We start from the raw sequence: 144,179 nt of genomic DNA, 5'->3' as shown, positions 1-144,179 counted from the left end.
GTGCCTTCACAACAATAATTAACATAGTGCACAGGGAGCAAGATTAGGCGGAGAGATGCAGGAGTAAATGAGGGAATATAGGGGAGCGCAGAGCAAAGAGACGAGGGAAGGAAGCCATGTTGGAGGAAGAAAGAGAGGAAGGAGACATGAGAGAAGGCTGCGACCAGCTCCTCCACTCGTGCTCGCTCTCATCTTATCACAATTTCTCGGATTTAGTTTCCTTCCCTTTTATTTTGTTCTCATTTCCTTTTCTCTCATCTACTTACTGTAGATCTTTCCTCCTCTTATTTGCTTTTTCCTCTCCTCTGTCATCTCCTCCTTCACTGGCCACCTGTCCCTTCTCATTTGATTTTCTCTCCTCCCCTCTTGCTTCATTGAATCTATTTCCTCTATTCTCATTTCCTTTTCTCTCATCTCATTTTTTCCTCTATTCTTCTGTTTACTTTCTTTTCCTTTGATTTCATTTCCTCTTCCTTCTCTTACCCTCTGGTCTCTTCTCACTCTTGTCTCCTGGCATCCACTTTCCTCCTTCATTTTGTTTCCTCGTGTCCTGCTTTTCTCTTCTTCTCCTCTCATTTCTTTTTCTCTCGTCTCATCTAATTTCCACTTTTCTTTCCTTGGCCTTCCTCATCTGGTTTCCTTCCTTTCGTCAGGATCTCTCTTATCGACGTGCATCTCATCGACTGTTTCGTTTCCTCTTCCCTCTTTTGGTTCCTCTTCTCTAATTCTTATTTCCTCCTCTCTTCTTACGTCCTCTCCATACATTTTCTTTTCTCTCATCTCATTCTGTCTATTATCTATGTAACCCATCACTCCTATTTGTCCCTCCTTGTTTCCTGTCCTGTCCTCTGATTTCCCTTCCTTTTCCTTTTGCCTCCTCTCTTCTTGTTTCTTCTTTTCTCATATATACACTCACCTACTTTCCTCTCATTTTCTCTTTCCTTTCCAAATATGATTTCCTCTTTCCTAGACTCTTGCTTTGCGTGTCATTTCCTTAATCTTATCACAATTAATCATATCCGTTTCCTGTCATTTGCTCTCCCCTTTCTTTCTCCCGTCATTTCCCAGTCTACTTTCATCTCCTCCCAGATGTTTTCTTTACTTTCATCTTGATCCCTTTCCTCTCATTTCCTATGTTCTCATCTCATTTTGTATCCTCTGATTTAATTTCCTTGCATATTCTGTCTTTTTTCCTATTTTCTCTTCCCCTATTGTTCCCTGCTCATTCCTCATTTCCTTTTTCCTTGTTTCCCCTTTCTACTCTTCTTCGATTACCTGCTTTTTTGCTTCCTCTTCTCTCTTTTCCTTTTTTGCTTGATTCCTTTCCTTTATTCTCATATTGTTTTCTCACATCTCCTCTCATCTTCTCTTGCACTGATTTCTTCTCCTCTCATTTCTCCTCTCCTCCTCTCCATCATCCTACTCCTGAGGTTTCTGACCTCCAGTGCAGGGACATCCCAACCCTGTGCTCTGTGCCCCGCCTCTGATTGATATTGTAATGAGACTTATCCCAACATCCCTTCCTCCCTGTACACTTCCCCAGCTCCCCCTTCCCCACTCCTATCTTTCCTGGTACCCTTCCTCAGCCCTTTTTACCCCCTTTGCTCCCTGAGCCCCCGAGTGGCTCGCTTGATTCTGTTTCATCACACATCAAACGGGCTTGACGCTCTCCGCGCAGGCAGGACCCAGGGACTGCAACATCTGCACGGGGAGGCATGCAGGGGTGTGAAGGGGGCAACTCCGGCCTCTGAGGGGGGAGGGAGGACACGGCGTGCTACGAGCAGATGTCACCAGGACCTGAACAGCCGGCTGGGGGGACGCCGCAGGGAAAGAGAAGCGTAGTGAGGGACCCACCCCTGCAGCCCAGTCTAGCTGGGGAGTCTCTCCAAACACTCCACCTCTGCTCCTCTCTCCTCTCCTCACCTTGCAGCCCAACTCCCCCTCCTGCTCCCCCTTTTGACAGTACAATTAGGTAATTAGTCACCTCAGCGCTAATAACCTAATCATTACTTGTCTCTGTGTGTTTTCTCTCCATTTCAAAATCTGTGTCCTCCACAGGCGCTCCCCTGAGTCCTGACGTGGAGGTGGAGGGGCAGAGGGGGCGTACAATTACCTTTGTCTGGCTACTCCCCGTGGCACAAAGAGAGCCGAGGCTCTGATCCAGACCAAAGTAAAGGCCCTTTTTTAATGGAGACAGAGAGCCTGCTCTTTGGAGGGGGTCAAGATTGCTCTAACATCCATTAACACCAGAGCTATTTCATCACTGCCACGTTCTGGCAGGCGGGAGCTGTAGAGGGACTGTGATCAGCCTCCGTTGAGCACATTCGCTGACATTTCCCCAGTTAGTGAAAGTGGCAATCGGGAGCTTCTGCTGTCAATGAGTCATCAAAGGGCTTGTTTGAGAACAGCTGTTGACGTCAGTGCACTGCCACAAGCATTAACCCTAGTTGAGAAGTGAAGTTTTTTTTCCGAATAGCTGATGATCCTTTCATCCGCATGAGCAACATGCAGATCTCAAAGTTCCCAGAAATGTTATCTGTCATCAAGAAGGGATCATCTTTTGACAGTATTTTTAGAAGAATTTAGAGTGGAACAATGAATGTTATTAACTTAGAAAATGCATGATTAAGAACCACTGTTTTAAACTTGTGTTTTCAAACCACGCCTTGCTCTGTACACTTAAAGCTTGACTTGAGAATTGAGACACATGCTATAAAAACAGGACTTAAGTCTTGACCTGGATCATACTACTGTGAGACTTGAGAATTGTCAAGTAAAAATGTAATATATATTTAACAATAAAAAAAGCAGTAAAGACAATAAGACAGCTATGCAAACAGGTCTACAGCTATATTATGTATATTTTATATGCTAGATTTATAACTTGTAAATTCTTTTTCTTCTTACATGTCCTAATCTGTGTGTAACTTTGATATTTAGTGTATTCTTTCTGCGTATTCTATGTGTATATTTCTGTATTTTTCTGCATCTACTATGCACAAAACACCAGGTCAAATTCCTATTATGTAATCTAACCATCATCTACTGTAGGTATTCAACTGAATCCGGAGTCATTAGGATCCATTTGTAGCACAACAAGCCACAGCTTCTCCCTGTCTGTATCCAAAGGTAACGTTAGTCTATGAAAGCTGTGTGAAGTGGAGCTCCACATATTGTCTGCACAATTCCAAAATAAAAAAGAGCCATTATTTTTTATTGAAAATTGTTAAGACAACACACAGCTTCTTCCGGCAACATCTCACAAGATTTTAGAACGAGATTTTCGAACATTCCTTCACCATCTTTGCATAAAACAGTCAGACACTTATAACAATCTGAGTTGGTGGCAAAAACAAGTATTTTAAGTCGATCTCTACCAAATTTGAATACTGCACATGAAAGAAGACCAATGCATGTTTAAAAGGTCAGAAAAACATTTTCAAAAGATGTAGTTTTGAAAACAGTAGTGAATAGGCTAAAACATGCAGAAACATTGGAACCGTCTTTCAGCTGACCTTTCCCAGATTTTATAACTTGAGGCACAAACCAAATCTACTTTTCCTTTTGGAACATTTTTTTTAAACCTCCACAGACCCCAAGTTTCCCAGCCGCACAGAAAAGCTGCTCATCTTTGCCATGAATCCACCCTCATCCTTTCCTCATAATCTAGTCTCATGTTTTTGGTTTGCAGAGTTTGGATCCCCTGCTGTGCTTGCAGCGACAGCCGCCGTGTCATCCTCTTTATTATTCAGATTTCTTGGAGCCAAACAGCTGTTTTGCATGGCAGATTGAATTAGAACTTGTCCTGACTCCTGACATTCAGGTGGCAGATAGAAGGACTGACACCTTGAATTATGGTGCGGCAAGAAACATAGAAAGACAAGTTGCTGTTACTAAAAAACTATCCGATATCACAATCCCCAGTACACGGATAAAGAACTGCAACAGAATCTACTCTTTAAATGTACTGTGGGGGTTGTTAGTGTGAAATCTTCACAGAGTGCATATCCTTACTTGTATATACATTAAGCTTTACAATGAATAAAACATCTAGACCTCATATGCAGGGATTTTTAACTACAGAGACAAGCATCAAAGCACACAGAAAGAAAATTAATCGCTGCAGCCAGTCACAATATTTCTCCTCCATAAACTGCTGCAAATAGATTTCAGGAACAAGTACGTAGTAGGCAGCAGCCTTTATTAGACGGAGCTGTATGCATTGCTTTTGCTTGACGGCAAAGTCTGTGCACTTTATCATGGTCTGGGTAATGAGAGATAACTTCCCTGTATCTGCGGGAAGCGAGTCCGGCACCACAACCCCCATGCATTTTTTATCAGCTGCAATTACTCAGGGCTTGTTGATATTTCCCATTCGTTTCATTTGGGAACATTTGCATCAGATAACCAGAGGCCTGCTGTAGGGCTAACTGAGCCATGCTGCAGTAAATTATAGGTCTCCGACAACATACTGGAGGATTTGCTAATGGCCAGGCTGCTGCACAAGACGTCAGCAGGTTCCTTTTGACGTTTGGTCCGTTGTCAAGTCTACTGGAAGACTGCTTTATCCATTTCAACCACATATAACACACAGGAGCTTCTTTTTTTTGTCCTCTATTTCTGCTTGTTTGGTAGCATCTCAAACGACTGGCCCAAACGTCTAAGAAGAACTAATCAGATTTCGGTTTTACATGAGGTAGAAGAAACGTTTTTTTTCCCTCAAATTCTTTGGTTCTTGATGAATCTTACTGTAGCCCCATGTTTTTAGGTAAATGATCTGAATAGCACTTTTATAGCATGTTTAAAGTGGTTTACAATGTGAAGTGTTTACTATTTGGGGTTTGACAGAAAACAATAATGACTGAGATAAGAAGTCTACTTGTGCTGCATTATTTAGGGGGTTAAAGAACACGACAGGGCGTCACACAAACGGTCCAGTGAAACTCCCACCGCTGGACAACCCTGAGGAAATTTGCCAGATCTACCTAGGTCTGTGTGAATTCAGCTTCACAAATTGAGCTGCCTTAAAAGAGTCGGGAGTAAATTGAAATTAACAGGATAACAAAGCAAAATCAATCATCAATCAAAAAGTAAAAGGAAAAGAGAGAAAAACAATTTAAGGAGAAGAAAATAGAAGAGGAAGCAAAAAATCATCAGGGTCTTTTTTTTTCGGCACTTACATTCATCAAATAAGCCATCGAGACAATTTTTTTCATGTATAAACTATAAACGGAGAAATCCGGGAGAGTCACTAACCGGACGTGGCTAACACTGATTAGCTCGGGGCAGTACGGTGAAGGCATTAAAATGGCTTTTTTAACCACTAATACTAAAACAAAGCACCAACAATGTAGTTAGTGAACCCGGATGTTATTTAAAGAGTGTTTTGAAAGACTTACCAACTGGCCCTGGTATCAGCTCCTCTCATAGTAAAGTCCATTCAAGTCGATTACCAAGTGCAATCCAAAAGGAAGGAGCCCGTTGCTGCTTTGTTTTATGTGTAAGGACTCTTCTCATGCTACTGCAGAGATTTGCTGTTATTTTGAACAGTATTAGTGGTTAAAATAGCCGTTTTAATGCCTTCACTGTAATGCCCCGAGCTAATTAGTGTTAGCCACATCCGGCTGTTAGCGACTCTACCGGATTTCTCCGTTAATAGTTCAGACATGTAAAAAACTGTCTCGATGGCTTATTTGATGTATATAATCGCCAAAACAGACCACAGGATGATTTTGCGCCGGAATTTCACTTTAAGGCTTCCCTCTAATCTCTGCTTTATTTTTTGTAAATTGCTGTATGATATTACCTGTTCAGGCCTGAAACATATTTAGACCAGTGATGAGTGACAAGCCAAAACATACTGCATTAGAGTTAAAAAAAGAGTACTGCATTATGTGGGACTGTATTATCTGTTTCTGTGCCATAAGTCACATTCTCTCATCAATCATAATTAGCATCAGTTCTGATCCATTAATGGTGCAGTCTTGAAGTAAAGATAAAGGGCTGAATATCAATATCTCCCTGACAGGACAGGGTAGATGAGGGCTGATTGACAGGCAGACTTCTAACCCGATCTAGGTGCAGGGACCAGGGTGGCTGCTTCCAGGTGTCTCAGATTTGTTGTAATTGACAGGTGCAGAGACATTTGGAGGGTCCTGGTGGAGCTTTGCACCGTTTATGCAGATTAACACGTCAAAAGTACAAATGAATAAATAAAGTGGTAAGCACAAATCAGGCATTTAGCCTGAGGGGATGCCATCATTACCAGATTAAACAAAGTGACTAATCACAAAAACAATCCGCTTCAGAAGCTGAGGAAGTCAAAAGACGCCAAAGCTTGGGGGTAAAAAGCTAAGTCATCTTAATTATTCACCGATAGGCAAACAAAGATATGAATTCCTAATGAATAGACTAATGACAGATAATATTCTTATTTTTCAACAGCTATTGTAGATTATGAAGCTGTGGGGTGACTGCTTTGAAGAAAGAGAAAGTACTCGACTTTCTACAATATTTACATGAGGACATATAGGGGGAATCAGATTTGAAGATGGAAATTGCAAATTTCAAACCAAAAATGAGCCTTGAGGACGGGATCACAGGGACGGCACAAATTCCCAAAGCAGCCAGCCAGTGTGGGTACCTGAGGTAGAGGCCTTGTGGGAATACTTTGGGTCAGTCTAAAGAAGACAACAGATGAACAAACGAGTCCCACGCAGCGTGTTTTGACACTAAAAAGAAAATCCTTCTTCCTTTGAAACCCAAATGAGCGGATGTGAGGTCCTCGCTCCAAACACACACACCCATGCCACTGCCCATGAATCAAATCCTTAGATGTCTGAGTTTGAGCCAGAACTGTAGTTTTTTTTTATGGTGTTTTCTTTTATATCACCGAGCTGACCAGAGCAGCCTTAACCTCAGCTTGAACTTCCTTCATGCCTGGACACAACTCAGCTGTAAACACATCACTTCTCTTAAATTGGCCTAAAAGCGCCTCTGGTTTCCAGACTTCCCTCCACGCGCTGCAGACACCAGCCTCCTTTGACCTTTGGACAAAGCCGTGGCCCGAACCTCGGCTATTGATTTTTCTAACTATCTGTTTACTCCTCGTCTGCACACTTTCCCAGCTGCTTGGAGAGCAACGTTTGCCCCGAGGCGATCAGCAGGGCTCAGCTTGTTCCAGTCTTTGATCATCGTTCAGCCAGCGGATTAACATATGCACACTCTCTTCCTCCCTTTGTCGCTGAGCTTGATAATAAATCTACGGCCTTCCTCTCGATTTCTCGCTCCAATATGGGACGAGCCATGAATCAATCACCCCGCTTTACGCCTCGTGTCCGACATGGATGCAAATCACAGAAGGATCTGTGGGTAAAGCTCTGCTTATTAAAACTCAATGCCTGACTCATTACAACCAGCTCTTGCACATGCATGTCGCCAAGAAGAACAGCAGGTAGCACGCGTGAAATACAGCAACATTGGTGGAGATAAAACACAGACAGACCAGATTAACCGATTTCTGCCACTCTTCTCTCAACGGAGGCCAAAACTAAGCCTCACCCACTTTGCCAAAACTAAAAGAGAATCGAAAGCTAATGAAGTTAATTACAGCATTATTGTGGGAGGTTACAGCCTCGTCTAAAAGAGGCTTAATCTGAGGGAAACTGTGGTGCGGAGGCTCGCCTTCGTACCTGCCCTCGCTGTGCAGTAAGTGTACTAATTATGGTTGGTTTGAGCCTACAACCACCCCAGTTAGCTCACTTAAAGGGCCAGGGCTTCGGGGGTTTAGAACAACACTCATAAGGACTCTGCAAGTAGGACACTGAGTAAATGTGTGAGGCAAGCATGAAAAAGAGAAAGTGTGTGTATTTCCAGGTAGACAGTTGATTTTTTTTCTTAAAATGCAACCTATGTGGTTTCTCTAATGGCCACTGTTGAGACACGCCCTCGCTCCCTGTTGCCTTTCTTATTTATTACGACCTAATTATATCAGTGTGTCAGACAACGTAACCAGCTCCTTGCCCTAAATGCCGCAATGCTCTCGTGGCTGAGCTCGTACTCGCAGACCTTATGTTTCCGAGCCGTGTACCATTTAACCACGGCTTCTCGAGGCACACAGGGTTGTTTAGCCTGCACCCCCCACCCACCCCCCACTCAGTCCATCAAGAATGCAATGGACGAGACAGAGGAGCACATGCGGTGAATAAAAATACAGTAACAACATGAGCTGAGGACTGGCAGGAGGAGGAGGAGGAGGAATGTATTTGGACGAGTACCCCTCCTCATCATCAGCGTGTCGGCCTGAGTGGGCCTGCGAGGTGCCGGAGCTGGAGCCCTATTAAAAAACTGAAGCCCAGCTTGCCGGAAAATATCCCTTCTCTCACCTCGGAAAACAACAACCCCGCTCGCCCCGACAGTGAGACAATCAGCCATGCGCTGCTCGGGGTGAGGCGGCGGTGACCTGGCGTGCCGAGATGAGGCCGGTTCTACACACTGATGAGCGCTTTCACAGACATCAAACGGGGGTGCCGCAGACCTCCCCACGACCTGCCTGTGCTGCCTTGTCTCCTGCTCTCTGCTTTTATTTGAGGTTGATACGGGCAGACGGATCGGCAAATATCGATCATGGAGCGCTCTGTAAAATTCTCCCTCCAGGTTTGAAAGGTGATTACAGGCCCGGGAACCAGCTGATACAGACTGGGTGTGTGTGTGTGTGTGTATGTGTGTACATTTAGGTTTTTTCCTACCCCACCTGTCAGACAGGCCGAGGACAGCAGCCAGATATTCTTTAGTTCCGAGTGTCTCCAATCATCAGCAGAAGAGAGATATCTTTAAAAAAACACCCAGCCAGCCAGACAGACAGACAGACAGGCTCACTGTACAACACAGAAAATAGGTTATAAAGTGCGGAGAATAATGCATGTGAATCCCAATCATCGAAATTCAAATGATTTGGATGCATCCCCTACCAGTCCTCCTCTCCTTGTCTGCCTTCTGTCGAGGCCTCAGAACTCACCAATAGGATCGGAGGGAAACATGCTGCAGATTCAGAGGGTTTGCATTAGGAATGGCACGTTATTAATTAAGCTTGTGGAGTAGAGTTTTTTTGACAGCGGCTCCCAAGGCGGCGAGCGGTGTGGATCTTGGCGCTGACCTGGCCCAGCAGGGGTAGAAGCTGTGTCTTTGAGGTGGTGGTGGTGGTGGGTGTAGTGGGATAGAATGGGTGGTGGGCGGGAGAGAAAGAGGAGGAAGGGGGGTTGGGGGGTTGGGGGGGGGGGCTGGCTTCATGCCGACAGCCAGGCCTGCCATGTCTGCGTGCCCGCTTTGAAGTGTCACCTTGAGGGAAGAGCCGATGGCCGGGAAGCCGGGAGGGCGGGAGCCGCGGAGGAGTGGCACGGTTGGCATTGCCAGACATGGTGCTTTAATATTGCATGGGCTCACGTCCATCTCTGTACACACTCAGGACATTCCTTCTGCTTGATTTAGTTTGAAAGTAGATCTTTGTTTTGTTTTTTTCCCCTCCTCTCTTGCCATGCTGTGGCTCAACACCTGTGCGGTTTTGTGCTCATTCTTGCCTGAACAAATGTCAAGCTCTGCACTCAGAGGAACTTAAACAACTCCCTGCATTATCAAAGTTGACAGTTCTGCATTTGGCCTGCTGAGTGATGTAACGTTGATGCTTACGGCTTCTTGCAACTACATTACATAATTACGCAGCAAAAATCATCTCCATCTTATCAAGTCAGTTCTTAAATTGATTATATATAATATATATATATATATATTTATGTTGACTTTTTTGTAATTTTCTGCAACTGCGGTGAAAATATGTTTCCATTAATAACGTTTCCATTAGCAAGAAACCTTTAAAATGACCTTCTGTATCAAGAACACATAACCACACTGTCTGTTTACTCCCCTGTGTGGCACACAGAAATGTTATACTGTAAATACTCTAGAATTAAAAAGCCATTCTGACGGATTTGGGAGCACAAATGTTTTGTAGTCGCTTGACTTGAGTTACATCCTCCTCATATCTATTTACCTTCATGCATATTGAAACAATAAAACATAAGACTTCATGAGAAGCAAGAAAAATGAAATCTAGTTTTAGAAAATGCATGAGGAGTTAATCTGCAGAGGAAACTGTCAGACTTTCATCACAGAAAATAACACAATAAAGGATTCATTTAATAAAAAAAATGACTCGATGAGATGAGTTAATGATTATCTTTTGCCTCAGAATGATAATGGTGAATCAATGTGTCTTACTGGCCGACTTTGGGCAGAATATTCTGTGCGGTGTTGCTAATTGCTAATGCTGCTTTTATTACTTCCTCAAATGGCATCTTCCATTAGGAAAACAAAACCATCTCACTGGGGACTAAACTTAAACTTTGAACATTTCTCTCCAGTCGCGCTGTGTTTGCCTGACCTGCTGCCAGCACAGTTATAGAGCGTGGCGGAGAATCAAACATGGCGTTAGTTTGAGGAGATGCATGAGAGGGAGTTTATCAACAGAGGCTGCAGGAAGGAGGTGTTTTGAAGTGAGGAAAAATGTATTTAAAAAAACACTCACACTGCATGCACTTTCTACCCACTTTAACAACCGTCCCAGTTCACAAATAGCAGTTTTAACTCCCCTGATTAGCACTGACATCTGCAGCCTTTCATCTTTCCCTCCGTCTTGTTTTTTAATCAGATTAACCCAAACGGGCATCCTTTAATGGCCTCTTTTTTAGGAAAGCTGAAAGAGGAGAGATAATTAAAATAATTAAACCGCTGGGACCGGTCTGTGCACGCTCATCTCTCGCGCTTTTCTTTTCTTCTTGCCTTTAAGTTTTGATTCTGCCTTGCTTACTGATTCAAGTAGCACAGAGAGAGAAAGACTCATCATCCTCACTTAATTGCATTAAGTTGACTCTCGGAGGTCCAATTTTTCCCTCCAAAACCAACAGCCAATGTAGGATCTGATCTTTAGGTGCATGTCAGCTATCTAAATGTGGAAGTAGAGGGGGGAGGGTACGTTTCTAAACAGCCTTTATGGAGCATATTTATTTAGTCAGCGAGTGTATTTTGCATAAGGCCGAAAATAAAAAAAATAAGTATCCTCTTTAATGATTATTTATTCATGGACTTTTAAGCTTTTAATGAGGACAAATGAAGCCGTTTTCCAGAGTGTCAGTATGTAGTATGCTTACCAAAAATATTCTTGTTTAGCATTTTTCTTGTGCACTGTGTGTCCGTGAGGAATAAACACTAACATTTAAATATAACTAGGAGTTTGGAGTGAGACTTTTAAGTGATCAGCTTATCTTGATCTTGCATGAATATGAAATTTCCCACAAGTTTTGCTCAGACTCGTTGATGATGATGAAGATGATGATGATTTATTTATTTTCAGTAATGCTCGCAATTGAAGCCAAGTTGATCAAATGTAATTAATGACCACTAAATAAAAAAAAAAAAACGGTTCATCAGAGACTCTGGGTGCATTTCAAAATAAAACATTCCTAACTTTCAAACTAAAGTATACGCATCAACTTCAACAATCAATGACCCCCTCCCGACCTTAACAAATGTACGCTCCTATACATCAATTATTCACTCCTGTGTCATTTCTTTTCATTCATATGAACACATGTGTCGTGCGTTTGTTACTTCTAACTTCTATACTGATGAGCCGGAGTGGAAAAAGTAGGCTATACCGCACCGTCTGAGTTAGATTTTGCGTCATAGGTGTACATATCTTGAATATTATAATTACACGTCTTCAAATGAATTCAAACTTTATTTCCTGTCAAAAAGAATCTAATGAATTCTTGCATGAGGATTTTACCGTGAGCACGAGCCCCGACATCCTCCTCGGAGTGCAGCCCCAACTTTACACAAGCTCGGATGTCTCCCCCCCCCCCCATACACTTTCACTTCATTCAGATCATTTTCACAGGGCTTCATTTCAAGTTGGCACCAAAAAAGGGGGAAAGAATCCCTTTGCTGGAAATACTTAAGATTTATGTTTAAATTTTCATGGAATCTTTGAGAACATTGAGGAGCAATTTCACATTTGCACTGACATCTAATTTCTCAAGTAGAGTCTGAAAGCACAAATTGCCAAGGATTCCCTATGTGCCCAATTATCCTGCATCAATTTCCTTGACCCTGCGGAATGCTGGTAAATTAATCATACCACTTTCTTTTTTTTTTTGGACTCTCTCTCGTGAAATACATATGCACACGTTTGATAAACCAATCATACTTGGTCGGTTATACTCACAAAAAATGATTCAGTCCTGGAAGCAGGATGAGAGTTAACAGCAAGGCCAAGGGAATTGGGATCTGATAAAACACACACAGTCACATGTGTAAATTCACAAACCACACACACCTCTTACACACACAAGAAAAAAAACTAACACAAAATGACAGAATGCTGTTAGGGAACAAACAGTTAAAATTTTAAGATTTGTTTTTCTATGTACGTCTTTGCATTTTTAAAAAACATCAAATAAATTCATGAATTAATATCACAGAATTAATTGTATAAATCAATGTGGATGAACAGCAGTCATATTTCCGGTGTGTGCTTATTGTCTGCTGTCTGTGCAAAAGGTGTTTCTGCTTTTTTCAACAGCCGTGATACTATTTCCTTACAGCGTAAACTGAAATGTTCAAGCAAAAAATACATGGACTGGGGAAAAAAATAACACATAACAGCACTTCTCGTCAATATCATCAATTCTGCTGTCAAATATTGAACGGCACCGTTAAAAGCCTAAGCATCTGAATCATCTTCAATCATCAACTGTCTTAACACCGTATTTACCAGAGTGCCTTACCTGTTGATCCAACATGGCTGCACAGTGTGGTGTTTTAGGAGCAACAGTGTCCTCTGGTGGAAACAGATCTACAAACAGAATGATAAAAGTAAACACAAACAGCATTGAAACAGGGACACCTGAAGTATCTGTCAAAAGAAATATCACAGAAATTCAACCACCTTTTTGGAAAGCCAACAGAAAAGATGAGATACTCTAGAACTAACAAACAATACACTGTAAGTGAGGCCCTTTATAGTTTGGAAGAGAAAGCATTTAAATCTTCGGGATTTCAGGAAGAAGAGGATGACAGCTTTCCAACCTCTGTGCATTCTGGGAAAGGATGTGGAGGCGGTGGAGGATTACAAGTACCTTGGTGTTACCATCAACCACAGACTGGACTGGAGATCTAACACTGAGCTGTTTACAAGAAGGGGATGAGCAGACTTTACTTCCTGAGGAAGCTGAGATCCTTCAACGTGTGCAGCAAGATGTTGGAGATCTTTGATCAGTCTGTGGTGGCCAGTGTACTTTTCTTTGCTGTGGTTTGTTGGGGAAGCAGCATTGGAGCCAGTGACACCAACAGACTCAACAAACTGATCAGGAAGGCTGGCTCTGTGATTGGCTGCAAACAGGACACTCTGGAGGCTGTGGTGGAGAGGAGGACACTGAAAAAACTGTTATCCATCATGGAGAATCCTCTCCACCCTCTCCAACTCACACTGGTCAGACAGCGGAGCACCTTCTCCAGAAGGCTGCTTCAGCTTCGCTGTTGTAGCAACAGATACAGGAAATCTTTCCATCACTGTATATAATAACTCTCTCACCTCTGCCTGACAGAGAACTCTGCTCTCTCTACTGTTTTTTTTGTTTTGTTTTGTATATATTATTATTGTTATAGTATATTTAGCATATTTTGTTGTATATATTATTATTGTTTATAGCACACTGTGCCCTGTATATATACACTATGTATATATTGGATTATATGTATGTTATGTACAAAGTGTTTATTTGCTGACCCACTACTGCTGTTACAAAATCATTTCCCAGTCTGGGATCATTAAAGTTATTCTATTCTATAAAGCACAGCACACGCCCAGGGCCTCTAAGCTTTGGAATACAATACCAATATAGCTAAGGAACAGCCTATCATACATTCACCAACAATTTTAGAAAATGGGCTTTTAAGCAAAAATGTGACCGCAGATGGAAATGAGCTTTTTCCTAGAATCTGGTACAAATCATCTTTTTACACTATGTAACCAATGCACTTTGTACATGGTCCCTGAAACACATACACGAAATAAACTAAACTTTTAACAGTTCAGTGTGATAGTTTAATCTGGTTGTATGGTTATTGTTGTAGCTGTCCTGTCTAACCTGGTATGTAAGAATGTTTGTTTGGATATATGTCTTAAGGAGTCAGTTCATGACATGCTCTACTGTTGTTATCTGTTTTTGTGTGTATGTTTGGTATGTTCTTCTTCTCTTAGTCTTTTGTGGTCATTTCAACATCTTGCCAACTAACTGCGGTTGAAAATGAGCCTGCTAATACTGGCGCATTTACAGAAATATTGATCAACGTGCACTGCTGTCCTTTAAATAAATAAATGAAATGAAACGTTGGTACAGGCTACGACGCCAAACAAGGGGCCCTAACATGAACAACAATTAATAAAGCAAACTGCTATATTTTACTATGAAGTGACAACCACCATCAGCAGCTTTATACAAACTCTCAGCCAGAGCAGCACAGAATACACATATACGTCCTTTAATTATACTTGCAGGTTTCAAGCATGTGAATCCAATTCGCAGTTTACACCATCATTACTGTCATTATTTTTATTATTATGAAATTAAATCTTGGTATTTCCAAAGGTTTCCATTGTGCAGGAACTGAACTAGCTGACATTGTTAGCTTTTGTTTCGCTAGCATAACTTCAAACCGACATGTTGGTTTAAGAACAGTTCACACTCACCCCCGTATTTACTGAAGGAACAACTCACATTTCGAGGAATATGGTTTACTTGCCGATAGTTATGCTAGTTCGAAGACTGATACCACTCATATCTGTCGTAAGCAATGAGCCACAGGCGGTTAGCACAAAAGTTAGCTGAACAAACGCGCTAAAACGTCGTAATTAATTGGTGAGCTTAAGGCAGCTGCTGGCTAACTTTAGGTTTACCTACTGTTTAAGCCTGTGAATCTTCTTAAACCGGCCGCTGACATGCTAGCTGTTTACACTGCTAGCTAAAATAAGCTAGTGACAGGCATACGTGAGTTTTACTATTCGAGAAATGAGTCAGCAATACTTAGGAAGTTCATTAGACCTTTTTACTGTATACTGTTACATTTTGTTAAGTGTTTTTTTTTTCGTACCTCTGCTGGTAACTGCACTATTTTCAGTTTGACCCTCGGCCACATTTGGTTAGCGAAGTAACATCGCAATCTGCAAGCTACAGTTGTGAAACATTACAGGTGTGCAGCTGAGGAGTGAAGACCAAGTTCGAAAATGGGTGTGATCCATAGACTGTATAGCAAAAAGCCTCCACTGATTTCTTAGAGTAGGACAGGGGTGTAGCACAAGTGGTTGCACTGGGGCCCGCGGGGTGGGGCCCCACTAACCATGCGTTGGGTGGAGAACAGGCCTTTGCAAGTGCCACCTTGGAAACACACTGGTGTCCAAAGAAGAACTCATGCTAAATTATATGCTCGAAAAATAAAGGTAAACACGGATGTTTTTCGTTTTTTAATACATTTAAATTATTTTAAATATTAAATAGCCTATTGTAGCTCTCTTCTGTCTCACCTTTATCTCAAATAGTACTTGTTTTAGATAAAGGCTGTAAACAGTGGTGTTCCTATAGAACTTGTGAGGTTATGGCACCAAAACAACGCCTTTTGTTAAAGTCTGCGGTCATTTCAGCACCACAGTGAAATAGACGGCCCCTCTGCTCTCAGGCGCTGATGCTTCTTTTCACACTCTCTACTCAACTTTCCCAATACAATGGTACAAGTATTGTAACTCATCGGGCTGGTAGATTCAATACATTGATAAAATAAATAGATGTTTATATAGTATATTAGCTTCATACCTAGCAACCAGCATGCATTGGGCCCCATTGTAACTACCTTACGCCACTGGTATAATAGGTGCTTATACGATGAGTTTTAGTACAGATATCAAAACAATACATTTCTGATATCTTTTTATTGATATTAGCCTTTTTTTCATTGAACAAACACAAATATGCCAAACTGTTCAATGCACACATGCAGAGGGCCTCCAGTTCCAGTGTTAAATGCATATGAAAACTTTTCCTGAATAAATTATAGCTAGTCTTAAATTAGAAAGGGTTATGGATTTAGATCGGGAAGCAAAAAATGTATACAAGTTAATTATCTGGCTCCACATAACAAAACAGAAATAGAACAAGGTGAAAAATGCCCAAGAGTCAAAAGTGTCTAACAAACAGTCCAAACCCAAAGATAATCAGTTACTATGGTATGTCAGAAAATCCTCACATTTAAGTAGAAAAGGTGGGAATGGAAATGAATTAATGATTCATTAATTAATCTTATTAAAATTATTTTCAGTCAATTGACTAATTGATGTGGGCTCATACCTGTGCTTTTGTACCCAGTTTGGCCTTAAATCCCAGGGCTGACCACCAAAGGAAAACCATTAGAAACTCGTTAATCCTCCGTTTTCTATCGAGCTGAAAACCCACCACACGGTTTAGGAGCATGGACTCTTTGCAATCTGCAAACATCTGAAAGTGTCCGGTCCCCAAAACAAACTCAGCCTTCGCAGGACATAATGAAAACACAGCTTGCTGCGCCACAGAGGTACAAACGGGAGGGATGACATTCAGCGGCAAAAAAGAAGAAGCAAAACTCAGAATTGTAGTGCAAAACATTGAAGACGATCTTTATTGTTCACAGTTAAACACAAGCCACTGCTTTAAGAACTTCCTTTTTTGCCATTTTATCCCAGATTATCCAGCTCCGGTCAGAGTCCTGGTTTCTTCAGTTTGTGCTGATTGTACCTTCTGTCTTGGTTTGCGGTAGTTACTACGGTTGGCATTTAAAGTGGATTGTTGAACATGCTTTAGATAGCGAGGCAAAAGGAAGTGACAGCAGGAGTTCCCGGTGGACAACAGGATTTAGATGACTTTCAATACCGGAGTTTACTTTTAATATTCAGAGGAAACAAGGCAACTTCCTGTTTATCAGACCTGCAGAAGGAAACCTGATTGGACAAGTCAATGGACAATGTTTTTGGTGTAGTTTCCAATATAGTACCAGCTGAATGTTTAGAGAGGTTTTGAATTCAGCCAGAATACAAATGTTTGCATGGCACTTCACATGATCAGCTGGTCCGCCTTGAACAGGAAAAGATGCGTCCCTTGCCAGGTCCGATTCAAATTTCGGATATGTACTTGTGAGCACCCTTCACGGCTGAATAAATAAAAAAGAAAATAAAAAGGTACAACAGAATGTGGAATTCATAAAACTGCATACGATTTCACCAGGTTCTAAATTTCATACACTTTTCCTCATCTCATCTTTGCTGAAGTACAAGAATCGACAGGACTGCATCACCTACTCGTTCGCACATTCGCAAACAAAAACACGTTCTCCCTCTGACTTATTTTGGACAAAAACTAAATGGGGTTTTGTATGAAAATGTTAGTTTTCCAATTCGGCCCACTTCCAGGTTTCCCCAGAACAAATCAAGCATCTCTACATACGGATCACCTTCACACCTCTCTGATGTAACACTCAACACACACTCTGATATCAAAGACATGTTTCGGTCCACGGTCAACGCCAAAGCATACCTAACAGCTGATCGTGTCAAATGTATCATCTCCTCCTCTTCTGGTGCTTTCCTAGTAACCAATTTAGATTTCATTTCAGTACACCCAATCTACAAAAAAAAAAAAGAATTCCAGTGGTATTGACTGGAGCAGATTTTGAGCTATTTGTCCCGGCGATTCCTGTCTCCACCGGCAACACGATGTAGGTGAACGGAACTTTATCCGTGGAGCTCGCAGCATTTACAAACAACATCTCAAAATTATAACAGCAACTTGTCTCTTCAGAATCAGTGTCCCTGTTACTCTTGATGATCCACAGACCTAACCGTAAACTTTCTTCAAAGGGACTTTTTCTTCAGTAGAAAGTAGTTCCGATGAAAACTCAGCAAGGTTTGCGGATGATCTTAATTAACTGACAATGTTTGAAAAAAACAAGTTGCTGCTCAGTTTATTAAAAAGTGATCATTCAATGCTGTGAGCACCAGAAACGTAATGCCATGCACTTCCATTGTGTTGACTGCGGCGACAGAAGTCTCAGAGACAGAAAATGTAGACTAGCCTAAAGCTAAACTATCAGCATGGTACAACTGCTACTGATACAACTGGAACCAAGTGGGATTTCTGTAGTTTGGGCGAACTTTAAACATCAGACTCACAATGTCACATGTAAGTTTGTGATAACTTCGATCGCATAACCACATTCAAGACTAGCATTTCAACTGGTAGCAACGCATCCACTTTATAGCACCTGGTCAAAAATTCTTCAGGGGAATGACTCAGTACAAAAAAAGAAAGAAAAAAAAAGTAGAAAAACATTGTGGGAAATCCTGTTGTCCACTCAGAGGAATGGAACAAATAACACTGAATTCCAAAGAGTTGCTGACATGATACTCTTTTGCTGATTTGTAGCTCTTCTCCATCATTAAACTTCAGTCTCTCAAACCCGGCTCAGTTCTGTGTCTCTAACTGTGCTCGTGATGTGTTTCATTATAGTCCATGATCTTTAGCTGCTGCTGCCTGGGGCGCCCTGAACCCGCTTGACCCTGCCCTCCACCTGCCCCTGACCCTGCCTTCCTGCGGGGGCTTCCCTGACTGGAGAGCCGCTGCCTGGGCTCAGAAGGGAGCTCCTTGGTGGGCACAGTGAGAGGAGTGGCGGAGGCAGGGGCTGGGGCGGGGGGTGGAGTCGGGACAGGGGAAGGTGCGAGGCCGACGGGGGCCATATAACCTTGGCTGGGCGGCTCCACGCACAGCTCCGTCTTCAGGCCGTGTGCAAGGCCAGCCAGGCGCGGCGGCGGCGGTTGTTCCTCGTCACACTGGCTCTCGCTCTTGTTTCGGAACAGCTCACGAGCCCTCATGGCCAGGAAGCCCTTGGCGCTGGGGTAGGAGCCCACAGTGAGCGGCGCCTCTGAAACGGGCAGGGGTGCGAGTGAGTTGCTGTAGGGACAGGACAGGGAGGGCTCCACCAGCAGAGGCGGGGCCAGGTCCTTGTTGCCGTTGACAGAGTTGGCTGTTGTCTTTGAAGGATTGCTCGCTTTAGGTTGCCGAGTCGATAAAGTGCTGCCGTTACCCCGAGGGGAGTCGCGTGATGGTCTACTGTCCACCTCCTCGTTGGTGTGAGGTTTACTTTGTCCATCTGGCACCATGATACTGTGGAGGACGACATAATCACATGTAAAGAAAGACACTATATTGATAGATCAGATGATGACAAGTATTTCTGTGAGTACCATTGTCAAAACAATACTGCTAACATTTACAGAACTACAGGGCTCAACACTAACGATTGTTGGGGAAAGTCAGTTTGCATAGGCAGAGAAACGTAGCAGGGAAACAGCGTGAGCCAGAATTCTTTCACATCAAATTTGGTGAATTACAGAGAAACACTGCCCTTATTCAACTGTTACGCGTGCCTTGCTTTTTTTGCAAGTGAGTGGGGAGCTCCAGGCACTGCATGTAACGTCACTCTCCACTCTGCAGTGAACAGACTCACAGAGCCCGCGTATTCCGTACAAGGCTTCATCAACCAAACCAGAGTGGGTGTTTGTTGGAAGAGTGGAAAGACTAACCGAGATGGTTTTGGAGAGTTTTATTTTGTGACTGCTGAGTTTGAATGAAGTGTGTTTTGACGAGTTAACAAGGCAATTAAGCTAGTCTTACAGCCAAACACAGGGGGAAGTGGAGTGCAGCAGGGTTTTCTTTTACCAGCTACACAGACTCCGTCGGTAGTATGTGGCTGGAGACAGCTTCACTTTGTGTCATTGAGTTTAAATGCAGTTAGTTCTGCAGGTGTAGAAGTTGTGCTGCCTCACATTGCCCCCTTGTACAATAAGGTATGAATCCTAATAATTTTTAAACAGACTGGACTCATTTTTTACACAGTTCTATCTAGTTTTTAGCGTAGTGAAGCCACGCACAGAGAGAGAAAAATAGACAAGCCCCAGGTGCGTGCGGCTTATGGGCAGCTTTCATGGCCCATGTAACTGCTTCATTTGGAGAAAAATGCCGCACTCAGTTAGTTGTCAGTTCAGGTATGGGTACAACATTCTAGAGGCTCAAAGGCTTATTAGACACTTGAAAATGGTACAAGTTGCATTGTGCATTTCTAATATATTTGTGACGATGTTTTAAAAAATATCATATAAAGATATAGGACAGTTTAAACTGTCCCATGCCATAAAGGTTAGGAACCATTGTAAACCAGTGCAAAAGTAAGTTATTGTCAAGTAAATTTAGCAGTGCAACCGTGACACAAAACTAATCAGACTGAAGAGTTACAGTGAAAAGAGTGCTGAGTCTGACCTGGAGTCTGCACAGGTGTGTGGGTCAGCTCTGCCCCCTGGTGGTGAGCTGGTGGCAGTGCCGGCAGGAGCCTCTATCTCCACTCTGCTGTAGAGCTGCAGGAGTTCAGTCTGCAGCAGCTGAGTGATTCTCCTCTGTGCCTGATACCTGCTGTCTGAGGCCTGCAGCTCCGCCCTGCAAAGAGAGACGAGACAGGGACAAGGAAGCCGATGGAGTGGGGGAAGAGAATACGGGAACAATTACAATGCATTAAAGAACAAAAATACAGAGTGAAGACATGAGATGAGACAAAGAAAAGCACAGAAACAGGTGACAGTTTTGCTCTAAAGTGATGATTAGAATTATAATAAGTTTCTTTTTTCCAGTCCAAGATCATTTTGGAGGAGCTGGAGGTTTATACTCACTTTGCTTGACCTTTTACGTCCTCGAGGAACTTCTTCTGCTCTGCGATGAGGTGTTCCTTCTTGGAGAGGTGCGTCTCCAGCTCGGCGACTCTCTGCTGCGCCGCCTCCAGTTTCTGACCCTGAACCAGCAGGCTCTGCCTCAGCGTCTCCACCTCTTTCCCATAAGACTCCTTCAGCATCTGGGCCTCCTGGGCGGTGGGGTCATTATCCATACAGGCACAAAGAGCAGGAGGACACAAGAAGTGAATTAGAGGGTGAAAAAGAGAGATGGATTGTAAAGAGCAGCTTGCTCTTTTCGTGGTAGTTCTATGATGAGTTTTTCAATGTGCATTATAATATTTATATACAATAAATGCTACTTTCTAGCATTATCTGCAGTACCTGTGAATGTAGTTTGACACAGAGGTCTACTAAAAGAAAGTAATGCAGGTTTCCTGTATTATGCGGTGCATTCAATGAAGCTGTGGACATCCAATGCTTAAGTAGAAGAGTGTTAGAGTTATATAAATGTATAATTGTTCTGTAGCAGACATGTGAGCAGTTCCAGGAGAGTGTAGTTTACAATATGCTACTTATACAAGTGATAGATTCCCTTTTACTGGTGCTTTAGTGAATGTATGGATTTGTAGCACAAGTACAGGAGTCCTATCTGAAAAGAGTATTAGAACCAGATATTTAGATTTCACAACAACTCAACAACCCAAACCTACCCGATAAAATGCCAAGATGCTGTATGTTACTGATGGTAATAGTTGTATTATGGCCAACTTGTAAATACAGTCAGTGGTACTGTCTGGCTACATTAACTGAGCTACTCTCTTAACAGAACAAAAAAAAATGTATGTATGTAATGTAATATGATGCATTCAACAGGCCATTTCATGATCCTAACTAATATGATTCGCATTTCACCCAGGATGGAACATTTTTTAAACAAGACATAAAACATACATAACTTTCGATCAGTGATTTCTTTGGAGAATGGATAAGACGTAAAAAAGATAAACTAGTAAAGCACAGGCAGAGTGGGTGGAAAGATTAAAGGTCCCATATTCTGCTCATTTTAAGGTTCATATTAGTACTTCTGGTTTCTACTAGAACATGTTTACACGCTTTAATGTTCAAAAAGCACATTGTTTTTTTCATACTGGCTGTCTGAATATACAGTACCTGCTGTATTCACCCTCTGTCTGAAACGCTCCATTTTAGCGCCTGTTTCTTTAGGCCCTCCACCTGAAAAAGCCCAGTCTAATCTGATTGCTCAGTGTTTTGCCTCTCTTCACCTTCATTGCAACCGGGGAATGACTGTAGCAGCACTTTCTACCTATATATAGTATAGTTGGGACATCACAACTGTACAGAAGTCCTGACGGCTCATTTAAAGGCACAGTTTCTGAATACGGGCTGTGTGCATTCCTCTGTTGATTGACCTTTTACAAACTCTACACAGGGTCTGTACACCTTTTCCGTGCTCAAATTCTAAAGATTATTTTTTGGCAGTTGTCAAGCCTTTTATTGTATAGGACAGACAGAAAAAGAGGTGTGAGAGAGGGGAAGAAATGCAGCAAAGGGCCACAGGTCTGAGCCGAACCCGGGGCCGCTGCCTCGAGGACCCTCAGCCTTTCCACATGGGGCGACCGCTCTAACCACTCAGCCACTGGCCGCCCCCCGTGGTCAAATTCAGGCCCCTTTCTCGCACTTTCAAGGTCCATTTTCAAGCTTTTCCAGCACCTTACAGCTGCGGTAAAATAACATATGTCTACGAATACAGACATACTGAAAATTATTATTTCACGTTTTTCATTTCAGGCGCTGACTTATTGTATTTCTACTCGATAGCTATTTGTTGTGAAAGAATTGCAGATACAATTTCCAGCATTTTCAAACACTTTATCCAAAATTCAAGCACTTTTCAAACCTTGAAAACACAACATTAATATTCAAGCATTTTCAAGGATTTCAAACACCCGTAAGAACCCTGTCCACAATGTGGTGATTTGGATCATTGCTCCCCTTTTCCAATTTTATGATGAGGAGTAGGGCAGCAGTTACACTTACACGATTTTCATTATCGAATGATATGCTTAATTAATAGATTATTCAAGAACAATCATGAAATGTATTAATTGCTTGTACTGCGCTGTAATATCCATTACCTGTCTTATTCTACTTCAGCTTGTTTTTTACTTTTAATTATTATATTTCAATGTCATTGTTCTGAAGGCTGCATTCTTTAAGACTTCATCACAGTCATTTTATGTTTTATATGTATGTTTAATACTTTACGTAAAGCCCTTTGAATTGCCTTGTTGTTGAACTGTGCTATACAAATAAACTCGCCTTGCCTGTAAAAGGTCAGAAAATGCCAAACAATAAAATAGAAATGCTGATCCAAATGTCCAGAAGCCCAAGGTGAAATGAAAAGCTTGTTTGTTTGTTTTTTTTGACTGTTTGTTTTTTTTGACTATTTTCTATCAAATTATTCTTCGAATTATTGACTAACACCAAAATATTTTTCTTTGAGGATTAAACACAAAAAGGGCTCTTTAGATTTACTCTCCGATGACTTCTGTTCATGGAGTTTATGAGCAGAATTTGTTATGACTCAACAAATTAAAAAACTATTAAAACTGCACTCGGACTACACTGAAGTCTATCCTCATACTTTAGATAACTATGACCATGACATATCTGGATCGATGATCTAACAGCAAAGCTAAAACTGCTTCAGTGGGAAAGTGCTGGCGCCCAACAAACCCAGTTAGTGTCCCTTTTTTCCCCTCAGTAAGTTGTCTCTGCATCTCACACACAGACACACACACACACACGGACATACCTTTGTGTTATTGGCGCCTGCGTGGTGCACCTCCTGCATGGACAGCTTATGTGCCTCCCCGAGGAGCAGCAGCTGCTTGTTCAGGAAGCTCATCTGCTGCTGGGTGCTCTCACTGTTGCTCAGCTGAAGGACAAACGGGAGAAACAATGATGATGAGGGCAAAACAGCAACTACACTACAAATCAAACCTATCCAGAAATATCTGGGAATGCAACACGACTGAATAATAGATCTCACCGAACCCACTGGAGATACAACAAGCTTGAGCAAATGAGCCGCCTGAGTATTTTACATCATTCTGAGGAGCTACTTTTGACCAAAACCAATTTACTTCATGACAGTGGTCAACTAAAAAGAGCAATGTTCCGCTGTATGGACATTTCAATGAAAATGATCTTCCGAAATAAATCTCCAGGCCTTGACATCCCAGGATTTTAAACCAAAAAGTCTATTCACTCCGTCAAAATATCAGAAATAAGGAGCTTTTAGTCAACCAAAAGCCTGTTTCTGGTATAAACTGCCCCTTGTTTGCCAAGATTTGGATTCAGTATGGGTCAGAGGGACCTCAGACAAACCCCAGGAGGCAGAAAAACACCCAGCCCCCCCGTGCCACTGACCCAAAAATAGAGAAGGAGAGACAACATCTCCAAGGCAACAGAGCCCTGGGACAGTCTGCAGCCTACAGAGGGGTGGCAGGATGAGAACAGGGACATGTGCTGTTGTATCCCCCCCAAGTCTGACCCGACTGTCTGCAAACATGCTCGCTATCCCCCCCTCTGGTATTGAAACAGGTTTATATATGGCTCCTTTCAGACATGCACCATATTAAGTAAGTGTTTTGGTAATTTGACATGTTGGCCGTTTGTCTAGAAACACCCAAATCAGAGAGAGATATACTGTATATATATAAATGTCACTTAATTATAGGTTGGGTAATGTTTATAAAATGAGTGTGGATAGACAGGACGTGTCTCCATGAGAGAACATACCTCTTGTCTTCCTTCATATCATGACTTGCACTTACAGCTGTTCTCCGGCAGTGACATCACTCCCTCTGTCAACCAGGTGATGAATCACCCAGCATTGAGTCTCTTTCCATAACAATCTGATCATGTGTGAATAAAACCGCTGCCAGACCAAGTTCAAGCTATGATTGCTCCTTGGTCTGGGAAGGCTGCTGTCATTTTCTTCTGCACAAAAGTAGGCGTAGTTCAAATGGCTGCATGCAATTGGACAGTCCTTCAACCAATCAGACCAACGATCTGGATGACGCGCCCCATTCATTTGGCCACCAGCGGGGCAACTGGTAGATTAAACTTTTACCAAAACCAGTCGGCAGTAAAGCAAATACATTCTTTCTTTGGAGGAATTGCTCCAGGGAAAGTTTCTGCTTAGTTTTCAAAGTAAACTTGCCACTGAAACCATTTCAAACTGCAGCGAAAGTTGCATCAACGGGTAGCATGTTGAACGTAAAATTGTAAACACAAAACTGCTTGCGACGCTTCTGTCATCATCAGATTTAACCAGCCAATAGTGTGCCGGGTAAAAAAAGCCCGCTCAGTGATTGGATCCAGAAAAAAGGGATAGGAAACAGGAGGATTGGATCTGCTCTTTTCCAAACCTTTGTGCAGAGCAAATTCAAATTGCCGGCAGGGGGGGAAACTCTGGGCATCTTATTACTGCACTGCCATTTTAACTATAACTGTCATTCTACTATTATCAAGTATTATAATTTCTAATTAATTCTTTAAATATCATTCAAATACACGTTGATTGTATTTGCCTGACTTGAAATTGAGAGAATAATGAGTCCAAAGAGACCATGTTGCAGGTGTTTCTTTACCTTGATAGTCATCTGGTTGAGGAGGTGACCTGTGTGGCAGACTTTGTTGTTTGATCTCTGAAGCTCCGCCTCCAGTTCATCCATCCTTTTCTGATACTCCTGCAACTTGCTCTGGAGACACAAGACACAACCAGATTACAGAGAGTTACATTATATCTTATAAAGGTGACGACAGTGGACATACATTTGTACTGTATTATCATCTGTGTACTGTCTAAACGCCTTTGCATGCAGTGTCTGAATTTTTGTATCCCTCTGAATCAGTGTGTGTGTGTGTGTGTGTGTGTGTGTGTGTGTGTGTGTGTACCTGGAGCTCCTGGTTCTTGGTGTAGTAGTCATCTCGTCCCTGCTGCAGCTGTCTGATCTGACTGTGCAGCCTGGTCACCACCGTCTCCCGGTCGTCCCACAGCTGCCTGTACCGCTGCTGCTCCACCTGTAGACTTTCCCTCAGAGAAACAATGTCCACGCTCTGCAGGTTCAGCTGGTCCTTCTGCACAGACACATAGACACACACATACGCACGCACAAGTTAAGTACAAAGTGTGCAGGGGGTTCAAACAGGAGGTTAGAACAGCCTCTAAGCCATATCCTGTGACGGCACCCACCTGTCACTCAAAGCAGGCACGCCCTTACTTATGCAGAGCTTTAAGCCATAGTATAATTTAAATGGGTTGTCATGAACAGGGAAATTAGCTTTAGAGACCAAAACCGTGAACCAGGCTGTAAACATGTTTAATTCAATGACATGGGTCTGCAGTTTTTTGCACTTCGGTGTGATTCCTTTTTCAGCCCTGAAGGTTGCTACTTGAGTCCAGTTGTTTTTTTAGTGAGGGAAGGGATGGACAAGGACATTTTTTCTCCCTCAAAACTCGATTACTGTGCAATGTTCAGCGGATTACTGAATGAATGTGTCAGTGTCCCATCTCTTTGTTTACATTTCATTCCTGACGACAAAACAACTCCAGTCACATTTTACTCTGCTGCGTGCTGCAGATGATTCTCAACCGATGGAGAAACAAAATGCCTCGGCGATAAATGGATACCTCTGAAGAATTTAGATGGGTTTTCCCCCGTCACTGTGTCAAAAGGCAAATACAATACGCTGGTTGTTGAGGGATCAAACTTGTGAGCCTCCAGTTACGGGACAGACCTTTAAAAGCTCTACTCGCAATACTGAAAAAAAGTGGGCTGGGATTGCCTCCACATGGTTCCCACCCAGATACAGGACATTGCAATGTTTTTCTCAGCCACATGCTTATGGTCGGACCGTCTATCACAGCAAACGACAGAGAAGTTCAGATAACAACACACACAGAGGGAGAATGCTCAGGGTGCCATTATTCCACTATATTTTTATAAACAAAATAGTTAGCTACTGTATTAATATTTTGAATATCAAGTGTCCAGTGGTGCTGCATCTCAGTAAACAAATCTACCAGTGTTTCTCCCAGGTTTACAGCGTTGGGGGGGATGACAAAAAAATGAAAGGAATCATGGTTTTCATGTGTTTCCAACGCATTGCCTTAATGTTCTTTTGTTAGTGTGCCAGTCGGTGTTTAATCAGACAATTCAATGGTTAGGTTCGTATTGAAAGGTCAGCGCCCCCCTATTGTAATGGTAGGGGAAACACTGTCTACTAATACTGCTTCCTCCTCCCCTGACACATGCATTGACAGAGAAATGCTGCATTCAAGTGCTATTGGAAGTCTGAAAGTTTTGGACCGCAAATTGCAGTACAATGCCTGTCAAAGTGGAACCTCCTACTAGCGAATTTGGGGTAGGTGGATTTCCCTTTCAATAGTAGGAGGTTCCACTTTGACAGGCATTTCAGTGCACTTTGCCTAGTTGGATGTCCGAAACGTCGGACTTCCCATGACACTTGAATGCAGCATTTCTCTCTCAACACAGCATGAGCAACGCAAGCGAAATGGAGCAATGAAAGACAGGCAGGAAGCTCAGCAAATCATTTTATTCGGACCAAATAAAATGATTGGTCAGACTTTTATCAGAAACATATAAAAATTGAATATTGATGAGTTTCAACACTTGGTGGATTTCTTTTACATTTTAGTTTGCCATACGCTCATTAGGGGCTTCTTAAGATAACAAAAGAAAAGTGGAAAAATGCCAGAAAAGTTAGAATTGCTTAACCTGGGCTAATATGTGATAATGAACATGTGCAAACTTGCCATGGCATTGTTCTGCTCCTCCAGTGCAGTGGCGTTGATGATGCGTCGGAGAAGGCGTCTGTTGCGGACGGCGTGCTGCTCCCTCTTGTAGCGCTCGTACAGCAGCTGGTTGTGCAGCAGGAGCAGCTGGCTGCGCAGTGTGTGAAGCTCGTCCAGCGGAGCTGAGCCTGGGGAGGCCATGGTAATAATAATGTAATTAACACAGTCACGCGCCTCACACACACATACACACTCATAGAAATAAGCTTAATTATTATTAAAGTGGGGAACACCAGAATAGAATAGGTAATGCAATGAGAATGTAATAACTGTTCAGTATATAATACAGTGTTGGGACTTCGCCAAGCCAGAAAGGCTGACAGGATTCTGGTGGAAATGTTCATCGTTCACTGTAAATAATATAAGTTATAACTGCTTCTGACTTCACAAAGGGAGCATTTGCTGATCAGTCACACACTGGCAAAATGTATTTTAAAGAGCATAGACAGCTGCTAGATTTGCATAATCCTCTAAAATCTGTTATTTTCATTAGGGCTGCACAATAAATCCTTGTTTTATCGTCATGGAGATATCAACCTGTGCACTAAATACATTTTGAACTGTGATACATTACAGAAGACACACAGGGATTTTTGCAACTATGATTCTTTTTTAATGGTGCCTTTTGTGTCCAGATCAATGTTCAGTTTGTTCGATAAAATAATGTTGGAAATATATTTTTTTTAATTCAACAAGCAGTTTGTTGTATTTTAGCTGTGGACTGAAAGCAGAAGAAATGTAGTATTGAGTACACTTAAATGTCTGTTTATTTATTGAAAGTAATCAAACCAAAACAAACAAAGATAGTCACGTTATCATCATCATCATCATCATCATCATCATCATATTTCTCGTGCCTTACTTTTAGGGGCATTCATCATTTTAAGAAAACATGAGAAACTTCAGTGACGTTTTTGAACAAAAGTCTTATTCCAGACCAAAGTGTGACTGCAGAACCAATGTTAAAAATGACCATGTCATGAAAGTTTCATATTTTCACATTCATAATCTTGTTTATTTATTCTTGATCAGATAGTTCCTGATATAAATCTAATCTAAGTTGAGAATTTGAGCCATTTTTTATAAGAAAAGCAATACATTTCACTTTTGAGAACTTTGGCTTCTACATACTTACTACGTACTTAATACGTAGTAACAGATGTACTACTACATTTCAAATTAAGTGAAAACAGGTGAGCTGCAGTGTGCTGATCTTCTGCTTCCTTCTCAGTCTAAAGGCATGATTTAATAGAATTCTTGGATCTGCGCTTGAACTGATGAATTGTTCCTTGGCTCATAGTCCAACCTATAACCAAATTTCATTGGAATCTGTTGCAGTTTGGAGATATCTTGTTAAGTTAGAAATAAACAGACAAACGGGTCTGAAAACAACCTTTAAGGGTGACTGATTATTGATCCGCCAGATTTCATTGGCTAGTCTTTCTTTAATGTGAACCACTGGCCTGAGCGACTGAAACTCTACTTGGCTGGCTTTAAGGCTGCTGTTCACCCAGTTGATCTCATTATGAAAAACATTTCCCTGCAATTGGACAGCATAACTCATACAAAGATACAGAGCTTCACTTGTTAAAGCAGAGGGTTTTTTTTCTCCATATTTGCTGAAATTATCACTAAAGAAGTCTGTGACGCAGTGTATATGACCGCTCCAGAACCCAGATCAAACTGTGAAGCTAGGCAGAGCTGAAATTAAGCGCCCAAATAGGAATATCATGTCACTATATTGCATATTTCTCACATGAAGTGTTTTCAGAAACATATTTTAGTGTATTGTTTAGCTATAAAATGAGACTGGTAGGCAGGACTTGGTTTTGGTTACAAACGTCCTCATTTTACAGCTTAAGCATACTGAAAACTATGTTTTATGAAAACACGTTATGCTTGAAATAGGCAATCTAGTAACAGAATATTGATTCATATATAATCAGCGCTGCCTAGTTTCACAGTTAGGGCAGAGTCCCTATCACAGTGTCAATGACTGTATTAACTCTGCTCAGAGTGGCGTGGTGAAAACTAGCAGATGTCATTAGGAGCACACAGGGAGGGCTCTGGGAGCAGACAGGTAGAGAAGGTGGAGGTAGAGATGCATTACTGTTTCACAGATCGTCTCATTGTGTTGTCAGGATAAAGTGAGAGTTTCAGCAAATTATGGAAAAAAGCTTATTTTCATAGAAAGTTACCAACTTCAGCTTTAACATGTATGAAGGGGAAGAGAGAAGAGAAATAACATTAAGAGAAAAATTCTTGAGAGAGAATTTGATCTGAGACGTTAACAGTACTCCAGAGTGGGTTCATCAGCCTACACAAGCGCTCAGTTGAGTTTCACATTAGATGCTATCTGAAAGACATGACTCCTATCATTCAGCTAGGAGAGATGATTACATTTGACAGTTGTAATTACAAGCTGGCAGAGAGTTTAAACAAACAAAAAAAAAAAAAACAGAGTTTCTATTTGGTTGTGAGCTACAGCTGGAGAAGATTTGATTCCTGCTCTGGTTAACTGAATGCATACAGGGAGGTGAATAATGAAATCTCTAAGTGGCTAACGCTCAAATATCTGAGTTGATCGGGTTCTGCAGGACTGTGGGAACTTTGTGTGTTTTGATAAACCTCCACTGAACAAATTCCCTGTCTGCCTGTGTAACATTTAAACGTACTGTTCATGTCTCAGAGCTCGTGACGAATCACTAGTCATGCCTGAACGATGTCTTCATGATAGATTCGATTATCAGTGTATGGTAGTGTGGTGCTCCGAGTGTTTTACCTCCAAAGTGCGTCCAGTCAGCTGACTTACTTGGCAAAGGTAATCTGTAAAAGGAGGGATTGAGAAAACATTTTAGAAGAATGATCTCACTGGGATGAGCCTGTCTTGTCAAATTCACACACAATTCATTGATATTGGAGGTCATCTAAAACAACATTTATCCTAAACTAGGTTTTCCTTCTTAACTACACCTAATGTGAAATAAGGACTGACCCGAATGCTTTAAAGCTTCAACCTTTGCCATGGTAACAGACATCCTAATCAGTATTTGAAAGCTTTGGGTTTTCATTTCCTCAAAAATCCTAAATAGCCCATGAAAAGTGGAAAAGTGATCCAACATTATTCAATAAGCATCAACAACAACAATTTATTAACATCCTAAGATGGGTAGCGATGTTTGTGCATGTGCGGCATTGTCCCGGGTACTGAAACGGAGGAGCAGCACGGTCTACAGACACACGGACAGAACATGTCAGTTGTGAGTTTGGGACAGTCAACAAGAGAAAGTGCTTTTGATTAAAGGGAAACTTTGCAGATTTCCAACCAGCTCTGTGTCACTGCAGCCTGGGCAGCATTACATGCAGATGCAGGTAGATCTCCATGTCATTTCATTTGTATTTCATGGGTAAAATGACCCATTGTGGTTTTACAGAATCATGTCGTCAGGCTGCTGGAAAACCAGTGGATAATCCAGCAAAACATTCTCTATAACCTTTGGACAGAGCCGGGCTAGCCTCTCCCTCTTGCATCCAGTGCTTAGGCTAAACTAAGCATATGATCCCCTGAATAACTTATAAACAGACATGAGTGTGGTATCCATCTTTTCATCTAACAAGAAAGTGGTATAACGGATTACCCAAAATTTCTTTCAATTTTTGAAGACACAAAAAAATGTTTTTTTATTATATTTATTTCAGTAGATGCCGTAATGTATAGATAGAGACAATGCTGTTAGAGTTCTCTTCACATTAATGCTGTCAATATTGCCCCCATGGGAAATGTAGTATTGGACTTTTGTCTGAGTCGTACTTTGGTCTGTTTACACTGATTTTATTCCCTCCATCGTGTTTTGTTTGGCTCTGATGAAGACAGACGTGCGGGTAATGGCCGACTGAAATGAGCAAAGCCAGATTGTTCTGTGCCCAGAATTGACTTTGCTGACATGGTCGTGTTATTGGCTCGGAGGATCCGGCTTACTGTGTGTGTGTGTGTGTGTGTGTGTGTGTGTGTGTGTGTAGAAAGAAAAGGGGCGGCGGATTCTGAACAATGTCATACTTGTTCTCAACTGGGTGTTTCCTTTCAGCTGCAGTCACAGATTGGAAACAACCAAGGCATGCTCAGCACAGTGAACAGCACAGCAAAACACACTCCTGAGTTTCCTCAGTATGATCATCACACCCCAAGAGCTAGAGAGCACTCAGTAAATGAACACACGTAGAGGATTGTGCAGGTGGTATTTTCTCTCTAACAGAAAAGGTTGTTCATATAAATCTGACAAACAGGCCACACCTGATCAATTGTGGGTGAATCATCCAAACACACTATGTACATGAATGTGATTTAATGAGTGTGAAATTAAAATGGTGGAAATAGTTCATAAAAAAACAAGAAAATATAATAATCATAATAATCATAACCTTAGATAAAAGAAAACCTTAAATAAAAGTCAAGTCAAGTCAGTGCGGATTGGAAGCTAGCCCCTTACCTCTTGAGAACTTTATCGTGGGTGTCGCTCCCCTGCTGAACAAGGCGATCCAGCACCTCCAGTGGTGAAGCAGACGCTACCCCTTCCTCCTCCCCGTCCTCCAACCCCTCCTCCTGTTGCAACAGCCTCTCCATCGCCGCCTTGTGCACCGCCTCCGACGTCTTCTGGCCCACGAAGAGTGAGGCCGCCCTGGGCAGAGCCAGGTCAAAAAATGACTCATAGGGGACCGGCGCGGGGGTCTTGCTGCACGGGCTTGGGGAGAACATCCCAAACTTGCCCACCTCGTCGTCCGGGGCAGAGGGGCTCCGGTGCAGGTGGTGATCGATGGGGGTGAAACCTGACTGGAAGGACCAGGACTGTTCAAAGCCAAGGGCTGAACTCCTGCTGTCTACTGCTCCTCCTCCTCCTCCTCCTCTTTCGCTCCCAACACCACTGGTGCTCGCAGTGGTCTCCCCTTTGTCCGGCGTCGACACAACGTGGTGGGTGTCCCTGACGGGACCTCCAGGCTGGTTGTTTGAGAGGGTCTTGTCTTGTGCCTGACAGCCAGTCAGAGTCTCAGTGGTGTGGTAGAAAGGGGAGTCGAAGCCCCTCAGGCCCGACAGCTCCTGCTTATCCTCAGTGATCTTCAGTAACTCCTCCGTGATGGCAGCTGCAGCAGAAACAACATACGGAGGATTGAGGTGGACTTAAACCTGTATTCAAGTACTGAATGCCAATGTCTGTGCTTAAATATTTCTGCAGCCACAAGTGCAGACTGTCTGCTATCCCAGATAAAGAGGTGTAAGGGCTTCTGATTTTACCCAAAGAGAACGGAAATGTTTAAAGGGAAACTTCAGCATCTTTTAATTTGGATTTCCCAGGTTTCTGTGTCTGTGAGACTACATAGCAAATGATCTCCGTGGTGGTCCACAAGCTTTCGTAACTGATGACAATCAGTCCAGCTTTACGAGTGTTAACAATGGTGTGCCACAGGGTTCTCTTCTAGGTCCACTTTCTATGAATTAATCTGTTTCCAAGGCAGCACATTTTGATTTCTGTGTTGTATGACTAATTATAACGGATCCTAAATCACTTTTAAAATCAGATGAAACAAAATGCACGATGCTCTCTAGAAAACTGACTGACAGCGCCACTGAAGTGAGTATTACCACTCTTAATAGGACAACAATTGAAATGGGTTTCTGGCTAGATGACAAGCTGCGCTTCAAAAAACATTAATGAACTGACTAAGTCCCTAAAAGCAAAACTGGCATGTTTTCATAGAAACAAAGCATGCATTACAAATAAAACTGCAGAGGGAAAATTGTAGAGTCAACCTTCTATCTGTTATGGACTATGGCGATGTTATTTATATGCACTCTCCCACCTTTACTCTTAAACCTCTCGATGCAGTCTGTCATTCTGCTCTTGGGTTCATAATGCATGTTCAGAACGCATTATTATTAACTTTATGAGAAAGTTGGGTGGCAGTTATTAGCAGTGAGAAGAGAACAGCACTGTATTTTATTAATTTACAAAGCACTTCTTGGAAAACTACCTGGGTATCTTACATGTCTTCTTAACTACCGTACAGATCATTTTCACACTGCAACAGGTCCCAACACTATTTGGTCCTTGACACCAATTTCCACTTTCAGAAATCCTGTTAGTCACTTAGGTACAAAGAACGTACATGGGAAAATAGTTTCCAGGTTTATAAAACACAGAAGTGCCCCTTTAAGCAGCTAGCTTTGGCAGCAGAGCTTGTGCCATTTGGCAGATGCTCTCATCCAAAGCACTACAGTACTGTAGGTGCATTTATTTTTAGTACAAGTGGCTCAGACGGGAGCTAAACAAATAGCTAACTGATCACACAAAGGGATATTAACAGTGATGTGTTTGCATTGTGGGTATTTCATTTAACTTAGCAGTACAATGAATTCACATAATTATGATGTGATCAAATTCACTTTTGGGTCCGACTCCGGTGGGAAACACGTAAGATTTTGATATGTTGTCAACCGCAAGAAAATGCATGGTGCCCATAAAATGAGTTCCAAGGATCTCTGTATGCTTATGGCTGTTTATTGTTGAGGTAAATATTTATATGGTCTGGAGTCAGCTAAGGAATTCATTTATACACATTCAATTTATTCCCCCTTTTTCCCCTTTCTTATTTGATGTTAATGTGGCTTTTTTACACTTTGTCTGTATGATTATTATTATTTTAGCATTTCTATATGCTGTATTTATCCATTATCTTCCATCTTCTTTATAAATAAATACATTGCCTGGGTCTGGCTGTTAAAGCACACACACACACATTTATTTTTGAAAACGACACAGAGCAGTTTCAATCCTGCTTTTGGTGCACCCACACCTGCTTAAAGATAAATCTGCCTTATATGCAGCATAATTACGTTTTGGTGGATCCTTTTTCGGGAGGATACCCACAATGTGACGTGTGTTTTCTGTGCTGAGTCACGCACTGACCAGATCTGGTTCTTTGATCTATACCAAGTCAAGACTCACCCTCTTCCCTCTCTTTCTCTGTTCTCAGCTGAAGCTCCAGCTCCTGTTTCTTCATGAAGACCGACAGCTCCGTCAAAGTCATAGAGACGTTCTCAGCACCTGCGTCTAATGAGGAAATATACGCATCTCAAATGTGGGTATTGGTGTAAGTAAAATAAAAAAAAATTCAAAATGAATGGTGAATACAGGTATATTCAGACAGACAATATGTGGAAAATAATGTGGGTTTTTTTTTACTTTAAAGCATGTAACGTGTTCTGGCAGAAACCCAAAATACAAGTATGGACCTGAAAATGAGCATAATATGGGACATTTAAAGACAAGCGTGGATCAAAGCGGACTCTGTCATAATCAGTCATCACATGAGGGAAATGTGTTTTTGAGGACAGTGTGAGCTGTAAAGTGCAGTAAAAGTGACATGTGAAACAGCTTATTTTCACCATGACTGTGAGTGAATCGGTGGCTCAGGACACTCTCTTTATCAGGGTTTATTCTCGTCGAGCATACTTTGGCTCATGTCGAGTTTTTCTATGGCTTCATTTAAGATGCAACTGAAAATTGAAGACCTGTAAAGACTTTTACTTTAACATGAACAACGCTAAATCCCAGCGATGAGACTCGTTATGACTCACCTCTGTTTGTAGCTACTTCTGCACTCTTCTCTGTGTCTTTCACTGGTTCTTGTCTCACCAGTGCAGGTTTACCGCTTTCCCCTTGACGACGATCCTGGAAAGTCACAGTATGTGTTGGTTTTTTATATTATTAATCTATTTTGGATTACTAATCAGTGGTTTGCTTCAGCTCTTTCTGCTCCTGAGAACACACACACCTTTTCCACATTGTAATGTGGGATTAAAGACATGTAGCACAGGCTCATTAGAGATTCTTATTCAGAATAAAGAACATTTATGAGAAAAAAAAGCTAAACAAATCAGACTCCTTCTGAGAGCCAATAATGTCTATAATAATTTCAAGTCTTCTCTCCTGTTGCCTCACTTCAGAGTACAAAATCGTGGAAGTTCATATAATTTGAATGGGCTGGCATATTTAGCATTTTTGCTCGGGACTTAATAGGAACATGATTCTGAACAGTTATGCTATTGTTAAATTTAAAAAACAAGCCTTTGGCCTTTTGCAATTCTGTTATGCTGAAGGGAATTTTGTCTTTTAACTCGCTGAGAAGAAAAAAAAAATTGGAAGGGAAAGAGCATACCTTCCTTGGTGGACTGGACTGGACTGTGTTGGCTGGTAAGGAGATTATGGGGAAGTCATCTGATAGGGTGGGAGGCGGGGAAGAGGTGGCTGGAGTGCTGGAGGCAGGCGTTCCTTTTCCTCCTGCTCGGGTCAAAAACAATCAGCAGAAAAGAACATTCCAGTGAAACGTGAAAAAAAACACGACAATACATCGACCGCTGAGTTGAACTCTATCGTGATAGTGTAAGTACTGACCTGATGTGCAGTGGAAGCGGCTGGGAAGGTGTGAGGTACTGTGGGAGAGCTCTAGGTTGGGCGACATGCCCCTGGAGGAAGGGGGCGTGGCCATGCCGCACAACGAGGAGGGGCTCCACAGAGGGTCCTTCCCCCCACAGGAAGAGTTGAGTTCACAGGTGTTCTGCAAAGGAAGAGACCAAACGGCGAAAATGATTACAGCTCTAAAAACAACTTTCTTTCACAGCCAGCCAAAGCACCAGAACCTCTGAAGCTCACTGATTACCCAGTGTAAAAACACAGTATGATGGTTTTAGACTTACACTACAGCTGCCAGGTTGCCGCCACTGATAACCATTTTGAGAAAATGGCAACCAAATCTTGCCCTTTGGCAACCACTTTTTAACATATAGTATATACGGACAACAAACAGCAAACATGCAGCCCAAAATAAATTGTTCTTCAATATCTCTTGGGGTCTCCTGCTAAAGCTGCTGCCCCCGCAACCCGACCCCTGATAAGCGGTTGAAGATGAGATGAGATTAGTGATATTTCAATATTGCAGTTACAGATAACCAGATAACTGCACGCAACAATGCAAATTTTGGGGTCTTTAACGTCACACTTTTATTATTAAGCAGATGTGTAACTGCATAGTATCTTAATCACTCAAAATATATAGGTGAATAAAAATGCAACCATATTTTATTTACTATGATGCCTGGTTGTCAGCCTGTTAACCACTTTTAAAAATGAGTGTTGAGCCCTGAGATATAACTAGAGACGTGTTAACTAGAAAAAATATAACCTGCTGCTGGCTTTCATTTCATATTGAACACAATGTCACAAATTCACAATCACGCTAGCACCGGTCATCTGGGCCAAGTGTGAATGCGCCCTAAAAAATCTGAAATTCCACAGTATTGAATCCCCCCCCTTCCAAAACCAAAAAGGACTTATACAAATTTGAGCCAATTACAAGTGCTGTTGTTCCTAAAATAGCAGTCCTCCCATGTTTTCCGAAATTTTCGTCTGTCTGGGTCAGACAAATCCTCAGACAGGCCCCAGGGGGCAGAAAAACACCCGACCCCTCCCTCCTATGGCTGGCCCAATAATAGAGACGGCATCTCCATGACAACGAGCTTGCAGGAGTGTCTACAGAGAGGTGGCAGGACGCGGACAGGGGGGCATGCGTGTGATTCCCAAGGCTTGACCCGCCTGTCTGCCAGCCTGCCGACTTTGATGAGTTAAACTATTTTGCTTAATGTCAGCGTCTTCATAAACATGGAGTCGTTGCTCTGATTGTGGCCATTATGTGGTTTTTGGAGGAAAGCAATACACTCGGAGCTGTATGGAGTGTAAGCATGACAGCTGGTACAAGAGCTAGCAGCAAATACCAGCCCAATAACTAGATAGACTCTGAACAGTTACTGACCGTATTATGGATGATCTTACCTGCCGTCTGGAGGTCTGTGGGCTGCGGGAGGAGGAGGAGGAGGACTGTGTCCCTGAGAAGGGGGGCAAGGACAGGGGCGGGGGTAGCGGCTGCCGTGGAGTGGAGAACGGGGTCGAAGAAGAGCTTCCTGTTGTCAAGGAAGGACATATAGTCTGATTAATCTTCAAATGGATGCACCACACAACTTGCAGCCTTTCTCTGCTCCTTTACTCCAATTAGAAAACACAATGTTTGATATGAGAAACATGAGGGTCTCACTGAAAAAAGGCAAATTGTCAAGGGCAGCACTAGGGCTCCAAATAATTTTCATTATTGAATCATTTACAGATTATTTTTCATTTCATATCAAAAGTGAAATCCAAACATTCTTTTTGACAAAGCAACTAAACAAACAACAAAGAGAGGATCATTTGAGTGGCACAACCCGTGGTTCGAGTAATGGCGTTTAAGTATAACTTCGATACAGTTGTTTGAAGGGTAGGATGGCTAGGCTACATGGGTTAGCCGGATACATGACGGATACATGAACAGATGAGTTTATGGGTGGGTAGATGAATATCTTGGAGCAATAGTTCTATCTTTAAAAGCACTCCATGTTGTAAAACTGTTTACTGTTTTAATGAAGGAAATATACAGTAGCCTATTTATTTAACAGTCTTGTGTAAACTGCTCAGAAAACTCCAAATTCTTTGACATATAGCAAAGTTTATTAACGCAAATAGTTACTTTCCTGGTAACTAGTTACTTTTATTAGAGTAATTCAGTTACTAACTCAGTGACTTTTTGCAACAAGTAGTGAGTAACTAATTACTTTTTTAAAGTAACGTTACAAAGACTGGGCACAACCAGCGCTTACTGTTAATGATACTGTAAATGACTATTTTGTACTGTCTCTAAAATACTATCACTAAATTCTCATTTAGACAGAAAGAACACACTTAAATTGCTTATTGATTCAACACGGACACTCAGATAATAGCTTAACTTTAAGATGTTAGCTGAGTTTCTGCTAATAGTTTGTCTGACTGTATGTTAAGGTTGGGCCTTATGATATAGAACGTTAGACAATAGTTTTAATTTGTCAACCATAGGAAGTTGTTCTTTAATTAGATCGTAGTATTGATCCTTTAAATATAAGCAGAGCTACTTTATGGCAATTCTGTTTTATTTGTTTTTTTGCTGTGGGTATTTGATTTGGTGGATAAGCCTGAAACACATATGATACTATATTATCTATGAAATGTTTCTCAATATTTTATTCAAGAAAATTCAAGAATATGTGCTTCAGTAGACATGCACAATATGGAGTAAAGATTACCTTGCTGTGTAAGTTCCAGCAAGAATGATTTGAATCATAAAACAATTATTCTGTCCAATCCTGAGCTTTAGTTTTTGATAGCATTTTATTCATATCATGGGCCAAAACCCTTCCTGTTTGACTTCCTGTCATAACTCCGCTTGTGTAATAACAGCTGTCATCTGGTGTAAAGGAAAGAGTTGACTGATAAAAATATAAACCAAAAGTGTACTCTACTTGTTTCCAATTACTTATTAACTACTGGTAACTACTCCAACACAGACATGTTCAAAGTCATCAGCCAATTTTAGCTTAGCAAAGATATATATTGTCTATGTGCATAGTGGAAACTGTATTACAGAAAAAAACAAAGATATGTTAAGGTAGTTTCTCCATTGCATAGTTTTTTCCACCAGAGAACTATCACAACTAATAACAATTAAATGTGTGCTGGGGCTCTATTAAGTGTCATTAAGTGTTCTCTGACCGTAGCTGCTGTGGAGGTCCGTGTAGGGGCTGGAAGTGCAGTCTTGTGGTCGCATGTGAATTTGGGGGTAAAAGTTCTCAGGCATGGTGGCATAACCCTCCTCACAGGAGGCCTCCTTGGGGTCCAGAGACACTTTGGCACATTCGATGACGATATCGTGGATTTCATACTTTTTCCACCTGCAGCGAAGCCGAGCAGCGTTCGTCAAAGAGAAGCAGAAGACTCGGAAAAGAAGAACAAACGCTAAATTGTTCCTTCTCCTTGCAGAGCTGTATGAGACTCACCTGGTGGGGTCAAGCTCGTGATCCTTGGTTCCCGTCACCAGTTCCGGGTGAATACGAACGTGTTCAAGCATCGGCTGAATGGCAGGTTGAACACAAAATCTATATTAGACACCATTCGGCTACAAAACCTCGAAGAAAAAGGGCAACCAGGCACTACAACAGGGATTAAATCCTCACCTTCACCACTTCCTCAAAAGTTTCCATGTTCTCCTTCATGCTGTAATGGGAGCGCAGGTAGGACACAAAGTTGCAAGGATACATGCCGTAGAGACGGTGGAAGAGTGAGTAGACGCTGGCGTGCAGGTGGATTAGGTAAACCTCTGAAACGTGCCCTTGATGTGTAAAGATTAATGGGAAAAAAGCACACTCTTGAACTCCCCACACACACACACACACACGCACACAAAAGAATCAACATAAACAGCAGGCTAACTGGCAAACCTAGTTTCAGTTTTTTGTTGTTATGGTCTATTTTTTCCACCCACACTTCTACCCCTTTCACCAAATTCAGATTTCCGCGCTCCAGTTAACTGCTTAAATGGCTGCGAATGTAAACATCGTTTCAGAAGCCGAACTTGCCTTTTTGCAGAGTATAGTAGACATTCCCTACATGAAAATACGCTGCCATGTTAGTGACGCTGCTGACAGCGGTTGGTCTGCCGGCCAAGATCGCAAATAATCGCAAATCTTGAACTTCCAACGTCTGAGTCAGGCTTATAGTGAGGGAAGAAGTGTAATAGGAACATATGTGTGTGTATGGATTTAAGAGGGTAACATATAGGGGAGGGACTTGAAGTAGAGAGGTGACTGTGTTTCAATAAAGTTTACAAAAGAGCAAAAAAAAAATCAACACAGTGGCCACGAACCTGGCAAGATGGAGTCTCTGAAATGCTCACCTGAAATTACCTCCTACTGCCAAAGAGGCTGCTAGAAACAACGTATCTCAAATCTTACAGAGTACAACTTTAAAAATAATTCAATCAAAAACGGTATCAAATCATCACCTTAAAATTTGATGTCTAATGGAATTGTTGACACCCCTATTGTTTTTACAGGGCTGGGCAATATGTCTCAATATTAATAGGGATATATTCTGATGACAATATATTGTTTATCATGATATGGCAACATCTTCCTTTGTTTACCAGGGGTTAGTATGGGAGTAGCTGGGCCAGATGTAAAAACATTTCGACTTTCATGTGTATTGCACAGACATGTTTTGAGAGACATGACAGGAAGCTCCTACCGGGATTCTTAAGGTTCCAAGACGCTAAGCGGCCGAAGATGTCGAAATACTCCCACAGGTGTTGTTTCCCAGCTTGAGGGATCATGGGTAGCAGAGTGATGAGCACCAGCACTCCAGTTATCAGCACCACTACGTCCGTATCCGTCTGCCACGAAATTGAGACAGGTATTCAAGCTTATGATGAAGTCAGAGGTTAAAAGGTTGAAATAAAATCTTGAAATTGATGATCTGACAAAGACAGTCTGGGATAAATTAACTATATTCAGCACTACAGGTCCCAGGAACAGCCAGAGATATTTAAGGTTCCGCTTTAAGGGCGCTGAGAAGCTGGTTTAGAAACCAACAGCTTTAGATTAGAGAGAGATAGTCGAAAAAATTGTAAGAACAAAGGCCGACTACAATTCAGCATATCAATATTGCAGTTGCTTGAGACCAGGAACTAATTTAGTATCTAATCTCCTCTAATTTTCTACAGTCAAAAAAGCAAAAAGACTTTTGGGTGAGTGAGAAATCATGTGGGGATTATGTTTATTATTACCGATTAAGCGAGAGAAATACGCAGCTTTGGCAGCGGACAGAGCATGCCTTTACTTTAATACCCACTCGTGCCTTGGTAGGTAATTAACTTTCAGTTTCGATTTAGACCAGTTTAGCATGTCTTATTTCAGTGACACATTCAGTTACTTCAACAAGGATGTAGACCTCTTTGACCGTCTTGTTTTGGTAGAAAAAGGTGCAAATGAGTCACTAGAGTTGACAGACCAATGTGCTGAGTGGTGAATACATCAGCACCAACACTGCAAGGACAGATTTGTGTCACTTTTTCAAGTGTATTAGGAAAGTGATCTGACATCACTGAGGTAACAGGAGAGAGGGCCAGGGCAGAAACCTCTATCTCACATGACAGAATCAAGCCAAGGCTGTTACCACTGCAGCGAGGAGGTTCATGTACACACAGTGTCCAAGAAACGCCAGAAGCTAAATGCCACTGTCAGCATGACAAGGCATGTTCAGCAGGAGAAAAGAAAATCTACCATGGTCACAATCTTGGTTACCTTGCACGACAGCTTGATTCTTGCTGTATCGTGAGATCACATGAGAATTGCAGGATCACAGAATCAGTGTATTTCCTCACAACACAGGCGTAAACGTGAGGTTGATGCCCTTTAAAAAGGCCAAATAGATATATTTAAACTAACTCTGCTCTGGTTTAATCCCACAGACTGTCCCAGTTTGAACAGGCCCCTGAACGTGCCTCTCACGCGATTTCCAGGGTCAAGACACGGCTCGGACCGATTAGTGTCCCCAATTAGTGTCCTGTGAGGAGCTACAGGCATGGTTTAGGTGTATGTGCATACGCGGAGCGATGAAAACAACCATGGTGTCTCCTAAAGAGGTAAGCGTAGATGCTGCAGTGACATCAGTTCTATCATAAGTGGAGAGTATTTCTTCATTAAAGAGGACCTAATACACTTTGTCTTTTCTGACCTATAAATGTGCTATAAACATTGTATAGTCAAGTTTAAAGACACCAAAGTATGAAATAATGAAGTCCTTGCATTTAGACGTGAGCCCTGTCGACCGCCTGGCCCGGCTGTGCTCAGCTCTGAACGCCAGGATCTGGTTGCTATTAGTGATTTCTTCGGATTTCGTGAATTTATCTACGTATAAGATGCCTGACTTCCCTACATGGTCATGCTGCTACATGCTCAGGTCCGTGCCCTCACCTGCCTGCACGCGCTCTGCACCTGGCCACGGGCAGTTTGCTCTTTTCACTACAGTTAGAACGTCGGTAGAAATGTCTCCAAAAAAGTTGTTTGGGTGGAATTTCATTTTTAGCCGTGTCTTTGCCAAAAATCTGATAAAAAAGAAGTGTTGCCCTGTAATATTTCTCCTATTAACCGGCAAAAGCAGCGGTTATGAGAAAACTCTAATTCTCATCCATCCACACATCACACTGTGCCTTGACGAGGAGATCTCTTTGCTCACTGAGTCACAACTGGGTCGTTACCTTTAGGCATTTGAGCAGCGAGAGAAGCAGAGGGTATCGAGCGATCTTGTGGATCCAGGATGGCTGCTTGCGGATAACATGGCCGAGCAGAGTGAGGGTGGGCAGCCGGCAGGCCTGTTTGGTCATACACTCATTCATCTTGTCCAGAAGGTGCTGTGAGGGAGAGAGGGACCACAGGGTTAGCTTTGTATTCAGGTGGCTTGAGTATTGTCTCATTAATAATTAAGAAGGAATGGAAACGTACTTTAGAATTAAGCTTTTCCAAAACTATAAAGATATAAATGCATAACTTAAGTAACGCATAACATCCAACAACAGCTCCAAATCACCACTCTGACCTTTCTCGCTGAAGTTCAGACGCCAGGATGGTATGAGAGTTTTGATTAGATGCAAATGAAAATTAAAGAAGCCTGCAGATGTAATGAGAATGACCTCAAAGCCCAACACCACAGCAAAACCACATCTTAGTTTGCTATGGCAATATGGAAATACGAAAACATGGGAGCAATTCATGAGATTTCTAAGGGCGCACTCACACTGTCCTTCCGCACCGGGCCAAAACCGTTTTTTTCAGCTAAAGCCTAGTGCGTTTGAGCAGGGTGAGTGCACCCGCTCCGCGCATAACTGCGCCTGAGAGAGGTGGGCTTTTGTAGAGCTCGTTTACACATGTACGAGCATGAGCGTGTGCACGTGTACGAGCACGAGCACGAGGCCTACGGCGGTTCTGACGTCCTTTATGTGCGCCTGTTCGGACATAGAAAATAGAAGACCATGCGTGGACATTTAACAACAACAACAATGGTGGTGAAAGGTTCACGTTGGTGTGATGCGGAGGTGGAGTGTTTACTGCAGATTTTGGTCGGATGAAAATATTAAAAAGCAGTGGACAAGACGCACAAAAACTCTGAGGTCTGTGGAAAAATTTGTAAACGCACGCGATGACGGCAATCAATGCGTGTGACGTGTTATGGCGTGATGACGTATGGACAGCGAGAAGCATTTGCGCGAGGCCCAGGCAGTGTGAGTACAAACGGGGCTGGGGCGCGGGGGGAGAGGGAGGGGGGACAAGTACCCTAAAGCACAGGGCGCGGTGCAGAAGGACAGTGTGAGTGTGCCCTAAGGGTCATCAGCAACACAATTAATGCACATGTTCTTACAGATTCAACAGTTTGAGTGCCTTGTTCCCTTAATCCCGTAATCAATACGTTTTATGATGAACAATAATGAGAAACAAATTGCTGTCTACATAAAGCCCTCTGTATATGGCAATAGTGCTTTCATTTCACTACACACTTGTGGTTTTGCTGTAATAGACCTTGTTATTGACTTGGTATTCATTCATTTAGCTAACTAAAGAGTCTCAAAATTAGAATTCACAATGAAAGAAGCCATTGTAGCTTATTATCTAAGTACACCATTCATTTGTATCTAACTTGAGGAATGGTTTGCAGGCAGTTACAGAGTTCCCACTATTTTCTAGAGAAGATTTTCCGAGACAGTTTTAGTGTTGATGTAGGTGATATGAAAGACAGGGGTCGTACTGTACATTAAAATGTTCCTCCCTGTGATGGTCTGATTTAAAAGACGTGTGATCTGTGCAACTCTAAACAGAGATGGAAGCGAGGAAATACGTAAGATGGCTTAATCACTGACTACTTACATCGTCAAAAAACAAAGTGTTTAATTCACAATATTTCTGACTAAGACTTTTTAAAAACAAGTTTATACGAAATAACTTACATGTAGATCACATCCATAAGCATAAATGTGTAAGACGCACACATAATGTTACACATAAAGCTAACTGGGCTATGAGTTAGCTGGTTAGCTACAAGACAACGCAGCTGGCTAGTTAACGTTGGCTGTCTGTTTTGTGAACTATGCTACTTCGGTTTGGCTCAACTGAACTTACACTCTAGGAAAAAAAAGTGAAATACTTACATGTAAAGTTCACAATTTATACTTGAGTCAGAATGGTGGTATTATGACATTTATGGATGGTGTTAAAAAGAATCGTTGCTGTGTCGGACTGGGCACTGACAGTCCTGTCAGCAAGTAACAGCAACTTAGCTAGGCAAACAGGCTAACTCGTTAGCTTGGAAAGCTTTATTTTCCCCTTTTAATTAACTTTATGGAGCACAATGCCAGTTGGGATCTGAAAAAAATGGTGTGGAGAAAATAGAGAAGTGTGACTGCTTACTGTTAGCTGGAGTTAACAGTTAACTACAGCAGTTAACACACACAGAGACAGAGAGAGAGAGAGAGAGAGAGAGAGAGAGAGAGAGAGAGAGAGAGAGAGAGAGAGAGAGAGAGAGAGAGAGAGAGAGAGAGAGAGAGAGAGAGAGAGACACAGAGAGAGAGAGAGAGAGAGAGAGAGAGAGAGAGAGAGAGAGAGAGAGAGAGAGAGAGAGAGAGAGAGAGAGAGAGAGAGAGAGAGAGAGAGAGAGAGAGAGAGAGAGAGAGAGAGAGAGAGAGACAGAGAGAGAGAGGAAAGCAGAATCACACCGATTCAACTGAAATGAATTGATTTCTTCACAAATGTCCTTTTGAATCTTGGTGTGACCAGGGATTAAGCCTGCGTAAGGGTGTTTCTCACCTTATCGTGCGGCTCTCTGACTGAGCAGAGGATATGCATGGCCTGGGCGGAGTTCGTTTCCAAAAAGTAGTCCACAAGCCCATTCAGCAGCATGGACCCTCGCTCTTTAAGAAAGACAGGAAGGAACATTCAAATGAGTTTGTTTTTGGGAAAGAAAGTATGCACGCAAATTCCACCAACAGCAGAGCCATGTTGGAAGAAGATGGTACAAATTAAAGTAGCTATGCTGCCTTACCAGTGCTGAGCTGCTCATTGATGAGGCCTCTGATCTCTTCTAGCTGGTGGAGGTCGGAGGTCTCAAGGAGCGGGAGGAGGTCCCCCACGTTGGGCTGCTCCCTGGCCATGGTGGTGGCAGCGCTGGAGGGGGAGGCAGCGTCTCTCTTACGGTGTCCGTCCCTGGCTGCCTGGAGGACTCCTGGGGCCACCCACCAATACAGTCTCCAGGCACCTCTACACCACGACCAATTCATAAACATTTCCCAGAGTTAGTCAGAGCTCTGATCTAAGATTAGTGGTCACATGACAATACCAACTCAGTACTGGGAAGCAGAATGGAAATGTTGTACTTAATGAAGTCATTCATCAAATTTACTCAGACATAAATAATAGCGGCTCTAAATGTTGAGATGAATTAGATTTTTTGGACATATAATGGACTTGATGTGTCATTCTTTTAGGGGGACTTGGCTTCAGCTCCCATGAGGTCATCCAATTAGAGAACTTTGAGTGGTATCACTGACAGTATGTCCCTATTTTTCAGTAGTTTATATTCTACTCTATATCACTCGTTATTGACACAACCTTTTGAACAGAACAGATATTGTAGAAAACAATGCTTGGGTGATTTAGAAATGTTGGCATATAGTTTTTTTCATTATTACTCTTTATTTAAATGGTCAGAATATTACTACTGAACTGAACATACAGAACTATTTAGCTAATTATCTTATTCTTCATTTTCTCAGTTTTCATTTCTAGAATTGAATGTTATACATTGTATATGATACTGTTAGGTCTAAATATTCTTAAAGTAAGTTATTTGTTTAAGACAGCAGCCTTCTCAGTACCTTTGCAGAGTCATATCGGTGCACAATCCACATAGAAAGGGTTTATTTTCATTCCAGCTCAAGTCACCATATCTGTATTCTGTATCTGTGATTATTTTTATATATAAAGTCAGTCTGTGGGATGTTTGGTTTGTTTATTATTATGAGGGATTGGTAATGTAAATGGCTAGACGCAAAAGAGTGTTCGATTAACTAATTCTTAATTTATAGTTGCATAACTGTTGGAAACCTGCAGCAAAGTCGGTTAATATGCAAAGTACTTTACGTCACAGTAAACACAGGAAGGACTCCTTGGATATTAAAATCTGTTGGTATTTTTTTGGCATGACAATGGGACAAAAAGGTTGATCTGGAAGATCAGAAAAGAAGAGTTTATCCCACAAACACTAGAAAAACAAACTATTAACAGTCGGTGGGTGGGTGTGTATCGTCCGAATTTCACAGTGCTAAAAATCAAGCAAGCACCAGTATGAAGACACTGAGGCTCTGGGAGCCTGTGGTAAACTGCATTAACTCATCCCAACAGCAGGCTGGAGCTGCTTTACCAACTGACCATTGGTTTTGATCAGGAGGTAACCATCTTATTTTAATGGAATTACATTTATTTATAGTGCCAAATCATAACAAAAGTTATCTCAAGACACTTTACATATAGAGTAGGTCAAGCCCACACTCTAGTTTAGACAAATATTATTTTTGCTTTTGGGTTTGGACGTTAAATGTTGATGAACTGAGACACTTCCCATACTTTGGTAAATGTGGCTTTGGTCAAACTGAGGTATTGAAATAAATATTGTTCTCGAAAGGACCTTGAGGACAGTGGGACCCCCTCCCTGGTAGGTTTTCAGAGAATTACTACTCCCAGTTTCAGCAACCTGGGGGAAGTTTCCTTCTACTATTTATATTATTTTAGTTACTGTATTCTTTATTTTTTTAGTGTTTATTTCTAGAATTGATTGACAATAAAATACATTGTAATCCTGCTCCTGGAGGGCCCCTGTCCTGCATGTTTTAGGTTTCTCCCTGCTCCAACACGACTGACCAATGATTATCAAACCTGTGACAAGCTTCAGCTGCTTGCAAACGAGCACATCATTAGACTCAGGTGGGTTTGAGCAGGGACAAACCTAAAACATGCAGGGCAGTGGCTCTCCAGGAGCACGATTGGGCACCCCTGATCTAGTCTAATCTATTCCAGCTCAAAAATTCCCCCGTCTCGGCTGCAATATCGGCAATGTGTGAACTTTCTCCTCTAAAGCCGGTATCAAATATGATTCTGGCTGTACATAATACACATATGAACACAATGGTTATGCTATAAAGACTAGCAAATGTCAGTGTTACTAAATTCTGTATAATAATCATGTAAAAGCATTTATATAGTGTCTTGTCTCCTGTTCTGAATTTTTATTTTAAAAACAGACAAAGGTGAAAGTTTTGGTACAGTATCACTAACTGGACCGTTTTTCATGAATTGACAACATTATAGCTTTATGATGTGATACTTTGTCAAATAAGAGCAGGGTCTGCCTCTTCTCCATTACCATCGTTGCCCATGAGCAGAGCCCTAAACCCCCGCCTGCTCCGGTGGAGCTGCTCGGTGGCCAACAGATGAGCCTGTGGATGTGCTGGGCAGCTTCCAGGTGTGAACGTGTGTAAAATGCAAGTGTGAAAGGGGCCTAATGCGTTTACCGTTTCAGGTCACAAGTCTATTTTTGTTGTCTATGATATATTTAGGCTTGACACTGAGTCAGTCATTCAGGAAAGGTTGGCAAATCTCAATCGGAAAAACAGGCAGTAATAATCCTGATAGGCAGGTCATTATCATCTGGGACCTGCACCCAGCAGCTTATTAAAACATTACCAGACATCACTCCAGCTCTTGAGATCTCCTTTCAACACTTAGATCCAAACACTCAACCGGCTAGTAGAGAATGAATGCTAGATACGATTCCATTAGCGCAGATTTTAGAATCTCATGCATGCAAAACCAAGACAACACTGAGCTAATGTGGAGGGTGAGACGAGAAGAAATGAATCAATAATTCAAGTATTTTATTCTAATGACGATTCTACGTATCTTATTTCCACTAAAGTCATATGTCAGATAAAAACACCGCCCTCAGGGGAGAAACATGACAATATAAATGCCCTTGAGTCTATCTCATTCATAACAAATTAAAATGCCCCTGATTTTTGATTTACAGAGGAGGTCACAGCGCAAAATGTCTCCCTGTTATCAATTAACTGCTCAGTCATGGGGTAGGGAGTCAGGGTGTGGAAAGAGGATTCAGTTGTGGCTGTTTTTCACCCTCCGAGCGAGCGTCTCGCAGGGACAGGTCAGTGGCACAAACACGAAGCACCCTCAGTGTGATCCCGGGCAGCTTGGGAACGCTCAGGAGGACACAAAGAAGCTTTATGCAGCCCGAGCTGCACTTCTATCTATACGCTGGGAATAACATTTGGCTGTGTGCAAGCTATTACCAACAGTCTCCTTTTCTCCAGGGTGAATACTTTAAAGCAGTTTCATAAAAGACACAAACAGCCTGTTTGGCCCATTTGAAGGGATGATTTTTGACAACTCAACTGCCCGGTTCAGTTAGCAAACAGCAGATTTCCTTTTTATCTCCTTGCTGCAGGAGATGAAAGGCAATGGCAATACTGAAGGGGTTTATTGGACTTAACACAGCAAAGGGCACCAACTTACAATTATTTTCACTACAGATTAATCTGTTAATTACTATGATGACTTATGAATAAACTCCCCAGTCTAAAGAAATGTCAGGCAGTAGAGCAAAATGCCCATCACAAGTTTGCAGAGTCTAATGTGATGCCTTCAGGTGTCTTAGTCAGTCCAACCAGCAGTCCAAAACCCAAAGATAATCAGATCATATGATATTCAAAGTAATAAATCCTTACATCTTTGAAGCTGGAACCAGGGACAGCTCTGCTTTTTGCTAAAGACATTATTTAACTTTTTCATAGAATAAATGATCTAAATGTAATACGCAAAATAACTCAAATATGATTATATATCATATTATATATGCATAATAGGAGGAACTAAGCAATATTACTTAAAGGAGGCCACTTTTTTATTCTATTCAGCACAAACTGTAACCTCGGAAATGACCAGTACAGTTGAATCAACAGAGATTGATTTGACTGCAGTTGTTTGGCTCAAACTCCAAGATAAAACATAACCTCCTCACGACGGTCTCGGTCCGGTTGTTTTCATCCACACCCGAGTGTGATTACTGCATTCCTGCCCAGACAAACCGCACCAAGGAGGTAAATGTTCCAGGGTTTGGTTAACCGAACTTAACAAGGCAGATGTGAAAAAAGACTGCAACAGTTCTGGCTAGGTGTAACTAATAAACTGGCAAATATGGACTCCAGACAGATTTATTTATGAACTGAATCAGATATCCGATGCTCTAACTGACATAAACCAATGCATATGTAGGTGTTTTGTTTGGCTTAGGCCTATGTTTGTTTTCATTTGTAAAGTATGAGGCTGTGTGTATATATATTTGGGTTGTTAGATGTCTCATTATAAATGGGACATTAACCTATATGTAAGGTATTCATATGAGGTCAATAGATTGTGCTGTTATTTGCAGCTGGGTTTACTTCATGGAATGTTTGGTTTATTGTTGATTGATGTGTCTGAGTCAATCCATGTGGGAGTGGTAATGTAATTGGCACAAGATGAAATAGAACTATCCATTCATTCTTATCTAACAGCTGCATGACCGGTGGTAACCTGCGGTATATATGGCCGTCAATATGCAAAATATTTTATATCACGATAAACAGAGGATGGTGTCCGCAGATATTTACATATAAAATGTGTTGATATTTAACTTATTGGGCCGACATGACGAAGAACAAAATAGAAGAATTTAATAAAATAAAGAAATCCCAAAAACTCTAGAAACAAACTATTAACAGTTGGTGGGTGGGTGTGTATCATCCCAATTTCTCAGTTCTAAAAAACAAAGCAGGCACCAGTATGAAGACGCTTGGCTCTGGGAGCTTGTGGTAAACTGCACCAACTCATCCCAACAGCCGGCTGAAGCTGCTTTACCAACTGACCTTTAGTTTAGATCAGGACATGGCCATCTTATTTTAGACAAATATCATTTTTGGTAATGGATTTGAGCATTAGACGTTGATGAACTGAGACACTTCCCATATCTTGGTAAATTAAATATGGGTTATGCAGAAAAACATGTTTTTATTCATCAAACTGCAGTATTAAAATAAAGTATTGTTCTTGAAAGCACAATTAAAAAAACTAGAATTGCACTAATGTTTGCATTAGCAGGTCCATGGGGACCTTGAGGACAGTGGGGTCACATCCCTGACACGTTCTCAGGGAATTGACTTCCTTCTTTAAGCAACCAGGGGGGAGTTTACTTCTGAATTCAAAATAAATACATACATAACAACACAGTGGTAATTGTAGGTGTATTCCACTATTCCTAGACTCAGCATTAGTTCAATGTTGCTACTTTCACGCCACCAATAAAAACCACACAAAGGTTCCAGTGTCTCCCCACTTGTAATCCTGCTAGAAATAACAACACTTTGAAACCGGCCCCAGTAAACGAAATGTACAGAAAATAGAGCTAAATGAATAAAATATGACAAAAAGTAATTATGAGAACATTTCAGAGAGATTATTGGGTAGTTTCTAGTCAATGTATAAAGGCTATTTATGAAAGAATCGGATGATACACATTAAGACGCAGGGGTTAGGATTCAATTTATTGCGTTACCGCACGCACTGCGTTTTAAAATGTAATTTCAGGTGTCAACTGTCACAGTATAAATAACACGCCCACATACGCATGTGTCTTTCTTTCAGAGTGGAAGAGTCCACTAGCTGCAGATACATTACAACATTACTATCAAAGCGGTCTGGGGTTTAAAAAGACTACAAAACGATCCTCTTTACATTCAAAATCTAACATTACAGTGCACCTGGGGGAATTGAACCCGTGACCTCATGGCTTCTGAAATCCTGGTTACAGCCCTGCTACGGACGTACGGCGTTTTCATAACAAACACACAAGCTTGACGGCAAGTCCAGTGTAATGTGACAAGAGGGGTGGAGGAGGTCAAGCCGTGAACATAGTTAACCGTTCTGAGTCCGTGGTGGCAGGAGAGCCTGGCGACGAATGAATGAACACAGCTACCAACAAGATATGAATGATTGACAAGATAATAGATGAAAGACCTGGTGTGTTCCAGTGGGACTGCAGCCTGGAGGAAAATGCACACGAGTGTGATGCAGAGAGCTGCGAGAGATATCTAACAGTGATGCATACTGGTGCATCAAAGAAGCAGAACAGAAAACAGAGAGGCCAGAACGGTGATGCGTTGTAGAGAGCAGGACAGACCCGGACAGGCTGAGGTCTGAGGCTGCTGCCGTTGCTGCTGTATGTGGACTGACCACTGGCTGCTGCCTGTCGTAAACAACTCGCAGAGAACAATGGGCAGGGTTGGGTTTACTTTATCCGATTCAATAAATATGCAGCCATCTTTTCTTTGGCAAAGCGATAACCCCTTCAAACGCCGGAGGAAACGCAGATATAATCACAATTGAATGTTCAAAGCGTCAATGTCTTCTAAATCCATCACCGGGTCTTTTCCGAAAACAAGTCAGTCCCAACGCCGAGAGCTAACGTTAGCTGGGAGCAGCGACCCACTCGGTCGGGGATTCATCTCGCCTGTCAGCCGTGTTCAACCGGCGGAGACGCAAGACGAGCACCCCGTGTGCACTCAGACAGGTCATATGCGTTGAGGTTCGCTGTAAGAAAAACACACAAGGCACAAATAATCGGAGCTGTTTACCTGTTAGAGTAGCTGCACTCCACAGGGCGCCGCCATCTTGAACACCTCACAGCCCATCCCACCGCAGTCAGCCTCCGCTCTCGGGCTGCATACAAACTAATCCCGCAAGTTAGCACCCCGCAAGTCCCTACCGCAAACTTTCACAACTCATTCACCCAAACAACAGCAAAAATGAACGTGTTGAATTACATATAATAACTCAGAAGTAGCGTTTTCATCTGCACCCCGGCATATTGTTTGCTCTGTTGCAAAGCTAAGGTTGTTTTTCTCATCTCCCCATTGGTGGAAGGATGAAATGTGTGTAATGCGGTTTCGCGTGACCCACATGTGAAGAGCGCACGCGCAAATTAGATTTTTTTTAAACGAGAGATAGGTATGGAAGCCCTTTACCGTCCGAGCAAACAAATAACGGGTGGGAAGTGAGCAAAGGCCAAGTGTATGGAGGCCTATGTTTGTATGTATGTATTGGGCAAAACATTGGGACCAAAGCAAAATTTGCGTCAAAATATTTAAATTTTAATGTCAAAAAATTTCAATTTTAATGTCAAAATATTTCAACTTTAATGGCAAAATAATTCAACTAAGTCAAAAATGTTATTTCTATTTTTTTAAGTCAGAATTCAGAGCTATGATGTAATAATCCACAATGTTTTACAACCAGCCTTTCCCGTGACCGTGACGCAATTGTGATGTCAAAAGTAGAACATATATTGTGTTTCATGTCAAAATTTGACTAAACATTTAATAATTATGACTTTGCATGAAACGTCAAAAAATTGTGACTTAGCCTACTATCTAATTTTAGACTTAGGCTACGTTATTATATATCTATTTCCATTCCTCACACCTTACCTGTTTGTGTCTTTGTCTGTCAGAAATGGGCTTCCATACTCTCAGTATTGTTGCATGGTAACATGTTTATTTTACATTCTGATGCAACTTCATATGATGTTGCATCATCGTCAGTGACAAAATCCCTGAATAGCCTACATAAACTTGAATGAATGATAATAGGATATGTAGGGCTGCACAATGACATGTGCAGTAGAGTGAATGTTACAAATAGAATATGGGATCGTCTTCAAATGCGATGCCAAAATGTTAAAATGCCAATGTGTCTACAGAGCGGGGTGCATGTTTGACCTGAGCTTTGGACTTTTCTCTCTTGTACGTTGAGCATATATCAATCTAATGAATCATTCCTAACCCTAATTAACAACAGGGTAGGTTAGCATTTAGCTCCTTTCAGCAGCACCACTGAAAATAGTTATTATAAGGACACATAGTGTAGAATCAAGAAACAGTGAAAAAGAGTAAACAAACAGGCACAGGCAGGGTAGCCAGCTTCAGACAATATCAACTCAATTTAAACATGCTTTGGCCAGTGGGGTGGGCTGCTCCTGTGCTGTGTTTGTGGGTGTGTTTACAGTATAAACACTGTCGTTTCTCACCTTTATTGGTCCATATTAACACAATTATTTGAGTAGTCCCCCTCCACTCAAATATGTGTTTTTCTTCTTGTTCCTGCAGTTGGATGTTCGACCCACACTGTGCAGAATGATGGATGTGCTGAGTTTGACAGAAAAATATATTTTCACGTTTATCTGCTGCAAATGTAAAGTTTCTCTGAGCTTCTTGAAAATATGATTTGGGGGAGCAGGGCCTATAAGCATGAATTAACTAAACTGAACAACTAATTTGGATCCTGGTCCAAAATACAACGTATACAAGTGTGATGTAGAAACCTGAAGCCACCAGTACATGCACACCGAGAGTGGACTTTACAGTGAAGTAGCAGACATCTTGTGTCTAGCAGGAGAACTTTAGAGATGACAAATATTTGCATATTCGTAGATTCTGGAGTATTTAATGACGTGGAAATATGCTCTTTAAGGATTTTAATGTGGAAAAAAGACTACTACTGTTTAATATTAAACACTTTTTGTGTGGGGAAAAAAATCACACACACATAATTGTTCCAGGTAGACTATTTGTATATGTCTTAGCACATGTTTACAGGGGATATTTAATGATAAAGCATTGGTTTATGCTGCATACTTGTCCCCATACAAATAAACACATTTTATTATAATAATAATAGGCCTAATATGATAATGATGATAATAATAGTAATAATAATAATGATGCTGCTGATGATGATGATAATAATAATAATAACAATTGTATGTAAAATAAGCTACTTGTTACAGCTGCTTTTGAAATCTAATATTTTGTCATATATTTTTTAATTACTGTGTGTTATATTTATATATAATATAAATTATTTTTATATATTGAATATAATTATACTGTGGGGGAGTAGCTACAGAGCTGATTCTGATCTTTGATGGATTCATGAATACAATTATTTGAAACGAAAGAATTTGATGCATTTCCATAAAAGTTTGCTTTGCTGCATGTGTTGCAATAGTGATGTGCTCTTTAATTTGCTCTAGTTTGCGAAAAATATAAACACATTCGAAAAAAAAATATGATCCATTTACAATATTTAACTGTTTTATTAACGTCCAGGACAAATCCCCTACACAGATTCAAGTGTCAATATTTAAGATACACACTTTGTCCACAGGATGTCGCACTTGCACTTCTCCTCTCCTAAAACAAATCCTCTCCTCCACAAATTGTGACTGGCTCTTCCACTCCATGCTCTTAAACGCGAGTTGACAAGCTGCCAGTATTTGGAAACGACTGTTTGCCCTAAAGAACATCTAACGGCCTAATTGCCACCTATGTTGTCGCTGTGAGGCTGCTACCCTGACACTAAAATCTGTCCGTGTGAATATCGATATGCTTTACTAAATAAAGACAGAGTCAACAGTGTTGTTCTGTAGGACTGGTTTGGTGTGTGTATCTTTGGAGGTGCTACACTCTCATATGATCTTTCGGTCGTTTAAATCCTGCACACATCACACTCTTACACACAGCATTACACCAGGTAAATCCTGTAAATCAAACATTGTCAAGTGGACATATTTGGTGGGATTTTGAGTTGGAAATTCTTACTTGTCATTTTGATAATAAAAAAAAAAAATATATATAGATAGATATAAATTGATACCCTGTATGTTTGCTTTTAATTAAACGTTCTAAAAAAATAAAATAAAGACAAACTTGCATAAATGATCCTTTCATTAAAGCACCACCTGCTTCGATAATGTATGCTTTAACTTCCATGTCGGTGTGAACCCCTAACATTTGCCCCGCACAGTGCGCTCGGGGTGATGCGGGAGTGTTCCAGGGGCGGCGAAGGCCCCGTGTTTTTTTACGCAAATTTCCACCTGCGCGTGGGCCTTTTCATTGGCTGCAACCACAGTCAGATTCCCCATGCGAAATTATCTGATTGAAAATCAGGGAGGGGAGAAAAAGAGAGCGCAACAAGTGTGATGGCTCTACACTGCTGTGCTTTTCTGCCTCTCGGGAAAGGATTTGGGACGCGTTTTTCCTCCGCTGAGCCGCTTCACAGCCGAAGAACAAGGACATTTACTTGATTATTAGGGCACGTTTCGTTTCGACGGGAACCCGCTCGGTTAACGGTGAGTAACGTGTGACGCTAAAAAGAACTTCTAAACCCAGCCGGAGAGAAACTTTGGACGACTTGGAAAACTTTTCTCAGTCAAATAATAAAATAATTCAAACTGTGAAAATACCTCAGACGCGCCAATTAAACTGTGTGTCCGTGCGTCTGTTCACTATAACGAAGTAGTTTACTAATCATTTCTATTGGCCTACTCGATTAACGCGACTTTAATACATGGATTATAATAAATTCAATTATAACCACCAGAGTCCACCTGCAATTAAAAAAGGATGGAAAAGATGTAGCTTTAACTAAATAAGAGTAGGTCTAAGTGAATTTGTTTTAATAGGCTATGGACTATATCTTATCAGACAGCAGGCGGATGGTCTTTTAAACGCGTGTAGTTTTATTCCCACGAAATATAACTTGATCAATATTTTACTGACATCCACGCTTTATTTCGAAATACGTTTTAAACATGATGTTGTGTTATAAACACTCCCTGTATTTGTTTTGTTTTTGTTGTTGGTGTAGGATCATCATGCCCCGTTCATTTCTGGTGAAAAACAAAAGGTGCACGTCCTATAATGTTCACCGGTCGTACGAAGACGAGCCGGAGGCCCCCGTGTGTACAGGTAAGACTCAGAGAATACATGACATTATCGGGAGGTTTGAGAAGCCGTGCGTCGTTATTGTAAAGCAGCTGCTGCGTTTGAAACGTTCGCATACGTTTCGATTTTAAGAGAGATAAAAAAAAATAAAAGGCCTATGCATTAATCACATATATGCTATTAATGAATCGATCATTCTCCAGTTCAACATTTTACATTATGCACTGGACAGATGTTTGTTAGTTAAACAAAATGTCCTCCAAGATGAACTGCAGAGTTGTGTTGTTATAGAATATGCCCTTAATCCCACAGAGCCGTGTCTTTTGCTTTAATCAATCACACCTTTATTTGCTGTGGATTTGCAGAAGACCCACTAGAGGTTCAGAGCACCGACTCTGAAGACAGGCCTCGGTCGGAGGGGCAGTCTTCCCCTGTGGACTGCTCCTTTGAAAAGGATGAGGCAGAGCTTGAGTGCCCCTTGCCTGCTCACCCAGAGCCAACCAGACCCCCTGTGGCCCCCACACAGCCATACTACCTGAATGGTGAGCTCCCTTTGCATTTATCTCCATGTTTTTCTCCTTCCTCTAAACCTTCAATCAGACAGGTGATGTTCTTTGCTGTTTGTATGCACCCTCAGAGCCTCACATGGCTGGATTCCCTCCCTACTTCAAGCCGTCGTACGCCTGGGAGCCGGTACCTTCCGCCTACAAGCTCCGTCAGATGAGTTTCAGCCCCACAGTGCTGCAGCATGCCAGCAATCTGTACGGCAGCCACATCACCCACAGCCCGCAGCCTCAGCAGCCTCTGGACTGCAGCACGCACTACTCTCCCACCTCCAACACCTACCACTGTATCACCTGTGAAAAGGTACGCACCACATGTCTCATCAAGTCACTTAATCAAGGCAAATGGAAAACATAAAATGCACAGTATTTGTTATCAACGAGATGTTCAGTTGAACTTGTCAGCCTCCTCCATTAATGAACTCTTTTTAGGTGTTCTCAACGCCCCACGGACTGGAGGTTCACGTCAGGAGGTCACACAGCGGAACGAGGCCGTTCGGCTGCAGCATCTGCAGGAAAACCTTCGGCCACGCCGTCAGTCTGGAGCAACACATGAATGTCCACTCTCAGGTAGGCGTAATAGTGACTCCAAAACACTGCACAACATCAATAATAATTGAATTTAATGGGCTACTCCAGTATACAGTGTTGTGCATGCCCTGATCATGTGCTGTTCAATGACCATGCTCATGTTTTAAACGGTGAACTGACCCTCTCCGTTTTGCAGCTCATGAACCTAAGCCTGGTCACTGTTGAACCTGGCATGATGTGTTTAACCAAATTTTCACAGAAGGGGTTGCTACACTTTTTGACTTTAATTCAATGGGGGAACAGACTTCGACACATCACTGGCGTTGCTAATGTTACCGGCAGTTCAGACGCAGCTATTCCGATACTGTGGAAGCCAGTGCATATGAATACTTGAAGGAGTTTTACCAACAAATCAGTACCTATTCCAACAAAAAAAAAAAAATGTATTCAAGATGACAATGTCAAGATGTGCCTGATGTTAAAACATCATCAGCAACAAATTCAAAATGACGGTGAGATAAATAAATGAACGTAAATGAGTTCATTTGAGTCTGCATGAAGTGAACTTTAAGCTAGCTCTTGTATGGTGTAAACCTGCACAACACTGCCAGTACACATCAGTATAAAAGTTCCTACACTTCCCATGATGCAAGTGTTTCCATTACTCTCACATCTTTCGATCCAAGCGCCTCCACACAGGGTCCATGTTAAAAGTTTGTCCTGTCCATGTCCCAGCTGAGATTAACCTGATGACATTGTTATGACATCATCTTGGTTTTTTTTCATTATACTATATATTTGTAGAGCCCATTATAGCCCATTATACTTCTGTTTCCACAGCCACATCCGGCTCATTTATTGATGATTGCGTAACACTTTTTGTACTTTTTTTTGATCAGGAAAAAAGCTTTGAGTGCAAGATGTGCGGCAAATCCTTCAAGCGCTCCTCCACTCTCTCCACGCACCTGCTCATCCACTCGGACACAAGGCCTTACCCCTGCCAGTACTGTGGCAAGAGGTTCCACCAGAAGTCAGATATGAAGAAACACACGTACATTCACACCGGTAAGTCACAGTATGTAGATTGTTTTACAGCGGGTGGCTAATAAAAGGCTCATGGCTCCTCTTGCTGTAATCATCTGCTTTCCAGGTGCAGCATGCAGGAATTGTTTCCAGGAGTAATATAACTACTGATAAATCAGAAAAGGAACTTAACCAAATGTCCTGTGGATTTGCATATCTGGTTTTCCTGGTTCGTGCAGAGCTCTGTAAAAGGAACTCTGTGCTGTCACCATTTTGTTGCAAATAAATGTTTCACAAATCTGAACAATGGCACGACTCTTCACCCATAGTTCTTCATGCAAATCTCGTCTTCTTGGGAAAAACACGAGGCGCAATTCATGATTTTCCAGGAGCAGTGGAAGCGAAACGGAGAAAAATCATTTGGAAATGATTTCTCACAGTTTTATTTTTGTTTTATATTGTAGGTGAAAAGCCCCACAAATGCCAAGTGTGTGGTAAAGCATTCAGCCAAAGCTCCAACCTGATCACCCACAGCAGGAAACACACGGGATTCAAACCGTTTGGATGTGACATTTGTGCCAAGGGCTTCCAACGTAAGGTGGATCTCCGCAGACACCACGAGAGCCAGCACGGCATGAAGTGAAGAGGCAACAAGCACCAGAGCTTCTGAAAATGTGTACAATACATTTCTGTTAATTATGATACTGAAATCTGATTAAAGGGGATTTAACTTCAGAGAAATGTTACCTGTACAGTGTATTGAAGAAATTGATTAGTTGATGAAAATGTATTCGTTAATATATTGGAAATGATCTTCAAAGATCCGTTTACATGTGGATGAATGGGAGATGCTGATGTCATTTAGATTCAACATGTGCTTTGAGCTTATAACAAAAGCAACAAGAACATTGTTTTTGGCTTCTTATAATTTATTTAGTATGCTTGAGTAACGTCCTGTATATATTATTGACTGGAGTTTGTGTGTGAGTTGATACATGCTTTGAAATAAAGGGTGAAAAGCTGGAAAATGTGGTTGCTCTTTTAGAATAAAGATGTGCAGGGTGGAAAAATATTATAAAATCCTTTGTACCTTCAAGGCAAAATACACGTGCACTGTTTGTCTAGGAAGATACGACGAGCACTGTAAACACTCTTTTACTCCCAGTTCACATCTTTCTGTGTGTTTTTCTCAGTCACTGTCCCGTCAGAGCAGGATGTGGATTTGTGGCCTCAGGTGAAAATCTCTTACAGGCAGTGGCGTCACCAAGGGGTGGCCGGGGGGGCCAGGATCACCCTAATACAATTACACACATTAAAACAGGACTGTCATGAAACTCAAACTGTTAGCTGTACCAGTATTATATGCACTTAAGATAACTGGTGACATTAACTGTAAATTAAGAAACCAAATTTAGTACGTGATTCCTTAACTCTACTGACAAGGGATAGTTATCCATTTTAAAACTGGTAGCTCAAATCAAGTGATCTGATTGGTTAACTGATGTGTTATAATAACCACATACAAGGGCTATGGAGTCTCATTCCTTTGCAGTATCACTCTGAAAATTGTTAGCTTGCTGTCAGACAGCCCTTTCCAACAGGGAATTAAAGCCGTTAACTATGCTTTCTTCAAAGCCTCAGACTCTTTTTCCTCCACAGGACACAGGAGTTACTGTTCTACCGCTGCATCAGTCAGTTTGTCTGTTTGTGTTATTGTGTAGGCTCTCAGTATGTGCAGGGAGCATTTTTTAAATAATAATGTGCTGAAATCTGTGTGAATTGGTGTATAACTATGCATTGGTATTGGCAATGCCCCTTAGCTGTGATATAATAACAACATACCACGGCCTTGTTGTGAGCTATTGCTTAAATATACAGCATAATATAACCACTGCTTATGGGCCTAGAGATACTGTGTAATGGAGTAAAGCTGCATTCAAATAACACACCTGGAACACCATGCAAATCAGAGGCCAGAGAGATATTCATTCCTGGTAGTCGACTAGAAAGCAGATGAAGGGAAGTTAGCAGTGACATATTTCAGTCGGTTTGATGCTCAGAAGCTTCCTCATTGTTGGGAAGCACAACCATCTCCATAATCTCAGTAAAAATCACAATTGCACAAACTGTCAGATAGACCATAAAGAACTTTGGCCACACACACGCAGTGTCAGTGCTTGGCCTTTACAGTGCATGGAGTCTAATGGGATACAGGGATTAATAAAAGGCTGTGGAAAAGGGATTGATGACTTAGTCAACCGTTACCACGCCCAGCCAGCCTGTTGGATTAACTTCAACAAACAATTGGTGGCTCTAACGAAGACTCAACACCTTCCTCAAACACCAAACCTGTTAGGACATTAAGCTGCTCGAGGCAAATCAGATCATCACGTTAAATCTGACACAAACCGGATGAAGCGTTGTAAGAATTTGTTTTCATTTTTCAAAAGTACTAGACTCATTTCTCATCATGATGGCATCAGATTTTTTTGTCAGATGAATGGATCCTAAATGGTATGGTGAAAATACTTAGAAAGATAGAAGTTAAAAGATGGGATCATAATTTACCAAAATTGCAAACGCGTATTAATATGTTGTGCCATGGGGAGGTACTGCTGCAGAAATCAGTGTCTGCGCAGGGAAAGAGAGGAAAAGTGAGGTCTTACAGTATGGCAAACAAATCTGAGGTCTTTATGCAAAATGTGTTGATATTACCAGGGCAACAGAGCCCGTTGTGAGCCATAACAGTTAGACCTGCTGCATCCTGGTAAGAGGAGACAGAGCAAATCAAAATCCAGCATAGGTTAACAACAGAAAAGAGACATCTTGGGTGGGACAAAACAAACAGGACATGGTTCCTGAAAGGGGAGGGAATAGCTTGGGGAAAAACGGGAAAAAATGAAAAAATCCTGCAGGTCTGCATGCACCTGTGACATTATCTTTCCTGTGTGCAGGTGTATTGGCGTAAAAAAAGCTTAATGCAGTGGAGTCATTTTGATTTTTTAACAGATGACTGAGAAAACAGCAGATGAAGACTGTGCTGGAGCTGTTTTTGTGGTTATCCAGCCCTTGTTCATTTGCATATGTGGGTTGCCTGAGGCGTTGTGGTATCCTGAAACTTGCAAATTTACTTGATGGTCTTTCTAACTGTTAAGTTCTCACTGAATACTACCTGTAAGAGTAACAGTGAAAAGGTGCATTGACTATATTTTAAAAGTATTGTTTGTAGTGTGACAGAAGTCTATATTATGTCTGCAAGTTTCTGCCTCAACAGTGGAATAACAGCAAAATCTGATACCAGGAGCAGCCTCAGCACTAATCTGCCAAATCTGTTCCATCCAGCAAAGACCAACCACCAAATTCAAAAATCAAGACTCAAAACAGCAAAACCAACACATCCCTATACAAATGCAGCTATGTCTCTGTCTCACAGAAACACATACCTGACAAACAGCTAGAGCACACAGGTGAAATTTGTCTTGCAAATTGACTCTATGCAAATGCATCCTGGCCAGTACTGCGGAAACGCTACAGGATGGAAGGATGGCCTGGGGCATCCATGACACATTCACTGAAGACAGTGGCGGAGATCCCCAAGACGGGCCCCTCTCTCCATGAGAGATCACAGAAATGACACAGGAGTATGAGTCATTATTTACTGTTGCTAAATAAACCCTTTGATAAAGCTTGTATCTCCAACTGCTCTGTTTTGAACACACACACACACACACACGCACACACACACACACACACACACACACACACACACACACACACACACACACACACACACACACACACACACACACACACACACACATTTACCCCCCAAAATCACGTTTACAGTTACAGGACCCAGATTTGTTCTGTTATTCCTGTTTCTACATTTAATCTGGCGTTCATGTCAGCTGTTTCAGAAGCATACGCTTTCCATAAAATCAGGGCAAACATGTAAAATGACAAAATGTGAGACCAACTGGTTCTTTCAGTGTAACATTACACTGGAGATCAAAATTAGAGAACAACTAATAAATACTTGATTTATTCTGAAATGCTGTTATTTTCTTTAGTGTTCAAAATTTGATAGAATATCCACTGTGGCTATAACTGCTTTTTTTTTTTTTAAATATCCAAGGCACTTCAACAAAAACCTTTATTTTGTGAAAAAAGCAGTGAGAAAAATGAAAAACTTTCAGATACCTCCAAGTCATTGGTGTTGATCTGGCACCTGGTGACAATTGACTTAATTGTTGGACACACCCTATGTATCTGGCAGCTCTCCTGGTTACTTTGCAATATGTTGAGCCACTCTAAGGTGACTGAAACCCTGAGACAGCAGGTTGTCCAGATGAAGGCCAAAGGGATGACCCTCTCAGCCATCAGAGAGAGGTTGGGCGTTCCAAGTCTGTGATTTCAAGAATATTGAAACTTTACAACGACACAGCTTCATTTAAGTCCCTCAGAAAGGCCTCTTGTCCACATAAAACAAGTGCACGAGAGGACAGGATTATGCAAAGTCTCTCATTGGGGAATCGGTTCAACACTGCAGCTGGAGTTGCTCACCAGTTCAGTGCTGAACAGGGCAAGGATCTGCCTCTGCACACAGTGTCTCATTGTTGAAGACTTTTTGGACTGAAAGCCCACTCTGCGGTGACCAAACCTCTCCTCAGCAGAGAGAATAAAAAGCTTAGACTTGCCTTTGCTGAGGAGCATGTTGTTTGGACAGAGGAGAACTGGTCCAGAGTGACTTCAGTGATGAGAGGACGTTCAGTTTATTTGTGTCTGATGATGGGAAACATTATGTTTATGCTTTCCCAGTATACATTATACCTGTGCAATAACAATACATTTCACAAATGATTGTAGAGTAATTGTATAAATAATATATATGAGATAAAATAAAAGAATATAATTGAGAAACGAAATCTGGTATTTGTAAGTGATTGCACAAAGACTATCCATAAAATAATGAGTGACGAGTGTTAGGACTAGCATCCCTTAATCAAAACAGAGAGCAGCGTGAAAAGTTTTGTTGTTGAAGATCCACTACATACACATTTTATTAATAAACACAAAACATATCAATGAAAGGTAGGCCTGGAGTCATACTTATAACTACAGGGTAGCTAGAATTCCGTTGTCTTTGTAAAGCCAGTGCTGATTGACATGCCAGTGATCCATCACGTTGTTTTTGAGACAGACAGAATAATCCAAATAGAACAATAATCTGTCAGCAGATTTCCTCTGTATGACTGGACACAGGAAGATGCTGGATGATCACATCCGCTGCTGTCTCACATGGTGGGGTGTGAGATAATATTTGATTGCCAGGGACACTGTGGTGTGGTTCAGCACGTCCTGCCCTCCCACAGATAAGTGTGCCAATGACACATGCAAAAGACCACGCCTACACAGTGTCATAGAAGACTGATGAGAAAAAATAGACCCTCATTTCCTGTGGTTGCCTTTTCCTAGCATTTTATCGTCTATTTCACAAGTAGGCAACTCAACATGGTGCCTTTAAGTTACATATAGCCTGTTATCATTAGAAGGAGAGGGCCAACACTCGCGTATGATCATCCCTTGATGTGGTTTTAAGTGGGAGTCTCTGAAATCAGTTTACGTTTAGTTTAGTTTCTAAATTGTGATATTTAATGACCTTTGGACTCTGTGTCAACTCTCCATCAAGTACTGAAGAAGAAGAAGAAGAAAAAGAAGAAGAAGAAGAAGAAGAATTCCTTTTATTTATCCTGCAAGGGAAATTCAATTTTTTCTCCCTGTTATTATTATACAGGTTACACACACACACAGGCCTGAAATACACACACATGATCAAACAGAACCTATATAAATGCAATTAATGGAGAGATGTCAGAGCGAGGGGGCTGCCAATGGATCGGCGCCCCGAGCAGTTGGGGGTTTGGTGCCTTGCTCAATAGCACCTCTGCAGTGTCCAGGAGATGAACTGGCACCTCTCCAGCCACCAGTCCACACTCCATCACTGGCAGCCAGTGAAGGCCATATTTACATTCATTCCTCACAAAATGAATTTGCATTTGTTGCAAAAGATTAATTTATCGACATGCTTGTCTGGCGTGCCGTTGAAATATGTCAGCAGTGGTGTGTGCTTATGCTGGCTGGGTACCAGCGGGTCTCTGACTCATGTAATGAGTGGTGTCCCAGGAACCACTTGCCTTTCCCTTTCTTGTCTGAGCCTATGTTTTCCTCTCCAAATTGTCAGAATACAGCAAACCATGATTTAAAAATGGACGTCTTGATGCTGCCTAGTAATGAATAATAACATATTATTTTCTTTTTATTTATTGCAACAAAACATCCAACCCATACGGACACATAGGTTCTACCCTCTTATATGACACACAACAGTGTTTCCTGAACTTCTTATCCTATCCCCGACCAGTGGCAGCAGTTCAACACGTCTTCGCATACCATTCGTGCCTGGACGCAGTTTAGTTAGGTGTAGGCAACTACATGGCTAACTTTAGGAAAAGATTGTGGTTTGGGTTAAAATGTTTGTTGCGTTACTTAAGTTGAGACATGGGACGTGACATAGGACATGACATAATTACGTTATTTAAGTTATTTAATGTAAGTTAAAATACGTGGACCCTTGGTTTTACATGGGACATGACCGCCCTTTCAAAACATCTGCATAATATTAAAAAGTGCAGAATATTCAGAAGGATAAATGCACCGTTTTTGACCTTCTAGCCCACAGCTCTCCCATTTCCCCATCTACCCCAGGTATGTTCAGTTATGCTAACGGCATATCATGCTTGTCGAACCCCCCTAATATAAAGAGACAGGCGTAATAATGTGATGCCCGTGTTACCATCGTTTTTTTATGTTGTTATAATATATATATATATATATATATATATATATATATATATATATATATATATATTATATTTCTTCAAAACTGTGCTGATCATTGGCTTTCAAAAATGTTTATTACAGTACAGTTTGTTTAGCACATCACAAGGTACAAGAAAATAAAACAGTTTTTCATTCAATTCTCAATTTGCTCACTGCAGTCAGGTGTGTGTGTGTGTGTGTGTGTGTGGCACTGATTGGCCTTGATGAAGCCCAGGCGTGGGGAGTCTTCATATACCCTGAGTTTCCAGTGCCCTGTGCTGACTCATTATCTCACCATCACAGGTATTGAGAGCTACTTTCCCTGTTGTCAAGTGTATAAACAAACACTATCTTAGAACTTTGTGTGAATTTGTTGTCCATTGCCTGTTTCTAGTGTATACCAGGGGTGCTGGAGAGTTTGTTGTGTCTCCAGCCCTTTTGTTGATCAAAGTCTCCCCCAAGCAGCCTTTGCCTTTAGTTTTTTTCTGGGTCTCCTGGACTCTTTTGGTTTTGTGTCAGCTATGGTTGCTATGGCAGCGGTGGTTGAGTTTATCATCCTGTCCAGCCTGTAGTGGCTCTATACAGTTTTGTGTCTTTTCCCCCCTTTCCTATCTATCGCTATGGAATAACTCTGAGACACCTCTGGGTCCGCACATGCGTTACCCCCACCCTTTCCTGAGAGATACCCTACCTGTATGCCTATGTCATTTCTGCTTGTTTTCATCACGGCTTGTCATCGTTCAAAATACACACACAAAAAAACAACCTATCCACATAAATCGTGCCATCCGGAACGAGTGAATAAGAAGTCAAGCCAACCCTTCTACATCCCTGGCCGTACCTTGAAGAATTGTTTGAAATGGTTGGACGCAAAGACAACTCTGAACTGAATGCGCTGGGAGCTCTACACACCCAAGTACCACAAGCTAATGGCTCTCAAAAACTCAACTACTTCAACATTAACATTTTAATTTAAGATAATAGTCATTATGGCCTTTAGAAAAATGTTTTTTAAGGAAGGTGGGGTAGTGCACTATAGGCCCCTGTGGCGTGGTCTAAGCATTTGTCCTTAATGGCAGCCCCCCCCCCCCCTTGCATTGCTTTTATAATTTAAGTAGTTTTGAATCCAGTACTTTGACACTTTTACTTGAGTAAAAAGCTTGAGTTGATACTTCTACAGAAGTCTTTTTAAACCCTAGTATCTATACTTCTACTTGAGTAATGTATTTGAATACTTTTTAATACCTGTTCACAGAGGATAAATCCTACTGACTACTAACTTTTACTCTAGCTTACCTTAACTAAAACATGCTAGCACGGATCATTTTTAATTTTCAGGCCTCTAAAAATTGTTCTGATAAAACAGGGAAACAGAATCCCTCTTTTATTATCTTGCTCATCCTGCACGCAGCATGTTCAACCAGTAACTTGGGTCACAAATAGACATTAGCGTCTTGAGAATTGCATATAGATAAAACAGCTTGTGCAATGAGAAGATCTTCACATCGCCAATTGAATAAAAAATTTCCAGAGTACAGCGAAAGCAATCACTGATAACAATCCTTTGTTTTGCCTGCAGAAAGTGACTATAGGCCTGGTGGGCATGACCTAATGTCTACATCACATGTTACAATATGGCCACACATACACAAACTGACAAACAGCCAGCTGCTGGTCCAGAGGTTGGCTGTACAGTGGCTGAGAGAAGAGCTGACAGGAGAAGGGACATGCTAAAGGACTGGGGGCAGCAGGGTGAAATCTGAGGGCAGCAGGCTGTTTCAGAGTAAGCTGGGCGGTGGAGACTGTCTGATAACCTTATCATGGTCTCCCCACACTGTAACGGCTGGAACAGGCCAGCAGTGCTGCAGGGAGGAGTGGACAGGTCTGCAAATGAGATATCAGAAGGAGCTGCTGGATGACTTTTCGATGGAGAGCACCAGAGAAAAAGAAAAAAGAAAGGCAAAACGATCGCCCAAATCCTTCCTTCACCACAGCACGCAACAGATTGTTAGTCAGAGTCTGAGTACCCTCTGTCCCCTCCTCCTTATATCCCTCCCACAGAACACTGAGCTTCATAACACTGTGATAGGCCAGGCTGGATGTCACCTTTTATGTTTTTATGGAAGCTCTGATAGTGTTCACAAAGTTGCTTCAATTTACCATAAATGGAAGCCAGTCCAAGAAGACAGAACCAATGAAGTTGCACCAAAGTTTTCTAATATTCTCAAGTCTATTCCCCGGATTAAACCTGTGGTTACCCGGCAAATCATTTAACCACATTTGGTTCGGATGTTGTCTATTGTTGAAATAGATTCCTTGCCATTATAATGTTAAAGCGGAACTACACCAATTTTCCAAATCCATGCTTGTTATTCCGTCTCAGCCTGTCCAAAATAATCAGTAAACACTCTCTCCAAACTCAAATTTGGAATGGAAGTGCTCCATAGACAAAAACTCATGCTCACAAACATTCATTCGAAATAATATATTGAAATTCTTATTTTAGGTGATGGTCCCCTTTAACGAGGGCTCTGTTCTATTCTAGCTCATCCCTATGTTCCCCAAAAGGTTCCTATGTTCCCCGATAAGCCTCTGCCTTCACAGATTTAATTCAGCATTTTGTTAGGGTTTGGGGTTAGGGTTAGGGTGAGGAACAGTGTTAAGGGGTAGTGTTAGGGTCTACATAAGCTTATTTGCCAGGGAATTCGGCATTGATTGTGGAAAAAATAACAGACTGGGGAACACAGGACCCTTTCTGGAAAAAAGCGGGGAACATCTGACCTTTTTTTAAAAAAAAAAAGGTCAGCTGTTCCCCGGTCAAGAATAAAGTGGGGAACATAGGACCTGTTTTGGGAAAAACGGGGAACATCTGACCTTTTTTTTTTTTTAAAGAAAAGGGTCTTATGTTCCCTGATAACAAACAAAGCAGAGAACAAAAGACCCGGGGAACATAGGTATGCTCCATCTATTCAACTATCACAGCGAGCTATGTAGCCTATGTAATTTAGAGAGCCATCGTTAACGTTATTAATTACACATCAACGCTTGTTTTGAGAAAGGTGTAAAATCTTATCCAGACTCAGATGATCAAATCATATCAATCATTTAATCTCTGCACATACAGTACAGAGATTGATCCAGGAACTGCTTAGCCTAGTTAAGTGCATAGACTGGAAGCAGGGGGAAGCCGTTAGCAAAGTCCTTTCACAAACAAACAAAAAAACACACTTTTCAAGAACTCCAAAGCTTTCTTATTTACTTTACTACCAAGGTACCAACAGACACATCCAAAAGATACATGTATGACAGCACTAAATACCGGCAGCTACACTGCAACACAACTTTTGTGCCTTTTTGTGCTACTGGTCCCAGTGGTTGTTGGTTAAGAACTAGCTCATACACTGGAGCTAAATTAAACGACAATGTCTACTTGTTGTCTGTACGCGTGTTTTATCCCTACATGTGTAAAATAGACAAGATGGAATATGAAATAGACACCTCTGTATTGGTTAAAAGGCATGTTTTTTCACTCACTACTTTTCATTTTGAAGCTAAGCTAGGCTGTCCCAACCCACAGGTTGATAATTAATTCATTGCAGTTCTACACCCAGCACATGAGAGTTAACCAAAAACAGCATCACATACTCGAGCTCGCCCCTAACCATCCATCCATCCATCCATCCATTCATACATCCATCCCTCCATCCATCCATCCATCCATCCATCCAGCCATCCATCTTCAACCGCTTGTCCCTATCAGGGTCGTGGGGGTGCTGGAGCCGATCCCAGCTGACATCGGGCGTGAGGCAGGACAGGATGCCAGTCCATCGCAGGGAAAATTAAGACGAACAGAAACAGACAACCATTCACACTCACACCTACAGGCAAATTGGAGTCACACATTAACTTAACACATGCTTGTCTTTGGACTGTGGGAGGAAGCTGGTGAACCCGGAGAAAACCCACAGAGACACTGGGAGAACATGCAAGCCCCACCCCCAACCAGAGAAGTTATTTTCACAATCTCTACAACTGCACATGAATGCATTATTCCAGCAGACTCTTCAGTCATTTTGCACTTTAACTGTATTTTTTTCACACATTATCTCACAGGACATAAATCTAAGAATATTTCACCAAACTGTACAACTGTCCTTTAAAAAGTAGATGAACTATGATGAAACAAAAACCCGATAGTCAAACTCAAATGAAGGTGATTTAAAAAAGTGAATATGAGATGGCTACGGTCCACATTGTTAAGAAACTGACTGCCTTAAAGGCATGAGAGAAGAAGAAAAACTAGAATCTAAGTAAACACAGTGTCACATCAGACTATAATCACATATATAACAGCATCTTAAATAACTTGGTAAACACAAGTGTTTCTTCAAAGTCTTCTTTCTTCTCTGAGGGGATGACGGTCTGTTGACAGTTTCAGGGAGGGATAGCACACAAATCCTCTTTACGAAGGTCCCTCTGACAACAGAGGATGTCTCTAATAATACAAATGTACTTTTAGTGGCTGTTAAAATACCCAGTCATCAATATTAAATAATGATAATTATAATAATACATAGACAGATCATTCACATACACTTAAGGCATTCAAGAAGCTTACTTCTTCTACTACCTACTTGAGTTGTTTAACTTTGATGGAGACATGATGGTAATTGCTGCCAGAGAATTGCCTTCATCCGATGCATTTTGTTTGGTTTTACAGCGCCACCCTGTGGCCAAAGGTCAACACTGAGTTGCTTGATTTTATCTATTTTTTTTTTTTTTTTGAGAAAATTGCAAATATACTGTATATGGAAGCCCACTGAAAGAAAAAAATCGACATGGTAAGTCATGATTATGAGATAAAAGTCGACTTTTTTTATCTCATAATTATGACTTTCTTTTTTTTTTAATCTCATTCTGACTTAATATCTCATAATTTCAGCTTTTCATCTAATTATTTTGACTTTTTATTTCATAATTATGACTCGATCTCATAATTTTGACTTTTTATCTCAATATTATGATTTTTATCTCATAATTTAGACTTTTTTATCTCATAATTTAGACTTTTTATCTCATGATTTTATCTTCTGATCTCATAATTATGACTTTTTATCTCATTATTATGATTTTTATCTCATAATTTAGACTTTTTTATCTCATGATTTTATCATGAATTATAATTTACTAGGGCGATATTTTTTCTTTCAGTGGCGGACACGGGCTTCCATAAATAGAAGACCATACAATGAAAGTATTAGGGGGCATAGGTAACGCTGGAATGTTATTTGCATAATGTAAAAAAAACAAACTGTATGGCATATTTAAGAAAAATACAAAAAGATAAATAAATGAAAAAATATAATGTAAAAGGGAATAATATATATAGACATATTTATATTACAAGGTTTAAAATGATCCTACCTGAGTATCTTGTATTGCCACTAAAGCTCAAAGATAACAACTATGTGAATTTCATGACTGAAACGCTTTTTTTTACAGTTAAAATAGGTCTGCAAAAATGTCTGAGTAGCCTTATTGATGGATAAATGGTTCTCCTTGAATGTTCAGTATGAATATTACAGACCGAATATCGAAAGGAGTGAAACAGAGGAGACGCACTCCTGCGGAACCATATGAGTGCGCTCGTGTTTCCGCCCGGCGTTATTTTGCACTTGGACACACACGAGACCAGTAAGGTGTAGTTTGAGCGGTTCTTTTTCATGGTCTTCTTACATGAAGTTAATGGTTTACCTGTAGTGTTTATTCCTCCGCGTGAATATCACAATTACATCCAAAATGGCGGATTCCAAGGAGCTGCAGCTAAACTTCACTCTGAAAGAGCTGACTCTGTCCTGTGAGAGTGAACCGGTCGATGTCCCCGGCAGCTCCTCCAGCGTGGAGCTGCGGGACAACAGACTGGTGTGTGTGGAGTATCCGGCGGTGGTCACCAGTGTGGACAAGATGCTGGAGACTCTCGGGGGTGAAAAGGCAGTGTCCAAAGTAAGCAGAAGTAGCAGGGGCAGTCCGGTGCCTTAAACGCTCTTAAATAGGTGATGTAACTGTAAAACAAGTCTCTGTGTGGACCATGAATGGAGTGTGGACTGGTGGCTGGAGAGGTGCCAGTTCATGTCCTGCCGAGATGCTGTTGAGCAAGGCACCGAACCCCCAACTGCTCAGGGCGCCGGTCATTGGCAGCCCACTTGCTCTAACATCTCTCCATCCATCTCACATGTATATAGGTCCTGTCTGTGCATGTGTGTGTGTATTTCGGGCCTGTGCATGTGTGTAAAATGAAAAAATAGGGTGAAAATTGAATTTCCCCATTGCGGGACGAATAAAGGAATTCTTCTTCTTCTTCTAATGTTTTGTAATAGCTGTAATACACGCTGTAATAACGAGAAGTGTTGGAATTTAAATATCAAAGCTGCACAATTAAACAAATTGCTAAATTTCAAAGTTTCAGAAAGAAGCACCTTGTTAATCCCTCATTGTGTTGGTTTATATTTGTATACTTTGTTGTTGTTGTTTATTACAAACACAGCCGGAAATACACAAATGCACCAAGAGGACCTATAGACATTTTTAATGGTCTTCCATTGCTAAGCAACAGCCTTGGTCCTGGTTAACTTCCGGTCTGCTGATGTCATTCACTGCAACAGGAAATCAACTGGTGCTCATGTTTATGTTTACAACTTTGAATAGGTCTATAGATATGCATTAGTGGAGAGATGTCAGAGTGAGGGGATCCAAGCATTTGGGCGTATGGTGTGTTGCTCAGGGGCACCTTGGCAGTGCCCAGGGGGTGAAGTGGCACCTTTCCAGCTACCAGCCCACAGACGCCACTCTGTACTTGTGCAGGGACTTGAACCAAGCCATGTCTGAGCTGCTGCCACCCAAAACAAGGCTGCAGCTTTAAGACCCACAGGGGCCCAAAAGGCCCTGTTTGATGGCAACTTTTAGAGGAAAATGGGAATGTGCACCACTACAGTTCGATATCTGTTTAGATGACAAGGGCCTTAAAGTGATAGTTCTGCTTTTTTGAATCAGGGTTGTATGAGGTAGTTATCCAAAGTCATCCAAAGGTGTATTACCTACAGTTGATGACATTTAGCACGCCGCCAGTTTGGAGAAGCAAGCAGTATAGCAAATGAAGAAGAAGAAGAAGAAGAAGAATTCCTTTATTCGTCCCGCAATGGGGAAATTCAATTTTCTCTCTATTTTTTACACACACACACACAGACAGGTTCTATATACATGCAACCAATGGAGAGATGTCAGAGCGGGGGGGCTGCCAGTGACTGGCGTGCAGAGCAGTTGGGGGTTCGGGGCCTTGCTCAACTGCACCTCGGCAGTGCCCAGGAGATGAACTGGCACCTCTCCAGCCACCAGTCCACGCTCCATTCATGGTCCACACAGGGACTCGAACCAGCGACCCTCCGGTTCCAGCCAAGTCACCTATAGACTGAGCTACTGCCGCCCAAAATGTACTTCAGTCACCTAAAAAGAATCAATATCAGTTTAAGTTTGCGCTTTGTTTAAAAATATTTTCACTGCTTTACCTTTCCATCAGGCAGCCCTCACCTTTGGCACTTCATTTTCCCAACATATTCCTAGCATAAGTGCAAGTGTGCCATGCACTGTGTTACTCCACAGACCAGCTGTAAGAGTTAGACTCAGCAGTTTATGGAATAAACAAATGCAGGGTAAAAATGAGTGATTTATAACAGCGACAACAAAAAGCTGTTCACTGTAGAGACAAAGGGGAAAGTGCTGTCTGACAGCAAGTTAAAGCTGCACAGATATTCTAAATATAGCATACACTGAGGTGTGATTTTGTTAGGTGGCTTAATAATTACATTTAGAGTGCTGCCCCCGTCCACAGCAGTACATTGCTTAGCTTCTGTGCCTGTCTGCTTCTCCAAACTGGTGGCGTGCTAACCAAAATCTACTGTAGGTAACACTGACTATGGATGAGTACGACCTATCCGTTTGAGGTAGGTTCTACTTTATTACCTGATCTTGAGGCAATGAGGAAGGGTTGAGGAATGGTTAAATAGGCCTGGATGGGTTGCTACACAGTTTGTTAAGTGAATTGAATAAAGTTTAATGTGAAGTCATCTTTGCTCTGGTCACATAACATCATCGTCACTATAGCTAAACTGCAATCATGTAATGCCTGTCTGCATTTCCTTTGATTCCCACAGACCTTCGCTCACCCCAACAGGCGTCTTGAGCTTCGTTACCGTCCTCAAAACCCTTTCTGTCACTCTCTGTGTGGAAACCGATTCCCATCAAGCAACCTTGTCCTAAAAGTGCGGCGACGGGTGAGAAAAAAGGACCCCAAGGACGCTGAGATCCACATGGATATACTCGGAGTCATAGGAACAACATACAAGTTTCAAGGTTAGATTTAAAGTCCTCATAGTGTATGAAGTCATTTCCTTTTCCTACTGTCCAACAATGTGCGTTATATTTAGTTTTTGCCATATTTATGTGTCTTTTTCAATAAAAACTATTATATAAGCGTTATTCATAGACATTGTTTTAACAAGAATACAACAAATTGACTGATGTAGATGAGGTTGGTTGTTGTGTTTACTTGTTTGTTTTTTGCAGGGATGGCAGACTTTCAGTGCCTCGCTGTGCACTCAGAAGGTGGAAAAAACACTTCTTTGTACGACAAAATCATCCTCCGCAAATCAGAGAACCAAGAGTTCTTCGAGCAGCCCGTTCCCCTCTTTCTTCCCCCGGCCATCTTCTCTCGCCTCGACTCTCCTGTGGATTATTATTACCGCTCTGACATCTGTCACAAGACATTGTAAGGGCTGCGTCAACCTTACATACTGTATTTTGGTAGTTTCCCTTGTGAAGCATAGTCATTTTTCTTTTGTAAACTCTATTTGTTTAATCTCATTGTGACTGTAGCTTTATTAGGAATATGTTTAGAATATTTATTGTCCTTTCTGTTTACAGCAAGGGGCCCATCAACAACAACAGCTTTATTGGTTTGAATCGTGCGCGCCGGCCCCATAACGCCATTTTTGTCAGCTTCACTGATCCCACTGCGCCCACCGAGGGCCTCGAGGCAGCCAAGGTCAACTGGGAACGAGTTTGTGTGAAGGAGAGTGACAAGCAGGCTGAAGAGCAATTGAGAAAGGTATGCGTATCATCTGTAATATATCTGTATCATGGCTGCTGATTACTGAAGCCACCACAAACCCTCTGAATGCCAGAGACAATTGTAATGGAAAGAATCCTCTAGAAAAGACCATCTTTAGCTAGGATCTTGTTTTGCATAGTCATTTTCTTTTGGGATTATTTTTTTTTAAGGATAAGAAATAGGGCATCATTCACACAGAGGTAACTATCCATTCAATTACTTACTGTTTAGGTTTGTGTGCTATTGTTTACATCCATGTTGCTAGCTTGCAGTCTTCTTCCCTGCCTTTATTGTGTCACCCACATGCATATGAACAAACAAAACTGAGAACCACTTTGAAAAATCCTCAACCTATAGCGCCACTAGTGGTCAAATACTCCACAGAGTACCTTTAATAACTTAAATGTCCCATATTATGCTCATTTTCAGGTTCCTACTTAAATTTTGGTTTCTACTAGAGCATGTAAAAATGTAAAAAAAACAAACATGTTTTTTTTCTGGATGAAACGCACTGCACTTCCTTCCTGTATATGGTACAGTTGTGACTAGGGCTGATATCTTGGTGGGATGGACAATTGTTTGGTAAATATGCTCTCACATGACAGTCGCTGGTGTTACTTTGATAAGGCTGTGTGTTCAATAAAGCAATTCATCTCAGCTGAAAATGCCAGGTCAACTTCTGGTAACGTCCAGCAGAGACCACCAGAACACTTTGGAGGGGCAGCCTAGACCCCTTGATCATTGAGCAAGTCCGGGTGCCCGGTGTAAAAAGGTGGAATGTCTAAAAATGAATGTGACGTGAGAATGTGGGGGCCGTGGCACAAACTCTTTTCTGGCTCTGTAACTTGCCAATTTCAAACTGCAAAGTACTGAAACTGTGTGTGTGTGTGTGTGACAATGAGTGCATCCCAACTGTACAAGTGTCCTGATACCTTGTTTAAAGGCACGTATCGTGAATACAGGCTGTGTATTTCTCTGTAGATTGAGCATTTTACTTTCACAGTATTTATATAGCACCTCCACCAGCGTTCTAATAAATAAATACATTTTGACATTATGGGACCTTTTTAAAAAATCACTCTACTTCCCAGTGTAGCCAAACCATCACAAACAACAGTTCTCAGTCCAGGTATGGCATGTGGTTGAAGTCGGAAAATTATTTCACATAATGTTACACAGGTGGGACTTTTATCTTATCTCAAGCAAAGCATTTTGTGTTTAGATGTTTGAGAGCCGGCCCATCTGGTCACGGAACGCTGTCAAGGCCAACATCGAGATCCACCCTGATAAACTGAAACTCCTGCTGCCTGTTTTGGCCTACTACATGGTGAGGTGACACGGTGTGCTTGGTAAACAGTGTGGGTGTGCATTTCAGGGGGAAAAGTAAATGCTGTTCAATCCAGTTTCAATGATCCCATTCAGGTATATTTTGAACAGTGAAACTTGACCAAGCAATAAGGCTAGGTGTTGCTTTGCAGTAGCTGAAATGTCTTAAATTGGAAAATTTCTGTGGAAATATTTTCCTAGCTAAAATCAATTCATTTGGGAAGATATAGGAAATGTATAACATTGCGTAATTTCATTAAGACAGTGTGAAGCACCCTTTAAATACAAAAAAACCTTCATAGTATAAGTTACACAGAGGCAGTAAGTGTTGCGAAGCTACTTTACTTGATTGTATTTTATTGTAAGTGTTCATGTGTCCACTCTGTACATTTGTAAAGAGATTCATACAATCTGTCTTCTGCTGACATAATGAAGTTGTGTTTAAATCAAAAGAAATGTACAAAAATCAAAAGGGATAATGACTTTTTTTCTGCCCAAAGTTCAACATCAGATTTGATTTTGTAGGTGACAGGTCCTTGGCGGAGTCTCTGGGTGAAGCTGGGCTATGACCCCCGAAAGGACAGAGACTCCAAGAAATACCAGTTACTGGACTTCAGGATCCGCTGTAGCACCAAGCACGGTAAGAAAATTGAGGCGCTTACTGTATATTTCCAAGCCGGGTTGCAGTGAAATGTATTTATTGTTCAGAGTTACTGTGGGTTTTGGCATCGGTCAAGAGTATGAACATGTAATGCTGTGTCGACTCATTGATATTGTACACCATCTTTTTGTCTTTGCTGGTTCTTAAATGAAAAGTCAAGACCTGTCTGCCTGACACTGACTGTTGGTTCCTCTTTCTTCACACTTTTAGGATATTCCTTATCTGACATGCCAGTCAAAGCCAAGAGGAGTTCCCTTAGCTACAGTCTACCTATCACATTCAACAAGTCAGGTGAGTTTAGATGAAACTCAAACTAACTTTCCTTCAGAAGTCAGTTTCCATCTCTGGAGATTTGACTCTTTGTAAAATAAAGACACAGGCATGCTGTAAGTAAAGCTGATAGTCCGGGTCAAATGAGAACATTCAAAGGCCAATTTCACTTACATTTCAAACTTGTTTTAATGGTCCACACCAGACCTTAGGACCAGTCCCAGCCTGGTCAGATGTGTACATGAACTGATGAAGCCTCTTGGATGAGAGGGGAAACGTCTTCCTAGACAAATAACAAAGTCCAGTTGCTTTTGACTGATATTGCTTTGGGGATAAATGAAATTGAGCAATGTGTTAGTTTAGGCAGTTTTATGCTGACACGATCCATACATCATTGAAATATTCCTGGTCTCTCACAATACCAAAGTCCATTTAGCTTTTGACACTCATTCAGTCTGCACAATTGATTTTATTTAGCACACGTTGAAGATTACAGTTAAGACATTCAGTAAAAAAAGAACATGCAAAGGAAACCCAGAAAACCCACAAGAGGCATGGCATGCAGGGTTCCCCACAATCACTCGACAATCTCCATCAAGATGGAATAATATACATATACAGTAAATGTATATATACATATACACATACACAAACATACACACATACATAAAGAAACGAATCAAATCAGAACACAATGAACGGAAACAATAAGAATAAAAAAAATGTATAAATAAATTAAATGAAATTAAATAGAAGAAAAATAATTGTAAAAGTAATCCAAACAAGACAAACTGATCTTAATTCACTGATACATAAAACACTAAGCTGTGCATCCTCGCTGCTTTCAGAAATACAACTTCCCCAGCCTCATTGTGTACTAGCATTGAGTGTTGATGATTTTGTGTTTATTCTTATCAAATGTCGAGGGGCAGGGTTGTGAGCTCAGGGCCAGTCTTTCAAGTGGGCTCAGAATTGCTCTAGAGTCAGACCACCAAACTAAAAAAAATCCTATTGCTGCAATAAATGGTTAAAACCTTGATGTGCATATCCTGAAACTAGTAACAAGTCCTCAGTAATCTCCCCCGTACCACTGCTGTTGCCATGGTAAACAACATGTTGGAAAACGTGTGTGTTTGTGGGTTTTTTTTTCCAGGTCCTCAGCCAGCTAGTGTGATGGAACTTCCAGCTCAGGAGGGTCCGAGCACCAGTCGAGACCCGGTCCCAATCACATACCAGCTTAAAGTCAGTAAAAGTTCACTGCAGTAACGTTAATCATGTGACAGTGTTACTGGAGCATTGCGCTAACATGCTGCTTTCAAGCTTTTCTTGCTCAATTACAGAACTGATTTCATGGTTACTTTATATAATGTCTGTATTTATTTATTTTCATTTATCCAGACACTTTGGTTCTCCTTAATGCAATGGCATGTTCAGGTCATTGTGGGTTTAACAATTATGAAGAAATTAGCTGTAAAATGAGTGAGTTTGATTGGCTGGTGGGCGGGGCTTGGTTTTGGCTCTACTCGATCACAAACTTCCGAATTTTCCAGCTAAACAGTACAGTAAAATATGTTTCTGAAAACACTTTATGCTTAAAATAGGCAATATAGTAACAGAATATTGATTAATAATTTATCAGCGCTGCCTAGTTTCTCGGTTTGAGCAGAGTTCAGAGCAGGCATTGAAACTGTCAGGGACTCTAAGTATATTGGTTGTTTTTCTTTTCCCAGATCGTCTTATTGTGTCGTAATTCATAATTTTTCATAGAAAGCTACCAACTTAATCTTTTAAAGTGGTAAATTTTATGAAAAAAAAACTCAAAGTTGTATGGTATTATTAAGGCAGACATGCGAAAGAAAAAAATCAGTAATTTATAAGAAAAAAGCTCAACAAAAGTATCAACCTTATTATACAGATGCTGCTGCTTGCTGCGTTTAATGCCTGCAGTCGATGATCTAATCACATTACTGCAATCGGATTTATAGCAATAAGGAAATATTCAGAAGACACAGAACCGCCATATTATCATAAGCATCGGGACTTTGAAGAGACATTGGTGTGAATTGGGTCTATTCAGAAGAAACTTACTGAGTTAGATGAGGTGATAACTTTTGTGCAACAGGAACTTTAAAAATCTCAGAAAAGTTTTTTTTCTCGTAAAACATTTTTTTTGTTTTTCTTGAAATACCAACCCCCTCCAAGACGCCGTAATTATTATTTCTTACCTAAAACGGCTCTGATACGCTATTGTACCATAAGCCTCTAAAGTAGGTTAAAGTGTTGAGGAGTGTCAGGTATTGCCTATCCTATCAATGTCATGGAAAACTTTGATTATATGAAATCTGTATGATAGCCGGACCAACTGACCTCCGTTTCATTTCCACAGGAGTCATCCTACATTTTCAAAGAAGGCATGCTGCCTCCTCACAGACAGATGTTTTATCAGCTCTGTGATTTGGATGTGAAAAGGTACATTACAGAGATGTGCATACACAACTTCTTTTTTTAAGTAAATTGTTCTAAATACAATGAAATGTCCTGGTGGAAATCTTTATCTTTTTGGACGATAACTGGCACTAATTGCCAAGAATAAGGAAAGAGAATAGTCAACAGTCATTAGTAATGAATGAATATGGTCATCTCTCCCTTTTTGCTGTGGTTTGGGTGCAGTGGTTGAAGTAAAAAGTCAGATCTACTACTTCAGTCAAACTGAAATACCAAAAAATATCAAAAAGTACCAAAAGTAAAAGAACATTTCATAATAATGTGTTATATTATTGGTTTATAGGTAGTGATACATTCATGTGTATGTCACTTCAAGTTAAATGTTGCAGTTGCTAAAGGTAGAGCTAATTTGAATTACTGTATATACTGCTGGTTAGCTCCCCTGGAGAACACTAACATCTTAAACTACAATAATACATCATACTTTATTTGTTGTTTACCTTATATTTAGTAGAATCAGTCTAAATACACTAGTTAACGAAAAAGTTATCCAATAAATGCTGTGAAGTGAAAATATTATAAAAGTACCTTATTTGCCTCTGAAAAAAGAAAATACTCAACTAAAGAATAAGAACAAGAACCATAACATTGCACTGAAGTGTCCACTACTGTTTGAGTGTAATGCAGCTATTTGTGTGTCCAGTATCACTCAGGTGATTGAGCAGGGCAATACTGAGCAGGTGTGTGACGAGCGGGACGGCTGGTGCGTTCTTGGCACCAAAGACAAGCTGAGGGACATGATCTCAGCCATGATCAAGAAGGTCATCCGAGCCCAGAGACCATGTAAGGAAAATATCCTTCACAACCCGTTCTGGGTCCCCTCATGGACATGTGTGATTACACATTAGTTACATTTACACTGGTAAAGCACTTTCTTCTTACTGTAGACACAACATGGCCAAAAGTGTGACCTGGGACCTGATTTACAACCATTGGATATCCACAAAAATGGGCTTAAAATGTGAACATACACTACTTTGTAAGCATGAATTGGGTTTTTTAAAAAAGGAGACTTTTTATGTGGAAGTGTTGTAAATGGTTAGGTTTCAGGGAAATGCATGTGTTTGGGAAGTACTGAGCATACAACTGGATAAGTGAGACGTGGATCATACTGCTCGAGTTGTGTGAGAGTATGTTAATGGGTGTTTTGCTGTTGTTAAACACAGCCCCCTATTACTTCAATTCATCAAGAGTTTTATCCATCTTTGGATTGTCCTTTCAGCGTGGAGGCATGCGAGAACATCTCTGGTTAGTCTAAGCCTGGATTGGATCATGCGTTCAGTCGTGTTTTTGTTTTTGTGTGTATGTGTGTGATATGAGATAGTAATTCCTCTTGTTAAGGACCTCTTGTGCTTCTCAGTTTCTGATACACCTATTTTATTGATAAATGACATAGCAAAAGGCATTTCCGGTGTTTTTGTTTAACAAGCGACGGTGTTAACTGGTCACTTTTAGCTGAATGTGTCCGTGATTGTTGGTAGTAACTTGCGTAAATAGTTGACGCAGATAATAAATACAAATAATTATAATAATAATAAATTATGTATTTACAATTGATTGATGAAGTAAAATCATGTTCAAAAGCTGCCGTCAATACGAGCAACCAAGATTTATTTGGCTGTGAGTCGGCAGTTATCATGGTCAGTTGTTAAACTGAAGCACTGAAAATGGACGTTTGTTAAAAACTAGGCGTACAAAGTCTGATGCAGGCCACAGTTTGGCCTTTGTCGTGGCTCAAAAACAGTGTGGTCTCATTTTGACCTAGAGGATCTGCAGGTTATTTCTATACCTGCTATGTTATGATCTGCTGACATTACGCACGATATGAGATAAATACAGTAATTCCTCTTGTTAACTGATGTTTTTCTCTCCCTCAGCATTGCCCGAGTTTCCAAAGAAACGCAGACGCATAGGCGTGTGTTCAAAATACACAGATTTGAATGTGGAGGAAGAGGTGCAGGATGACGAGTACAAGGATGACGAAGACGAAGATGAGGATGATGAGTTTCAGCCGTCAGAGGGAAGCGAAAACGAGATGGAGACCGAAATTCTAGATTACATGCAATAAGAGACATAATATAAATGACATTAATCTTGACTGTTAATATTGGACATAAGTAGTTTCTGGTGATATGTTTGAGTTTTTTTAAGTCCAATGTAAATAAAAATGGAAGTATTTCCAGTGCTTTGTGCGAAGTACCGTATCATCTTTGTAATTATGTTTTACGTTAATGCCGAAAATATCAAGATGCAGGTTTATCTCCTAATATTAGAATTTAAAAAAAACACAAGATTGTCCACGCAAATACCTTAGAAATGCCATGAGGCAGTATCATCCTGTGTATTCTTTATTTGATAGCAATAAGAAATTATTATTCAAAGAAAGACAGAGAAAGAAATCATGACAAACTCATAAAACCGCAATGAGAATGAGTAAGAAAACATACAGGAAGGTTGATTAAAATGCTAGAAACTGCTATTAATTTAACAGCATTGTGTCTTCCTGGTGGGTTGTGTTCCTGGCTGGACATGGCTTTACATAGACATGTAAATATGATAACAAATGCATACAGTATGTCCCCATTTCTATACAGGAATATATATATATATATATATATATATATATATATATGCATACACTCGCTGGCAGCAGTAAAAATGATAACGTAACATTTTGGAGAGATGTTATTGTCCACTTTAATTGACTAAACTGCGAGCCCAGTTTTGCAGTGTAAGGAACAGGATCATACAATATAACAAGGGTTACCTCTGGAAATTGCTACAGCAGTGTGAATTGTAATCGGGTTGGACAGCTGTGTCAACTCAGCAGAGGTTTTGCTGATACGCAGCTGTAAGTATAAAGTCTGTAGCGGCTCCATAGACAGTGAGTGGAGCACTTTGAGAGTTCTTCTTTTCTCTTTTATGCCCAAATGAGCTTTATTTTATTATTGTTAGTTGTGAAACATGAAATGTTCCCATACTCAGATCCTTCTCCTGGCAGTCCTTAGTGTCATCTTTAATATAATTAATTGTCGATGGAGCACTTTCACAGTTTATTATTGATGACTTGATCTCAAATTTGTCTTGGACCATAGGAACACGTATGCATTATGAAATGGGTGTAGTTCTCCTTTAAGGCCCAGCCCAAGTCCAACACCAGACATTGGGCTTAGGGGATGCCGAATGTCCCTTCTATCTTCTTCCTCTCACTGATTTCACATTTAAGTGTTGAATTGTATCCAAGATTTAAACCTACTTGTTCCCCGAGGTTGAGAGGACTTTAAGCAGAGGCAAAGAGCAATTTCAAAGCACAAAACAAGGCAGGCCCCCTTTTCCCCTTTTTATTTTCCATCACTTTTTAACTGTTGACTATTTGGCTCCATGGAGAGGAGAGCTTTACATGAAAATACAGAATTAGTCGGTTGTCATGACCATCCTTAACCGACTTCATTAGTCAGTTTACATGTGGGCAGTTTCATGTGGGCTGGAGAACAGCTAGTTCTTCAGGTCTGATAAGAAATACAATCACATAAACTACCATGTAACACAGATAAACACTCACATTTCCTAGTAACGATGCCCACTGCAAACCACTTCTCTCCATGTTTAAAAGCTATGAAATTGGCCTCCATTTTTGTTTGATCAGTACATATTTTATGTTTGATTTAGCCAAAGAGGTTTTAATGGGTTACGTAACAGTTGGTGATGCATGCCAACAGACTGGTCAGGTGTTGTTCAGGGGAGGGGTGTACTTTATAAAAATGTGACCAACGATCAACCTGGTTCTCAGTGGAGTCATGATGGCGAAGCTGGGAATTTTCGTAGCTGTTGCTGCGTTTCTGGAGATGGTCTCTGGGACCTCTGTAAGTGTCACAAAAAAATTACTACAGCTCCTATTCTTAATGAAGAAAGTCTGATTATTTGTTAAATTTGTTAATCATTAATCACTGATTGGTATATTTTATTCTACCCTGTTTATTTTTTTACCAGAACATTATTTATACTGCTACAGTGTTGCATGACTGACTCAAATGTTACCTTTTTCCAAAACATGCCACATTTCATTGGTGAACTTATATGTAAAATAAAAAATATATAATTTTTTGTTAACATGCTTTTTCAACAATTCAATCAAGTACATTTCTTGCGCTTGTTTGTGCTTGGTCGTCTGTAGCTCGGGGTGGTGTACACAGAGGGAGGTATGGTGCAGGGTGAAAACATTCGTCTTGGGTTCCGTCATCACATGGACATTTTTAAGGGGATTCCCTTTGCTGACATCCCTGGAAGATTTGAGAAACCAAAGCGTCACCCTGGCTGGGACGGTGGGTAGACTGATTTATTATTATTGTAAAAAGTGAGATTTCCATGGCTTTTGTAATTATAGAGCAGGTGGAGGTGCTATATATTTATGTAGCACCTCCACCTGCTGTGAAAGTATCAAAACACCCAATTTACAGGAAAATGCTCATGGCCTGTATTCAGAAACTGTTTTTTTTTTCAACAAGCCATCAGTACTTCTGTCACAACCATACTATATATATATATATATATATATATATATATAGTATGGCTTCAGCAGCACTGTAGCAGCACTTTCTACCTATATATATATATATATAGGTAGAAAGTGCTGCTGAAGCCATTCCTCGTCTGCAGTGATGGAGCAGAGACGGCAAGAGTTCAGATGTGGAAGACCCATGAATACAGACGCATCAGAGCAGAATGGGCAGAAAAGAATGTGTTTTTGAATATTAAAGCATGTACACATAATCTAGTAGAAGCCCAGAAAGTATAAACCTGAAAATGAGCTCTTATGTCCCTTTTAACTTATCTCCTACTGCATTTTATGTCTAGATGAAAAACTACAAACAAATCCCACCACAAAAACACTGTGTTTGCATATTTAGCAATTATTGCTCCGTCAGTCAATTCTTCCACTCCTTCTCTTCTAACTTTAATTGAGTTGATTGTAAATGTTGTGTTATGTATCATGAAAACGTACATCATTTATTTAAAAAAAAAATACAAACAATAATTCACACCACATGTTTGATCCTTCCCATCAGGCATGTCTTCCACCCATTTGTTGCTTTAGCAATCATAACTGTAACTTCCGTTAGTCGACTCTGCCACCTTTTATTTTATGTCATGAAAATATACATCATTTATTCCTGTATGTTTCAAGAGTGCTTTTATACTGTGTGTGTTTCTTGTTAGGTGTTCTGAAGGCCACTGAGTACAGGAAGAGATGCCTTCAGGTGAATCTTATCATGACGGATACCAGAGGCAGTGAGGACTGTCTTTACCTTAACATGTGGGTTCCTCACGGCCGCTCAGGTAAAGACTGAGAGAAGCCAACAGAGTGTCGTCCCTATTTGATCTACACTACAACTGCCTCTCATTTTCCTTTGTCTTCTAGTGTCCACTGATCTGCCAGTCATGGTCTGGATCTATGGAGGAGGTTTCCTGGCTGGAGGCTCCATGGGTGCTAACTTCCTGTCTAACTATCTGTACAGCGGGCAAGAGATAGCAGACAGAGGGAATGTTATTGTGGTGACACTCGGATACCGTGTGGGCACTCTGGGCTTCCTGAGCACTGGAGACTCTGACTTACCTGGTTAGTGCCAATTTGTTTTTCAGAATTATACCTACAAAATGTTGGGCTGTCTGCCAATTTTATATATTATTCCATTAAATTAGTCATTTCTGCCGTGATTGACTGAAAAGTTTGATCCGTGTCAGGAAACTATGGTCTTTGGGACCAGCACGCCGCTATCGCCTGGGTGCACAGGAACATCCGCTCATTTGGAGGAGACCCTGATAACATCACCATCTTTGGAGAGTCTGCAGGTGGAGCCAGTGTCAACTTCCAGGTGAGAAGCTTTTTTTTTCTTTCCTCCTAGCTCATTGTGTGAGATGATAGATAACATTAAATCCATCCATTTTTTCTATTAATATCTTTATTATTAATATTCAATGATATTCCAAAAATGGGAAAAAAATATTTTATATAAATATATATACAATTAATGATTAATGATTAATTAATAATAAACAACACAAACATCTCTGTGATCTTAAGGGAAAAAGATTCCTATGTTGTCACACTCATGTCATACCTTCATTATTTGTTTTTGTGTCAAGCTCAAATACAGTTCACATGGATGGAATTCACGTGTTCCTAACTCTTCTACCAACTTCTCAGTCCACTTTATAAAACCTGAATCTAATCTGCCTGGTGGGAAAATGGTTATCCCATATTGGGCTGAAGCGTGAGAGGTTTCCCCAGGTTATTATCCAACCCGATACCCAACTGTAATCATTTCCAAACGATAGGATTGTCTTGTATTCTTTTTTAAGATTTTAACTTTTTCTGAGTACAAATACTTTCCACTGCTATTCCAAGAAGGAGAGGATTTATTTAAGAAAATAGAACTTCGGTATCCTCAGTTGGATTGCCCAATAATACCAAATCTGGGTTGGGGTACTTGAGTCCTCCTCTATCATAAGGGAGGTACAGGAGTGCCAAACGTAGTCTGGAGTGTCTAATATTCCAAAGACATCTTACAATGGCCTTGTGAGAATAGTGGGATCATTTGAAAAGAATACAGGAGTTATTAAAATTCATCAACTTTCGATGCACCTGGACACACCATCAGTGATGTAACCTGGGGTCATCTAGTGTTTCAGGTCTTTCAACAATCAGACACCCTCACCTCTTGCTTGTGTCCAGGTAGCTCTACCCCACGCACGGCTCTCCTCTCCTGATCCACAGCGACCTTGAAGCAACTTCTGCTGCCTCTGTGGCCGACTTGATGGCCCTCATGGTGTAGGCCCTGCAAACCCTCTGCATCCCACTTCAATGGACTAACACCTTGCTCGCCAACCGCTGCTCCGGTGTATTTTGTATTTTGTATTTTGCCCTTTTCCTCTCGTTGACGTCCTCAATGCGGTCCTTCCAAGGCCGGTGAGTTATAAGAAATGACCTCTTTGGAGGTTTCTGACATCAGCACTATTACTGGCCTTAGCAATGATATGGCAACAGTTCTTCAATTGCTTCCCCTGGTCAACTTTAAGCTCCCAATCCTGCGCTGTTGCTAGCAGGGCAGATGAGGTGCTCCTGACAGCTGCTGTAGGCTTCTCTCCAGCTCTGACTAGAGAGATTGTTTTCTTCACTAGGCGAAGCGCTTGCAGCGGTTGATTCCGCTGCAGAGGGTGTCCGCTATGGCCTTTAGACTTGGTCATGGCGCCAGTAGTGGCACCCTTCGCCCAGGGCTTTTGAACAGTAGCTGAGGATGTGCTCCAGGGTCCCTCTCTTTAGGCACAGAGGGCATGCTGGTGACTCATACCCCAGAATTGGACATTATGTTGGATTCAAGTATTCCAATTTTTCCTATAAGCGGGATAAGTAGGGAGTACCATCTGTCTATAGAGGCAGTAATTGAGTCAACCATGGGGGTATAATCAACCCCAATGAAGGCACTATCTTTATACCCAGGTATGTAAAACGGTCTACTATCTTGAATTGAGATTTCTTTTCAGTTAATATGTTCCCTTGTTTTAAGCAACGTTAATTCAGATTTATCTTTGTTTACTTTGCATCCTGTTATCTGTCAAAATTAATTTATCAACTCAGTCAGGGCCGGGATAAAGTGTTCCAAATTAAAAAAAAATAATAACAACATCATCAGCAAAAAGGCGATTCTCTATCCCTGTGGGTATATTAATACCAGTTATGTGTAATCATACAGGAATGGTCCAGTTGCTAGCAAAAATAATAAGGGTGATAGAAACATCCCTGCTGATATCCCGGTCATATTTTGAATGGTTTCGATGTAGTTCCATTGGTTAATTTCCACATATGTTCATATATAATAGTTTAATCTATCTGAATGTATCTCCATAACCAAACCAATGTAATACTTCAAAAAAGCAAAGCAGTGTCTGGCTGATTCAAGTCCTTTTTGACCTCTGGGTCATGTACAGGAATCACATCAAGATCCTTTCAGGAAATCCTCAGCTCTCATTTCACTTGAGGCTTCATCTGCCGGATTCTCCTTGGAACCCACATAACCATATTATCCACATCTGCTGCTTCTTGGACGACAGAAGTTCTGTTTGCCACAAATATGTGGTTTCATTACAAATACAGTCCAGAAAACTGACTTCTCAAGATAAAGTTGCAACTCCCTCTGAAACATTTTATCAACTTGAAAAGCAAGAACAGCAGCTTTGAGTTCCAGTCGAGGAATTATAGTCTGCTTAAGTGGAGTAACTCTGGCCTTTCCCAAGAGAAATGTAATGTGTACATTATGATCCTTTTCCAGGCTAAACTAAGACACATTTCCATATTCAACTTGACTGATGCTGGAAGTGATGATGCTGTACTGCAACAGGGTTTCCAAAGTTTCTGGGTTTAATGCAGTGTTCCACTTTGAACTCAGCCACTTTTTTTTGAGGTCCTCCAGCCAATTAGACCATTGCTTAGGGAAGGAATGGAGAATAGCTTCATCCCACCTCAAGTTTCTCTTGTAAGGCTCCTGCACTAAAAGCTTGGCAGGCATACTGAACAGGGCTAGAAATCTCAAAGGGTCATACATTGAACTGACCGCTGACAAAATGCCTCTGTGGGTCTGGGGCTGTTTTCGTACTGAGGTCCTGAACTCATCAGTTTTGCCGCACAAGTGAAGTCCTAGTGCTCGCTCCATTGGAAGTTGGATTGTATCCAAATTCAGTTCCATCACTTCCTTTGCTATTTTGTCATCCGCGATTGATAGCAGCACTGTGTGGCTGTTGCTGATCCACTCTGAAAGATTGAATCCTTCTTCAAGACCAGAGAGCAGTAATATCTTTGATCATTTGCACCACTTCCTCCTTTGAAACCATGGATTTCAGGTAGTCATCCACATGAAAGTTATGTGTGACTATACTGGCTACTTAAGGAGGGAAGTGTTGGACATTATAAAGTATCATTTGCACAACTTGGTGATGATACTTCTCCAAACAGATGTACTTCCATACGATATTCCAAAGCTGATGTGCTTATCTGAGACATGAACTTGATGAAACATGGCTTGGATGTCGGCCATGAGCAGCAGCAGGCTCTTGCCTAAATCGAATGAGGACAACAATAAGTGTGTTGGTTAGATCTGGGCCCTGCAAGAGTTGTAAGTTTGGTGATATCCCTTTATATGCTGCCTTTCTATCACTTTGTTTTAGTTGGTCAGCAGACATCATCTCAGCATATCCTTGAGTTATCATGTCATTTAGAAATGTGATGTGTTCTTTCTTAAAAGGTGCCATTCTTGTCAAATTCTCTTTACAGATTCACCTAACCTTTCTAAAAGTAATCTTTTCCCGATTTAATTTAACTTAGAACTGTGAGTATTTATCCACTGTGTGACTACTTTTTAAACAAAACAGATAGCTGTGAGTAGAGGAGGACCTGGTCTTGTTTCCTGTATATTGAGGTACTGTAGAAGCTGGGACTTATGGGAGTCGAACCTGCGCTCACATCCTGGATCACTGACTATTTGACTAGTAGACCACAATATGTCAGACTGGGGAGCTGTGTTTCTGGGTCGGTTGAGTGCAGCACTGGGGCTCCGCAGGGGACTGTGCTGGCTCTGTACCTGTTCACCATGTACACATCGGACTTCAGCTACAACTCACAGTCCTGCCACATCCAGAAGTACTCTGATGATACAGCTTTTATGGCACATGTGAGGATGGGACAGGAGGCGGAGTACAGGGACCTTGCGGGAGCCTTCGGCAGCTGGTGTGAGAGGAACAGCCTCATCCTAAACGTCAAGAAGACCAAGGAGATGGTCATCGACTTCCGCAGGTCTAAGCCACCACTGCAGCAGGTCAACATCAGGGGCGAGGACATCGAGGTGGTGCAGTCCTACAGGTACTTGGGGGTGCACCTGGACAGCAAGCTCGATTGGTCTGTCAACATTGATGCGGTCTATAGGAAGGGCCAGAGCAGGCTCTTCTTCCTGAGGAGGCTCAGGTCGTTCGATGTCCGTGTGGAAATGCTGCACATGTTCTACCAGTCGGTGGTGGCAAGTACCATCTTTTATGCTGCTGTCTGCTGGGGAGGCAGTGCGACCGAGAGGGACACCAGAAGGCTGGATAAACTGATCCGGAAAGCAGGCTCAGTACTGGGTAGGTGCCTAGACTCACTGGGGGCTGTGGTGGAGAGGAGGATGTGGACCAAGTTGTCTGACATCATGGACAATACCAACCACCCCCTCCACCACACCCTGATAGAGCAGAGCAGTAGCCACAGCAGGTGGCTAACTGCGCTGCGCTCGAGGACTGAGCGCCACAGGAGGTCCTTCGCCCCTACGGTCATCAGGCTGTTCAACAGTTCAGTAGTGGACAGGGGCCGCTGACTTTGGCTCTGGTGCCAGGCCCAACCCAATCCATCCTCCACCTCCTCACTTCTTTTATCACTTCTTTTCTTCTTTTACTGTATTATTCTTTATTTATATTGTTATTTATTCATATTTCTTTTATTGTTGAATGACTGTCTTTTTTATGGTGTACTTATGATGTGTACTGTGTACTGTGAGCTATGGGACACATTGAATTTCCCTGAGGGGATGAATAAAGTATCTATCTATGTATCTATCTATCTATCTATCTATCTATCTATCTATCTATCTATCTATCTATCTATCTATCTATCTATCTATCTATCTATCTATCTATCTATCTATCTATCTATCTATCTATCTATCTATCTATCTATCTATCTATCTATCTATCTATCTGTATGACTCCTTCTTTTACTGCAGTGACATTGGTGGCAAAACTGCTTTTATTTTCCTTTGCTCAAAGCAACCGGCCTTGGAGTTGGTGGGTTGTGAGTCCTGAATGTTGCCAAAAAGTGCAATTTGACTTGCTGAAGGCAACATGATTGGTAAAAAGCGCACTCTTACCACTTCACTCTTGCAGATTACAAGCAACATTCCTTAATTTTCCCTTATTTGAGAAGTTCATTCCATCAGGATATTTTGAGCCACACTGTGATGAATTTATTTCCAAGACATGAAGCTTTGCATTAGTGACTGCCAGTAGTTACTCTTGTAACATGAGCCTATTCAAATAGTATTGATTTATGGAGCTAAAGGGTGCTGAATACATAATGCTGTCCATACACCAGATGCATTTCCTGAAGCAACACTCTATCTGAGTGATTAGAATTTAACCTACTCATCACATGTTCTACCTTTTTCAATGTTTTAGTCCTCTGCAGTCCCATAAATAAAATGTAACCCTTAGACCACCAAACATAGACAGTAGCACTAAATGGACTTCCCATTCAGTAAATACTATACAGAGAAAGAGATTTAAAATAAACATAGACACTAAAAACTACATCCATTATGATGAACACTGAACTCATTATAATGGATGTAGTTTTTAAAATTTACCTTTGAGGCTCTGGACTTAAGCTTGTAGGGATTTGATGCTGTCTGCTACTGCAGAAATCTTTTTCTCCACATTTGACCCACTTGACACACTTCATGTCCTTTTTTATGTTCTCCATTTCTAACAAAATACCATGAAATTTGGAAGAAAAATACATTTTCAAGTCTGCGATAGCAACCAATATAACTGCTGAGCCGTCGTGTAACCCCTCTCCAGCAGTGTGCTCACCATCTGGCCGCATCTGTGCTAGCCTCACTATCTTAACAGCTAGTTTCAGTGCTCAATTTAGAAGTGAAGCTCGACAATATCAACTGAACCCGCATTTTTGAGTTTTTACCAGGGATACTTTGCAAGAGAGCCATCACAGTTCTCACTGACAACCATACAACTAATTTAAGGTTCCAATTATTCCTGTCAAAAATATTTCTAATGGTAGAGGAGTCTAGACAAGTGCATCCTCTCAACAAGCCACCATTACTGGAACTCACTCATACTTAGTTGAAAGAAAATTTAAAAAAAATACTGTTTTATCTGCCCACAGATTCTTACTCCCCACAACAAAGGGCTGTTCAAGAGAGCCATCTCTCAGAGCGGTGTCGCCCTTTGCCCATGGGCTGTCAACAAGAACCCCCGCAGGTTTGCAGAGGAGGTAAACAACTGCTTCACTGACATGTTTTATTTATTATATTGAACACTTTTTGGGAATATTTAACTGGAATTTAAAGGTGTATATAACGTCAGGGCTGTGAAACAATTGAAGTTTATTTGAACCCTCTCCCCAGATTGCTCTGAAGGTCAACTGCCCCACTGATCAATCTATGGCTGCCTGTTTGAAGATGACTGATCCTGCACTCCTTACATTGGCGGGCTCTCTCAGTGTGGCCAGCTCACCTGATAGTAAGGGCTGCAATTTAGTCACTACATACTTTATGGGTGTTTTATCAGTGTAATGGAAAGGTCAGAAAGTTATCTCATTGTGCATTTTCTTCTGCCATAATGGCACCCCACTGCACCCACACATGCAAATCTGTGGAAATGGCTGCCACACTGTCAAATATCAAATGCTACCCATACTACAATGGCTTTAAATGGTGCTAATATGTTTGATTCAAACTAGCAATTTTGAGAAATTCCTATCATATTAAGAGTTTAGTTCTATTCATGTTTGTATTTAATGCATATATGATAGAAGAAAATCAGTGTGCAGAAACTCTGTGTGGGGCCAATTTCCATTGATCTAGCAAAGTACAATGCCAGTTATAGAAAACTTATTTAGTACTGTACATAGTAAGTGTCTGCCTGTATCTACCTCTGTCAGACCCCCTTGTAGGCAACCTGGCCCTGTCTCCTGTGATCGACGGTGACTTCCTGCCGGATGAGCCTTCCAACTTGTTTCACAATGCGGCTGACATCGACTACATCGCTGGAGTCAACGACATGGATGGACACCTCTTCACTGGTATGGATGTTCCTACAATCAACTCCCCCCTGGTGGACACCCCTATGTGAGTTTAATCCATTTGATCAATGAGAAACATTGACAATTCTGTAACACTGTACTATTGTGAGAAATGTGGTGTTGTGACTCTGTGAAAACGTTTTCTCTCCAGACTCTGTATAACTCATTGTTCCACAGTTTAGCTCCCTCTACCATTATCCGTAACCTAACCTTGCACCATCACTTCTTCTGTTGATTCCCAATTCGTACCTACCTATTCTCACATCATAGGAATGAACTGAAATTTTGTATAATAATCCTGTACGTTTTATTGAACCTTCAGAACATTGTTGGACGGTTCCCTGCTTAGTCTCACTTTGTTTTCAGGACTCGTAACTGCTTTCAGGATCAACTCACTGTAGGATCAAGCCGGTAGAATGATTGGTTTCAAACCACAAAAAAACGGATCAGATTGTTTTACAACATACGGTGCTATGGTGTTTTATCATTTTCAAACTTTCCTCATTGCAGTGAGGATGTGAAGAGACTCCTTGCTTCATACACTAAGGAGAAGGGAAAGGCTGGTTTGGAAAATGCTTACTCCACATACACCTCAACCTGGGGCTCAAACCCCAGCAGGGAGACCATCAAGAAAACTGTTGTAGAGATTGGAACAGACTACATCTTTCTGGTTCCAACTCAGGCTGCTCTCTACCTTCATGCTGCCAACGCTACGTGAGAATAAGATCTTGATTTACAAATTTCACTGTCCTTTATTTATTAGCCCTGTTGTACCACACCTTGCGTGAAACCATGAGGAATATAACCAGGGTATGACTTTTCTTAAACCCCAGGGTACCCCCTCTTTGGTGTAGTCATTGTCAAAACCCTTTTCTTTCCTTGTCTCACCAAAGAACTGGCCGCACCTACTCCTACATCTTCTCTCAGCCCAACCGTATGGGCGGCATTGCCAGGCCCTACCCCAGCTGGATGGGTGCAGACCACGCTGATGACTTGCAGTATGTGTTCGGAAAGCCTTTCACCACACCACTGGCGTACTGGCCTCGCCATCGTGACGTCTCTGGCTACATGATCGCCTACTGGACTAACTTTGCCAAAACAGGGTATATGATTTAGGAGCTTCACAGAAATCAAACAAGCCTAAACCAGACATTCAAATAGAAAACTAAAACTGCCTCTATTCAGTTCCTCTTTTTTCTGGTTATGTCCACAGAGACCCCAACAAAGGGGAGCGTGTGCCCACTACCTGGCCTAAATTCACCAGCACTGGACACCAGTACCTGGAGATCAACTCTAAGATGGACAGGAACTATGTGGGACAGAAGTTGAGAGTGCGTTATGTGCATTTCTGGACCAGCGTCCTGCCCAACCTTCCCAAATCAATCTCAGAATAAAGACCTTATAATCACCTGTACATCTGCACTGTACAAGTATTGGTTCATTAAAAAATAAATTGATGACAAAAACAAATTAGATTTTTTTGGTTTCATGTTATGATGTGTAGAGTTTTTTAAATCTACAATATGCAGTGCTAAGCAAATTCACTTTGCATATGGAACCTGGTTATAGGATTTTTGGATGATGATGTGCAAAATAATATTTTGGTACTGATCTTATGTACAAATTAAACTTAAGGCAAGCAAATCAAGTTTTATATCATACAAATGTCATAGAGAAAATAGAGATCATTGAAAAATGTAATCTCAGAACTATCTGGTGTTTTATTTGACCACTGTTTTCAGATAAACATATTTACTATTCCTACCACCAATTTCCACTGAAAACCACTTATCACCCATGTTTAGAAGCTCTGTTAAAACATGCTATTTTGAGCTATATCACTACATGATATTTTGATTTAGCCAAAGAGTTTTAAAGTTCTTTTTTTTAGGTTATCCATGTTAAGTATTGAGGAAAATCCTGTGGACACAAGGCGGTTAAATATGATATGTTATGTAACAGTGGGAAACGCAGGCACACAGACTGCACACTGGTCAGGTGTTGTTCAGGGGAGGGGTCTCCTTTATAAAAGTCTGGCCAAAGATCAACCTGGTTGTCACAGTGGGGTCATCATGGCGGAGCTGGGGATTTTCATGGCTGTCGCCATTTTTCTGGAGACTGTGTCTGCGACCTCTGTAAGTGTAAAAAAAGAAATACTACAGCTTCTATTCTTATTTAATAAAGTCTGATTATTTGTGAATTTTTTAACCATCAATCACTAATATAATATTTTGTATTGCATTGGACGGAAAGTATTCATTAGTCCATTTTACAACATATTTCTAACCTATTTCTTTGTTAAACATTCTTTATATTGCCAAAGCGTTGCATGACTGATTGATATGAAGAATTTAATTTTTAACATGCTGAAAGGAAACTAAATGCAGCGTGACACATTTGATTGGTGTACTACTATGTGTAAGAATGAAAGAAAGAGAAAAAAACCCTACCATAGCAAGTACATTTGTTGCGCTTGTTTGTGCTTGGTTGTCTGTAGCTCGGGGTGGTGTACACAGAGGGAGGTATGGTGCAGGGCGAAAACATTCGTCTTGGGTTCCGTCATCACATGGACATTTTTAAGGGGATTCCCTTTGCTGACATCCCTGGAAGATTTGAGAAGCCAAAGCGTCACCCTGGCTGGGACGGTGGGTAGACTGATTCAACTTCTCACCTTCTGGATTTTACATCTAGATCAAAAACTATAAACAATAATTAACACCACATATTTGATACATCCCATCATGCATGTCTGCCACCCATTCTTTTTTATATTTAATAGACCCAATCACAATGTTTGTTTACAATCACTTCCGGGTAAAAAAAAAAACCCTGCGTAAAATTCGCTTCTTGATATACTCTCATCTCATTCATCTAAAATGTGTGTTTGATGCTTTCATATCTCATTAATAACAACACTTTCACTAACGTGAGGTTAGAGCAGACATTTCAGATCGGACAGGCGTGCTTAACTTTATATTGTTAGACTTTATATTACGGCTGAAAGTAACAATAGAAATGAACAAGTTTGAAATTTCAATCAACCGTCAGTTTAGAAGTGATTTTTTTTGCCAGCGCTACGTTATGTTGTTTTGGTCTATTAAATTCATTGTAAAAGTTTTGTTGTATGTTAAGGAAGCCCTAAAGGGTCTTGCATACATACATTTTATTTCCTCCATTTTCACATGATAACAAGATAATCTTCTTCCGTTTTCCCGAGATAACAGGATAATTAATTTGATTGATAATGAATGAAACGTGAATTCCATCACAACTGACATTTCACCAACTTGAAGAACACTGTAGACAACACTGCAAATTGATTTTAAATGGTTAGTTACTGTTGTGAACTTACACTGTAATCTGTATATGTATGTGCAGATTGTAAAACTCCTCCCTGTAGTGGTATTCATGTTGTTGTAATATATTGTTGTTGACGATAAAGTTTGTTTAGAAATAAACAAAAACGATGTAGTTAATGAGGACATCAGGCTCACTCACAGCACAGATAAAGCTGAAGCCTTGCTAACCATCTTCTTAGATGACACTAATGTGAACATTATCTGTCATATAATAAAGCTGTTTCAGTCTGTGTCAGGCCTTGACTGAAGAGATATGTGATCGATATTCTCCTGCTCCTCTGACATTGCTACACTTAATGAAGTTTCCTGCAATGATTTAATAGACTAGACTATCGTGTTTTCTCTAGATCTCAAAGTAATTATCTTATTATCACGAGAAACTGGATCAAAATTTTCTCGTTATTACGAGAAAACATAGGAATTATTTCGTTATCACCAGAAAGCGCAAAATAAAATGTATGTAATGTATGACCCTAGGGCTTCCGTAATATGTCATGAAAACATACATCATTTATTCCTGTATGTTTCAAGAGTTACCCTGCTTTTATACTGTGTGTGTTTCTTGTTAGGTGTTCTGAAGGCCACTGAGTACAGGAAGAGATGCCTTCAGGTGAATCTTATCATGACGGATACCAGAGGCAGTGAGGACTGTCTTTACCTTAACATGTGGGTTCCTCACGGCCGCTCAGGTAAAGACTGAGAGAACCCAACAGAGTGTCGTCCGTATTTGATCTACACTACAACTGCCTCTCATTTTCTCTGTCTTCTAGTGTCCACTGATCTGCCAGTCATGGTCTGGATCTATGGAGGAGCCTTCCTGGCTGGAGGCTCCATGGGTGCAAATGTCCTGGACAACTATCTGTACAGCGGGCAAGAGATAGCAGACAGAGGAAATGTTATTGTGGTGACACTGGGATACCGTGTGGGCACTCTGGGCTTCCTGAGCACTGGAGACTCTGACTTACCTGGTAAGTGCCAATTTGTTTTTCAGAAATTATACCTACAAAATGTTGGGCTGTCTGCCAATTTTATTTATTATTCCATTAAATCAGTAATTTCTTCCGTGATTGAGTGAAAAGTTTGATCCGTGTCAGGAAACTATGGTCTTTGGGACCAGCACGCCGCTATCGCCTGGGTGCACAGGAACATCCGCTCATTTGGAGGAGACCCTGATAACATCACCATCTTTGGAGAGTCTGCAGGTGGAGCGAGTGTCAACTTCCAGGTGAGAAGCTTTTTTTCAAGATGATAGATATGAAATTAAATCAAATTCATTACTTGTAAATATAAATCGAACTAAAAACATAGATAAACGCTTTGTATCTGCCCACAGACTCTAACGTCAGACAACGACAATTTAAAGAAAATAAAACATACATAAATATATTTTATCTGCCCACAGATTCTTACTCCCCACAACAAAGGGCTGTTGAAGAGAGCCATCTCTCAGAGCGGTGTCGCCCTTTGCCCATGGGCTGTCAACAAGAACCCCCGCAGGTTTGCAGAGGAGGTACACAACTGCTTCACTGACATGTTTTATTTATTATATTGAACACTTTTTGGGAATATTTTACTGGAATTTAAAGGTGTATATAACGTCAGGGCTGTGAAGCAATTAAAGTTGATTCGAACCCTCTCCCCAGATTGCTCTGAAGGTCAACTGCCCCACTGATCAATCTATGGCTGCCTGTTTGAAGATGACTGATCCTGCACTCCTTACATTGGCGGGCTCTCTCAGTGTGGCCAGCTCACCTGATCGTAAGGGATGCACTCCACATATCCTAGTTTGCATTTACATTTTAGGAATTGTGATGCTTTATATCAGAGCAATGGAGAGAGGAAAAAGACCTGCACCCTTCGTATGCAATGGTTTTACTAGCATCCTACTGGAGAAACTGCAAATGTATTTATTGTATTTATTTCAATGCACCCGATAACTCCTCATGTTCATATAAATCATATTAACATAAATTAGCATTTTCTACTGCCATCTTTCAGGAAATTTGTTTAAAATTTGCACTGAATCTGAATGGAAACTTAAGTTTCTTAATGGAAACGTAAGTGTTGCTCAAACACACCAAAGGGACTTCAAACATTTAATTTTTCACACTGCATAATGTCATCTCAAATGTATACTTGAACATATAGCAAGGACTACAACCATGACTAAAGATATTTGCAAATTGAGTCAGGTGCGTTTTATTACTTTTATTAGTTAAGAAAATTTACAACACACACTTTTCTTCAACCACTTATCAGGGGTCGGGTCGCGGGGGCAGTAGCTTTAGCAGGGGACCCCAAACTTCCCTTTCCCGGGCCACATTAACCAGCTCTAACTGGGGGATCCCGAGGCGTTCCCAGGCCAGTGTGGAGATCTAATCTCTCCACCTAGTCCTGGGTCTTCCCCGAGGCCTCCTCCCAGCTGGACGTGCCTGGAACACCTCCCTAGGGAGGCGCCCAGGGGGCATCTTTAGTAGATGCTCGAACCACCTCATCTGGCTCCTTTCAAGGCAAAGGAGCAGCGGCTCTACTCCGAGTTCCTCACGGATGGCTGAACTTCTCACCCTATCTCTAAGGGAGACTCCCGCCACCCTCCTGAGAAAAGCCATTTCGGCCGCTTGTATCTGCAAACTCGTTCTTTTGGTCATGACCCAGCTTTCATGACCATAGGTGAAAATTTACAATATGAGACAAAATGCTATTGCATTGGATCTCGCTCCTTCTCATTTCCTCACTCCAATGTCGCCACTCTCTGCCTGTGTCTTGCATTTGGCAACATGGCTACCCGTCTCCATCCATACACTGTCTATGTGCTGTCCTCATCTTTTATTTCATCACCCTCCTCATCATCATGCACCTGAAAATAACTATCTGCACTGCTGAAAGTAGGCCATAATCTGCATCTCTTTGTTGTAAAGTGCTTTGTGCTCGGAGATGAAGTGAATCGTTTATCATATGGTTTCGATGATGCTGTTTGCATGTACGGTAGTTCTGGTGGTTTTTGACAGATCTGAAAAATGCAGAAAATCAAACCTGTTCCGAAAACCTTTAACGACGGATGAAAGTTTAGGAGTTGGTTCTTAAATGTGATTGACACAAGGTGAAGTCATATTTATTATTAAACGTAGGACAATTTCAGCTGCCTGGGTGTCACATTTTAAATATGCTACCCATATGATGGTGTTTTTTTAATGGCATTATATTTTGTTCAAACTAGCAATTTTGAGAGATTTTTTTAGTGTGTCTATTCCTTTCATATTAAGAATTAATTGTATGCACTGCAGATCTAAAAAATGGGTAATTACTCACAATAAATAACCATTCGTAAATATGCCCAAAAATTCTCAGTTTTGTCTTTATATTGTTGTAAGAACGGAAAGATTAATGACAGAAGGCATTTATATTCATTTAACGTTCATTTTTCTTTTCTTTTTCTTTTCTGTTTCATAGTGCTTTTGGATTTTAGTCATTACTGTGCCTCTTGACGGTGGCTCATAGAATGTGTTGCAAGACCCAACGTTTAACACTTCTGCGAAGCCCTTGTCCTCGACAATATGAATCGTCCGATAGTCTTTAGTCACCGATAGCTACCCTGTTTTGATCTCAGCCATAACGCTAGAGTGATGACTATTGCAGAGTGGGTGGAATTGTGGGAAATAGAGGGCGGGTCATTCTGCCCATGCGTTAATACGTTAAATAAATTAATGCATTAACTCCGCAAATTAATCATCCTGCGTTTAAACACGTTAATTTTGACAGCCCTAGTAAAAAACATACAGTCAATATATAGTGAGTGTCTGCTTGTATCTACCTCTGTCAGACCCCATTATAGGCAACCTGGACCTGTCTCCTGTGATCGACGGTGACTTCCTGCCGGATGAGCCTTCCAACTTGTTTCACAATGCGGCTGACATCGACTACATCGCTGGAGTCAACGACATGGATGGACACCTCTTCACTGGTATGGATGTTCCTACAATCAACTCCCCCCTGGTGGACACCCCTATGTGAGTTTAATCCATTTGATCAGTGAGAAACATTGAAAATTCTGTAACACTGTACTACTGTTAGAAATGTGGTATTGTGACTCTGTGAAAACGTTTTCTCTCCAGACTCTGTATAATTCATTGTTCCACAGTTTAGCTCCCTCTACCATTATCCGTAACCTTGCACCATCACTTCTTCTGTTGATTCCCAATTCGTACCTACCTATTCTCACATCATAGGAATGAACTGAACTTTTGTATAATAATCCTGTACGTTTTATTAAACCTTCAGAACATTGTTGGACGGTTCCCTGCTTAGTCTCACTTTGTTTTCAGGACTCGTAACTGCTTTCAGGATCAACTCACTGTAGGATCAAGCCGGTAGAATGATTGGTTTCAAACCACAAAAAAACGGATCAGATTGTTCTCCAACATGTGGTGCTATGGTGTTTTATCATTTTCAAACTTTCCTCATTGCAGTGAGGATGTGAAGAGACTCCTTGCTTCATACACTAAGGAGAAGGGAAAGGCTGGTTTGGAAAATGCTTACTTCACATACACCTCAACCTGGGGCTCAAACCCCAGCAAGGAAACCATCAAGAAAACTGTTGTAGAGATTGGAACAGACTACATCTTTCTGGTTCCAACTCAGGCTGCTCTCTACCTTCATGCTGCCAGCGCCACGTGAGAATAAGATCTTGATTTACAAATGTCACTGTCACTTTATTTATTAGCCCTGTTGTACCACACCTTGCGTGAAACCATGAGGAATAAAACAAGGGTATGACTTTTCTTAAACCTCAGGGAGCCCCCTCTTTGGTGTAGTCATTGTCACAACCTTTTTCTTTCCTTGTCTTACCAAAGAACTGGCCGCACGTACTCCTACATCTTCTCTCAGCCCAGCCGTATGGGCGGCATTGCCAGGCCCTACCCCAGCTGGATGGGTGCAGACCACGCTGATGACTTGCAGTACGTGTTCGGAAAGCCTTTCACCACACCACTAGGGTACTGGCCTCGCCATCGTGACGTCTCTGGCTACATGATCGCCTATTGGACCAACTTCGCCAAGACAGGGTATAAGATTTAGGAGCTTCACAGAAATCAAACAAGCCTAAATCAATCAACTGCCTCTATTCAGTTTCTCTTTTTTCTGGTAATGTCCACAGAGACCCCAACAAAGGGGAGCGTGTGCCCACTACCTGGCCTAAATTCACCAGCACTGGACACCAGTACCTGGAGATCAATTCTAAGATGAACAGGAACTATGTGGGACAGAAGTTGAGAATGCATTATGTGCATTTCTGGACCAGCGTCCTGCCCAACCTTCCCAAATCAATCTCAGAATAAAGACCTTGTGCATCACTTGTACACCTACATTGTGGACCTATAGACCTGACATATCAAATAAGTATTGGTTCATGTAAAAATAAATTAATGACAAATACAAATGATCTTTCCTTGGTTGTATAATGTGTTGGGCTTCTTGAAATGTATAATATGTGCTGGACAAATTCACTTGGCCTATGGAACCTGGGTATATCGTTTTTCGTCAGGTTTTAGATGATACTGGTATGTAATGTTTTGGCACTGAGCTTGTACAAAACTGGTGGTGCAGAAGTATGTGATCAATTGGCAAAACAAAATAAACCAATTAAAAACGAACAATAAATTAGTAGGGATTAATCCCAATGAGGTGTCCATTATGTGACTATACAGCAAGGAATATCTGTGAGTCTGTCTGTGTGTGATTAATTGACATATCTCGAGAACCGTCCAACCACTCTACTCTTGGAGGGTGTATTGCTGGGGACCCAGAAATGTGCTTTTTGTCGGAAGTGGTGCAATTTGGACATGTGACCTGTTCAATTTGAAACCAGACCAGTTCTGCATTGTAGTGTGGGGAAAAAGTCTGACAATACAAATCTGGGACAAAATCTTATATAAATACTTGAAACATCTAAGAACTTGTTATTTAAACACTCCAAGCAATAAAATATGATCTTCTTTGTAGCTTCCTTGTTGTTTCCACATGGCATTGTAAAGCTCATGAGAACAACCAATATGGGAAAAAAAGATGATACCAAGTTCAGGATTTCTACAATGCAAAAACTGTCCATCATTTTCCTGTATCAGGACACAAAAGAGTTTGAGCCATTTCAAACAAGTTTCTTTGAGGTTATCACCACTGTTGTGATATGGAAACTTGAAAAAGAAACTGGAGGAACGGCTGTGTTTAATCAACTCAAGACAAATAATTGAGATAATCGAGATGATTAAGTGAAGGCTATGCCTGTTTGACTTAGCTAGCTCAGATGACCAGGGCTACCAGCTAAATGAACTAATTTAGCTCACTTGTTAGCTGCGGTTTGTCCATGCTCCAACACTGTTGGCTATTTTCTCCTGTTCCTCAAATTTTCATACAAGGAACCATCATTTTTTAAAGATTATTTTTTGGAGGGAGTTTTCCAAGCCTGTATTATATCGGACAGAGGGGTGAGAGAGAGAGGGGGAGACATGCAGCAAAGGGCCGCAGGTCGGAGTTGAACCCGCGGCCGCTGCCTCAAGGACCTTCAGCCTTGTTACATGGGGCGACTGCTCTAACCACTGTTCCACCGGCGCCCCAAGAAGCTATAATTTAACTAAAGATTAGTTGTAATAGTTCATGTAAAATAAGTGTTGGGACAGCCAGCTAACATAGCTAACAAATTGCACAAGCCAGCATAAGGAGACAATTGCAAAAGTTGATCTAAAAATCACATCTCAAGGGTAAGCCACACAAAACATGTCAGTGTAGTGTTTTAATCTTTACCCAGAAATGAGTAAATGGCGAAAAATTATAATAAAGCCAAAAGAAAGTCAAACACAAAACCTTGGGCTTGGAGGATGACATCATTTCCCTTCTATTAAAGAGGTACGATACACTTAAATGTGTTTTTTGAGCTGTCAACTAAATTATATGTGATGAAATGCATCAATGATGGTGTTAGTATTTTCAAACCAAATTAATGAAAATCTGCATTTCATGGGTTGAAAATTGCTCAACATGCTACCTACTGTTTTAAATCAGCCCTAGCCTTGCCGTCCAGTGCTGAGGTAGAGCTGGCCTGCAGGAAGTGCATCAGAAGCCAATTGGACATTGTGGTCAAATGGTGGAATTACAAATTTCACGTCACGTGACGCCATGGGGGCTCAATTCATTAATTTGGTGCGCTAACATTTTAAAAGTCGAGAAGAGCCACACGATTAAATCACGAATGCCCCATTCAAGTTAGCTGGAGCAATTAACCGGAGCCAGCTGTCTCAGCTGGCATGAATCTCTAGTGCTCCCGCTCTGTGGGCCCTGTACAAAGGGCTCAGTTAATGGGAGGGGGCATCTGGACTTGTTGCTTGTTAGACCACACCCCCTTTTCATGTTGCAGCTTGCAGGGCATGTATAAAGCAGCTGCCAGTTTCACTTTCAGTTTCTAAATGTTTCAATTGGTGTTAGATGTGCGTCTGTGACCACAAAACCACATACACACACACACACTTTCCATTGTAAAGTAGAGAGTATCTGTGCATGTACTCAATAAAGTTATATTAAATCATTTAAAAGATACCCTGCCTCGTGTGTCCTGACTAGACACCCATATTGGTGACCGAAAGGCCTAACTACCAAGAGTTCACCACAGGCCCAATAAGGTGGAAGTTGTGCCTATCATCCTGGTATTTTTAGACGCGGTAGTTGAACTTTTTTGGCTTCATGCGCCACTGAGCAGGAAGGCACGCTGACCCACATCAAATGCTGTACCCAGGTTTCTTTATACATCCATCAGGTAGAGTGCACCAGTTGGGAGGTCTCTATGTCATCAAATTTAAAAATGTTAACATCCTCTAATCTGAGGTGGGCAGCCCTCTTACCCTTGCCGTCTCTGCCGCCCTCTAAGCCCCTTTCATACTTTGTTAAATTTTTTAAAATAATGCAGTGAGTGGAGACCTGGGGGTGAAGTTACACCTTAAGGACCCTCTCCTTTGTGACAGCTATAGGTTGATTCCACATTCAAATGTTGAATGTTGACTTGTGGCCAAGATTCTAACTCACTTCTTGCCCTAGGTTGAGGGAAAAAAAACTGCAAGAGTTTTTCATCACTTTTTAACCATTGAATTTTTGGCTCCATGGAGAGGAAAGTTTTAAAGGAAAAGACTGAATCAGTCCATTGCCAAGGCTATCCTTACACAACTGTGTGTCGAGTGGAGGTGTAATTTCTATATGTGTGATAAGAAAATAAGAAAAATCTGTTAAAACCAGAAAATCAAATTTCAGATTACATTATGTCATAGAGAAAGATGGGATCATTGAAATAAGTCACCTCAGACCGATCTGGAGTTTTCTTTAATCACTCTTTTAAGATAAACATTTCCTACTACCAATGTCCACTGAAAATCAGTTTGCTCCAATGTTTAGAAGATATTATATCTTATATACATGTATCTATACATCTATACATAAGATATTGTTATATGGATTTGGAGGTTTTACAGTGTTTGAGGTTATCCATGTTAAGTATTGAAGAAAGTGCTGTGAAAATAAGGCGGTTAAATATGATATGTTATGTAACAGTGGGAAACGCAGGCACACAGACTGCACACTGGTCAGGTGTTGTTCAGGGGAGGGGTCTCCTTTATAAAAGTCTGGTCGACGATCAACCTGGTTGTCACAGTGGGGTCATGACGGCGAAGCTGGGGATTTTCGTGGCTGTTGCCGTTTTTCTGGAGACAGTCTCTGCGACCTCTGTAAGTTTAAAAAAAAGGTTCATCTAGTTTATTCAAAGGACCACAGGTTAAAAGTATCTATTGAGTATCCGGAAATAGTGTTCTGTGTGTAAAAAAGTGTGATATTGAAATTCTATTCTTAATTAATAAAGAATTGGTTATTTTTTGAGCCATTGATTAGTGATACATACTCTATTGCATTGGATTAATTGTCTTAGCATTTATAATTTATTTGTAATATAGTTTTTAAATTGCTGGGTAATTCAATCTATTATTTTCCAAAATAAATCTAAAGACAACTGAGACTTCAAAGCTAAAGCAAAGCACATTTCATTGGTGAACTTATATGTAAAGAATTCAATAAATTCTCTCTTTTTTTTTGGACAACCATCAAATCATGTCAAGTTCATGCATTCCTTTGTGCTTGGTGGTCTGTAGCTCGGGGTGGTGTACACAGAGGGAGGTATGGTGCAGGGCGAAAACATTCGACTTGGCCTACGTCGTCACATGGACATTTTTAAGGGGATTCCCTTTGCTGACATCCCTGGAAGATTTGAGAAACCAAAGCGTCACCCTGGCTGGGACGGTGGGTAGACTGATTCAACTTCTCACCTTCTGGATTTTACATCTAGATCAAAAACTATAAACAATAATTCACACAACATATTTGATACTTCCCATCAGGCATGTCTGCCACCCATTTGTTGCTTTAGCAATTATACCTGTAACTTCTGTTAGTCGACTCTGCCACCTTTTATTATATGTCATGAAAACATATGTAATTTATTCTTCTATGTTTCAAGAGTTACCCTGCTTTTATACTGTGTGTGTTTCTTGTTAGGTGTTCTGAAGGCCACTGAGTACAGGAAGAGATGCCTTCAGGTGAATCTTATCATGACGGATACCAGAGGCAGTGAGGACTGTCTTTACCTTAACATGTGGGTTCCTCACGGCCGCTCAGGTAAAGACTGAGAGAACCCAACAGAGTGTCGTCCGTATTTGATCTACACTACAACTGCCTCTCATTTTCTCTGTCTTCTAGTGTCCACTGATCTGCCAGTCATGGTCTGGATCTATGGAGGAGGTTTCCTGGCTGGAGGCTCCATGGGTGCTAACTTCCTGGACAACTATCTGTACAGCGGGCAGGAGATAGCAGACAGAGGAAATGTTATTGTGGTGTCACTGGGCTACCGTGTGGGCACTCTGGGCTTCCTGAGCACTGGAGACTCTGACTTACCTGGTAAGTGCCAATTTGTTTTTCACAACAGTGACAGAATTATACCTATAAAATGTTGGGCTGTCTGCCAATTATATAAATTGTTCCATTAAATTAGTAATTTCTGCCGTGATTGAGCGAAAAGTTTGATCCGTGTCAGGAAACTATGGTCTTTGGGACCAGCACGCCGCTATCGCCTGGGTGCACAGGAACATCCGCTCATTTGGCGGAGACCCTGATAACATCACCATCTTTGGAGAGTCTGCAGGTGGAGCGAGTGTCAACTTCCAGGTGAGAAGCTTTTTTAGTTACTCGGTATGTGTGTGTATTAACAGCATTGGGCTCAAAGGAGGTGTGGTATTGGCAGTGGCCTATAGCTAAAAAGGCCCATAACTTTCAAATGGATTCAGAGACTTACACAAGATGTTGAGCTAGTCATAAGCCAAAGGACAACCGTGCATGCCAGTTGGAAAAAAGGTGTGGCAGTGGAAGTGGCCCATACCAAAAAAGTGCTTCTAAATGGATTCGTGTCTCAGGTCTTAACTCACTTATCACTTGTCATATACTGTTAGAGGCATCATTGCACTCAGCACAGTTCCTTTTACATTAGTGACCGTTTGCTATGCCCCATTCAACTTAGTCCCGACCCTTTCATAACTCATGAACTGTTGTGGGAGGCATGATTGCACTCAGCACAGTTCCATATTCAGTGGTATGTGTTAGCCAAGCCCTCTACACTTAAGAATCTACCTCTTTCATAACTCATGAACTGTTTGTCATCATTTGTGCACTCAGCAGAGTTCCTCATTCAGTGGTATGTGTTAGCCAAGCCCTCTACACTTAAGAAACACCCTCTTTCATAATTCATGAACTGTTTGTCCTAATTTGTGCACTCAGCAGAGTTCCTCATTCATTGGTATGTGTTAGCCAAGCCCTCTACACTTAAGAAACACCCTCTTTCATAACTCATGAACTGTGTGTCACAGACAGCTGATGTGTTAGCCCCGGCCTTACATTTTAGATCCACCCCTTTCATAAATCATAAACAATTTGTCTCAGAGCCTTGCCAGGTGGTAATAGTTCTTTTTTCACTCATGTTAATTGTTTTTTTTCTTTTACACCAATTCACACATGATCTCTTACTGCAGAAAGAAGCACCTTATTTCTCGGAATATGATGTACTTTATGTTTTCGAGAAATGTGTGTATGTGTGTCTGTGTGTGTGTTTGTGTGTGTGTGTGTGTGTGAATGCATGCGACCCTGGATGCATACATGCACGTGGTTGCAGCTATTGCATATTTGCCCTTGTTTATGTCTAGCTCATTGTGTGAGATGGTAGATGGATGTAACCTGACTCCGCCAGATGGATTAATTCGCATAATTGGCATTTGCTCAGTATATGCATCTGGGAACTCTTGTTCATAGATCTTTGGGGAAGGTGCAAAAATACTGGTTGTTTACCAGTTACATTTGTCTATCGTCACCTATGTTGATGATGAATGGGACAAATCAACCCATCAGATCGTATGACGTACTAACAGAGCGTTGAAGCAAAGCTCAGAAAGTAAACAACATGTTGGTAAAAGATATTTGCATCTTTCCTCTGAGAAAAGCCTTCAGTGCTTTTTTGTGCTCTTCTTTTAGAGAAAGAATACTCTCTAATTCTAATGAAACTTGCTCGATGGCTGCGCTCATCTCCTTCACGAGAGCCGCCATGTAGTTTACACTGAACAGGCACTTCTTGGTGCGTCACACTTAAACCCACCTCAGCGCTAATTGGACGTTCACTCGGCAAACAACTCCAAATTTTCTCTGTCGCACGTTGCCAGACGGGTCTGCCAGTAATATATAATGGAGCTTGGGAGATCAGGATGGTCGCACAAGGCTAAGATGGATGATATATGTATATGAAATTAAATACATTTCACAACTTGTAAATATGAATAAAACATCAAATAATAAACAAAACATACAAAAATATCTGCTGTATCTGCCCACAGTTTCTTACTCCCCACAACAAAGGGCTGATCAGGAGAGCCATCTCTCAGAGCGGTGTCGCCCTTTGCCCTTGGGCTGTCATCAAGAACCCCCGCAGGTTTGCAGAGGAGGTAAACAACTACTTTTCTTGTGTTTTATTTATTCTATTGAACTTTCAACACTTTTTTGGAATTGTTAAATGGGATTCAATGTTGTACCCGACAGTTCCTAATCAGGCAAAGACCCTATCAGGTTGAAATGTTTCTTTTTAGTCAATAAAGTATTGGGAGCTTTGAATAATATGACGTCAGGGCTGTGAAACAATTGAAGTTTATTTGAACCCTCTCCCCAGATTGCTTTGAAGGTCAACTGCCCCACTGATCAATCTATGGCTGCCTGTTTGAAGATGACTGATCCTGCACTCCTAACGTTGGCTGGCTCGCTTAGTTTTAACAGCTCACCTGATAGTAAGGGATGCACTCCACAAAATCTAGTTCACATTTTCATTTTAGACATTGTGGTGCTTTATATCAGAGCAATGTAGAGAGGAACAAGTAATCTTGTTGTGGCCCCTTCTTCAAAGGTTTAATGGCACCCCCCTAGAAAATGACTGCATAATATATTTCTTATTTTATATTTATTTGGATCGGCCTACCTCCTATTGGTCACGACACAACATAAATTAGTATTTTCTTTTGCAGACTTTCTTGAAAGTTGGCTTGTGAGTTTTGCTCTAACACACCAAGCTGACCTCAACAAGCTATTTTCCTCACACTACCTAATGTCTTCTAAAATTTACAATTGAACACATAGCAAAGACTACATCCAATGCCTGACTGACCATCATTATGCGTGTAAATTCTGCAGTGCACATCGGTGAACATGGCTGTCACAGTTTCTGTGTATTGCAATAACGTTTTATTCAAACTATCATTTTTGAAAGATGAACTGTGTTGCTACTTCCATTCTTTTCATATGAAGGGTTTAGTTTCATGCACAAATTGTATTTAAAACATGAATTATATAAGACAATCTGTGGGTGTATACAAGCCACACAGGGCAAATGTCCTCTAGCGTGATCTTCATAGACCATAAGAAGAAGAATACAAGTTATGTTTAAAGTTAGTACTGGGCATGCTAAGTGTCTGCCTGTATCTGCCTCTGTCAGATCCCGGTGTAACAAACCTGTACCTGTCTCCTGTGATCGACGGTGACTTCCTGCCCGATGAGCCTTCCAACTTGTTTCACAATGCGGCTGACATCGACTACATCGCTGGAGTCAACGACATGGATGGACACATCTTCACTGCTTTGGATGTTCCTACAATCAACTCCCCCCTGGTGGACACCCCTATGTGAGTTTATTCCACTTGACAGTTCTGACACAACAAATCTACCCGGAGCAACACTGTACCATGTTGTTTTATCAGTCCTCATTTTCAAACTTTCCTCATTGCAGTGAGGATGTAAAGAGACTCCTGGCTTCATACACTAAGGAGAAAGGCATAGCTGGTTTGGACAATGCTTACTTCACATACACCTCAACCTGGGGCTCAAACCCCAGCAAGGAAACCATCAAGAAAACTGTTGTAGAGATTGGAACAGACTACATTTTTCTGGTTCCAACTCAGGCTGCTCTCTACCTTCATGCTGCCAGCGCCACGTGAGAATAAGAATCTTTCTGTACAGATTTCACTGTCAGTTTCAGCCGTTTTGTTCCAAACCCTGCTTTAGCACATGAGGAATTAAACCAGGGCATAACTTTTCTTTAACCTCAGGGTGCTTGGAAGTTCGGGAAAGTTTTATTTAGGCACCCTCTTTGGTGTAGTCATTGTCACAACCCTTTTCTTTCCTTGTCTCACCAAAGAACTGGCCGCACCTACTCCTACCTCTTCTCTCAGCCCAACCGTATGGGAGGCATTGGTAGGCCCTACCCCAGCTGGATGGGTGCAGACCACATGGATGACCTGCAGTACGTGTTCGGAAAGCCTTTCACCACACCACTGGGGTACTGGCCTCGCCATCGTGACGTCTCTGGCTACATGATCGCCTATTGGACCAACTTCGCCAAAACAGGGTATAAGATTTAGGAACTTCACAGAAATCAAACGAGCCTAAATCAGACATTCACATAGAAAACTAAAACTGCCTCTATTCAGTTCCTCTTTTTTCTGGTTATCTCCACAGAGACCCCAACAAGGGAGAGAGTGTGCCCGCTACCTGGCCTAAATTCACCAGCACTGGACACCAGTACCTGGAGATCAACTCTAAGATGGACAAGAACTATGTGGGACAGAAGTTGAGAATGCGTTATGTGCATTTCTGGGCCAGTGTCCTACCCAACCTTCCCAAATCAATCTCAGAATAAAGACCTTGCTGAACTATAGTATCATTCAGTTCATCAATCATTGCCAAGAGTAATAATAAATTGATGACAAATACAAATTATCCTTGGTTTTCTTCAAGTATGTGTTGGGCCTCTTTATTTACAACATATTAGGTCTAGTGCTACACAAATTTATTTGAGATTATAACAGATGCTACTGCACACAAAACACCTATTATCAGGTGCTCAAGTCATTTCTATACTCTGTGTTTTAAATGTTAGTTAAAATATTCATCTAATTTATATATCAATTAGTTCATACATGTTAAAACATATGTAGCTTACAATCACAACTTAACTCTTGTGTCACGAGCACATCGTCTTCTAAAGTGGCCAAGCTCAGGTTGTAGGGTACCAATGTTCTAGGTGATGTAACGTTGTGGGGTGTTCCTGTGGTCCAGATGACATGTCCCACTGGTTGACAATCATCAGCTCATCCATTAAATGTGATTCTTCTCCTGGTGTCAGCTGCTGCGTGCACACAGAAACCTGCGTCTTTGATGCCTAATTGAGCTACGTTCTTCCTGGGACGGCAGAAGTCTTGTCAGTTCACCAGACTGATCAGGAGATGACGGCCATTCTTCTTATTTGCCGTTCTATAGAAACATGGGAGATTTATTAGGCTCCGGACTTATGGTTGTTTCAGTTTGTTTCTTCTGTGATGATCGGTCTACTTTGATTATCTCCCCCATCGTATCTTCCTACCAACCAACCAAACCATCCTGCTGGCTGTGCCACAAGTCAAATCCCTGTTTGGTGCTTCTACAGGAGGAGAGGTTTCAGGACATTGTAGTGCAATTACTTGATCCTACAGCCACAAACCTGCCGTCGGTCAGATGAGACTTGTGTGCCATCTCGATACTCCCACATATAAAGCATACATATGTATACTATACACATACTGGGCAATACGCCCATCAATGTAGATTTCAACCTCATCACAGAGACTTGATTCTGCATATGTAGAGCTCCAAATTACCATAGCCCCAGCCTTGATCCGGACACAATCTGCGTCAAGAACAGGTGATAAGAAAGGCACACTTTTGTGGCAAAAGAGTCTGCTGCTTGAATGTGTAATTTTTTCAAGTAACAGCTTGGACACTGTAACGTTGAGGCAGCCTCCCAGAGGTATTTGCTTAGCCCCACACTGGATGCAGCTTTCTTCATCCTGTAATTCACAAAAATACAGAGTTTTATTTTGTTAACGTCATAATCCGTAAGATACCTTGTGTCTAGCGGCCTCTTTGGTAGATGTAATTGCAGGCGAGCCTGTTCTTTCAGAGCCTTCGATCTTGTCAGGTTGACTATGGCTATGTATGGTGACTTTTGTGTTTTTTTTTTACTTTATTGACATACATTCACCTCCCTACTTCCAGTCCCTCCTCGATATGTTACCCTCTTAAATCCATACACACACACACACACACACACACACACACACACACATGCACACACTCACTCACACACACACACACACAAACACACACACACACACACACACACCTCATATTAAGCAACCCTGACTCATAAATTCCCGATTTCAGATTACAAGTGAACACAGCATTACTGGCAGTAACAAGCGCAAGCTACCAGATCAACTATTATCAACAGTGTCACTAACATGGGAGGGAAAGTCACCATAGACACACAGATTGGAATACTCGGCAAAGAGGCAACAAGTTATTTTTATTAGTGGGTCATATGATCAATCACCATTGTTTTAACTCACTCTTTGATAGATAGTAACTTAGCTGAGCTTAAGAGTTAGCATTAAGCAAGTGTGCAAAGGCTAATTGCTTTTGGGCCTTCTTTAGCAATTTCCAGAGGAGGTGTTATTCCCAGTTTGGCTTCCCAGTTTCATTCTTGGGGAAAAAAGGCAGCATCTCTCAAGGGCCAGGATATTATTATTGTCTGATCCATTAAGCCCAGCCAGTCATAGATCGAGAGTAGGCCCCAACCCAGGCCCCAGAGGGTAATGGCTCCAAGCTTAAGCAGCCAATGTCTTCTTCCTCCTTTTTGCAGCGTCATTGTCAAGGTCTTGAGATACAGCTTCAATGAACACACACACTAACACACACAGTTTATCCGTCGGCACAACAAGGTTTAAAAACTTCCACACAGCATGGTAACACAACACAGAAGGTAAAAAGTTCTAGCGCAACGGCAGCAAGCACACACAATCATTACCAGATTTAAGCTCTATAAACCACAACAAAATCATTTGCAAAATATGCCACAACTAACGCGACCATTTTGAGTACAGTTGGTCTAAATGAGCAAAGTGTTGTAATAACCAGGTATAAGGTGCCATGACAATGCAAAATGAACAAGCTAGCTTTGATTTGAAGTAAAATCAAGGATCTATTCTGCCTGATGTTGTTGTAAGACAGAATATGTGGTGCTGCTCATGCAGGTCTACTCTGAAATCCCCAAATGATTTAAAACTCTTTGTTCAGTTAGTAAATCCACTATTAGCCCAGACCTACGATAAAGCCACAACTCCAGAAACACAACCTGTTAGTTTTCTTAAAATGCCTTTCAACACTTTCCCCCTTTTCTGTTCCAACACCATGAAAAAGTCAATTATATCATCAAGCCACAGTGTTGTTGAGCTTTCTCCGGTAGCACCCGTACTGATTTAACTCTTAAGGCTCTTGACCCCAACCATTGAGTGAGCAGAGAGCTGTATACCGTATGGAAATCCATTTAGAGCGCCTGCATGTTTTATCAACAAAAAAAATCAATATTTGGCAGTATATCGATAATGTATTGCAGGAGGGGACAATATTATATCTTCTTGTATCAATATTTTATTCCACCCTAACCATCAATAGGAGTGATTTACCCACATTCATTTATATTCATTACAATCACTAATAACTATTCTATTTCAACAACTATGCCATGTATTTTCCTTTTGACTCTTTAGTTGTGCAGCAGTATCACAGAAATTGGTTGTGCATATCATTAAGTATACAAGTATAAAAAAAGTGTGTCCATAACTAGGGATGTCCCGATCACATTCTTGGCTGTCATTCTGAGTATCTGACTGTATAGCGTCATGCCTAATATTCATTGTTTGTTTTGTATGTATTTTGTTATGTATGTTTTTGTATTTTGTCCTACAGTGTTTATAATATCTGTCGATAGAAAAGTAACTGTGTTCTGACAGGCTGGCTTGTAAAAATGTTGCCTCTCTTTATCTCTAGCATGAGTAAAATACTAGTTCAAAGACATTTTTCAACCAACGGCAGCACCTTGAACGGGTGTGGTTATTTTTTAGGTTTTATCTAATCTCAAACCATGCGCTGATGAGAATCAGTCCACCTGTTTATTTGAGTCAACAGAAGCATGTGCTTCATTGCCAACTTTAGAAGAACTGCTGAGCTTTCTCTTTCCCATGTGTATCTACATTGTGCTGTATGATCTGTGTTTGCCAAGTAAACAGTTTACTCTAATATCAAAGAAGAAAACAACATTCTGTTAGCCCTGTAAAATGTTAGTCAACTTCTGTGCAACATTTGACGTGTATCTTTAACTTACTGATTACTTTCATCATCGCAATTTCAATTCTCATAATGGAAAGATGGTGAATGAAAAGTGGTCAGTTTCTACTGACGAGTGGCTTCAAAACACTGAATTATTCGGACTTAACAATCTGTCCTATGTCAGAAATTGGGAATAAAAAAAAAAAAAAAAAAACATACAGGGTTTCGTACAGGTGCTTGAAATCCTTGAAAAACCTTGAATCCCAGTGAGGTGTTTTCAATGATTGGAAAAAGGACTTTGATTTTGAGTAAAGTGCTTGAAACTGCTTGAAATGTATGGTATATGGCAACATGGTATTTATGAAAATAAGATCTCCATATTTGAGAGACTGAAAACAGCCTTTTCTGACATTTTTGCATGACAAAAGGGCAATAATTATTATACTGGATATACTGTATGTACTGTATACAAATATGTAGTTTTCATCATAGTTGTAAGGTGCTTGAAATACTTGAAAAGGGCTTGAATTTGACTTGGGAAAAGGTGTAGTAACCCTGAACATAACACATGAGATGCTGATTGACATTGCTTCACTTGCTGTTTCCCAGCAGAGGTCAGCGGTTAAGACGTTAAATCAGATTGGTTGACCACAGTGTGACATTACAGGTGAAAAGGTTATATAACACACGTAAACAGCTGTATTTACCCTCCATTGGCTTGCAGGGGGGTCTCGAGTATATAAACACCTAGTGAGGCATTCATTGGTTTCAGGACAGCCATGGAGCAACTGAAGATTCTGTTTGCTGTTGCTTTGTCTCTGGGAACGGCCTCAGCAGCCTCTGTAAGTCTGTTGGAATTTTAATCAACAGCATACAAGATTTGCATGGAGTAATTCATCTGCTCTTGAAGCTTATAGTTAGTTCACTTCATTCCTGTCAAAATTCTGTGGTTACAAATTATTAGCTGTAAATTCAACAGCTGCTCACACACGTACAATGTAAATGCAATTTAAAAACACATTGTGTAGAGTGAACATCTAACCCTGACCCTCAATGTTCTCAATCTGCACTGTTATGTTGTTTTGTGTTACAAATTACCATATTATTTACTTGTATTTCCTTTTTTAGTAGGCATCTTTGTTTCATGTTGTCATTGAAGGTGAAAGCTCTTGTCTGACTGTGTCTCTAGCTGGGCGTGGTACAAACAGAAGGTGGTGGTGTTCAGGGAAGAAATATCCCCCTCGGTTTTTTCCGTTCCGTGGATGTCTTCAAAGGAATTCCCTTTGCCGCCAAGCCTGGTACATTTGAGAAACCCAAACCTCACCCTGGCTGGGATGGTGCGTTCAAACCCAATCTAACCAGACACAGCTGAACATTTGAATACATTATTTACACAGCTTTGAAATGTCATTTAAACTGCACATTCATCCCTTTATCACTGTAAAGAAATTATCGATATTGTTTTCATCCCTAGGTATACTGAAGGCAACAAAGTTTGCTAAGAGATGTCTCCAGATGAGTATGCTCCAGACTTCAAGTTTTGGTAGTGAAGACTGCCTCTACCTCAACATCTGGGTTCCTCAAGGACGACAGGGTTTGTTCCTTTGTTTTGTTCAATACATGGATGGTAGAATAATTGATACAGAAGTTGTGTTTGTAAAATCAAAATGCTACTCGTTTTCTTCCAAAGTGTCATCAAACCTTCCCGTCATGATTTGGTTCTACGGAGGAGGCTTCATGGTCGGTGGTTCTATGGGGCCAAATTTTCTCAACAACTACCTGTACAGCGGTCAGGAAATTGCAGACAGGGGCAATGTTATTGTGGTGTCCGTGGGATACCGTGTGGGAACACTGGGGTTCCTCAGTACAGGGGACCCTCACTTACCTGGTAAGGGCAGTTAATGGGAGTTGGTTCTCATACATCTTATCAGCCCTCATTGTATTCTTTAGATTGAGTTACTGGAATCAAATAGTATAGTCTCTATAAGCGTCCTGGATGCCTGTGTGTCATCAGACTTGTTGACTGTTTTTAAATGCTTTTGTCTCTGAAAATTTGTCATCACAAAAGGAAACTACGGTCTGTGGGACCAGCATGCTTCCATCGCCTGGGTGCACAGGAACATCCGCTCATTTGGAGGAGACCCTGATAACATCACCATCTTTGGAGAGTCTGCAGGTGGAGTGAGTGTCAGCTTCCAGGTGAGAGGCTCTAAACACAGTCATGAGGCATGGGGGTTTATAAGTTGAATGTTTTAAATAATTAATTATTGCTTCATTAGTAGGACTAGGTTGTTAAAAAAGTATGCTACCAGTACCAATACCAGTACCAGTAAGTGATACCAATACCAATAGCGTACTTCCTTTTTTTCTGTTTCATCCAATGAGGGAATCAGGCCAGGTCACTCATCATGTAAATGGCAGCATCTCTGCACGCTGCACTGTTAACTCAACTCAAATACACCACACTCGATTTCAACCCATCCACCACAGACTGTATGGGGAGTAACTGCTGCGGTAGTGGGCCAATCACACACCACATTGAATCGAAGAATGCTTTTAGTAATTGACTGTGAGCAAAACCATACAAATAGTCATTTTTTGGGGTACAAAAAGGATCAAATGCAGGGAAGGGTTCGGTACTCCTTGGCACTGGTTTATTTCAGTTGAATACCGACACCTAGTCCTATTTTTTTTATAGGTAAGCAATAATGCAAGAACCATTTAAAGGTTGTTTTCAGAAAATCCATTTGTTTGGCAAAAATGATCTTTCTGCACAAAGTTTTTAAAACATTGAGAACTATTTCCCTACCATTGATACAGCCATTAGTTTTTTTCATTACTTAAGACAGCAAATTGGAAAATAAACAAGAGTACAAGTAATAATTGTATATTCCATGTATTCCTACACAGACTCTCTCCCCTCACAACAAAGGGCTGTTCAGGAGAGCTATCTCCCAGAGCGGTGTTGCTTTTTGCCCCTGGGCTTTGAACAGGAACCCACGCAAGGTTGCAGAGGAGGTAGGGCATTGTCAATTATCATTGAGCTCAATGAATCATCACTATACACAATACAATACATGCTATAATTATGTCACATACACATGAAAATTGACATGCAGTCAATGTCTTTGTCCTTAACTCTATAGCTGAGTAGATGACTAGTGATGCCATTGTGACCTGTGTATTATTGAATTTCCTTGGGCTCAATAAAGTTCTATCTATCTATCTATCTATCTATCTATCTATCTATCTATCTATCTATCTATCTATCTATCTATCTATCTACCTACCTACCTACCTACCTACCTACCTACCTACCTACCTACCTACCTACCTATCTATCTATCTTTCTATCTATCTATCTATCTATCTATCTATCTATCTATCTATCTATCTATCTATCTATCTATCTATCTATCTATCTATCTATCTATCTATCTATCTATCTATCTATCTATCTATCTATCTATCTACCTACCTATCTACCTACCTACCTACCTACCTATCTATCTATCTATCTATCTATCTATCTATCTATCTATCTATCTATCTATCTATCTATCTATCTATCTATCTATCTATCTATCTATCTAAAAGACCAACCAATTAAAGATTCTAGACAGAGCGCTTATTTCATTGGCTTTTGTATCAAATATCAGTGCCAATAAAAAGTATCACCCCGCATGTAAGTTTTCAAGTCCAGAGTCTTTTTCTATTGATCGGTCTTTATCAGGTAATCAACAATCTGCCTATCGTAGAATATTTCAAGTGGAAATTTCTCCATACTTTCATTTTGAGTTTTTACTAGAACAAGTTTACATGCTTTAATGTTCAAAACCACATCATCTTCCCCACGCTGTCTGTCTGAATTTAACCTGTATTCACACTCTGTCTGAAATGCTCTGTTTTAGCGCCTGTTTTTTTAAGACCCTTTTTCGAAAAAGCCCAATCTGCACAGGTTGGTCAGTGTTTTGGCATCTATGTAGTCATCTCTGCGCCATCATTGCCACATCAACGCTACAGTAGCTGCACTTTCTACGTATAGTAACACTGAACCGTAACTTCCATTCATACAGGACTGATAATCAGTCATGTAACATCACAACCATACAGACGCCCCGACGGTTCGTTTAAAGACAGTTTCTGCATACAGGCAGTGCGCATTTCTCTGTGGATTGATAATTTTGATACATTCATAGTTTTTATATATTTATACCTGCTTTATAATCAAAAAAGATGCAGAGATCTCTCTTTTATACAATATGGGACCTTTAACTTCCATATATCATTCTTTCTACAGTCACTCACAAGTCAGCATTTAATTTCAGAATTTCACTGAGCTTAAACTACTGCTGATTACTTAAAACCAGCTTTATTACCATGTGGTCAGGTTGCTGAGAATGTCGGCTGCCCAATTGATGACAGGATGGTGGCCTGTCTGAAATCAACTGATGCTGGGACTCTCACCATGGCTGCTCCCCGCATTGTACACGGCTCTCCAGACCGTGAGTATTATTTTCTGTCTATCTAACTACTTTGTTCAGACATACCAGGTGATCAACCTTCAGATTATTTTGTAAATTGATCAACTCATCGTTGAGTAAAATTGTTCTGTTAGCAATATCGTATAAATATGAAGGTAAGGTAAGGTTCCACCTCAATAATTCTGTGCCAATTTCTCTTAGATCCTGCTTTGAAAAACCTGGTACTGTCTCCCGTTGTTGATGGGGACTTCCTTCCTGATCAGCCTGGCAACTTGTTCCACAATGCTGCGGAAATCGACTACCTTGCAGGGGTTAATAACATGGATGGACACCTTTTCACCTCAAAGGACATTCCTTCTGTGGGTGACAAGGATCAAGAGACTCCCATGTAATACTGATTGGTCTTCAGAGGTGTTTTGTTGTAACTTTGAAACTTAAATCATGAAACAAGAGAATAAACTCTTCTACTAGAGCTCTCTTATTTTTTATTGCAGAGAAGATGTTAAGAGGCTCCTCGCTGCTTACACCAAAGAGAGGGGGCAAGCTGGTCTGGAGATTGCCTTTGCTGAATACTCGTCCAACTTGGGATCAACACCCACCCAGGACGCCATTAAGAGAGCTGCTGTGGACATTGGGACTGACTACATCTTCCTGGTTCCTATACAGACTTCCATCTTACTGCATGCAGCTAATGCCAGGTGACGTCAACTGCTTTATTCCTTTGCCTTGAAATATAGTTTAGTTGCTCTTTTAAAGACAGAACTTTAGACTTTCACAAAACACAAAGAAGCTTTTTGAAGAGCAATGAACCAAGATTGCTCAGATACAACTGAAACAAGGTACTCTTTTTAGCTTCCAGATTGCACAGGGTCAGCCTGTTGAACATACCAAGTGCTCATGAATCCCCAATATTACTTCCTCATACTGCCCACGCACTCACTCTCATCTTAGGGTACTACACACATTGTCTGCTATGATGGTGGTGCAGTCGCTCAAAACATAGAAACTGGCACAAACAATGAAGTCTCGAATGAGGATGTCAATCAGTGACTCAAGTTGAGACAGTCTGGGTGCTTTTCACTAAACAAGATCGAATACACCGTTCTCTTGAACCGGGACATTTGCTGCTTGTCTCTCATAAAGAACAACAGATCAGATTAGTCAGTGACATTTATGTAACATTGTGTTTAGATGGGAAGTGGAATCAATTTATCATAAAGTCATGGAGAAACTGACTGGGAAGGCCAAAGTGGGGCACTGACTTATAAAGGGGTGGCATGTAGTTTGTGCGTTTGTACATGTGCGTTCACACACATGTCAGAATAACTACTATTAAATTCTTAATGTTCCAATTGGCCGCTAGAGAGCCTACTGACTATTTGTCTTTCAGAGGCTGTAGTGGGCTCAGTTTTACAGCCAGAGTGAAGATGTTTGTTGAATGCCCTATGTCTCTAGTTTGTGGTTGTAAAGTTTCATAAGGCTGTGATTATCCTAGAGGTAATAACAGCTCATCTTATATAGTGAGGTCAAGTTTCAAAAAAATGCTCTCACTACAATGAAGTGGCTACTATGGAGACTACCATCATCACAAATGAATACTATTGGACTCATTGAATCCACAAGAGTCTCAGCTTCCCAGTCCAATTTATGCACCTCCGAGAATGTTTATGGACCCCAGTATACAGATATATTCAAATACAAAATTTTTAAATATGCAGAAATAACAAGTTTTACTGAGAAAAACTGCATGTTTTATCCCCCGACTGTCTCATGTATGTAAAGGGGAGACTCTTGGGTACCCAAAGAACCCATTTCATTCAGATATTTTGAGGTTCTAGATCAATGGACCCCATATGATACTAATATATGCACGCTGACTTTAAGCTAGACCGTCTTACAGCCTCTTAAAAACAACCCCGTGGGCCTCTGACTGGGGTCGCATCTGTTTGGTCAATCCGATTTCAGGGATGGCCCAGGCTGCCCCTAGAAACACACCTGACTGACGCCATATTCTGTAAAAAGTATCAAAACTCCAAAGGCTCAATGTGTTGACTCTAAGAAACCTATTCTGTGAAAAGAATTATTTCCACTATCTTTAACACAAAACGACATGTGGACATGTAGAATGCTTCGGTTTACACTTACACAGAAGTGCCGTTGCCAGCTCTAAATGTACATGGGACAACCACAAAAAATAAGGGATGTTTGTTTAAATACATTGATTTTAGTTTGTGACTAGCATCCTCAGATTGTTGACAATATGAATGCTGACTGGATACACATTAAATACACTACGTCTGGTCTTTGACAGGTCTGGGCGTACCTATTCCTACCTGCTGTCTGAGCCCAGTTTATTGGCTGGACCAGGCAGACCCTACAATGACTGGGTGGGGGCAGATCACGCTGATGACCTGCAGTATGTGTTTGGAAAACCCTTTACCACACCAAAAGCTTATGGTGATAGACACAGAGACCTGTCTGGCTATATTATTGCATACTGGACTAACTTCGCCAGAACTGGGTAAGTGCATGTGCAACGCTGCGGAGTATTTTACTACAAAGGTAATGGAAACTTTATCATGTGTTTCATCCTCTACTTATTTTCACAGAAACCCAAACAAAGGGAACCTGAAGGTGCCTGTGACATGGCCTGAATTCACCCGCACTGGACAACAGTTCCTGGACATTAATGCTAAAATGAATGAGAGCTCCATTGGAGAGAAAATGAGGCTACGTTTTGTTCAGCTCTGGACCAGCATCCTCCCCAGCCTCCCATAACGCAGTGTCGCAGATGCTCAATGTTTAGTTTTTTTTTTATTTAAAAAGACACCAACCATGCAAATAAAAGAGTGCATAAAATGAACCCTATGAGTAAGGATGGTTCGACTTGACTACCTACCTAAAGGGGAAGTAATTTATCATCAGTAGTGGATGTTTAACAGAGTCAGCAAAGCAAAGGTGTCATAATGAATTATCAATAAGACTTGACGCAACCTCCCAGCCACAGCATCTCTAGACTTTTTAAATATACTGCCATCACTGCTGATTGTATGTGATTGAAAAGTCACATGACAGCCTAGTTTAAACATACTGTAACCCAACCATCCAAACCATCCAAAACTGCACAGGTGTGTAGTTTAGATCAAAATGATGGTCGAGCAAGGGGCCTGGGCTCCCCTACTGTACGGCCCTGGCACAAAAACCGTACAATATAGAGTCATCAAACTGTACAGGTCCATATCAAAATGAAAGTCGAGTTCAAAGATTGATGTGACCTGAGCAAGCTGATATAGATTTGTGGAAAATGTGCCCTTAAGTGGGAACCCCGATACTCTCTGTTGTAACCTTGTATTAAAACAAGAGGGATAAGCTGAGTCTAATATTTATCAAACCTGTGACAATGGCTGCGTGATACCGAGCATTTGAAGCTTGACAATGAGCAGAGCATTAGACCCAGGTGTGTTGGCACAGGGGAACACCTAAAACATGCAGGGCAGCAACCCTCCAGGAGCAGGTTTGGAGATGCCTGTCTTTATGTATCTAAAAAATGTCTTTGTACACTAAGCAGAAGGGTAAGGCTTGTTTGGACAAAGCTTACTCCACATACACCGCAACCCAGGGGACAAAACTTGTAATAAATGTACTTGTCGAGCTCCAATAACACCAAGAACTCCAATTTCTCGTTATCGATACCAGCAAGCAGCACACAAGCCTGGTGAAGTTATAGGTCTATTATAGCTACAGGCTTGGCAATCTGGTCTAATTCTTCCCTTGGTTCACATTAAACTAAAAAAATATTATCAATATATTTTACACATACTCTGAAAAACAAGAATTCCTAAGTATAATGCATACAATGAACCGAGGGACTTCACTGTACACACAATAATTACAACTGTTGCTTAGTTACCGTCTGTAATTAGAGATGCTGTATGGTTGCAGCTCTACAATGATGCACAAGTATTCCTGTGTTGTACTCATTAACAACGAGAATGTCTATACACTATTATTACACAGGCCTACTGTATACACTATATAATTCATACCATATGAGGCCTTCTACATACTGTGGGCTCCTACTGTTTTATATACTTTGTGTGGACACCCTTGGCTGTTATTCATGGTTTGAAATCTTAATTCTGCAGGATACAATGCTATTTATGTATACATGTATAACTGCTCCTCTATCTTACAATGACTGGAATGCTGAGGTCACCTGAACTTTTTACATTACAAAACTCTCATAAACATGTGTTTGATAGATTCAGATACTGAATTAATTGAATCATGTTTTGGGGGTTTGACAGGCGGACGAGTCCGGCCATTGTGTTGAATCTATGTTTGTGTTTGTTCTTTTGAGCACCTGAGGACCTTCAAGTCTCAGTGCTCTTATTTTGAAAACGTTTGCAGCTGAGCTGTTGTGATCTGATCTCAGGTAGTCCCAGCTAATCTAATTAGGTAAATCCAGGTAGGCCTACAGTAGTCCGAGAGACGAGGGGGCCTCGAGTAAAAGTTCTGCTGGTGCCATCCCGAGGTGTGGCTTAAACAAAGGGTCATACTTCGTCTCCAAAGCGCCCGTATCGATGACAGATGTCAGATGCTCATAACTAACCGAGAGAGACAGGGACACCGCAGAGGCGCACAGAATATACAGTAAGAGCATGTCAACTGGGAAGGTGGCAGTTATTATTGGGCTGGGAGTAGGTGCGATGCTCATCATACAGAGGGGAGACCCGCAGGACTCAGGAGGCGACGGGTACCCCCTATGGAGGGAAACGGGGCTGCTCGCTCGGGCTGTGGGCTGCGTCATCGCCGGAGTTTCTCTCCTCGCCTTGGCCTGGCTGCACAGGCTGCTATTCAGTCCCCTGGAGCTGCTTAGGGGGCCCGATGATGTGGGATACATCGCCGAGGACGGTCGCTCCAGAGCCCAGGCGGCAAACGAGGTCCGCCGCAGGAGGAAAACCGGAGAGCTGCCTCCGGTCTATCCAAACGGCTGGTACCGAGTGCTGGACTCACACACGCTGCAGAGGGGCGAGGTCAAAAGTGTCTCTGTTCTGGGTGAGATCATGAGTGTTGGTTGCATTACCAGGATTACATGAAATAACTTAAGTAACCAGCTGCATGTTATCACAGCGCGTGACGCATGATAAATAAGATCAAAGTAGGCTATCAATAATAAGTTATCATTTTTTGTGACAAGTCTTACTGTATGATAACAAATTATATTTGTGTGGCTCCCCCAAAAGCAATATTTCCCCCAAAATAAACGTGTGTAAATGGAGATCAGGTAATTTCAGACATTAACGGCCCAGCTCAGCTGTGGGACAGGTCGTGAAGATGCTGACACAGCACCCTTGTTTACATGAGCTGCAGGCATCAGTGGCAGTGTGATGGACAGGTGAGCTTAGAGAACCACAAGGAGCTGACCATGGGAGTCTTTTTTACTGTAGTTTAGCTGGCAGAACGTTTGTAGGACATAACTATTGTTGCTTGTTCCGGTTCATCACTTTACACTGCTTGGCACCTCAGATGCAGAGAGGGTTCAAGTCTCAAGACAGTCAAAGATCTTTAAATCCTCGCTGGACATGAATACTCTGATTTCTGCTATGTTTTACTCTGAGCTCATGATTACACACAGGTTTTGTGTGTCAATAGATGTGTGTCCCTGAACAAGATGAGGAGCCCCTTCAAATTCACTGCTCTGGATATTAGAGTGTTTTCCAAATTTCAAAAAAATTAGTCATGTCAATGTGACCATATCATAGTAAGTCATCATAGTCTATTAAAGTTTTACTTTAGAACAACTCTGAATGATTTTATGCTGCTGGAATGTAACTTAGTTAATGTGTTATTTCTCAAATGATCCTAAGTATGAATGGAATATATTTCAGTAATGTCAGAAATATATACTCTTGTAGGTAACTCTTAAATCTGTCATTTCACTTGGTGTCTCTCTGAGGTGGTAGTGTAGTGAGGCTGAGTTGCCAGGATGGATGCAACAAGCTCATGTTACAAAGTTTTTTTGGGTATTTAAATTTGAAACACAATAGCCTGTTGACTTTGTTAGACTAGTTTAGCATTCAGGGTTCTTAGTAACGCTCTAGCGCTCACCTTTTTGAACAAAGCCTCATTGTTTCAGGTCAACCAAGCTTTAAACTGCTTGTTTGAATTCCAAGGTGTCATGGAGATGAAAGTATTTTTTAAATTATTACATAATGGCAGGAAAGCTGCAACTAACGATTACTTTGATTACCAATCAATCTGCAGATTCCTGATTAATCGTATCACTCGTGAATATTTTTGTCTAGGCTATAAAATGTAAGCAGTCCTCCAACCCATACGGTACAACTACAATTGCCACCCTCTAATAAGACCCACAAGAACGTTTCCTATATTAGCGCCCCTTTCAGTGGCAGCAGATCAACACCTCCTTAAATATAATAGTCACAGTTATGAACATGTGGTTAAAATGCTAATGGTAAAATGGTCGCAGTTTGGTTTATTTAACAAAACTACTGGGTTACGTTTAGGAAAAGATGATGGTTGGGTTAAAAGTACCTAAGTGGGCAGTGTTTCCCACAGACCTTTTGAGGGGCAGGGGCTCTGACCTCTCCCCTGTACAGACTCTGATAACAGATGATGATAGATAGCACGATGACATTCAGCCAAAGAGTTCTCAAATTCACAGTGAGACTGGCGTTGTTTTGTTTCAGCTCAATCCTAATTCTTTAAAGTAGGGGTTGACACTAAGGTTTCAAAAGCACGTGCCCATAGGGCAAGTACAGGTCATATTCTGTTTGCCTGAATGTCATGTTCACTTGCCGGGATAACAACAAAACCTGTTAAACAATAATGAGTATAATTGAATTGTAACTTTTAGCAAGCGTTGTCTCTTACATGCAAACACTCCCTACTAGTCATACCCTGACCACATAAAACACCATCATCTGCTTTATGCTGCACCCATGGAAGTTCCACATTCCAGTCATCAACAAATTAACGCTTACAGTGTATTTTATATTGACATTTTCAAAGGCTGAGATCTCTGCATATTCACAAATGAGTGTGTTTACATGGAAATGAACATCCAGTTTATGAGGCTTATGATCATATTCAGGATATGGTGATTACAGGAGCACAGAGAACTCAGGTTAATTTATATTCCCGTAAAAATACTGAATAATGAATACCATTCTGTTAGCAGAGGTGCTGTTTACAGAAACAAACCAGCGTCAGAAAATATGAAACATTTACTAAAACTTAGGAAATTTTCTTTTCTGCCCCGACCATCAGCAGCTCCAGCTGTCTGCTTTGAGTTCATCCTCAGTCTCTCTTCACCTGCACACACACAGACTAGCCTATGTAGCTTACAGCACTATTCCTAAAATCATTTACGTAATAACTTCCTCTGCACCGCTGCTAGCCTGTTTCACTGACACAGGACAGGCAGGACAGGAAAGCAGTGGATGAAGATACACAACTTCTTTCACTTCCAAAAGACAAAACTGAGTTAGAACCTCTGATAAAACAGACGACCTGCTGCGCTCGCCGCCATCTTTGCACCGCTGTCAACAAACAAAGTCCAAAGTAGATAGCGTGATGCTATTAATTTTTCATCTCAGCCAATTGAATCATCACACATTTGAATCGATTTTAACTGTCTTAAGATGCAACGTTACATTCCTAGCTCAGATTTCAGCATCAACAAGAAGTTAGAGCAAAACTGTGCGCACATGCACAGGCGCCAGTGAGGTGTGTGTGTGTGGCTATGTGTGTGTGTGTGTGTGTTTGTTTGTGTGTATGTGTATGTGAACGAGAATGACGGATCCATATGCTATGGGGAAAAAAAACCTGAATCAATTTGTGCCACTCAGTGTTGATTCTGTGGCACAGCGCCACACATTGGTCTTTGTATAGGAAACACTGGTGGGGTTGCTCCCTCATAGTCAGTTAGTCGATTAATCGGTTGTTTTGGTCTTGATTAAGATTTCTTCAGTTGATTACATGGGGCGACTGCTCTAACCACTCATTCACCGGACCAGTTGATTAGTTATTTTTAATGCTTTTTTTCATGCTGACATACTTTTTCCAAATAAACATGTTCAACTTAAAACTCAGTTTTACAGATCTGTCCATTAAATTAAAAAAATGTATGTGTTAATACACGTAGAATTGATCTAATCAAGGACAGCCCTTTACGTAGGTATGTGACATATTTAAATACATGACGTAGTTACGTACATGAGGTAAAATGTGATGTAACTACATATGTGGGTTACTTAAAATAAGTCAAAGTTGACCTCTTACACAGACTTTGACACCATCTTACGTCCTCCTTTGCTCCTGTCATAATTATTACAGCCACTTTTGGTCGCAGCCGCTTTAAAAATGACCAAGGGTCACAATCACAGTCATAAAATAGTGCCATTTATTATAATTTCCCAAGGCGAATTTACTAAGGCGATGTCTTCACATGTCTTGATATTGCCTTTTACAAGTATTAGTTTCAGTGTAGTTCAGCAAGCAAACCGTTTAACTATCTTCAGTCCATCACCTGTTCATGTAGATGAAGACTTCTCATATTATCATTTATATCTGTAGGTGATATCCTCGTCATTCAAACATTCAGTGGCTCAAAGTCAGTCCTAAAGTCTTCTAGAGCTTAATCTGTAACGTCATAACCTCTTTGAAACCAAATGGACCTGAGTACCTTGTGAAGTCTCATGATTAATTGATTCAAGAGCACTGGTTCCCATTTTAGATGTGTTATTCTCTTGTTGATATGTGGTTGGACTGTTTGATCTCATCAGCGAGTTTCTTTGAGTTTGAGTTCAAAAAGCTTTCAAAGAGCCTTTGGTGCTTTCATGTTCCTGTCACATCACTTGCTGCCATAAATACACAAACAGTATATGACGGTTGATGGTTTACCTGAAAAAGATATTCAGCCGGAGAAAAAGAGACACCTACTCTGAAAGTGCGGTTAAAACTAACGATGCAATTCAATTATTTGTCACTGAATATATCAAATATTTTCACAATTAAAAAGTAAAAAATGTACACACTAAGGGACATCTTCAACTTGGTGTATGTGAATAAATGTCCAAAACACAAATAAATTAAATCATATTATGTTCATTTTCAGGTTCATACGATTTCGGTTTTCTACTAGACCATGTTTGCATGCCTTAATGTTCAATAAACACATTATCCCTCATTTTAGCCCATGTCTCTTTAAGCCCCTCTCCCTCAAAACAGCCTAGTCTGCTCTGATTGGTCAGCATTTCAACATCTGAGCTCTTGGCTGATCTGTGCACCATCATTGTAGCCGGGCAATGACCTAGTTACCTAGTTAAGTTGTGACATCGCAACTGTACAGTTTAAATCGCAAATGTACAGTTTAAAGCTGCAGTCGACAAGTCTGGCCGATCGAGTTGACTCAGTCAAATTTCGAATGTTTACAACTCTCACGCCCCTCCCCCATGACCACCATGCTCCCCCGCTCCCTCCTATTGAGTGCTCGTCAGTGCGTGTGCACCAGATTCATGTGAACGTGCCCGTCTTTGCTCTCAACGATAAACAGCGTGTGCGTGTGATATTGTAACATGTGCAAGGGGGTTGGGGGGATCTGTGGCGTGTGCACAAACTGTGTCTGACAGTCAGCTCTCACACAGCCCTGTGCTGAGTGGACAGGATGATACGGATGCGTGGGTTTTTGCAAAACAAACAACAGGCTCTTGGTGCAGGTAGAGGCCTGTTTTTTTTTCTAATACCGGAAGATTTATGTTGGTCTAACGGAGCATAGTGTCAGTTTCAGTTAATATGATCAAAACATTTTTTAATATACATTAGATATGACAGAATTGTACTTCTCTTGCATACCATTTTTTCTCCTTTCTACCCCTCTTGTCCTTTTCATCACCAGTTCTCCCTCTGGCCTCTGACATTTATACTGTCCCGTATTCTGTTGAAACAAATCTTTGGGATCTGCATCCTGCTGTGAATGACTGCAGTGTTTCACTCCTGACTTTTCTCTGCAGTCATCTATTTACATCATAGGCTATATTAAATTCCGCCTAGTGTGTCTTTTCCCCTGTGCTTCTAGGGACAGCAGGGCAGTGCAGTGTCCCTCCTCATGTAACTGAGCCTTATTTTGGATTTCTCTAAATTTAAGTGAAGAGCATCCTGACTCTGAAATACTAGAGCTGGCTCTGTGGTTACTCATAAGCACAGTCACCCAGCCCAAGCTAATCTGGGAGCAGTCTGACCACTGTAGGAGTGTAGATCAGCCAAAGGTTAAGCCAAATACAGAAGGTACAGTAGGTCAAGATCTCTGACTGAGCACAGATTCAGTCTGAACATGCACCACCGAGTGGTGGGTCCCAACACCGACTGTACTAGAGTTCACTGTGAATGGAACATGATCTGACCAGACTAAGTGAAATTTGAAGCTTTAGTGAATCTAAAACATTGACTTTGCTGCTCATTCTCTGCAAAGACAGTAGACAGAGGCAGGAGCATTTAAAGGGTCATACAGTATATTTGTTTAAAGGGAAACTAAGCTCATTTTCGACCACTAACCACTGTGCCACCGGCCGCCACTTGTTTTGTTTGTATGATAAATTATACTTAAATTCTCAAATCTCATATATAACTTCATATCCAGCATTTTATTAGCTTTTGTTCCAAAGTGTCAGCTCATTTATGAAAATGTTTTTTAAGTGTTTTTCCCTACTGTAATGAATCGCCTTAGGTGAGCAGGTGGCAGTGTTCCGGGACCAGGATGGGAAAGCCTATGTGGTGGATGCCTACTGCCCTCACTTAGGTGCCAACCTGGCTGTGGGAGGACGGGTGGTGGGGAGCTGCATAGAGTGCCCGTTCCATGGATGGCAGTTTCGGGGGAACGATGGCAAGTGTGTGAGGATCCCCTATGCAGAAAAAGGTATGAACTGAAAGTAGTGTGTCCAATGGTTTCTTTTCTTCAAAAGCATACATGTGGCACAGCTCTTACACATTGTCCTAAAATTGCACAGCATTGGACCCTTTCACACGCTTCACCTTTTAATCTTCACCTTTATGTTTGCTACTGTTTCTAAAAAGACTAAAAGCTAAAAGCCTTGCTAGTAGCTGCCCCAAGATTTATTAGTCATGTGAAGTTTGTCCTGAGGGGGGTGCTACAGGATATCTTGTGACAGATGTCTAATGTCTAACCCTAACATTACAGCCTTTTTTGTGTACAACTGAAAAAAACATGGACCAACCGTGTTGCTTGCAGAAATGTTAATTATTCAGCAAAAATATTCAGATTCTGGAGGGTGGTACCAGCAGAAAGCTGACGGAGTCCCTCTAATGGAAATGATTCATCCTCTGGGGAGCATGAATATGTTCAGTTGATACACTGACTATAGATTGTGGTAATTCCCTTATAAATTGTCTTCTCAAAGCCAATAGATAAGCATTGTTGCGTAATCATATGTGAGTAGACGGTAGTAAGGCCGAATATCTACTGTACTTTGTACTTGACTGGACGGTGGATTGTCAAATACCTATTTCCCTGAAGAGATGTTCACCAAGAGACTGAATATGATTCACATTTGGGTTTCATTTGTCATTCAGTGCCAGAGTTTGCCAAGGTGCGCTGCTGGCCCAGCTGTGAGGTCAACGGGCAGATCTTGGTTTGGTTTCACTGTGATGGAGAAGATCCTCAGTGGACCGTCCCAGAGCAGCAGGAAATTACAAAGGGCAAGTGGGTCTACCGAGGCAGGACTGAACACTTTATCAACGCTCACATAGAGGTAGGTGCATATGTTTGTGGATGTGTTTTTACGTACGCAGCATGAAGAGTTTTTTCTGTACATTTGAAGATGAAAATCTATTTGTCAGGTGTCTCTAATTTTTCCTGTACCATGGTATGTGGAATACTCAATTCGGATTAGTGCAGAATGTCCAGTAAAAAGTGTTAATGGACACTTGCTGAGTAGTTCCTGTGTGTCAGTTCATCTCTCTAAATGAATGCTCTTTTTACATGTATTAGCAACATGTTAACATTCTTCGTCTTATTTACAACACTGAGTGTAGTCCTCAATGCCTCATCCTCTGAGCACCAGTTCCCTCTGAACTCAGTTTCCCCTATGGCGTATTGGGGGGGGGCTTGAAGGTCAAGTTCATTTTTTTAATTCGATTTTCTATATAGCGCCAGATTACAACAGAAGTAATTTAAGGATACTTACCTATAGATCAGGTCTATATCATGTCATTTAATTAAATATATATCTCTATTGCGCTGTTAAGGTACCGCTAATGGTGTACGGCTAGTGGTAGCGTGCAGCTTGAGCATAACGTTAGCTTACTGGTAGCCCTGCGCTTCTTCAGACACCACTGACATAGTCCGAGATGACGGAGAAACAACAGAACTTTTAAATCTTCCTGGAAACATGTTTGCCTTCTCCGTGAGTTATATAAACAAACAACGAAGGGTAGTGCACTGACAGGACTTCAAGGTGCATTCAGGTGTACCCTTTGACCTGCTACTAGCAGATTCCACAACAATGACAGGCTGAAACAGGTAGATGCGAAAAAGAGCCGCCTGTCAGGTGAAAGAGATGCTTCTCTTTGTAAAGAAAAATCTAAAGAAATCTTTTAAAAAAAGGGTGATTTGGTAAAGTAGTGTAGTATGCTACAAATTATTTATTTTATAGTTAGAGATTATTGTTTTTTTCTTTTTTTAAAGGTCCCATTTCCAGCTAAATTTTTTTATTTTGAGCTTATTCATATAATTATTTGAAAGGTGCCTTCAGTTCTGCGTTGTTAATCTGTTATTATTTTAGACTGCTCACCCTTGTATCACAGTGTCCAAGTCGCGTCTTCAGGCTGCTGATTACAAATATCTCCTATTGAAAAGTCGTATCTAAGGTTTGTACTATTTACTGGAGTTGTTTACATTGCATATGAAGAACCAATGCATAGCACTGCAAGAACCGTATGGACTAATGATAGTTCCACCCTCAGGTGTTACCAAGGAAACAACGTTATTGTATTCATTGCTAAATTGTATATAGTGTATATATATATACAGTGTGATAAATAATGGTCTTCATTTTTTTTCTTTGTCAAGTCCCCATGGTATCAATTAGTTAATGCCCTTCATGTTGTTTATATTCTGGAATGAATGGAGTCTGTCCTCCCTGTCATCCATTAGTTCCTGATAAAGGGTACCTTGTCTGGCATTATCCCTTGCACAAATGATCAGTTGTTAAGGAAAAGGAAATATCGTCCCTCAATGTGGCTGCTCAGAGAGAAAGGAGGGGAAATGGCCAATCTTCCTTCAACTGTTTACTTTCAGTTGTAATAAACTCAGTATCAAACTTCCCAGGCAGAGAAGGTGGTTTTACTAAGCTTTTAACACAATCACGATAATGTGTCATGGTCCACCTTCTATAGGAGATTCCTGAAAATGCAGCAGACGTCGCTCACCTCGCTCACCTGCATACACCGGGCATTGTCAGCGGAGTAGATCTGCGTTACACCAACAGCAAAACCTGGGAATTTTTGCGTCATGACTGGAAGGTAAGTTTTCTTCCTAAGCTAAAAGATGCTAAACATAATAGTGCTTCTACAGTTCTCAAAGTATTAGGGATGCTAGATGACATTTAATGGTATTTGAATTTCAGATAGCAAAGAATCTACTCATTTTGGGAGGATGAAGTATTACACAGTGTATTTGTGTGTCTGAATGCCTTTGTGTGTGCTTTGTGTGTGTCTGCATATGTGTATATTTATTCAAGGTTCAGTGGGAACCAGAGTCAGAGCCCAACAAGCATTGTTCTCAGATGTTGGTGAAACATTCGCTTACTGTGTTTGGGTGCCACTGGCCCCTGCTGGATATTGGAGTTGTGGCCAGACAGGTACAGTAAAGTTCAAGTAGGAATGCTTGAAAGTTTATACATCATTTTCTGGGATTGATATGTAAATGATATCCCTCACTTTGAAAAGGTTTCAGATAAAAAAAAACATCTACTGTAAAACAACTCAAGAGCACAGAACTGTATTTATTTAAATGGCTGTTGATTTTAGCATCTGGCCGTTTATAATGATTTCTCTGTAAGTGTTTTTGAAAACAGTACCAAAGAATGTGAACTGTGTGTGCTCTACCAAAAGTGCTTATTACAAACCCAGCAGGACTGAAAGTCTCTAACAATCTCCAATGTAAAACATCAGTGTTTATATAGTTACAACTGAGACAAGTGCTAGTCTGATGCAAAACAGCACCACATGCATCCACTTCGGTAAGAAACCACTGTGCAAACAGTAATCTTTTTTATCTTGCCTAATGAATTATATATGATAAATAAGTGTAGCCTGAAACCACTCATCTCACTAGTTTAACCAAGGGCTATAGGGGGAGTAGGATCCTGTAAGACCTGACACAAATGTTGAGGGCAAAAGTATGGTATCTCTGATGTGGGGGGTAGTGGGCGTATAGCAGAAGTATCGAGGGATGAAATGATATACCGTATGAGAGGCGGTCATTATTGGGCATAACCATGCGTGTTAATGCATTGTACTCCAATAAATCATGGGCAATCAGGTCTGAGCTGCACACTGCTGCTTTTTAAGCATCAGAAATTCTGTAAGACGGCTGGATGTTAAATAGATCAGAATATATTTAACTAACAGTCTAAATTGATGTAAATGATAAATACACAGGTTGCAATGTTTGTAAATGTGTCTATCTTTCAGGTGGGTCCAGGAGTGGTATTTCTGCTGTTCGACCACAGTTTCTTGGGCCGGGGTGTTATCATGCACTGTGTGACTCCAGTGGAGCCCCTGTTGCAGTGTGTCTCTCACACCATCTTCTATCAGTCTAATATCCCACCTCTGGTGCCAAAATTCATCCTCAAGGCAGAGTGCATTCAGGTGCAGTACACACTTAAGCCTCTACTATCACGGCCACATAGTCCTTCATTGTCACATTGTTTGGTTTTGTAGCACATACATCGATAGTCTGTCCAGCAGCAGCGTGCAAAATGTTGTTTTTGAGTAAACATCAAAACTTAGATATAAGATGAACTGCATGTATAATGTACATACTGTTGTTATTTATTTGTAGTACGTTTATAATTCAGATTTGCTCTGATGTGAAGTGATCATTGTGTGCATTTACCTCCCACTCTGCCTTTGGTTTCATTCTGCCTCCTCGTTGCCACCCAAAGTAACACCACACAGTCACAGAAAAGGTGTAAATAGCCCTCATTAAACTTGATAATGAGCTGTGTGGTGAAGTGAAAAAACACTGTCACTGACAAAAATAAAAACAAACTAATGAGTTGACTCAAAAGATAAAAGTATTTTTTTCTGAATGGTAATGGGTGGGTCACAACAAAACATGCCAAATACTGTGTTAGTTAGATTTACAAGATATACAATCTGGTTAAGCACATCTTCTCTGGTTGTGGAGTCATTGATATTATTGGCCTACACATTCTTCTATTGATCCCATTTTTTTTGTCGTTCGGTGAATGACTGTAACGACACTGTAGCATCCCTTTCTACCTATATATAGTATATTTGTGACAGCACAACCGTACAGAAGTCCAGACGACTGGTTTAAAGTCACAGTTTCTGAACAGGGACTGGGTGCATTTTTGTGTGGATTAAGTGTTTTTAATAACCTCAATCTCACTTTTTTAACAATATGGGAAAAGTAATTAAAGTAATATAAAAGTAATTATAATTAGGCTAATTATTTTTACTTATTATTCCCTGCCAACTGCTATTGGTTACACCAATCATTATATTACATTTTACACCTTCGCATATGTACCTCCGAATGTCAGCGTCATCACTGGTAAGAAAACTTAAAACACTTTTTCGCATCCTGTGAATCCATAAAATTTACAGGTTGGATGAATCCCACTTGGATTTTTTTTTTTGGTGGGGGCAAACGCTATATCATTAATTGTTATTGGTGAAAGTAATATTTCTACTGTAATGTGTTACTAGTACTGCACACACTTTATTGGACCAAAATGTCAAATCTCAGCAGCCGATGGAGTAGCTGTGGAGTGACATTTAATCAGCCCCACTTCACAGACATCCCTGCTGATAAATTAGAATACTGTGATGCCACATAACAGCAAAACTTTTTTTTAAATTCTTCCTCCTTTGAGTGAAAATCTCCTCCTTGTCAAATCTTCACTGTCTTGATTATTAAGTGCTCATGGGAAGTACACATGTGTTTCCAATGATCTTGAAGTTGTCAAACAAACCTAGAATAAATCATGTTTGTCATAATGAAATGATATTAATATTAAGTTTGTCTTTCTCATAGCTTTTTTTAAATCCACATTTATAACTGTCTATAGACCTTACCCTGTTTTCTCCTTGTGTCTAGTTTGAGCGAGACGTGATGATCTGGAACAATAAGAAGTACATCTCCAAGCCTCTCCTCGTGAAGGAAGACTCAGCCATCCAGAAGCACAGGCGCTGGTTCAGTCAGTTCTACAGCGACAACAGCCCACGGCTGCAACACCAGCGCAACACTTTGGACTTCTGACCTCCCTACACTACAAGTGGAGAGATCAGCAGAGAAGATGTCAGGTCAGGGTTGATCAGAGAGGTTTCAGAAGAGGTAGTCGAGGGGGGATTGTTATCTGTCACATATAGTAAAGTAAGGAGACCTGACTTGATTGTGAAAGGCCGAACCTTATGTTAACCTCTATAACCTCCTTTTCTAAGTCTTACTGAAGTGGATAATATGACTTTTGAGCTTTATATTCGCAAGTGCCTACAGATGTCATGTTGTCTGGCCTGGTATAAGTAACGGAGTGGATTCAGCTCTTGAATGTGAGATTTTGATGAACCAGTGCTAATATTCAAAGCAAGCAATACTAAGAACACCACAATTGCCTCGCTGTATCACTTACAAGACGTTTGATTGACAAAGCCACTTTACTCTGCAAAATGTGACTAATTACCTATACTGTGATACATATAAAACCAGTCTTGAGTGACAGTTTCAGCTGATTTTGTTTTGTCTAACCAAGTTAAATGTGGGTGAAAGCTGAAGTCAATCAATTGCCTCTGAGCAGCGGAGTCTCTGACGCAGTGTCAATGACTGCTCTGAGCGGATCAATTAGGAATCAATATTGTGTTACTGTGTTGCCTATTTCTCTCAAAGTGTTTTCAGAAACATATTTAAGTGTACCCTTTAGCTGTGAAATGAGAAAATTTAAATTTCAACTTTGTCACTTACATCAGAGACTCCTCTGCTCTGATTGGTTGTCAGTCAGGCACAGTGGAATCTAGCAGATGACATTAAGAGCAGACAGAGAGAGGTAGAGATACATTACTTTATCAAAAATCGTTTGTGCAGTGAATCTCACAATAATATGAATTATATTATTAATGGTATCAGTTTCTTTCATACTTTGGTTTTATCTGGTTATAAAATATGAATCTGGCTGTCCATGCTGTAAGTTTAGGTCCTTAGTGTGTAATCACAGTAGCCAATGCCTCAGCTGCAGGTATAATGGAAGGTGCGTTTGTTTTCTGATTGATATCTCAGGGTAGGCAGCAGTCGGCTGATAGTGATTTTCTAGCCACAGCAGTATGCAATGACAACTTAAAGGAGCAGTGTGTAGGATTTAGGGGGCTCTGTTGGCAAATAGAATTATATTCATAAGTGTATACTCTCCTGAAACTAAGAATTGTTGTGAATTTGTTAGTTCAGAATGAGCCCTACATATCCATAGAGCCTGCCATGTTTCTACAGTAGCCCAGAACGGACAAACCAAACACTGGCTCTAAAGAAGGCTTTTTTTTATGTTGCCTGAAGGCCACCGTAGGTTCTACTACACACTTGGAAAGGGAGAGGCAAGGAAGGGGTATTCAGTTGGTTGCAGTCTGCAGACTCACTGCTGGATGACCTGCTCCTTTGAACTAAAGTACTACTTCACCTTTTTTGGTAGGCTAATCTTGTTCACATGAAAATTACTCTAAAAACTGAAACTTTGAAAGTTAGACTTTGGATCAAGAAAAAACATTGGTGATATTTCCTGCTACTGTCAAGAATTATGCAAATCAATCCATCTGTCGGAGTCAGGTTAGCATTTTGCTGCTCAGAGAGAGGAAGAGATGGATTGATTGTAGATAGAATAGATGAAAAGCTGTGCTGCTACCGACACGTGCGTGAGTAGATTTTGTTAGTGATGGGCAAATGAAGCTTTTGTGAAGCACTGAACCACTTGAGCCAATTGTTTCGAAAGTGGGTTCATTACTTGAAGCTTCAGTTACAGTAACCTCTCCTGTCGAAGTGCAAGGCTGATTTAAAGTGTCTTTGCTTTGAAAATTCTTTGATACACACGCACACACACACAAACACACACACACATGCACTGGGAAAAGATGGCATAGGTTGGGTGTGCTTGTGTAACTATGACAGGGGTGATGGGGAACACTCAAAGATTTTTATTGAGGTATATTCTTTTTTTCAATAGTTTTTGGATTGAGCCGGTTTCTTTTTTGCTCACAACTTTCTCCACATTTGGAGAAAAATTGCTCACAAGGAACAGATGATGCTGGCGTGCATAAAAATTGTTTTGTGAGTTTTCAGATTTGAGTGTTCCCACATGTCAGAACGACCTTTCTTCCTGGCTGGCTCCATGAATAATCCAAAATAGACGCAATACCAACAACTCAACAGCAATAACGCATCTACAATACCAACCCACAACTTATGCATTGTTTAGAGCGGTTCTAAAGTGTTCAGGCACTCAAATACCAAACTTTTTAACCTGTCACCTGTAAGAATCGAGACAGGCAGTGCCAGTGAATCACCTGATTGGACCGCAAACCAGTCAGGTGATTAATTCATGCAACGAAGCGGTTGCTTCTTCGGACATCATATTTCACTTGATTTTGGCTCTATGGAAGTGTAGTTCATGGTTTGAAACACGGCGCTAATCTTCAGTTCCACACTTCCATCTCTAGATTTTGTTATTTTGCTCAAGTTTTATTTTGATAGTTTCAAGTTTGATTGTTTTTTTTATTTTAAACTTTGTCCCATTTTCAGGTGTATTAGGCCACACTGTAAATATTAGTGAGGGTGAGAAAAAGCTTCATGAAGCATTGAAGCTTTCCATCTAATGGGTTCACTCATGGGCCAAAGCTCCATGCTCTACTGTGCCATCAAGAGGACAATAAATGTAAAACAGGCAGAGTGATTAAAATGACACCATGGCTTTGGTGCGTGAAGCTATGAATTGAATTGCGCTTAAATGATAATGGCAATAAACAAATAATATACTCATTAATATAATGTCTGTTTTCTGAATGATGGCAGGGACAGAGGGGGAAGATGGAACAAATTGGGGCAGGCCTATATTTCAAATCCCACTCCAAACCCACAAACCATCCCTGAATCAGTCCCACGGTACGGTGGCTCGGGAGGTTTCGAACACACCACATACTTCCTCGACACAGGTCCCGATACACGCTTAACAAAAATTTTCCTGGATTGGGCTTTGAAACCAAGACACTAAAGGACACATCACTAATGAATATATACAAACTAGTTAGAATTCAAGAATTCTGCCTTCCCTATAGTTTTTTCACACTCTGGCTACACTACACAACACTGTCCTTCAATGTAGTGTAGTGAGCTGTACCCAGCATGCCGTTCTGTAACAGTTAATTGGGGTCACCTCTCTATACAATAATCAATCAGTGTATACATAACAGACTACTAATATGTCCCAACAGATCTCAGGAGCTTGCACTCAACACTGCAACTCCTTGGGTCCTCAGCAATACATTCGCCAAGTGAAGTCGATCAGATAAAGAGTTGTGGAGAAAATCAAAGGACAGACAGACCCCTTCCATTTTAGTTAGATTGAAAGAAAATATCTTCTCCATTCAATTTAACCAAACAAGACACTTCTGTTTTATTTTATTCACAACTAAAGCTTTATTCAAAGTCAATCTTTACTCAATTTCAGGTCAGATCCTTTATCTTAAAAATGAAATGTATTGCTCTTAATTCACTGTTTGCGTATTATTAAATGTGTGTTCTAGCATATCTACATGTAAGACAGCAATATGCAGTGTAAACATATCTTTTTATTTACTCTCAGTGCACATTGTTGACTTGTTACTGACTTAATCACCGATGACTACAATGCTGCAAGGCTTTATTACGTAAATGACACTGTGCAATAATCTCCGGTTGCCTGTGGTGATGGGGGTGATTATGTGGGATTGCTTGGCATTGCATTTTAATTTCAGTTAGATTATGGGATGATCATAAAATACACATTTCAAAGCAAATTACCAGCAATGTTTAAAAAAAAAAAAAAACACACTACTTGTTATGAATGTCAGATTAATTCTCCTATGCTCCGTCTCAATATTAAAATGTATTTTTGTCACTGGCTAATCTACGTATGTACTGTTTATTTAAATATGCAGAATAAATCTGTTTGCTCTGCTCTAATGTGTTTGCTCATGCATTTCTAAACTGGCAAAAGCTTTCTGATGCACTGAATACGTTAGTATGTTAAATTGAGCGGAATGGTGAAATGTTCACTGTACTACTTGGCCACTGGCACTTCTCTGAGGCTCATTTTATTGCTTAGCACTTCTTATCCGTGAATGTGCTTTTCTTATCTGGGTTTAAGGTGGGAGAGGTTTGTGTGTTGACTTTGTTATACTGAAGCATTCCATCAACAATTGGCCCACTTGAGCTTTGTTCAGGAAGAAAGTAGGTTTGCTGTAATAAGGAAACATTAAGCTAGTGTTAGGGCTGTGTCAAATGTATCGAAGAGAGAAAAAAGGAAAATATAGTTTTGTTTTGAAGGATGGCTGAGGCAGAAGTCTTTGAAACTGCTGAGGAGGGTATTGTCACACTTGAAGAAAAGCACCTGCCCGCTACAGAAGAGACTCATATTAGAGTTTTCTACACCACGACGGGCAAGCAAGAAGACGAGAGCGACTCAGTCACAAAACCTCTGCTTCAGCACAAACACCCGGACAGCCGTGATGAGAATCACAAAGCAGACACGCAAACAGCGACAGATGGGGCTGACCGAAAGACATCTGTTACACGAGAGCTGGAACTGGCTGGCAGGCATGGGGCTGGCTGCAGTGGAAGTGTCAGGAGTTTGTGCAGTGACAGCAGTCGGCAGGAGTGCCCCATCTGCAGCGAGCTGTTTTACTCACATGGAGATTACCGCATCACCATACTCAACTGCAACCACACATTGTGCCACCACTGTATAGCTGGCATCATGAGACGGGCCAAGGACCAGAGCAGACTGCAGTGTCCCTTCTGTCGACAGACCACCCCGTTCCCGCAGTGGGAGATCAGAAGACTGCAGGAGGAGTTGTACAGTAACAGTGTTTATGAGGCCGGACCGGGCCTCGTCATCAGCCCTGGCCCTGAACTGCAGGCCATCCCAGCATCACAGTTATGCTGCTTTGCTGTGGACACGCACAGAAATGCATGTGGATGCTGTGTCTATCCTTCCTGCCTTGTCAGAGGACTGAGGCTGATGCGACTACACTCTATCTGCTTTGCCATCATTGCCCTGCTGCTCATCCTGGGGCTGCTGGGCTGCCTTCTGTACATGGTTGTTCCTGTCATAATGCTGTCCATGCTTTTCATCTAAGCTTATAGACGATGATTTCAGTGGTTTCAGTTGGCTGACTTCTGCAAAATGGTTAATGAATAAACTGCTTGTTAACTATTTTGATACCATTATAAATAAGCGATATTTTGGGTAAGTCAAGTCAAGTCAAGTCAGTTTTATTGTCAGAAATTGCAATATGCATGACATACAAAATGCAAAAAATGAAATTACAGTCCTCTCAGACCCAGTGCAATCGATACAAGCATCTGCATGGTTGGCACATTCAGTGAGTAGGTTCTAGCTGCAGAGCTCTAGGCTCTAGGCACGTCTCTTGCATTATCCCAGCGTTGCACATCCAGTGAGCCAGACGAATACCTGTATAACTATAATGTATAAAGTTAGATAACGTAACCGAAATAATCGTGTAACATAAGTATTAGTATAGCAGCTCTCTCCCCCACAAAATATGTAGCGGTCACTAACTAGCTAGATACAGTAAAGTTAGCTTGCATTATGTTATGTTAGTTTGCTAACTATACATTTATTCCCTTCCACGCTCAACGTATTCTGTGGCTAAGGCTGCTCTACTAAAATTAGCTATGCTACACGATAATTCACAACTTCTAGTCATAAGTTACAGTTATATGGACTTCTACTTATATCGCCTTTCTAGTCTTCTGACCACTCAAGGTGCTTTCACACTACTTGTCACATTCACCCATTCACACAGACATTCATACTGATAATGGAGGCTACCTGCCCATCATCTAATCTAATCCTCCAAACCAAATTCACAAACCCATGCGCAGCACAGGGAGCAATTTAGGGTTCAGTAAATTGCCCAAAGACACTTCAACATGTGGACCGGAGAAGCTGGGGGCCGAACCGACGCAACTATCTTTTGAGTAGAGGACGACATGCTGTACCTTTGACCCACATCCACACCAACAGTAAAATTATATCAAAATATTGAGGTTGTATTGTTTACCTTGGGGTTACTGGTTGGGTTGCTGATATGTATACTTAAACAATGGGATTTATATGATACAGTGTATTAAATATATGGTCAGTAGATCATTTATGGATGATAAACGTGATAAACCAATATACTGCACAATATAATACAGTGGCATTTTAATGTTATGTATTGATAAGGAAGCGTGATAAACACAGTTAATTTTACACGTTAATTTACACCATGGGTCTGAGGACAAAAGGTCGGCCCGATCCTGGAGCTCTGTAGTGGGGCGCTATTGGCATCTAACAGGGAACAACAGGGTAAACCTTTTCCTCAAACATTTACTCTGTAATATCAAATCTTATTTATACCTCCTTTGGACTCACTCATTTCTGACTAGGCCTTTATAGCGCTCTTTAACTGTATATTATGTCACAATTGGAAAAAGGCCAATCTGGAGTCTCCAAAAGCAGACTTTACTCCTAAATAGGATAATTTGCACATGAAGAATTAGCTTTCAAAATTGTAAATGTATTGAAGTATTTTAGCCTCGTTAAGTTTATCTTTAATTTGTATCTGTCAGTATCTGTCAAACTGACTGGATCCAGTCTGTTATCAATTTGTCAACCTCTGACTTTTCTTTCTTTTGAAGAAGCTTTGTGCTGTAAGATTTGGTGCCAGAGACAAAATGGAGGTTTGACTTTGGATCAAAACTCTTCATGTATTTCTAGGTCTTGTATTGACCTACTTCTCATCAGAAAAGCTCGGATGCTGTCTGCTGTGACTGCTGCATATTCTTAGCAACAAAAACCCAGCTAGATCTCCTTTCATAGTGCACTTGGCTCTACAATTTAATCCTTTATATCCATTTTATTCATTCAAAGAGAGAAAGAAAGAGCAGTGATGAAAGTTGGAATGCAAGCTCTTTTTTGTGTCTTCCTTTTTTTTGTTTTGTTTTTGCAACGCATGCACTTTTAAGTTTATTACTATGTATTTAGATATGTGTATACTGTATATGTTCAACTTAGATTTGAAGAGGAACAGGATTGTCCTGGTGTCTTTAAATCCCCTGTAATAACGTCTGTCTGCTTTCCTGAGGTCAAATCCCAATTCTCTCTTGACTCAGTGCACTGTCTCAATTATTCTAACAGGAATTTGGAGCAGACAGCCCTCTCTACTGTGAAACTCAACATTGATCCATATTGATCAGGCTTGCTGCAAGGCTTTGCACCATGTTAGCTGGAATCTAAAATCCGGAAGAGCCTTTGTGTTCCCTGCAGCATGAATACTTCAGCTCGGCATCGGGACAAGCGAGCACTGAGGGGATTCACACATCTATAATTTATGTAAGGACTTCACACTACATGAGAAACACATCAGATGGGCAGGCATCCATCTGCAGATGACTCAATGAGGCAATCCATTTCCAAGACTGTTTGTATCAACGCACTGGCAGAGCGTGACCTGTTTTGCTCCTCTCTTCGATCAGATGATGTGGGCGTCCAACAACCATGGACATCAGCTCCATGCAAAATGCTGCATTTAAGTGACACATAAACATAAATATATATATTTATGGCACACACACACACACAAGCTTGGACACTGTCAGATCAGAGCAAGATGCTAAAACGCTCTCATCTAAAGCAAAGAGCAATGTGAGGAGATGAAGACACGCAGTTTGCAGACAAATGCTTGGCTGTCATGCTAAGCGCTAAAACATGTAGCAGTTCAAGTGTGACATGCTCTGTCTGTTCTTTCTTCCTCTATGCTCTTACTTTGTGTTTCATATACGAGGGATTCTTCAATTAAAGGCTCTTTTTGAGCAGTTTTATAGACATAAAAAAATCACAATACGTCCTGAGTAAGATTGACAGAAGAATATTGAAGAATATATATATATATATATATATATATATATATATATATATATATATATATATATATATATATATTATAAGGATTATTTTGTGTTACCAAAACAAAATGGCATCACCATTGCAACAAAAAAGCAAACAAAAAGGATTTATTTACAATTGAGAAGACTGGTGGTCAGTGTGGTTAACTACCACATTTGCAGTTAAACTAGCTAGCCAAAGTTGTAGCTGGCTAGCTTTGTTAGTTTTAGCATGTTGGCTGAGGAGAATTTCCTCCCCCAGAAATGTATCCCATAGGTCGTTACAGGCAGCTTATTAGAATAGAATAGAATTTCTTTAATGATCCCAGACTGGGAAATGATTTTGTAACAGCAGTAGTGGGTCAGCAAATAAAAACTTTGTACATAACATAAATAGAATCGAATATATACATAGTGTATATATACAGTGCACAGTGTGCTATAAAAAATAAACAATAATATATACAACAAAATATGCAAAATATACTATAACAATTAAAATATATACAACAAAACAGTAGAGAGAGCAGAGTTCTCTGTCAGGCAGAGGTGAGGGAGTTATTATATACAGTGATGGAAAGATTTCATGTATCTGCTGCTACGACAGCGAAGCTGAAGCAGCCTTCTGGAGAAGGTGCTCCGCTGTCTGACCAGTGTGAGTTGGAGAGGGTGGAGAGGATTCTCCATGATGGATAACAGTTGTTTCAGTGTCCTCCTCTCCACCACAGCCTCCAGAGTGTCCTCCTCTCCACCACAGCCTCCAGAGTGTCCTGTTTGCAGCCAATCACAGAGCCAGCCTTCCTGATCAGTTTGTTGAGTCTGTTGGTGTCGCTGGCTCCAATGCTGCTTCCCCAACAAACCACAGCAAAGAAAAGTACACTGGCCACCACAGACTGATAAAAGATCTCCAACATCTTGCTGCACACGTTGAAGGATCTCAGCTTCCTCAGGAAGTAAAGTCTGCTCATCTCCTTCTTGTAAACAGCTTCAGTTAGATCTCCAGTCCAGTCTGTGGTTGATGGTAACACCCAGGTACTTGTAATCCTCCACCGCCTCCACATCTTTTCCCAGAATACACAGAGGTTGGAAAGCCGTGTTCCTCTTCTTCCTGAAATCTATCACCATCTCTCTGGTCTTGCTGATGTTCAGCCGCAGGTGATTCTGTCCAGTCCACTTCACAATGTTGTCTACCAGTGCCCTGTACTCCTCCTCCTGTCCCTCACTTATACACCCAACAACAGCCGAGTCGTCAGAAAACTTTTGCAGGTGACATGACTCACTGTTGTACTGAAAGTCAGTGGTGTATAAGGTGAACAGGAAAGGACACAGTACAGTCCCCTGTGGAGCTCCTGTATCACTAACCACCACATCAGACAGAACACTGCCCATACGGACAAACTGCGGCCTGCCTGTCAGGTAGTCAGTAATCCAGGAGATCATTGTGTCATCTACTCCCATCACCCGCAGCTTCTCCCCCAGTAGCAGTAGCTGAATGGTGTTAAAAGCACTAGTGAAATCAAAGAATGTGATTCTCACAGTACCTCCTCCACCATCCAGGTGCAAATGGGCTCGTTGCAGCAGGTAGATGACAGCGT

General features: G+C 41.1%; 8 protein-coding genes across 8 annotated transcripts; 7 read left to right on the top strand and 1 right to left on the bottom strand.

Moving 5' to 3' along the window:
- Positions 1-16,729: 16,729 nt before the first annotated feature.
- tsc1b (TSC complex subunit 1b) lies at positions 16,730-52,539 on the bottom strand. The gene is made up of 22 exons (XM_083930242.1): positions 52,491-52,539; positions 45,797-46,011; positions 45,562-45,665; positions 42,966-43,118; positions 40,955-41,099; positions 39,886-40,040; positions 39,709-39,782; positions 39,425-39,603; positions 37,640-37,767; positions 36,206-36,368; positions 35,970-36,091; positions 35,389-35,482; positions 34,757-34,861; positions 32,246-32,894; positions 30,541-30,584; positions 27,720-27,886; positions 25,838-26,020; positions 25,531-25,641; positions 23,688-23,810; positions 20,852-21,039; positions 20,448-20,621; positions 16,730-19,295 (listed from the first exon to the last, which is right to left on the bottom strand). Exons 2-22 carry the CDS (start codon positions 45,903-45,905, stop codon positions 18,611-18,613), a joined length of 3,855 nt encoding a protein of 1,284 aa, XP_083786368.1. The 5' UTR covers positions 45,906-46,011; positions 52,491-52,539; the 3' UTR covers positions 16,730-18,610.
- A 3,446-nt stretch (positions 52,540-55,985) lies between these two features.
- gfi1b (growth factor independent 1B transcription repressor) lies at positions 55,986-59,663 on the top strand. Its single transcript, XM_083930282.1, has 7 exons — positions 55,986-56,044; positions 56,563-56,663; positions 57,005-57,181; positions 57,277-57,506; positions 57,635-57,772; positions 58,633-58,798; positions 59,221-59,663. Exons 2-7 carry the CDS (start codon positions 56,570-56,572, stop codon positions 59,397-59,399), a joined length of 984 nt encoding a protein of 327 aa, XP_083786408.1. The 5' UTR covers positions 55,986-56,044; positions 56,563-56,569; the 3' UTR covers positions 59,400-59,663.
- Positions 59,664-71,434: 11,771 nt separating this feature from the next.
- Positions 71,435-81,628, top strand: gtf3c5 (general transcription factor IIIC, polypeptide 5; the record flags this gene model as incomplete). The annotated part of the gene is made up of 11 exons (XM_083930113.1): positions 71,435-71,638; positions 73,843-74,041; positions 74,255-74,456; positions 74,612-74,795; positions 76,021-76,125; positions 76,650-76,764; positions 76,996-77,076; positions 78,209-78,297; positions 79,442-79,524; positions 80,204-80,343; positions 81,438-81,628. 11 exons carry the CDS (start codon positions 71,435-71,437, stop codon positions 81,626-81,628), a joined length of 1,593 nt encoding a protein of 530 aa, XP_083786239.1.
- A 1,729-nt stretch (positions 81,629-83,357) lies between these two features.
- On the top strand, positions 83,358-93,852 carry LOC310959099 (bile salt-activated lipase-like; the record flags this gene model as incomplete). Its single annotated transcript, XM_083930333.1, has 11 exons — positions 83,358-83,423; positions 83,735-83,882; positions 84,778-84,897; positions 84,980-85,177; positions 85,303-85,433; positions 91,541-91,648; positions 91,782-91,896; positions 92,318-92,504; positions 92,969-93,172; positions 93,352-93,561; positions 93,672-93,852. The coding sequence occupies 11 exons, from the start codon at positions 83,358-83,360 to the stop codon at positions 93,850-93,852; spliced, it is 1,668 nt and encodes a 555-aa protein (XP_083786459.1).
- A 613-nt stretch (positions 93,853-94,465) lies between these two features.
- LOC310959180 (bile salt-activated lipase-like) lies at positions 94,466-101,150 on the top strand (the record flags this gene model as incomplete). The annotated part of the gene is made up of 11 exons (XM_083930437.1): positions 94,466-94,593; positions 94,956-95,103; positions 96,387-96,506; positions 96,588-96,785; positions 96,912-97,042; positions 97,220-97,327; positions 97,461-97,575; positions 99,638-99,824; positions 100,284-100,487; positions 100,668-100,877; positions 100,970-101,150. Exons 1-11 carry the CDS (start codon positions 94,531-94,533, stop codon positions 101,148-101,150), a joined length of 1,665 nt encoding a protein of 554 aa, XP_083786563.1. The 5' UTR covers positions 94,466-94,530.
- A 3,360-nt stretch (positions 101,151-104,510) lies between these two features.
- On the top strand, positions 104,511-110,116 carry LOC310958586 (bile salt-activated lipase-like; the record flags this gene model as incomplete). The annotated part of the gene is made up of 11 exons (XM_083929587.1): positions 104,511-104,576; positions 104,994-105,141; positions 105,397-105,516; positions 105,598-105,795; positions 105,932-106,062; positions 107,772-107,879; positions 108,101-108,215; positions 108,917-109,103; positions 109,208-109,411; positions 109,616-109,825; positions 109,936-110,116. 11 exons carry the CDS (start codon positions 104,511-104,513, stop codon positions 110,114-110,116), a joined length of 1,668 nt encoding a protein of 555 aa, XP_083785713.1.
- A 4,285-nt stretch (positions 110,117-114,401) lies between these two features.
- LOC310958949 (bile salt-activated lipase-like) lies at positions 114,402-120,884 on the top strand (the record flags this gene model as incomplete). The annotated part of the gene is made up of 10 exons (XM_083930112.1): positions 114,402-114,464; positions 114,812-114,959; positions 115,097-115,510; positions 115,691-115,821; positions 116,533-116,640; positions 118,013-118,127; positions 118,308-118,494; positions 118,601-118,804; positions 120,418-120,627; positions 120,716-120,884. The coding sequence occupies 10 exons, from the start codon at positions 114,402-114,404 to the stop codon at positions 120,882-120,884; spliced, it is 1,749 nt and encodes a 582-aa protein (XP_083786238.1).
- Positions 120,885-122,767: 1,883 nt separating this feature from the next.
- LOC310959073 (cholesterol 7-desaturase nvd) lies at positions 122,768-134,658 on the top strand (the record flags this gene model as incomplete). Its single annotated transcript, XM_083930283.1, has 7 exons — positions 122,768-123,164; positions 128,857-129,045; positions 129,720-129,898; positions 131,544-131,669; positions 131,888-132,007; positions 132,843-133,019; positions 134,497-134,658. The coding sequence occupies 7 exons, from the start codon at positions 122,768-122,770 to the stop codon at positions 134,656-134,658; spliced, it is 1,350 nt and encodes a 449-aa protein (XP_083786409.1).
- Positions 134,659-144,179: the final 9,521 nt, after the last annotated feature.

The sequence above is a fragment of the Echiichthys vipera genome (assembly GCF_963691815.1).
Source record: "Echiichthys vipera genome assembly, chromosome: 16".
Classification (NCBI taxonomy): domain Eukaryota; kingdom Metazoa; phylum Chordata; class Actinopteri; order Perciformes; family Trachinidae; genus Echiichthys; species Echiichthys vipera.
Note: the sequence above shows the minus strand (reverse complement) of the source record. Positions and strands in the feature narration are given on the sequence as shown.

Bases quoted from the DNA above. Each gene is read 5' to 3' on its own strand.
- tsc1b (XM_083930242.1), bottom strand. From the start codon at position 45,905: ATGGCCAGGGAGCAGCCCAACGTGGGGGACCTCCTCCCGCTCCTTGAG. The intron at 35,483-35,969 runs GTATGCTCTTTC...GTGACTTTCCAG, and splicing joins AGTCCAGTCCACCAAGGAAG to GATCGTCGTCAAGGGGAAAG. The intron at 21,040-23,687 runs GTATGTCCGTGT...CCCACCGCCCAG, and splicing joins CAGGCGCCAATAACACAAAG to GAGGCCCAGATGCTGAAGGA.
- gfi1b (XM_083930282.1), top strand. From the start codon at position 56,570: ATGCCCCGTTCATTTCTGGTGAAAAACAAAAGGTGCACGTCCTATAAT. The intron at 56,664-57,004 runs GTAAGACTCAGA...GTGGATTTGCAG, and splicing joins GGAGGCCCCCGTGTGTACAG to AAGACCCACTAGAGGTTCAG. The intron at 57,507-57,634 runs GTACGCACCACA...AACTCTTTTTAG, and splicing joins ACTGTATCACCTGTGAAAAG to GTGTTCTCAACGCCCCACGG.